The sequence below is a fragment of the Anser brachyrhynchus genome (genome assembly GCF_964034855.1).
Source record: "Anser brachyrhynchus genome assembly, chromosome: 6".
NCBI classification, from domain to species: domain Eukaryota; kingdom Metazoa; phylum Chordata; class Aves; order Anseriformes; family Anatidae; genus Anser; species Anser brachyrhynchus.
In genome coordinates, this window is record NC_137700.1 from 37,923,487 (window position 1) to 38,067,665 (window position 144,179).

Sequence of the window (144,179 nt, forward strand, 5' to 3'; positions counted from 1 at the left end):
GTAGCAATCTTCTCTGACTTTCATCCAATAGAAAAGGGTGAGGGAATAAGTCCATGGATGGTTTTAAGCTACTTTATCTGCCTTACAACAGCCATGTTTTTGTTTGAGCTGTCTAAGGAGCTCCTGAGCAGGTCACACGTAGCTGAGAGGTACAGCTCATGCACCGCATATCTCACTGGTATTTTACTGCTGCAGTCAAAGTGATTAATGAAGTTTCTTAGATGCCCAGGAGCTACTTCAGCCTGGGAAACCTGGGATCTGCTGTGGGAGTGGCTTTTCTACCCAAATAGCTGGTCCTGTCCACTAAAAAAACCTGCAGGTTGGTTTTCAGCAGCTTCTTGGCTCTCTGTATCCATTAGTCTTGATTTTCTTTTGTCTAGCAGAAGATATCACTCTCTTTCAATGTTCCACTTAGTTTCTCATATTTTAACACAGCGCTCTTGGAAATGAAACAAAAACTCACATATGGGGTATGAAAGAGATGATCAGCTCTTAATGAGACCTGCAAAATGCAGTTCTGGACCTTCCCAACCAGAGTCCTGTAACGTGTGGATTTTGCGTTCTAAATAGAGAACAAGATGCAATAATCAGAATAAGCTCAGAAACTTTTATTTTTATTTTTTCCAGAATTTAGAGCTGTCCAGCATCAAGTTAAACTCTGTCATAGGATTCTTTAGAGACATTCATGTTTCTTGGTACGTATCTCTGGCCTTCAGTCCTACCAAGACCTCTGTTGTCTTTCAAAAGGGAAACCCACTGTCTTCACAGGTCTGCCTAGGAGAGCCACATGCTCCTGCTTCCAGAGTTGCAGCTCCCTTGCTCTTTTTCTGATGCCCATTGGAAGTCTTTCCTTGTGTTTGTGGCCAAACAGCTTTAAATAAAAGACTACAAGCCGGTTATTTAATGATGTCTTTCATGAGGGAATTTCAAACGTAACTCAATACATTAACTCAAAAGGCTGTGCAAAGCTACAGGGGATTAGGTGTGGAGTGTTACACACATTACACAGAGAGGCAATTACGTCGTGGTTTTGTGGTTTGTCCACAGCCGTAGGGGTGAGCGCAGAGCAGGGGTGCCACAGACTCCTCTTCTGCCCCTCGCCTTTCACAAATGAGCAGGACATTTTGTTTAAGACCTCAGCCTTCCGCAAAACCACAGCAATTCCCTCCAGACCAGGCAGTTAACATTTTGTACTGACTGCATTTATAGGTAACGTATTACGTACAGGTCTGAAGAGATTTTATATATGCCAATAATATAAATAAGGCCACACAAAAGCTTTTCATCTCCCAGCTGATCTAGTACCTTTGTTCCTGCGTTACACTTGTTTGTTTTCTCTCAAGCTCTGAATGTTTCTTTGTGCTCTTATCCCATAATTATTTCATTAGGATCCATGAGGCTGTTGCATCAGCACAGTGCATTCAGCCCAGGTGTTGGTAAAATTATAATCCGTGGGAAGCAATCACAGTATTTGCCAGCTTGCAGATCATGCCTGCTCTGGGGGGTTTGCTTGTTTTTCATTATGAATTTTCCACAGGGTTTAATCCAAGATAATACATTTAGATGAAGGCCTGGAAATTGATTCAATGCCACCAGCACCCACCTACTGCACGGGAACAGGGGAGCCCTGGCAGCCAGCTGGGCAAATGTTTTGTTAAGCCAGGAGCCCTGGTACAGCTTTCAGGCTGGTGGAAGGTGCTGTGCTTTGTCCTGGTGGTCCAGCTACTGGGCTGAAATGTAACCAAGAGACATAAGTGATCCTGCAGGTGTTTCTCCTGTTTTTCTCTCTTTGCCCTTTTTTGGTATGCGTTTGTTTCTGCTAAGCGGAGGCTTACACATCCATGGGAAGTCTGGAGCCAGTTTAAAATGTTAGCAGAAGAGGAGAGCCTTCCCTGGCCATCGGGTATTTCCTCCTGTTAGAGGCAAATCTTCACTAATCCTTGAGTTATGTCTTGAGCATATAGAGATGCCTGGGCTGAGTTCAAGCACTCAGGGCTGTTTCCTCTAACTGGACTGGTAAAAGCATGTCCCTGCCTAGCGGTCCTGCCTCTATGTTTCCACTGCTTCCTCCCCACTTCTCTGGGAACTGCGCTTCAAAGCTTTTCCGCCTTCACGCCTGTTGCTGTCTCCGAGCTAGTTACATTTCCTTTTTCCTGCCAACACCACCAGTGATGGTGATGATGCCAGCGTTCAGGGTTGGCCCACCTCGTGTTCAGGATCTCTTTTGCACCCTCTTCCCCTGCATCCATTCACTCGGACTTGGCCAGTTCTGCAAAATGAACCAGCATTAATGCAGGCGGCCCCCAGAGAGAAGAGGGTTGAACCCTCTTTTTGATGCAGAGCTCCACTGTATGTTGTGGCAAAGGGCTAGGGAAGTGCATGAAAGCTGGCTAATCTTTTAACCAGTAGATAAATGTTAAAGGTGAACAGCTACTTAGACCAAATTGACCTTATAGCTTCCTGTACACTTCTGAGTTACTGCACAGGCTAATAAAGCAGGGAGGCCTTTGCTTCTGAAGCCCAGCCACTGAAGCAAGAGCAATTGCTTCCGTTCCCCATAACCTGCTTGGCCTCTGCTTTGCCCTCATACTTCCAAAGCACGCGAGTGGTACATTACCTATGTAGCATAGGGACAGTGACATTTACACGTACACACACACGTACCTGCCAGCACACACGGGCACTAGCACAAGTTGACGTGCGTGTGCTGTGTGTGTATAAACACACACGCATTATCATTACTAACCAGATTTCTTCATACATAACATTCACAGTTTGTGCTGGAAGAGACTGTGCTTTTCGCAAAGCCACAGTTGCAGAGGATGTGAGACCAGTCAATGTAAACACAATTTACATGCAATGACCAAATTCCTCTAAGCTCCAGGGACAGGAAAGATTTTTTGTCAGATGCCTTTTAGCTTCAGACAGATTTCTGAAGAAAATAATTAGGTTTGTAAAGCTGAGGCCAGCGTGCGTTCCCATTGATCATGGGGCTAACAGTGGGCTGCCCTGGGGGCTGCGCTGACTGCAGACAGAAAAACAGCTCGGAAGGAAGGGGGAGAACAAGGTGCTATTTAGCCCAGTTATTTTCCAGCTTTTATTGTGCTTGGCGGACGCTCTTTTCTCGTCAGAGCAATGCAACATGTCAGAGCTAGACGCTACCATCACTAACCTGCGGTCGGTAATGTCACTATGATCACACAAAGCCTGACACCAAAAATGCTAAGAATAGCTCCCACCACCGCCTCACAGCACGACAGCTCTCCCGGCCGGTTCTGAGGAGGATCACGTTAAATCCTCAGGGTAAAGCAGCTTTTCCTAGTGCTTCTTTAGGCAAAATTTTGAAGGAAGCCTGACAGGCGAGGATGAGCACGCCAGGAGGACATCTCACCAGGTGGGCTGCGGGTGAGGCTACCAGGCAGGCCGCAGCAGCCCCGCACGGGGCCTGGCTGAGCAGGTACTGCTGGCACTTGTTCTGCCATCGCTTCAGCTGCTGTTCCCATACGTAGCTAAATATTTTCTCCTATAACCTGCTAGCTTGGGTACTGCAGGTTGTGTGCTTTCCTCAGGGGTGGCTTTGGATAGGGAGCAGGATAGGTGGAGATTTTCGGCTCAGCCACTTTCCCCAGCCCTGGAAGAAATTAATTTTATTTATTTTTTTCCTAAAGTGAAGAGCAAAATAGTTCAAAATGTTATTTTTGAAGGAGTGATGTTGTGCTGCAGATTAAAATGTCCTAGTTCTGAAACTGTCTACAAATTTCAGACCCTTATTGTAATTATATAAATTACTTTTAACCCATTTCTTTTTAGAGGAGATCCCCAAACTGCACAATCTCTCTTCTCCCCCTGCACCCCATCTACCCACCCTGAGCCATTCTAGCTTTTTGGATGAGCCCCTCATGGCCTTAAACCTGGGTATCATACACACAGTTGTTCAGCTAGATCCAGGCAGGCTGTAGTTTAGCATAAAGGAATAATAAATAAGTGACCCTTTTAAAAGCAAAATTTCTGTTTTTCTCTTTTTCCTCAAACCACTACATGCCACAAGGAACAATCATGTTTATTAATATACACACATAAATGCATTCACACATGTACTCGCTGTGGGTTATATGGCAGCAGATTAAAACACAATGTATATCTTCAACGCCTGGGGAAAATGAGATGCATTAGTCAGTGAATCTAACTACCACACTGCCTTACTACGTAGTAATTAGTAGCATGACTCTTGGGCACAAAGAAGAAAAATCTTGAAAGAGCTACACAGGTTGAAAAAGCTGACTAAGTATATTACTTGTTATTAGTAAGCTGCCAGGTATGTCTTCCAACTTAAATAGTAAGAATTATTTATAGCAGGATTTTTCCCCACTAGCAATAACTGTAAATTATTAATTCATACAGAAAGCTAAGATAATTATGAATTATTGCAAGTTAAACTGCAAGCTGTGGAAATAAAAGTAAATCTTAAAAAAGAGACAGCTTTAAAGGGGATTATGTTTCCCACAGGAGCCAGCAACGTACTGTGTTTCTCAGCCTGGATGGTGAGAACTCTAGTGTGGTTTCTTTTTGTTTGTTGGTGTTATTTATTTATTTGTTTGTTTGTTTTGTTTGTTTTTTAAGTTCAGCACTGAAGGAACCTGGAGGCAAACCAGCAAAATGGCACTTCTCCCCGGTGCTTGTAACAACATCGTGTCGTGTGCCATGACAGCATCCAGCTGTGCACAGAGGACACCTTGCCACAGGGAAACTTCCTAGCGGAGATCAGAATTTTGGCTGCCAAGTCGCAGTGTTCTCCAGCATCGTTCCCAGACTCATGATTGTTTGGAGGATTGCTGCCTGTGTGTTCTTGGCTATTTTGTCTGTCTGCATAGCTCATTTGGTGATGCACCACAGAGGTGATTCAGGAGAGCCCACCATTCAGCTGGCCAAAACCTAAGCATCAAGACCATGTTAAACCATATTTGGGTCACCCACTGTATGGCACTCTGTGCCTTTAACCTATGTCCTAAAGTGCTAGGGGTGTCTCATTCAGAGGGTAACATCCACATGAGCTAATGCTAAGTTCTCCAAATTTATATTCCCATATAAATATGTGATTTTGGGAGTTATTTCTGAGTTTATAGATGTCATTTATCAAAAACTAATAAAATTGTAATATTACAATCTGGGTATAACAGGCAAATGTATACTTCAAAGGATAGCTAAGGCAAAAAAAAAAAAAAAAAAAGGCAGATACTTTCCAAAAAAAAAAAAAGATTTGAACATCTTTTTTCAAAGCATGAAATTTTTATTTCATTTTGTGTGGGGAGTTCAATAGGGAAACCAAGTCATAAACAGCTTCCCAAACATAACGTCCGATTTCATTATGCTCCTGCTCCTTTCCTACTTTTTCTTTGGTAGACACGAAGACCCCTGGCTAGGGACAAGTAAATAGTGGAGAAGGAATGGAATACACTTTATGCCTTCACAGCAGCAAACCTTGTGTCTTCCTGACCTGCTAGCTTCCTAGAGGTAAACATGATTTAATCAGCTAGATTAACAAAGCAATAGTGTCTGTGCACCAGTGGGCATCTCCACATGCAAATAAGTACACTCAAATGCTCTATGCTTATCCATGCTAATAGTGCAGGCATGCTTTTGCACACATATTTTGGCATTAGTTGTCTAAAAGTCAACTGGCTGAGGGTAAGAGAAGCTAGGAGAGTGGAAGAGAGAAGTGACTTCAAGTCCAGCAAAACAGTGGCCAGATGCTGCCAGCACGAATGTCAGCACAGCAGGGACAGGCAGAAGGAGAGAAATTCTGGAAGACAGGCTCGGGGGAGGAGGGGATGTTCTCCCCCCGTCATGTGGGTGATACAGGGAAAGAAGCAAGAGGCTTCTGCAACTGCATCCCTCATCACAGATGGCTGGAAAAGCGTCTTTGTCCACATCTGCTTTCGGACTGGTGACAGAAACAGCAGCACCGCTATCAGCTAACTCTCCTTCGAAGAGCTGTGCTTACAAACTGCCCAAACCCATGTTTTCCTGATGGGAAATTGCTATGGACATGTCGTCGAAAGGTGAAATTTATTTTCCCATACTGACACGGCTCCTGTTGCTGACCCGGGCAGCGTTCCCTGCCTCCTCCTGCATTCCTCCGCAGTCCTCAGCTCAGCGATGTGATTTGTGGTGTAAGTGCCTTCAGGATATGAACCCTCGTTTGTGAATCAAGAGCTTAGCAATACCCACTGGGGGCATTTGTTGTGCACCGGTAAGATTGTTCCCATACGAACATAATGCTTGGTGGATATGTCAAATAAAATCAAATCTACCTGCATGCAAACAAAACAGGTGCTATTAGCACATCCACTCCCTCTTTTCACTGTTTTTAGGAAAAAATGTGTATAGTCAACAGCAGACTGCCCTGAAAATTCATCCCATTCCTGAAGCCTGCTAGATCTCTGCCAGAGATGGCTCGGGACCTGAGATCAGTTTAGACCACATTGGTTTTTCTTCAGCTGCTACTTTGCCAGGAGTTCACAGAGTAAATGGCTTTCATTAACTAACAAATTAATTCTCAAACGAACAAACCAGCACAGGCAGCTTGTTCATCGCACGAGGCGAGTGCTGCCGCAGGAGCCCCGGGCTAAGTCCGAGCACCACGCCACAAGGCAACCTGTGCCCTAATGGCATCGCGCTGCAGGGCCACGGGGGGACACCCGCAGATGTACGCGTACACGGGGAACATCGCTGAAGAAGGAGCCGTTTGCACAGCGGTGTTGCCACCGGCCTCAGCCTGCCGTTTGCTCCTGGGGCTGTCCAGCCCGTTACAAGGCTCATCGCGACTTCGGCGCTCTTTACCGGGGGCGAAGCACCGCGAGGAGGGCGAAGCAGAGAGCAGCCCTCGGGCTGGGCAGCGGCTGCCTGAAGGGAGCGGGCTGAAAGCTGACTTCTAAACCGCCGTGAATCCTTGTCCAACAGCCTCCCCTGCCAGCCCGTGCTGCTGGGCAAAGGCGCAAGGGGAGCGGGCTGGGCACGGAGCCCGGCACTCCGGGCACGGCGGCTGAGCGCTGCGAACCGCTCGGGTCGGGAAGGGACGTCCAGAGGGGTCTCTGTGCCCCGCCTCCTCCTCTTCGTCGTCGTCGTCCTCCTCCTCCTCCTTCCTCCAACCCCTCCTCCTCCTCCTCCTCCTCCTCCTCCTCCTCCTCCTCCTCCTCCTCCTCCTGCCCAGCCGGCTGGCAGCGGGCTGCTGGCCGGGGTCCTGCGAGCCGGGGCGGGCCGGGGCAGGGCGAGGAGGGGGCTCCGGCCTCAGCCCCCTGGCCCGGGGCGGCCCCCGGGGGCCTCCGCGAGGCCGCGGGCAGCGGCAGAGGCAGCGGCGGCGGCGGCGGCGGCGCGGCGGGGCCGGGCGGCATGGCCCGGGGCGAGGCCAGCCTCCTCCGCTGGCTGCGGGAGGGCCGGAGCTCCCGGAGGCTCATCCTCCTCATCGTCTTCATCGCCCTGCTCCTGGACAACATGCTGCTCACCGTGGTCGGTAGGCGACCGGGTCTGGCGGTGGGGCTGCGAGCTTTGCCGTCGGTGGCTCGGGGGCGGGTGGGTTTCTGGTTCGTTTCTGTGTTTTTCGGTGGTTTCTCCCCCCCCCCCCCCCGATTTATGCCAGCGGTAATCTCCGGTGACAGATGCGCTGCCTGGGTGCGTGGCTGATGCTCGCGAACCACAGGTTTGCAAACACGTAGGGTGCCCCAGGTACTGCGGACGCCGCCACACGCAGCAAAGTCGCGCTTTGTTTCTCTGTCCCTTGCAGGATAAGGAATTGTACAAAAACACCTTCGTAATTTATTTATTTATTTTTTCCCACCGAAAGCCACTAAAACTTCTCCGAATGACAACATTGATATTTTTAGCTCATCATCTTTTTTTCCTCCTGCGGTCGTGCAACTGAAACACCAGGCTAGATAACGCTGGAGATGCCTGTTTCCTTGCGATAGGTCTCCTCTCCCCCACGCTGCTCGTCAAATGGTAGATTAATAAGAAAACTATCTGCATGGGTTTTAAGAAAAGTGCTTCTAAGAGCTGGTTTAATAAAATAATCAGAGTTTTGATCAAAGTTGAAGGTGAGACTTTTACTGGCTTCAAGTGGCGTGGTGTCCAGAGTTAGGAATTAATGCAAATCAAGTCCTGGAACATTTCTTGCTGGTAGTTTATAAATCCACGTATCGAAAGGCTTCTGTTCGTATCCATTTTGTCCAAGGGCTCAGGGAAACTCCTGACTTGTGCCCACACACTGCTCACGGAGTGCGGAGCCCACCCCACGCAGCGCTGCCCTGCCAGCCTCAGCTCCTGGGGGGGTTCAGCTTAAAGCCAATGCCTTTAACAAAAACTCCATGAATACTTTTACCAAGTCAGTTCTGGATTTTTTTACATGAACATCCTTTCTTATAAAGTTGTTAAGATTTCCTTATTTGTTCTGTAAGATGAGTGCTAGAAGCCCTTAAAAGTATCTCGGTCTGCAGACTCACTGAAAGATGGGGCTGTGTCAGAAGAGAGGCCAGGCAACTCTGCTGGTTCTGTCACTGATGCTTCCCAGTAGAATGAATCTTACATCTGTTCCAACCAGTGTGGATATGCTAGTTTCTGAGATACACGCTAATACAATCAAATTGCAGCCATGAGCTAAAGCTTACAAAGCGCGTCCCTTCTGGGTGGTGTTTTCAATGTAAATTTTAAAGAAATAGTGACATATGTAAACAGCAATACATTAGTTCTGATTACTCTTTTTTTTGGTGGCTTATTTTATTAGTATGTTTTATTACTTTGTACTATTTTGGCTTAATGCTAGTTTCAGTGCTTTTCTCATTATTCACGTTTTCACAATCTAATAAAGGGATTTATGCAGTCATGTGCATCAGAGTCTGTTCAGACATGGTTTTTGATACTTCTCATATTTTTCTTTCTGAGTGATGTCTGTATAGAATATTTTACATTTACAAAAACTGGCAAAAATAAAGGCTAATGTAAAAGAACTGTGTTTTAAATTGCACTATTTAAGTTCTGTGTTTCAGTCTTTTAAAATCCGTACTGACGTTCTCAGTAGGAAAGCCTTGTCCTTCCCAATCAGTGACAAAGCAAACAATACAAATTGGTGATTCCATCTGCACATAACCTGATGGTAAGATGCTAATATATTCTATTTGTTTTTCCAGTGCCAATAATTCCCAGTTACCTTTACAGCATCAAACATGAGAAAAATGCATCAGAAGTCCAGACTACTAAGCCTAACGTAGTTTCAGCAACGATGGACAATTTTCAGAGTATCTTCTCCTACTATGACAACTTGACAATGGTTACTGGGAACGAGTCTGCTCAGCCAGGCCCCAGAGAGCTGCCCCACACCCCGACAGAACAAATGACAGTGAACGTGACTGCTCCTCCATCTGATTGCCCTAAGGAGGACAAGGACCTGCTGAACGAAAATGTTCAAGTTGGGCTATTGTTTGCTTCAAAGGCAACGGTGCAGCTGATCACTAACCCCTTCATAGGGCCGCTGACAAACAGGTATGTTACTTAGATAGGATTTGTATTCATGTTTTAGTCTGGGTGGGGATTTCAAAGTACCTCTAACTGTTGTGGCCCTGGCTTCCTGGCCTTCTCACTTTATCTGGAGCAGTATCTTAGTGAAATACATTTGATGAACTCATCTTCTGAATGCCTGCATCCTTTCCGAAATAAATTGGTAAGCACACGAGCTACTTGACAGTGTTGTACACTTCTCTTTTCCTCCAGCTCCTGAGCCCTCAGGCTTTTATAGAAACTTTTACTGAAATGTTGTTGAAATTTCTTCAATACAGTTACACAGGGCCAAAAGATGCCACGGCTCAGTAGTTACAAGGATCAAGCTCTGTGACTTGGTGACACATCTATTACACCTGTATTAGGCAAAAATGATGTTGAAGGTGTAGGCAGTGTTCAGATCTCTCCCTGGCTCTCGCAGCTCTCGGTGTGCTTTGGTGCACAGCGATTCTGAATGTCGCAAGGTAAGGCCAAGCGGGAGGTTCTCATGGACTTCCACGGAAAGGGAGCAGGTCTGCCAAACCCTGCTGGTGCCATGTTCATCACTGAGTTCAACAGATCAGATTTACGTCTGTGCATGATCTGCTCCAACTGTCAAATTGTCCCCTCCGAGTCCTTGCGTATGTATGATGTATTGAGCAGAATGTGTTCGGGTGGGACGTTACACAAAATCCTCCGGAGCAGGATAGGAGATGTAGGCACCAAAATAAATCACTTACAACAACAACCAACCAAACAAAAACAAATCCAAGCACTAATTATGTTTACACAGAGATTAAAAAGTATTTATATCATTTAAATTTTTGGTGTTAATAATTAATTTGATTTTATTGTTAGTGTTCTGTGTAATTGTTCCCCACAGAACAAGCTGCAGCCCTTCTAAACAGAGCGTGTGAGATCCATCTCTGTAGGAAATAAGCTCCAAATTGTACTTATGTCACCAATTTTCATATTTCTTATTAAGCTATTTTTATAAAGAAGACATTTTCCTTTCAGAAAATAATAAGCTGAGGAAATTTGTCTGTTTCCTGTCCTTGTAAAACACTCCTGTTTAGGCAGTCAGTGCTTACCACAGCTGGCAATAAACAAAACAAACGATGTTCTTTAAGGCTGGATATTTCAGGTTTTGAACTAAAAGTACCTTTCTTGTATTTACAGCTTATATACACAGTGCTTAATTTCAGTCTGACAGAGGAGTTTCCAGTGGAGAGATGAGCAGTGGTTGGACCCACAATGTTATGAATTCAAAACCTGCATTAAATCTGGGGAACTGATACAGGCACAAAAGTTTTACATTAGATAGACAGCTTCATTTGTTTTATTTCACCTTATCTCCTCCTGCATATCCCTGCTCTGAAAGTTTGCCCTTAAAATAATCCCTTTACACAAACATTGTTGCAATTTAAGGAGGAAAACAGATCTTTGTTACCCAGATTTCCTATGTTGCTTTGTTGGGCTATGATAGCTCATCCACAGGCAAAGCAGCATGAAGCGAAATAATATTTCCATGACAGTTCTTTAGCTATTCTAGGTTTTAGTAATAATTGTCTGTATCATTGCCCTATCTCCATTTACTTTTCTCTGGATTCTGCTGTTCTTATCATCATTTCTACAAACTGCCACACCTGCCAAAAAGAAGTAAGGCGCCACACGTTACCAGCGGTTTCCCAATGAGTGGGAAAAAGAGAATCAAGGAGAGCACATGGCCCCACGCGGCACGCCGTCCTCCCACCCAGGCAGAAACGAGTGTCTTTGTGGCCAAGTGGCCCTAAATTAGATTTAAGGATTGTTGGTTTTCTTTCATGCGTTGTTTGTGTCTCGGAGCAGTGTCTGCCTTTCTTCTGAGAAATGGTTAGTGGGAAATATCAGTTCACGTATTTATCAATTAACTGTAGAAGCCACTGGCAAAAAGACAAAGAAAGAAAGAAACAAAACCCCCCACAACTCAAATTGAGATTTCCTAAGAACAATGTGCATGTTCAGTTAAAAGGAAGTGTAAAAACTGATTTTTATAAATGAAACAGAAGTCATCATTACAAAGGCTCTTCTTTAACACTGATAAGCTGTTTAGTGATAATTATTATTGCTGTTATTACTTCTGCAAAATTTCAGCAAAGTATCACAGCTTAGAGTTTTAAACAAGCATGGAGTTACTGGCCTTAAAAACGCACAGTCTTTGAGTGCTTGAGTTTGCGTAGGATCCAGCAGGCTATTCCACTCACATTGCCAGTAAGTGGCAAGTCTGTGCCACGAGGCTGTGCCAATTACTTAGTTTAGATCTTCTGAAAATTTTGTAGGCTTTTTTTTTTTTCACTTTTTCTATAACTGCTGGAGCTGAAGGATTTTAAAAATACATTTCAAAATTAGTTTAAAAGAAGCAAGCTAGGCTAAAATGTTTCTTATTTAAAGCCCATCTCTTTCCAAAGAACACCAAAGAAAACACAAACCCATCATGGTGAGCTGGCTGACAGCTGATGGGACACCACCATTTCCCTTTGTGCTACGTCCTGGTGAAAATCCCAGCAAAAAAACTGCCACCGCAGCCCCTGAGCCTTCTTCCCTTCCTTCCTGCACGTTCAGAGGTTCGTTGGGTCATGACCTGGAGGAAAATATTCCTCCTGTCATACATCTCCCCAGTCTCCACTAGGGCTGAAGATGGCCAAAATGCCAGCCAGGACAGGCTGAGCGAACGGTGCTCACGTTGGTACTGCTGTAGCTATACGGTAATAGGTTTAAAGTCAGTAAATTGCAATCCTGTAATGGATAGGCAATTAGGCTCTAATCATCCACAGCTGCTAACCTGGCCAGCGTAACCTTTATTTTACTGCTGCACAGAACCCATCAATTGGTTGTCTCATTGCAGTGTAACATTATTAGTGAGTGTAATCCACTTCCAAACAGTTCTGCAGTCTGGGGCCAAGACGGCCCTAAAATGGGGTCATTCAGGCTTTCTCTGTCACTGGCAGCCTTTCCTCTCCCTCCTTCAACTGATGACTCTGTGTTATTTTTTGTGAGTCGGAACCACTTGTAGGAAGCACTTTTAGCTACGGGTAGCCTCCCTGAAACATGGTGGACCCTCTGGCTGCTTCAGCTTCTCTTGTAGTGTTTTGTGAGGAGTGCCCGAGAAAATGACTTGTTAAGGCATGATAGCAAGAAAAAGGAAGAGACGAGACAGGAAAAATGTAGAGATAACTGATGGAGCACGTCATGTCATGGCCAAAAATGAGAAACTGCATATGCACAGGTTTCACATGGCAAGAACAGGAACAGCCCAGGATCTGGGACAGAGTCTCTGAACAGCTGGCTGTTACAGGTGGTGCCTCCCTGTTTTGTGATCATTTGTTATATATTGTAATTGTTCCGATCAGTGAAAACTCCCAGTCTGTGCTCTCTCATGTCTGTTGGACAGCCCGGGACTGCAGCTGCAGATTAGACATTTGTGGTAGCACAACTGCCAAGTAATTAACACTGCTATTTTAGGAGGAGGCAGGGTTTGCTAAGATTGTGCAGGAAAAGACAATCTACACTTCTAGCTGTCAGCTGGATGCGGGTAAGAACGGCCCCAGAGCAAGAACAACCACGACTTCCAGGGGCTCAGCAACCCTGAGCAGGGTAGCACATCATCTCTAAACTGTTCCAGGCAACTTCGACCGTTTCAGAGGACTATAAAGACTTGCTTAGCTCAGCACAAATGCACGTCCTCTCCTGACTATACCTTCACATCACTTTGTATGGTGGACCACGAGCAATATAGATTTTGGGTGAAAGGACTAGCTCTGCCCACACAGAGTCTGGTTTTGAGATGATTCTCTGGGTGTGGAGGGAAAGGCATGTGTTAGACCTCAGCATGTGCAATAAGGCGTCATGGTCTGCTGCAAGGCAAGAACGGGTTCTGCTCCAGTTCTGCCTCCATGACTCTCTGCTATGTGGTGCTTCACACTCTGTTTGTCCAAGATAAAGGAGGAATAATATCCGTGACTGCAAAAACTAAGACCAAAGCTTGAAGAGGATTTCACAGAGCATTAAAAGTGACTTCCAAAATCCTTGTTTTCTTGCAACAGTCACCTGACAGAAGCATTTCAGACATAGGGCATATTGAGAGAGGTGAAACATTTAATTTGATGGTGGCTGATCCTTTAGTTAAGATTACAGGACTAGTATGATATCCCTTCCCTTTATTTAGTTCACTAATGCTTATGGCAGATCTCACAGCTAATGTCTCTGATCTAGTGGTGCAAGCATGAATATGGGAGTCACTTTGTGTGGCATTTGTCTTCAAACAAATAACTGAGTTTTAATGCAGTGTACTTGTAGGAGCAGTGAATTGCTGTCTCATGGTCCATGTGGCAAATGAAATAATTACTTATTTCTTTACTGAAATCACACTTCTCCTCCCACAGTGTCCATCCTAGACACCTCTGGGATGGCTTTCACAGAAAAAAAACCCCATTCCAATGGGAGAAGGAGTAGGGACATTCAACTTCTGCATTCATAGTACCACAGAGCCAGGTGATATCACTCACCAACAGCAGTAGCCGTGCATGCAGGGGTTATTTATCCGTATTTATATCAGTGCTTTCTGTAATTCCAAAATTCAAAATCAAAGCAATTGTAGTCCAACTCACTGTGGTGTTTTATACATGAGCCCACTGGGAAGGGCAGGCAAGGGGATGGCAATAGGAGATGATTCTTTTTTTATGTCCTTGCATACACAGAGACATCAGTGGAGATTAGTGTCCCTCTGTATAATACTTACCATGTACACACAATGCTAGAAGAGACAAGCCTAGAAAAATCATCCTCTTTAAATAAAACAGACAAAAAAAGTATAGTATTATTCTTTCAACAGTCAGGTATCAAGGTTTTGAGAGATTAAAGTGATTATCGTAAGCCCACAGAAGAAGAGGAATTCAGGTTGCTGTTTGCAGATACCAGTCCAGTTAAGTAACCACAAGAGTAACGTTTCCTCTGCTGTATTTTTGTAGCACCTACTTGCAGATTTCAACTAGAAAACTCAGTGCACTATGTTTATGTCATATTTTTAATGGCAAAATTCTTCCACGTGCTCTTCATTAGAAATTTCTAAGGCTTGTGAAAAAATGCATGCTAGATTTCTTCTGTTCTCAGAACTCCAACAAATGTTACAGATACCAATAACGAACAGCCTTGTACTTCAAAGACTTTACTATTATCTGTGGTCCTTACTTGTATAAAAATTACACTGACAAATAAACAAAGCTCAGAATAATTATGTTTGTTTATCTGTCTTAAGACTACTATAATCAAAAATGAGAAGGGCCATTATAGACTCTTCCATTATTTGATTGACCTACTTAAACCAGTACCACCAATATAAAAGCCCAATACTGTCAAATCACTGGGAATTAAAATCAATTAGTATTCTTTTGAATATCTTCACCGTTGAAGAATTTGGCCATTAAAAAATGTCTTTGCAAATACACTTGAGATACAGAATTTTAGGGGAAAGGAAGCTGTGAATAAAGTATGGTGAACACACAGACTACACACAGGCTACCTGGGTAGTACTTTTGATTCCAAGGCAGAGTTTTAATGGCATGAAAAGTAGCATATTGTGAGGTCTTTGTTGAAATTTCAAATTTAGCTGCCTAAAAATGTGTTTGCTTTCCAGACAGAAAATAATTTATTTCCTGGAAATTTGAAAATGCTTATAGCAGCCGGGCATATCTCCAGGCTATTTCTGATGTTTTTATACTTTTGAGTTTTGAAGAAGAAAGCTTTGATCAGCTCTAAACTTAATCCTAACAATGTGGAAAAGCAAAAATATTACTCTCAGACACTTTGGGACACTTTCGGTGCTTGTAGTTGAAGCAGAACTCCCAGTGAAGCTGATGACAAATTTTCCCAGAAAAAAAGCCATTGGTTTGACCGTGTCTCATTACAGTCATTGTCTCATGAGGGTGAAAACAGATGATTCTTGAAACATTCCTGGATTATTTCAAAGCTCAGCACGCTTAGATGAATCTTCCATTCTCATATTCTTGGAAACCCCATAGAGACCCAGAGGGGCTTTATTGAGAACAATGATGGTGGAACGAGAACAGGACAGTCAAATTCTAATGAAGGAAGGACTTCTTCCAGGGATTTCAGATGAAAAGTGTGCTGTACCAAATGAGAAGGCGTTTGTAACATGGAGCAATTTGATCATGTTGTCCACTATAAATACTTCAAAACCTGCAAAGAAACTACAGGTTGGGTTTTTGCATCTTTTGTGCTTGTGCACAGAAAAAAAAAAAAAGCCCTCATGCAATTAAATGTAACTCAAAATATCAGTGAGACAATCCTGAAAATGTGAATTTATTTATTTATTTTCCAGAATAGGCTACCAGATTCCATTGTTTGCTGGCTTCTGCATCATGTTTGTGTCAACGATCAGTAAGTGGCCACTTCTTACTTAGTGTTGTTCAGATGCAACTTTTAAATAAATGATCTATAATAATGATCCTTAGGAATTCTTGTTGATGTAGGGGAATTAATGTAGAGGATGTGCAAACAGAAGCATAGCCTGCAAGTCAGCTGAGATGATTTGCCCACCCTAAATGGTGTTAATAAGGCCTCAGCTGCTGGTTTATGTTCACTTTTGCATGGTACTTAAGGACGTGTCCCAGATGGAAAGAGTACAAAGGAGAACATCAAGCATTGTTAGAAGCCTGTGAGGAATGATTAAAGAACTGGGCTTGCTTCAGAAGGCAGGTGTAAGATGTATCAGAGTCTATGACAAAAAAAGAAGCGAATTAAGAGTTTTCCACGTCCACTGCATGTAAGAAATGGAATAGCAGACTTAAAAAATTATCAAAGAAAATTTAGATTAAATATTAGGAAAATATTTCTGACAGCAAGGGGACTGAAGTGATGGATAAGATTACCTGTTGGTAGAGTCTTTGACAACTCCAGATTTTTGGAACATTAGACAAATTTTGCTTGGTATGGTTATAACAGTTGTAAGTCTAATTCATGGCCAGCTGTGCCACACAGCATCCAGTACAGAGCTGGGAACGCCACTGTAAAACCTCTCCACCCATTTGCTTACTGGAAGAAAAGCTGGTGTGAGCCTGTGTGCGTGTGTTAAATCCTACCTTTGTGAATGCCCGGAGCTTCAGACTGGGCAGCCCAAAATGCAGCCATGGGGGGAGCGAGGCTGGAAAGAAAGGTCTTAATATGCCTCCGTGTGCAGCTGAATCAGAGCAGGATGTAATCAAATCCCAAGTAATTAGTTAAAACTGCTTGGGCGCTTGCATTCTGTGTTACCAGAAGGCTCAGACACCTGAGAACAATTCAACACTGACACATCCAAATGCAATAAGAGAGAATAATGCAGTTAGCATTGAAAGTGACACAAGTCACTGTAAACACCTGACTGAATTGCAGAAAGGGTGGTTTTTTTTTTTTGTGATAGTTTAAAGAAATCTAACTTTTTAACCTAGTTAGAGTTAAACTAATTTTAAAAATTTACCTCTGTCTTTTCCATAGTGTTTGCCTTCTCAGGAAGCTACACATTGCTGTTTATTGCAAGGTCCCTCCAAGGAGTGGGCTCCTCTTGTTCTTCAGTGGCAGGTAAGAGAGCATGTGATGGAGTAAAATACGGATCACCAATTCTGTCTTTTTCAGTGACAGTCATTTCTTAATTGTATTTTGTCTGCAGTTTCAATAATTAATACAAAATTATTCAATTAAATCAATTTCATTATTTTCTTTCTGCCTCTTTCCTATGCAGTAGCTCACAAGCAAATGTCTTTTCAGAATTACTTGGTATGTGGGCTGCAGTAAGGTAGAGCACTAGATGATGTACTCTCTCCCTGGGGTTTCTGCATGTGTGCCTTCAACATTTTAAATTCATTTTCAGCCCTTTTAAAGGTCACCATGAACTTATGTTGGTACTTATTATCATAGGGATAGTACCTCTGCCTGTTTCTGAAATTTCTGTTATAAAATGTTGTTTCCAGTGGCTTGTAATTCTGCCTGCCAGTTTGGACTCAGATTGCCTGTGCTAGATATCCAATACAAGATTTTTATTTTTATTTTTAAATGAAAAGTGAAATGGAGTATGGATTTTCACTCCAAATTATTCAATGATCTCTGAGAATGAGTCTAGAGAAATTGTATTTTGTTCATGATGACAGCAGGAATATAAATTTGTCTTGAAAGGGGAGGTGAATTGAGCTTTTTGTCCACAGCATGTCCCTTGGCTTCCTCAGGAAAAATCCCCCCTCCCAAATGGGACTGGTCAATAAACAGGGCTCACGTACTTCTCATAGGAAGATAACAAATGTTTGAGAGCTGGATTTCACCCAGATCCCCACTGCAGGGATTGTGCTGCAGCCTTGGGGCAGGTGGGGATATCCAACGGAGATCCTCAGCCCCCCAACTAACTAAGCTTACAAGTCAAGCTTTCCAAAGTTAAGACATGCCAGAATCAAAATTTTTGTTCAGCTTTATCTCAGTCCCTGTGCAGGGGTGTACCTTGAGATAGGGCTCTTTGATGAGCATGTATTTTTCCCCAGACAGCCTACAAATCAGAGCAGAGAAGGCCAAGAGTCTCCCTAGTCTACCCCCTTCCTGAAGGCAGGATCTGTCATTCCTCATGCGTACTTGACAGATGTGCTCTCAAAAGCCTCCACAAATGCCCTCAGCATTGAGCTTTGTGCTTAACTACATTTACTGTTAGGAAGTCCTTTTACGATCTCCCATCTAAAGCCTCCTTCCTGTCATTCATATCCATTTCTGGTTCTCATAGTTGAGAGAACATGAAGAACAGTTTCTACAGTTTCTTTTCTTTATCTTTGTGGTTTTTTTTTTTATTATTATTTTCAAGACCACATCACATCGCACATCGGTTTCCCCTCTCTAGCTTTAAATCCAAAGACCTGCAGTGGTCTCTTGCTGATGGCTGCTCAGCCTTTGCTCATCCCCACTGCTGTTTTTTTGGGTAGTCTCCAGCCACCCCCAGCTCTTCCTGCACTGCAACAAGGCCAAACCAAGCCCTCAGAAGAAGCTCTGACCCCAGACAAGTGCCAACGGGAGGGAAAAAGTCACTTCATGAGTCCAACAGCCCAACTCACTTGCACCACCTGCATGCTGCAGCACTGTCGTAGTGGGTGTAGTACCCCCCCTGTGGCTGTGCAAGTCCTTGATTTGAAAACAGAATTAATAATTTCTATGAGGACTCTCCTGTAGCATTTACAACTACTGTGTCTGAGTGCTTCACAAAAGCAAATGAAAGAGGCTTCATGTTTCCTTTTGTGAAATGATGGCTCATCATCGAATGCAGAAATGGGGAACATGAAGATAAAGGTCAAAAGCATCCTTTAATTTTGGATGCTGAACTTGAAATACTCATTTTCAAAGCAATCAGCTGGGCATGATACGTTATGCTCAGAGCACAGCCTGCAGTGACCGCGGTTGTAGCTGTCAGCCGTCACCAACCTTCGTGTCGAGCACCCAGAGCACAAATAGCAGACAGAGAGTACTCGTTGAGAGCTTTGTTTCAACTGGCTGAAGAGCAGCTTCTAAACACTCTGTGACAAAGGCAGGGACACAGAATCCGGCAAATCAGGGCATCATTAAACTACCTGAGTAATAGGGTGTAATAGAACATGGCATTGAGATCATTTATGTGTGCCAAACTCCCTTCTGCTTCAAGGCAAATTGCACATGGTGGGGACTTATATACACACATGTATATGTATGTAGATCTATATATGTGTATAAATATAGATATATAAGTGTGTAGGTATATACTTATATACAGATACCTGCTGTCACCTCTATCTAATGAATTGTAAGACACAGCTGCCTAATTTTGTGCTTTGTTCTGTTTGTATTTTAGGGATGGGTATGCTTGCCAGTGTATACACAGACGACGAAGAGAGAGGCAACGCAATGGGGATTGCACTGGGAGGACTTGCTATGGGAGTATTAGGTCAGTGAGATGGGGGCTCTGCCACCAGCAGAAACCACCCAAAGCACCTCCTTGTGGTCTGTGAAAACAGCGGCAGGATCTCCTCGGGTGCAATGTTACCGTGCCATCTCCAGATTAGATGCATGGTGCATGTTAAGAATTGTTTCTTAAGCAGAAACATATTTCTTATGCAGATACACATCAGACAATCTCTGAGATGCTTGGGTTTTGTTTAAATGGAGGAGTATTTTGGGGTGTGAAGAATACACTTTTAATAATCACAGAGATCAATGAGCTTTTCTGTTGGTTTTATTCATTTTTTTTCTTTTTTTTCTTTTTTTTTTTGTTGTTGTTCATTTTGTTTTGTTTTAAATTAAACTTTGTGGTCCCTGAGTGCCAACACAGGGTGCCCAAACGCTTGCAGAGGACATATGTTTGGGGTCAGAAACGCGGCTTCACAGCTTTTCCTTCATTTCTCCCCCTCAGTGGGCCCACCTTTCGGGAGCGTCATGTACGAGTTTGTGGGGAAGAGCTCGCCGTTCCTTGTGCTGGCAGCACTGGCTCTGCTAGACGGAGGTCAGTGCATGTGGAGAGTCACTATCGCTCTGTAGCGCACCCCTTTTGTGTGCCTGTGTCCTGACCCCTTCTTGAAGAAACCTTACAGTATTGATTTCTTTCCACAGCTGTTCAATTATTTGTTCTGCAGCCGTCCAGAGCACAGGCAGAAGTGAGTATTGCAGTAGAGCACTCTAGGCGACACCTGATGCTTTGCCTTTCCTAATCCCAACTTTCCATTTGTTTCCTAGAGTCAGAAGGGGACACCGCTACTGACTCTTTTGAAGGACCCATATATCATTATTGCGGCAGGTATCAGATCCTTTTTTATTTATTTTTTATTTAAATCAACTGTTGGCATTGTTCCTGGCATCCTGGAAAGCCTCGAGCTAGTCTGGTCTAGCAGTAATGTCATTTGCTGCTTTCGTTTACATGAAGCACAAAGAACAAAGTAATCCATCAGTAACTCTGGATGGAGGTACCAGTAGAAACACAGTGGCCTGGAAGCTGGAAATGTAGGTGTCTGCCTAGCTGAGAGGGCACTAATGAGCTGCGGATCCTTGCTAGGACAAGGAGTTGCTGCACCACACCAAGACGTGGCCATGAAAATGCCCATTAGACAAGTGAATAGGGCAGAGGTGTGAAGGGAGGATCCACCAGCGCATCCCGGGCAGGCATGAGGAATAACTCAGAAGTTTGCTTCCATCAGAGAAGGGAGCGAGGGTCTCTAGAGCATGGGTTGTGTTTTGGAAAAGGTCTGGGTCAGATGGTGAGTGGCGTCTGGTATTACATGTACTGTTTGTTTTGTGCCTTGAGGGAAGTTTGCCTTTTGCATCATGTTTTGTTGGTTTGCTCTAAAGAGGGCTGTAATTAAGCCTGACCCTTTTAAATGTCTGTAAAATACCTGAAAGCAGATCATGATTTTTACTGCTTTGTCCCTTAATCCTAACCTGCTCGTCTGACAAAGCAATGCTTACGGGCATTTTTGGGGTGCTCGGGTTTTGGTGATCTCACAGGGCATTCTCACTACCTTAGCTCTGTGACAAGACTTGGTCAAGCTGTGTCTGAAGTTACACAGGCACTTTTGCCTAAGAAATTCGTGGAGCATTTAAAGAACTTGCGATAGGACAAGAGTGTTTGAGGGAAAAGAGCAGCACAGATGGGAACTGTCATCAGAGTTCAAATCTACCTTTCATCTGATCCAGTACCTGGCCTTTTACAGGGATTAAGAGCAGGTGCTGCAAGGTGAGGATCATCCGTCCTGTAAGTGGATATCTTGAGAATAGTGTAAACCCTGTCAAAGTGTAATCTGTGATAGATTGAGCTGCTCATGCCCGGCTTAGTCTTAACCACATAAGAGAAAAGGTAGTAAGACCCATGGATCCCATCTTTATGGTGCTCTTTTGACCACCTCCCATGTCTGCTGCGAGGAGGGATGGACTTTGTTCCTTTTTCTACCCATTGCATGGCATGCAACTGTTCTGTTCGCTCAGAAGCTGTTCCAGCCGATGTCTGGGGGCTCAGTAAAGCTGGGCTGGGCGTTCCCAGAGCACCAAGGTGATGAGGCAGATGGTGATGAGACTGCCCAGTGCTTGGCAGAATGGATGATGCCCATGTTCTTTAACCTCAGCCCCATCAGCCTTAAATGTTAATTGCCTCAGTTCTGAAGCAGTTGCTTTATGCAGTGAAAAGAGTTTTGAAAGTGTCATTTTCTGTCCCTTACCCCAGTGAGGTCGGTGTTTTGTTCAGATACGTTGGTTTGGGAAGGTTGAAAGTCTTGTGGATTTGCACTGCTCAGGGAGGACAGACGTTCTGAATGCCTTCTAAGCATTCATGTAAAAACTCATTAAAATTAATTTTCATTTTAAAATTAAACTTAAAAAAATGTTTTAAAATGAAAAAAATCATGGCATTGGGTTAATTCTCTAGTGGGTTAATTGCTAACCACAAGTAAAAAAACAGGGAAATTTTAGGGGTGTTGCAAACGGACTACCAGTTTAAGTGCTTTTTGCACTCTTAATTTAGGTACGCTAATTTTGTGGCATAAATTCAATCTCCTAAGTGTGCGTCATACACTCGAGTCATAATTGTTTGCATTTCCAAAGCACAAGAGCTTCCTGACCGATTCCCTTACCTGTGGCACCGCGTCGCTCTTTAGCACCAGCTGTCCCGAACTGAAGCACACAGCCCCCTCCTCCTAGCCCGGCTCTTCTGTCGGCAGCCCCTGCTGACCCTGGGCTGGTGACAGAGGGGACTTGGCTTCACTCAGTGCCACACTGATGTCCTGAGTCCTGCGGCGATGCTGCAGTGAGGTGCTGTGGTCGCCCAGCTTCGGCCAGCTCGGGACCGGCAGAGGTGCAGGTCTGGAAAGCCCAGTTCCCCTGTGGTTTCAGCGCAGAGGTGATATGGCATGCTCAGGTGGAAACCTCTGCTGGAGAAGGGAAGTGTGAGCAAATATAGACTCTGCCTCCTGCTGCGTGGAGCATATGTGTCGGGTGAGGCATCCGTGCTCGCTGACCCAGGCAAAAGAAATGTCACTGACACTTTTTGTCACCGCTAGTGAATGAAGTCACTGCCATTCTCACAGTTGCACCTCACCCATGGGGATTAAAAAAGGTTAGGTGCTGCAGGGTGGCGAAGTTGCACTGACAAGCAAGTTAGTTTGAGTTACCAGATCAAAAAACAGAGCTGAGACAGATATCGTCACTAGCACATGGGCTCTTGAGAAAACTCGTAACAGCTTAACACTGGGTACTGGATTTTTCACAGAAAAATACTGGTGATCTCCACGGTGCTCTGCCAAAAGGCTAGCGGGTTCCCAGTCCTGGAGATGGGATGCAGCTGGAAGGCTGCAATTTCACATCTTCTGGCCAATGCAGGACATTTAATCTAATTTAAGCAGGAAACAATGTAGGATTTCTGCTCCTGAGATACACACCTCTAAACAGAGGTCAGCTCCACATAAAGCAGAGTTAAAAAACGACCTTGTTTTGAGGAAGTTTTACTGAGGTAGCATGGTGTTTATTAAAGTGTGCCCTGAGTTTGCAGAGTACCAGCTCAGGCTCTCACCTTTCCCTTGCAGTACATCCTAAAGATCCAGGTACCTTTGTCAGCACGCACCTGAGTACTTCGGCAAACCCTGGTGAAGCTTCCCGTCCTAACAAGAAATCGGTGCCATACACGCATGCATGGTTCCCATTTCTTTGTGAAGTTTGCCGAGCAGAATGAGATCTTTGCTGTTTAGCTGCCTCTGTTAGAACAACACTGTTTCCTCTGGCTCAATTTTGTGCGGCTCAAAGTGTTTTTCCATCGTGGAGGAAGTCACTCAAGCTTGGCTGGGAACGGGGCAGGCCCTGGGTGTCCAGCTGGGGCTCCTCAGAGAGACCGCGCTGGTGGCAGCAGAAGCCCCGGTTAGCTCTAACCTCTGGTCTGCGGTGTAAGGCCGGGCCGGGCGGCTGCTGCGTGCCCCGGGAAGGCAGCGAGCGGCCGGCCTGCCAGCTCACCTCAGGGCCCGCGGGTGCGCAGCCTAATGCGGTCTGACAGCTCTGAGCAAGGAGCAGAATCGGTGCTCATTTTGTTGTGAGCTGCGTGAGGAGGAGCTTCTTCCAAAGCTTATAAAAGTTAGGAAGAGGAGCAGGAACACAAGTGTGAGGCTGTCAGTTCTAGCAGGGACTTCCCCCACTTCTGTGAGGGGTTAGCAGCGGGGACAGGTTCCGTTACCCTGCACTGGGCTGTGGCTGCTTCAGGCCCTTTGGAGGAAGTGGGGAAGGCCTCCCAGCTCAAAAAAAGCACTGTGGGGTGTAACAGCCCCCGTACTAAGCCTGCAGCCCGCTCCTGAGGGCAGAGGGCCTCACCACCGCCAGAGCACAATCTGCGGGCAGCGGAGCAGGAAGCAAAACCCTACACAAGCAGAGAGCAGCCGGCAGGCAGGATTGAGTCAGCACTTCTGTTCTTTGCGTGTGAATGACCAAAGGTCCAGAGATTCAAAAGAGATTTGGAAGCATTTGAAATTCATACGGGTGGGCAAGCTCAGCCAAGCCGATGCTTTGTGGCATGGCTTAGCGGCTGCCGGCTGCGGGGCCTGTACACAAAGCTCCCTTCTGTAGGGGGTAGGCATCCCTCTGGCTGTCGGGTGGTATTTTTAGGATCCCGACCTCCACGGCTCATCTTCCTCATTCACAATGGGTTGGAGCCATGTCTCTTACACAACAGGTTCAGGTTTTGCCCCAGGAGACTGGAGATAAAGACCAAAGGAGTGTGGTTTTAGCTTGTCGTTTGTACACGGTCAGACATCACAAACTTTCTAAATGTCATCAGGCTCGCTGTAGACTTTGCTGCCCCCCTTCACAATATGAAAATAGCTTAACCTTTATTGTAGAATTTCTGGGAGAACTGAAACATACAGAAAGTTAGTCTTCAGTGACTTTACACTCTGTTCTGTTTAACATTAATCAGCATTTGATGCATGACAAATAGGTCTTTAAAAAGCACTTTTTTTTTTTGTGAAAGCATTCAATCTTTGCACAGGTTTTTGTTCATAGTCAAAATAAATAATTTTTACTTTTTGTTTTTTCCTCCCCCTTCTTTCTCCAAGGATCAATCTGCTTTGCAAACATGGCTATCGCTATGCTTGAACCAGCTTTACCCATCTGGATGATGGAGACCATGTGTTCCAAAAAATGGCAGCTTGGTAAAGTACAGCACATTACTTGGGTCTGCTATATTTTGTCTGATGGATGCCTCTGTTCTGGTCCTGTTAATAATGCTCTCCTTAGACACTTTAAAGGTAGTCATTTTTTTTGGACTATCTTTAAATTGCCAACGTTACTGGGAGCCCCAGTCAGCCCTGCAGGGCAGGCTGCAGCATGGCCATGCACATACACACACGTACCTTGCAGCAACGCTGCTGCATTGGAGACTTACCACTGAGCAGGGCACAATGCGATTCAGTTCCTAGCCCAGCGTTGTAGACATGAACACATTTCAGGTTTTGCTTGTAAATATATGTTGTAAAGCCTTCATGGCACTCTAGAAAATTACAAAGATTTGACTTTCAAACAATAAACAACTGTTTTCAAAAATCATTTGGTTTAGGGTTTTTCCCAGAGGGAATCCCTCCTTAGTGCCTAGTGTGAACTGCTGGGAGCAGGAAATCTGCATTGGGTGCAGCGTGTGCTGCACATGTTAGCATGTACTGCTTCCAGGGCTGCAGATGGCAATGGTAGGAAAAGCATGGACTTTTCTTAAAACGTAGCCACTGGAGAGAAATGGGACACGAGGAGCATTTTCTAGTATCAATGTATGGTATTTGAAAGCAAAAGAAAAATCCTTGTTGAAAATAATGTTCGTCAGACTAATATCCCTAGAGAATACTAATATAGGTGTCCCTACAACACAGTGAAAATACAAACATTATTTCAAATGAATGCAAACTCAGATCTAGGGTGGCCATAGGTGGCAGTCCTTAATGTATTACTGTACTGTTGAATGTGGTAATGATTGCTAGCCCATTACATAGCAAAATTAACATGCAGACCTAGATATTTTAAGCCTCAAAGAAAAACAAAGATGGCTTATCTACCTCCCCCACTGGAGTATACTGGTGTAACAGAAATGAGATTTACACATCTCCTATTTGAATAGAGGTTCCTAGAAGGAAAATATCCATTTTAAATTAAGACTAATTTTACCCCTTAATGATATAAGTAATTGAGTCCATTACACTTTGTCTGATTTGACAGCATTAATTAAAGTTTTTAAGCCTCTTAAATTATATCCGAACTGCAGGGTTTTAAGCAAATGATTATCTTACGCAGTTTTGAGATCCAGTTATTTGAAGAGTGATCAGAAGAAGGTACAAAGGGCTCTGATTTTGATCAATTAATGTTACTTTGCATAAAGCTTATTTAGAAAATCACATTTCTGCTTCAGTAGAAGCACAACTTACCACTGTGACTGTACCACACCAACATGCAAGCCTTATTGACCAAGCTTTTGCAATATTTTTCCCAGTTTTTGAGCTCTGTTGTAAATGGCCATTTCATATAAAAAGTCTGCTCCAAGCCACACTGAAGTAGCTGCGGTTGCACAGGTGAAAAGGTTTCCCCAGCATTGCCATTGTGACCCACAAGGGTTTTAATCACAGGATGTTGCTGTGCTAAAAATGACCTCTCGATTTTTCTTATGAATATCAGAGAGATATAGGAAGGACGATGGATAAGCAGGAAATGAGAAAATCTGTGTTGCCTTGGTGAGAAATGAGGAGCACATATACTTAGAGGGAAATGGTTTGATTGTGTACCATAATGTCATGGCCGCTCTCTAAATTTGAATTATCTGATTTAAAAATGACCGAATGGAAGGCTTGCTGTGGCATGCGTTAAGTTGCCGGACTTTCCCACTTTTGTCACGTTTCCCAGATTTACTTGGGAAGATGCAAAACTGACCAGGAACACCAGAAAGATGTGGTGCATTACTTTCTTCCGAGAGGCATCAACCCTACAATGTTGAGCCACCACCTGTGCCCCTGCCTCCCAGAAATGCTTGGTACAAGGCCACCTCCTGGTTGGCGGTGGTGATCCCTGCTGCCGTGTGGGCAGCACCAGAGGCACCCACAGCCCGTGCTGCTACTGGCATCGCTGCTGCAGCAGCTTCATCGGCCATTTTCCCTCCGACTGGGCTCTGCCCTGCAGCCCCGGTGTGGGATGAGGGAGAGGAGTAATCCTCCAGTGCAGGCCGGAGCCGGCTTTCCCATGCTTCATCCTTCAGGAGGAGATGCAAGGGCCCTGTGCCTTAGGGTTGGGATTTTTCTTGGGTGCCCTCATTAGCTGAGCACTACAGCTAAGTGTTTTTTAAGCTGTTAAAGTTTCTTCATCTTTATGTTATTGATAGGTGCTTGGGTCAGCTGTTGCTTGACTGAGGGCTGCATCTTGGCATGACAAGCCCCACTGTAGCACAGGGGCTCCTGGCCATGGGGAGCCCAGCACATGCTCCATATGCCAGCCACACAACCCAGAAATATGCATAAAGGGGAAAAATGAACTTCCTTGAACTACCCCAAAGTTTACTGCAGTTAGAAATACCCCCCCCCTTTTTTTTTTTTTCCTTTTTCCTCTTTGCATCTCTTCTCCCATGCTAGGTCTTGCAGCTGATGCTGGAAAGCTCTGTTCAAAGGCATCATATTGCTCCTGCATTTCATAGATGATGTCCTGAGATTTCAGGAAAAGGCTGCAAGAAACCGGATATTTGATTCTCTGGGCTACGCACAAAGACTCCATTAGTTGTGTTCAGACCAAAATTGCGGCGTCTGGAATTTATTAGTTTCTTCTAACACCTCACTGAAATCGTTGCTGATAAATCATCTCATTCATATTTTTCAGGCGTTGCTTTTCTTCCGGCTAGTATCTCTTATCTTATCGGGACTAATCTTTTTGGGATACTTGCGCACAAAATGGGAAGGTATGCTTAATTTAAAAATATTAATAATCTTCCAGCGTGTTCTTGTACCATTTGCAGTGTTTCTCAGGGCAGTCTGTTGATGGTGGAAGTTATTAAAATTTGTTTTGTAGTAGCAAGATCATTTTTGGAACACGTTGCTCCTTTGGTTGTGCACCTCTACACTTCAGACATGGCTTTGAACCGTCTCAAGTCACCTTTAGCACCTTGCAGGCACTGAAGTCTGACTGATGTTTCTTCTTTGGTAGGTGGCTCTGCGCTTTACTCGGGATGCTAATCGTGGGAGTAAGCATTTTATGCGTAAGTAGAAGATGATGTATCTGTGACACCATCTAAATGTTCCCGTGTTCATCTTTGAACATGTGCTTTATCATGAGATTTCACTGGAGCTTCTGCCTTACAGATATGTTATTAAACGATGTGTAGCTAATGGGTTCCAGATCCCGTATCTGAGCGCTTTAAAATCTCAATGGTTCAATTATGTTGAAGGAAGTGTGGCTCCCAGAGAGGAGGGGGATCGTTCTTTTGAGCTGTCACTCAGCAGTTTACTCTCGTTTGTGATGGCGAGGGTGTCAGTGGTGCAACGGCACAGCCGTCTGCTGCAGTAGGCCAGAACACGTGTCAAACACCAGCTGCACATCTGTACAAAGCATGCTCTAACTACTCTGGAAATTTCTCTTAGAAAAAGAAAACTAACCTCATTAGTGCGACCTAATTAACTGCCTGAAATTTCATTCGTAGGTACCATTTGCTAAGAACATTTATGGGCTCATAGCACCCAATTTCGGAGTTGGATTCGCCATCGGTGAGAAAAATTACAATGATTTTTTCAGTCTGTTGTTTATGTAAAAATGGTTTTGTGTGAAGTTACACAGCAAACAAGCTTTGTTGCTATTCTGGCTTGACAGTAGTGAAGTCCGAGCTGTGGCCTGGACTGGCAGGTGGAGCCAGGAGGCCCACGGGGCAGTGCTGGAGCTGATGTGCCCTAAGCTCACGTCTCTCACGTCCGTCAGCAAGTGTCATGTGCACATTCATCCATATGCGACCTCAGACACAATACAGACTGTTTTAACACAAACGTTTACATATTTAAGAATAATCATCCATTTAGTTGCTGTTGCATACCATTTTAGCACATAGTTGTCTGAGATGTTAAAATAAAATCAAAAAAAAAAAAAAAAGGACTTTTTTTCTGAACTCTGTTCCCCTCCCTCACGACCAGGAATGGTGGACTCCTCCATGATGCCCATCATGGGCTACCTCGTGGATCTGCGCCACGTGTCAGTCTATGGGAGCGTGTATGCCATAGCTGATGTTGCCTTCTGCATGGGCTTTGCGATAGGTAAGTCTTCTATCTTCCTGTCTAAAATGCACTTGACAGTAAAGAGAAATGTGCTGTGCTGCTAGGCGTGAATCCCCGTGGCATTTGCAGGCTTTGTGAGCTGGGGTTGCTTTTTTCCTTCAAGAAGCCAGAAGCAGAGGGAAAGGATGCAGGGAGCTGTTTGGCGTCAGTTCCCCTCCTCTGCCGTGGTGCTATGCGCATCTTCAGTAGCTGTAAGAGGCTTGAGGCAGGCAGGCATTGAACAGAGATAAGATATCCCTAAGAAAAAGACCTTGCAACACCTGGGATTGCCACCGTGGCTGTGCTCCTATGTGTCTGGGAGGGAAATAACTCTCCCCTTGCCCCCTCTCCCTTGACTGTCCCGTACAGACACCCCACAGCCCCTCAGAGCATCTCTGATTTCTGCAGTGAATGCAGGAGCTGGAGCCAGAGAAGGTTTATGTTTTAATTACATATGTATGCTTGTATTCCCTAAATCCGTTTGTAAAGTGGGAGTTTTATATGTAAAATTACTGTTTAAAGTGAATGCTGCAAATTTTATGGTATTCAGGAAAAGGGTTTTATTTATAAAAGGTCCCTCTGCTGGTGGTGCCATTGCAAAGGCAATTGGATTTCCATGGCTCATGACAATTATAGGGATCGTGGATATCCTCTTTGCTCCTCTGTGCTTTTTCCTTCGAAGTCCACCTGCCAAAGAAGAGAAAATGGTAAGCATGACATCTTTTTTGCCTTTTTTTCAGTGATAACTTATTTCTGCATCTTTGCCTCTAACTTCCCCAACACAGGACCAGCACAGCCTATTTCACCCTCATGCGTCACTGTTTGGAATAACCCCCCATCTCATTATCTGCCCAAGATGTATAAAGGAAATTTTTTAGTTGTATGTCCCCTGTGCTGCTGTTCCAAGGTTTGCTGTTCCTGTTATACTGGATCTGATTCTGAAGCCCTGTTACTGCTGGAGGGCACCTTGTGCTGTGTTCACAGGGTTTCCTCTGCCTGGCAGGATGCTCCAGAAGGAGTTACGTGGCAGTGCATTTAGTAGGAAGATTTCCCCTGGGCTGGGAAAATCCCGAGTAGAAGCACAATGCTTTGCTGCAGCACCAGTCACCATGTGTAGGTCCAGACCCCAGCACTCTGTCCTTGCTCATGCTGAACAAGGTTGGCTTGCACCCAAAATAAAGTGGCAAGTTGTTTAAGGAAAGAAAATGTACTTTTGCATGGCCATTGTCTTACTATGCAGTAACAAGGCTCTGAAAGGCAAGGACAGAACCTAGTGCATGAGCTGTGCATGCTTTGTACTGGTATTCATAAAAGAGAAGCTGGAAAAATGGATCTTGCTGAAATGTGATGTACGTGAGGACAGAGACCTTCGGTGTCACCCATATTTGTACTGCAGAATCCCAGAGATTCCAGCTAATCCCTCAGAATGACCTTTACAGACAGCAATGATTTTTTTTAAATTATTTTTTTTAAACACTAAGGTTAGGGAACAGAAGGAACAAAAACCAAAAGAGCTGCTGTTGTTTGCACAGAGATGAAGTTTATTGTCAGCTTCCCACAGCTGAGCAGGAGGCACTGCCACGTGCAGGTGCTTGGTGGAAAGTCCTTTTAAAAGGCAGGGGTAGGCTTGGGGGTGAAGCAATGTAAGAGCATGTGGTGGTTGTCAGCAGAGCCACAAGAAAAGGTGATTCACATGCATAAGGTTTTATTTCAGGAGTTGGTACCATTGCTTGAAATTTGGAAAAGTAATGGTTATTGCCATAACGGATCAAGGACAGTCACAGATAGCGGTTCAACTGCTTTGCAGAGATAGGGCAGCGGTTATAAATTCAATGAACCCCAAGATTTTTAAATTATTGCATTTGTTACCGGGTATTTCCACCTGATAAAGCAGCATTCTTGGTGCAAATCGGGACAGAAAGTTTACTTTTCAGTTGGTTTGTGCCTTCAGCTCATTTGAGCCACCTCCAAGGCTGAAATCTGAAATCTGTACTGAAGCGTTCATGCACAAACAGAGCCTTCTGTCCCTCTCTGAGCTCCCCTCATCCCCCTGCACTGAGCTGCTTGCTAAAGCACCACACTCAGCTGCTGCTTGTGCTCTCTCGGCAGTCCAGAGGGCTTTGTAAAATGAGAGCATGGGATAGGAAAGATTAAAGAGCAGAGGGAGTCCCAGGATGAGGCAAAACACACTGCTGCTCCAAGAGTGCTTGGAGCTGTCTTTAACCCCATGTGGTGCCACCTAGCCAAGCCGCATGCATCCTGAAGTGAGAAAAACAAGCTTAATTTGCTGCCTTTTATAAGCTTAGGGCCAGTATGAGACTGACAGCCTGCACTCCTGCCTGTTATTCATTGCTACAGCCTTAAATTGTGTGTGTGGTTGACAGCTACACGAGGTGCAACGCTGGCCGCTGTGATAGCAGCAGGGAGCTCGTCACAGACAGGGTTTCCTATGTTGTGCTCTTTGGGTAATTAATTAACAGCTAAACTGAATCCCACACAATGTGAAACGCTACACAACTGCTCTGAGTACAGAGCTGGGATGTCCTGGGAAAAATTCATCCAGAAGGGTGAAACGGTGGGGAAATGTGGCTGCCCCCGGCCTCGGCAGCTGAGGCAGCAGGCCTCTGGCCCGCCCCTCCTGCTTCTAATGATGGCAACCCCTTTTACCAGTGGTGATATCTTGAGGTGTATGAGGTGGAATCTTGACCTCCGAACACTCTGATGGAGATCGGTTTGGTTCTACTTTCACAGAAATCCAGTGAATCCCCAAATCTGTGGATGGCGGCGGTCGAGTCGCGCGCAGGCCGCAGCTGCGCGTTAGTTGGACGTGCTAACGTTCACGCTCTCTTCTCTTGTAGGCAATACTCATGGATCACAACTGCCCCGTTAAAACAAAAATGTATACCCAGAACAACATCCAGGCCTACCCGATAGGTGATGAAGAAGAGGAGTATGAAAGCGATGAATAACAGTAAAAGCCATATAATCTATTTTGGTGTACACAATGCAGTGTTTCATGTGAAACATCTCATCCAGAAATATGTTTTAGCTGTACTGTAGATTTAATAGTGAAATGGTCAAAAAACCAAAGGTATATTAATCATCTCCCGTGGTTATAAAGCAGACTGCTAACTGCCTTATAAGGAGGGAAAAAAGCTTTTATAGAGGATTTGTATAGTGTTTACCTTTATTTTGTGTATTTAATTTCATTGAATATTACACAGTCTATTTTTGATTAAATGTGTAGTGTAAATCTGTATAAATGTGAATTTAAACTATTTGATTTTTCAAGTCAACTCACTGACCTACACTTCACATTCTGTTTGGAGTCATAAGAACGAACCGATCTCTTGAATATAACTTCTCTGATTTATTCAACCAAACACAAAACCCTTGCAAAGCTCAAAGAAAACCTACCCAATTTCCAGTTTTTTGAATTGTACCCTGGTAAGTACATCCACACACAGGTGCTGAAGGCTGGAATTAAGAGTGTAGACACCGCTATGAATTTTTTGATCAATTTTGGATCACATATTATTAAAATAAAAGGCACAACTACTTTGCGATTTGAAGAATGAGCTGTACCTGACCACTCATGGAATGCCTGGAAAAAGAAGTATTTTGAACAGATGAGTATATTGCTATTAGTCTGTGCAATTTAACGGAGTTTTAATCAGCTAAGCAGTTGTGCAAGATGAAGTGCCCGAAGACACATACAGTACTGGGTAAACAAGTATGTTTGAATGTACATAGTTCCTTTCCCTGAAAGGGAATAAGAACTACATGAAGATACTTGTTTATATTTCTATATTTTGGATCTTATATTTAATATCTCAAGTTTATTTCAGATGCATCCTAAGTGACTGGCTAGAAAAAACTGCAGTATCAAAGCATTTAAACTCAGCATGTACTGGAAGTAAGCTAGTAACTTAAGCAGTTCACAAAAATATTTTACATGCATTTGCATACACATTTAGAAATTCAGCATATATATTTATTTTTTCAAAAAGATGAAGGAAAAATATCAACTTTCCCAAAGATAACGAAAAATGTCCTGTTTGCTGCCAATTTCTCTTAACATCTAGGGAGATGGTCTAATAGCGGAACACAGCACTGGATTACATGGTCTCTGCAATGAGAAAAATACGACTGAAAAAAAGCATCTAAAACAATTCACAATGTTCTTATCAACTGTGGTGTATCTTTTTATTTGTAACATTAAAATCTTTATGTGCCTTCTTTCATGTAATTGCAGATGTTTTATGTACTGCAGCATAGATACTATGTTTACATATAGTTTTGTAAAGTGTATATACTATGGTCAGAAAATACGAAGAAATAGTGGATCAAACTTCAAATATTGCTTTGTTGAAAATTATGCATTCAGACCACATTAAAATAAAGGTATCTAAAATAATTTCGTGATCTATTGTAATAAAAGAAAAAAATTAACCTCCCCCCCTCAGAATTTGCTCTATGCATTGTGATCTTCTGTATACTATAAAAAAAAAAAAAAAATCCAGCTCCTGGGAAAGCACACCTCGGTTCTAGTCCCTTTGTTGTGTTTGAGGACAAACATTTTCACTCTAGGTCACAAATACATGCAACTTCTTTATGCAACCACAATAGCTTCCAAAAGCTGCCTATCGCGTGACGGCTGATCCGAGTTTTAACTTCTGTGAAATGGGTAAGGACAAACTGTGCATTACCAGGATACACACACTTGTGGAGCCCGCCAGAAGAGTGTTTAAGAGGGAATATTCTGAGAAAACATCCAAAGACGCTTGAATGATGTGAAAGGCCAAGCAGTATGGTTCCGTGGTTGATTTGAAAATCCACTTAGAGGTTTTATACCGGCGTATTTTCTACTGCGTTCTTGTGAATATGTAACAGAGGGAAAACCTTCCTTCAAAGCTGAGAGGTGGTTGAAGACAGGCATTAACAGAGCATAAGCCAAGAGTCTGCAGCATGCCAAGTATATCACTGCCGCTAAGTAACACTTGTGCATGTCGATGAATATTTACATTAGGTTCTCATTTTGCTGTCGTAGAGCATTAGGATACTCAAAATTTTGCCCCAGGAGAAGGTATTTTAGTTCACAGAACATCAGATTGTTAATCCAACTGAAGATGGATAAACCAATGGTTGAATTCAGAGTGACTACAGGGCGAGATCGGTTATTCTCCTGCTGGTTATCTAATGGACCACTTAAATGCACAAACATTGAAATGTAATGCAAAAAGAGCAGTTACATACCAAAAAGAGCATAGACTGGCTTACTTCATGTATTGGTTTGGTACTTCTGAGCAAATCAAAGCTAAGAACAGCTCACATTTATCTGCGGCAGAAGGTGAGGATGAGAAGGAGCCCCAGGGACAGATGAACTGATTGAATTCCTGTGCTGCAAACGGGGCTGGGGCACTGCTGGACCTTCAGGACCAGCCCTTTGCTATGCTTTACTCTGCAGCTGCCCCTGCACAAGAAGGCAAAGTTAAGGGCCACATGTGGGGCTGTCTGTGTTCTACTTTTTACCCCAAACAGACATCAAGCAGTCATTCTACCTTTTGGATTTTCTGCAGCATGAAGAAATAAGTGGATTTTATCAGCTAGTAATCGAGCAGTAACCCTAAGCAGCACAGAAAACTTTGTCCTATAGTAATTTGGGTTCTTCCAGGTTTTGTGTATTTTTTCTCCCACTACTCAGTCCTACCTTGAAGGTGTAAACTTCCACGCATGATTTATGATTTATTTCCAATTCCAGGAAAAAGAAAAAAAGGATGTGGAATTAGAATGAAAAATTGATTAAACAAAAAATGAGCAAGTAAACAGTAGAGACTTGTTTAGTGATCCATTAACATTTTCTGAGGGAAAGATTTTTTTCTTTTTTGCAGAAAAAATTCTGCAAGTCAGAATTTTTTGGATACCTCCTCATCTCCTCCCACACAGCAACTCCACTGATAGTTCCTATTGCCGATAACTGAACATTATTTGTATAGAGGTTAGAGGTCTCAAAAAAAATAAAAAAAATATATATTTGGCATTTTAATACTATCTAGCTACACAGTGAATCAACTGAAATCACCATTTTGAATGAATGTCTATTATTAAATTCTGTAGAACAAAGATAAACACATATCCAAATACAAAGAACGCATGAAAGCCCAATCCAATCTGGCACTCAGTAACTTTATTTAATGCAAAATGTGTCTTCTTCTCCCAAAGATAGTTTCAAGCAGTGGCTTTAGATGACAAACTGGTGTGATACAAATGGTTAAAAAATATTGAGGCAAAGAAGATGATAATTTAGCAAAACTATTTTATTAAAGCTTGTTCTCATGATAAAATAATAGCCAACAAAATCGTATTAGGCAGAGTTTCTGCAAGTGTGTGTAGCTGCCACCTATTCAGATATCATTAAGTCAAGATATTCTTGTTTTCTGTGGTATTTTTTATTTTCAGCTATTTACAATCAAGCATGAAGCAAGGATTACATCAGGAATGTATTACACTCTTCCCCTCAAGATTCACCATGTATTGTAATTAATGCCAGATAGGAATTTATTTTCCTTCTTATCACTAAAATACAACTATTTTGCCCGTTTCCCATTCAGTATATTTAAAAATATTGCACTACGTTTAATTTATCTCTTACAATCATCATTAGCAGTACTATACAAGGAAAACTATATCCAGCTTTTCTTATCCACTGTATTACACAAGTAAATTTGAAACCCTGAATGCATTTTTGAAATTGGTATTTGCATTGTTTTCACAACTCCTTCATGTGTACCAGGGTTTAAATGAAGTACTTGGATATATTTGAAAACTTCTATAGTAGTCCATAAGAGCAAACACTGATGGAGATTTAATGCAGATCGCCACCAATCGTAAGCCACTGAGAAAATGGAGTGGGAAAGTCTTAATATGCATCTCAAGCAGGTATAGGTTAAATAACTTTTAGTCGATAAGGGAAGCTAATTTTGTGCGATTATTTGCTGAAGCTTAATTTCAGAAGTGTGACACATGCCTACTTTAGCATGGATAGTGTTTTCCATACATCAGCTAAATAATTATCAACTGCCCAGAACTCACAAAAAGTGCAAGTAGTTGCATGAATGGAAGTAATTTTTTTCATTTAGAAGTACAAGTATGCTTTTCCATCTGTGAAAACCATTGCTTCTTAATTTTGCCCACCATGAAACAAACTGAGAAGCAAATTCAATGGAGAGCTACGCTACAGACTGCCTGAAAATTTAAATTATTTATTTTACCATCTTAGATTCAACTCCATTTCCACAAAGGCATTTTCCTACTATCAATGATACCAGTGATAATGACCCTAATGCAGTACCTAAAATAAAGATGATATTTTATATGGCATTTCTATACAGAGAATGAAACTTAAAAGTCATGTTTACAGGAAATAAATAAGAACAACGGCCTTAGCCAGATAATGCTAAGATCCACAATTTACACACAGCACAAGACCAGATAGTTCTTTTCAAAAGCTGCTGGCTGAAATTCTTCCTCTTGACTAGTGGACTCACTTATTTTGACTCAAAAAGAAAACATGTTATATACACTATACGACATTTCTCCTGAAAAAGGTGATCCTCTGCTCAGACTGCCTCTTCTGTCTGAGAAGCTGAATGCAATTTGCCCACTGTGGTTACTCAAAAATGTTGAGAGACAATGTTTAGGCGTTTTGTCAACTCTTACTTTGTACCTTAAGCTTTCTGAAATGATAAAATCTGCAGCAAAATATTAAAACTTTTGAAATTACTTGAACTGTCATTACACGCTTTTTCATAGAATGCAATGAAACCTCCAACTCTTGTGAAGAACATTTTTTTTCCTTTATCAGCTTATCAGATAATACAGCAATACTTAAAGACAATTTTGTTCCAGAAGGCAACCAGCTTCTTTTATCTCCAAAATACTCTCAGTTCAATTATTACCGGTGTGTACTTCAATATCTAATGTAATTCCATCAGGCTACAGTATTCCAAAGTTGTAAGGAGGCTTTTTCTAGCATGGCATTGTTATGAACTATGCTAACAACTATGAAAAGTTTTCGCATTTAACAAAAGGATGGAAAACAAATGACCTGATATTCAATAACTTTACCAAGTATTATTAACAGACACAAAAAGATGTTTTGTTTGCTGTCATGATATGTTTGGCAAAGAGATGACACAACTGCCTAGGAGACATACAGTAACTGTGATCAAAGTTTTGAAGCCTGGTCCCTCAGTGATTTCTGTGTCAGTCATCAGCTTAGGCATGCAACAAGCTTATATTTTTTCATCATACGATGGAAACTAAACATTTCAAAAATCCTGACAGTTTCCTGTTGAGAACATTAGCTCAAAAGGAAAAAAAAAGGGGGGGGGGGGCAGGAAGGAGGACAAGTAATATATTAGGGATACCACACACATTAATGTGAAATGGTAAGGTTACATAATTAGAAAAAAATAAAAATAAGTTATTAAAAATAAATTTCCAATATAAACCCCAAAATGTAGCTTTAACCAGCCAGTTTAACAAAATGTCGGTGCTATAGCTGGAGAACCATTATCAGCTGTACTCTTACACAGGCAAATAACTGTGGAGAAGCAGGTGTCTTATACCAGTGTTTTAATTTGATTTGTGTGTTTGTAATTAAGTGCAAAGTATTTCTTTAGTCCAGTCCTTCAAAGGCTAAACATGTAAGTATCAGTCTACTGATTGAGGTGGTTCTTCTGCTTCTTCTGACACGATGTTGAATGTTGGAGCCTCTGTCAGACTGACGTCTTCATTATCCACTTCTTCTGCTATACTGGCTTCCTCTGAATCTTTAGTCACTTTTTTGGACTGCCGGTCTGAGGACATGCTCTCCAAAGACTCTATATCCTCAATGCCTGCTCTGTAGTGGATCATGAGCAGCGTGAGAGCTTGCAGTCTTTCTCCTGATTTAGCCAGCGCAGCAGAAATCAATGCTTTTTTCCTTGCATCAGTTGCATCTTTTTCTTCTTTAACAAGTGAATTATTATTTTCCAGCTCCTGGTCTATTTCATTCTGCAACTTATCCAACATAAATTCTAGTTTCTGAAAACGCTCCTCTGTGGGTAAACTTCTATAGAGATCACGTCCGATTTCTTTAACTGCAATGAAGACACTGTCATCTAGACCACCCTCCTTTCTGACCAACTTTATCCCAGTACCTGATGCACGTTTTGAAGGACTACTTGGACCACTAATTTCGGTATCGCTACTTTCATTATCAGAAGTGTTTGGTGTGTGCTTTGGCGAAGGCTCTACAGCCTCTGTTCCTTGCTCTGAAAGGCGAGCAGCTTTGGGGACTTGACGAAGGTTTAACAAACGGGTACTTGTATTGATGATATGTCTGGTCAAACCTGTAGTTCTGTTAACAGATTTAGATTCTGAATCAACGCGAGAGGACGCAGCTTGTGAAGCTTCCTGTCCGTCCGTTTTACAAGCTCCTGCAGTTCGATCAAGTCGCTTTTCAGCTCCTACACAAAAGGGTGTCTCAGTTAGACATTTTTCTTGACATTTTTTATGGCAAACGTAAGCACAGAGCATGCACTGTGAAGCTGCTTTAGTCCATACTTTCTTTTTGCAGTAATCACACCACGTTGGATTCTGAAACTGAGTATCTTGAAAGTTATGCCTGTTCTCATTAACAACAATTTGTCCCAAATAAGGATCCTCTTTCGGAAGTGCACGAACTTCTTCTTCAAAATGACATTCCTTTTCTTTCTCCACCAGAAAGTTTGAATCATCTAATTCACCTTCTTTTAAATATTTGAAGTGTAAAGTTATATCACCGTAACAAAATTTTTCATTAAATCCCTTATGGGTTGTCAAATTCCGCAACGCTGTTCTAGTGACCGCTGCTTTAGGTGCAGGAGCATCCAATTTAAATGTTCTAACATATTCCATTGATGATGTAGCTATACACTCTAAAGCAATTTCTTCAAGTTTTATGCTTGCATATCCTAAACAGATAAAACCACCAGCTTTGAAAGGGTCCCTGCACCACAGTGCAACATTAAGGTACTTATGGTATCCTTCTACTTCAAATACACAACAGGATGTTCTTGTCTTTGGCCATTGGCCTTGCCGGATTCGATATGGAATTTCTGGCGATTCCCAAGTTTGATGATCATCTCCACTATCTTTGTTACTACGTGCATTTTCTGAAATTCCATCTTTTAATGCATCTTGTTTTGGTACCGTTGCTACTTTTGATACCGTTGGGTCTTCTGTTTGATCGTTATTCTTCACTACTTTCTCCGTACATTTATCTCCGTTACTGGCAGGTGGAGGTGGCCTCTCTGGTTTTTCAGAAGAGAAACCTCCAGTTTCTAACAGATTTTGAGTTTCACTAGTAGGCAAAGTAGGCTTACTTTGTGGCCTAGGTGGTACGGGAGGCTTAGTACTGGATCCTTGTGATTGTTTACCTGATTGCTGTGATGTATCTGAACTCTCAGCTGTTTTGGGTGTTGCCACTTTAGTTCCATCTTTTTGTTGAGTTTTTGATGTTGCCTGATAACTTCCTAAATGCAGTTTTCGATTCAGAATCGGAGATATAGTTCCAAGAGGTTTAGAAGCAAGTATTACTACTGAACGTTTTGGACTTGGAGTTGTTGGCATATCTTCTTTTTGTTCAGGTGATTCGCATGCTAAGTCCTCGAATTCTGAATCAAAGTCTCTGTTATCAACATCAGCTGATAAGCTAGCTGGGTCATCATCTTGCTGTGTCAAGAAAGCAGAGTCTTCCAACTGTCCAAATCCATCCTGTAGTGCTGAACCATGCTGATTATACCCAACAGGCCTTTCATAAAAGACTAAAACTCTGTCCCCAGCCTGTCTAATGAGCTTCAACACTTGGACAGTAGATGTGATTTTAACACCTATAAAAAAGATAAAAATGTCAGCTTTGAAAATGTGTTAATAATCTAAATGACCAAAAATAGTCAACACATACATTGAGATCTTTAGCAATGAGCAATAGTGTTAGAACCACTAACAGAGGAAGTCAAGCACTTATGACGGAAAAGCTGGACTGAAATCCTTCCATTTTACTCATACAAATATATTACCTCAGGAGCTGGAAATAATGCTAACAGACACAGTCCAGTTTTCTGTTTGTTATTAATACTTTGAAGAGTAATGTTGATTTATATGCTAACTTTTGCTTACTTTATGGTTGGATTTTTCAGAGGTAAGCATTAACAAAGGCCTCAAAAGAGATGGGTATCTTAAAACGTGGTTATAATTAAAGCAGAGGTAGGCTAACAAAGCTGAGAGGTCTGTTATGTTTGCAAAATACAGGCATGATGCTACATCCTCAGTGTGGCTGAACAGTGAAGATACATTGAACCATCTTCATCATCACAGACTTTCGGACCCCTTTGGCAATATCTCCAGCCTACACTCAGATTTAACAAGCTAGGTACAAGCTAACAAGCTATCTCAGTAAGCACGAAGTCCAAACGAAGAGGGTCATATAAAAGTGACTTTTCCCTTGTTCTTAGCTAACCAATTGCATGTCCAAAGCAACTTGAAATCCTTTTAAGCCATTGGATCTTAACCCCATGCACAGTCACATTAAGCAGTCCTTGTATACCCAAATGCGTAAAGTTCTATCTTCACAGCATTTTTACCATACTAAAATAGGTATCTTCTATAATATCTATATTATAGAAGATACATATATAGATGTATCTTCTATAATATCTTCTATTGTACATTAATGACTTAGCAAAACCAAATTTAGAATAAAATTTTGAATCCTGGTTGTACAGTTAATGTTTGGAGAAGTGTGTCATTATAAATACTCATGTACCACATACATGGATAGCACATGCAGGGATAACAGGGATGCTATATACACACCTCCTAATTATGCAACTCTTGTTGAATTCTATTCTCTACTAATTACATTACGGAGATGATCTCTCTACAACTAAATTTATAATATAACCGTAAAAAAAATTTTATTACCATTTTCCCCTAGCAATTTTAGTTTGCATTCAGTTTTATCAGTGCTACCTACACTTCTAAAACACTATTAATATACAATGGTATTCCCAATGTTTTGGTCTTTATAAACCTATATCAAACCATTTTGTAATTCCCATAACTGCTGCCCCCACAAAAAACAACGTCAAGAGTTGTTTGTTTGGTTTTGCCTCAATGCAACACTTAACTCTCTCATTTACAACTTGGCCAAAGTCTTTCATTGTGAGAACTTCAGAGTAGATAACAAACTCCTACATATCAAAGCTGATGAAGTTTGGTACCAAAAGCATAGATACTATTGAATACTCAACAGATCATCTTGGGTCATTTTGTTATTTCAGACAATTACTTTGGTAATCAAAATGCATTTACACCATTTATTCCATGCTCTATTTAGTATCTTCAGATTCAGTTGAGAGAATGCAGGTCTATGATGCAAACAAAATGTTACTGTTTTCTCTGTAAGCCAAGCACATTTTATAACATTGCTAGCAAAAACCAAGTAGGGAACCTCACAGCATCACTATTTGAATGGTCAAAATATATTTACATTCAAATGTTTATTCACCTTTACGTTGGCAAAAGAGTAAATAAACCTAGCAAAGAATAAATACACAAGAAAACTGATCAAGTGAATGACAACCTTAAGTGGCCATAAATATACAAATGTATTTATTATGAGAGCCAGGCATATGCGTAACTGTTGAGAACAGCAGTCTAATTGAACTCCATGCAGAAACGTCCTTCCTGATTGCAAGACATTATTTTGAAAGCTGATGTATTACTCACTGCCAATTGCTAGAAGTCTGTCTCCCCTCTGTAGATCAGCAGCTGCTGCAGGTGAATTTGGTGTAACCGTTTCAATAACAACGTGTCCTGCATCTTCTTCCTTGGACTGCACAAGGCGCAGTGTGAGTCCAACACTTTGCAGATTCCCTTTCACCAGCTCTGCCTAGAGAGAAGGAAATAAAAAATTAGAGCATGCTGATTAAGCTGACTGTAAGGATTCATGGCTACTAATGCTCTTGTTTAACTAAAATTATACAACTGGTATTATGAAAAAAGCATTAGGACATCCACTGAATTCACTGAGCACATTATCACGTAGTGGATTCACTATCTGTCAACATAGTTTATACCTTTGGAGAAACATGGAACCAATTCTGAAGAGCCCCAAATGGCAAAACTAGAAAGCAGTAAAAGAATTGTCAGCAAAATATACATGCTACATGTACATGTTTCTTTTTTCTTTTTTACACAATGAGTTAACCCCTGCAAACACAAATTGGCAAGAATGGCAATACACGGCTCATCTTTGCAAAAAGCCAAAGTCACAACTAAGCTACAGCAAAACACAACCTCACGATCCACCGTATTGGAAAGAAGCTTTATTAAAAGGAGTGCTGAACCATTGATCCAGGTATCTGTTTGAATATCCCACAGATATGTTACAAAATCTATTACTATCAGTATCTCTTCAGTAGACTATACAAAAAGTATTTGGAGTGAAAAACCTCTTAGTCTTTCATGTTACAAAAACATAGACCAAATCTCTGTGCTATTATGCACGTTTATTAAGACAGAGTAAAACACTTAATAGCCTAAGAAGTTTCTTGAAAGACCAGGAACCACGTCCTCACGTTTATCTTCCTTTACAAGATAAATACAAGATGCATTTTAGTTGTAATCTCAAGTATTTTGTTCTTAAAATACCGTCTGAGGTACAATCTCCGTAGCAGAGTTTCACCCTGCCCATTCATGCACAGATTTCTAAGTTATAAGAGATCCCAATTAAAGAATACATCAAGGTAGTGACCATTTATTTATATATCTCAATGTCTAAGATCTTTGACTTTTTTTTTCTTAACAAAAACGTTTTTTTTCCCCTCCATAACGGACATTTCTTCTGGATTATTTCAAATGACTGTCTGCTATCACTCTGTCAAAGTATATTCTGTCTGTTTGAAAGAGAAACTCATAGGCTATGTCTCAGCTCCATGGAGAGAAATTTAATTTGCTTTTTCATTCCCAAGAACAGAGAGACAGATACTGTTTGTAGAAAACCTCCATAGGAAATTTTCTATTTGGCTTCAATTTACTGAGCTTAAGTAGACAGTCGTCTCCTCCATCCTTCTGCATTTACTTTGTTGCTGTTCCATTGTCTGTGTTTGAACTGTCTGGAGATGATCCTCCTCTTCTGAAGATGTGTTCGTTTGCTTAGTTTGGTACAATGGCTTTTCATAGGTGAAGGGAATTACCTACCTTCAGTACACAGCTCTCTCTTTGACCGTATAACTCTCATTCCTTTGCTATAATCCTAACATCAGCACTTTCTAAAAATTAACTTTTTTGTTGTTGTTGATCACTTCCTTTACAGAAGTGAAAATGCTATCCTAATCAACAGCATGCTTAAAGCACTGAGTTTAAAGCAGAAGACTTGCATTAACTTTCTAAGCTTTACCACTTATTTTCTACATTTCCCAGAGTCACTTAGAGATATTTTCTCTCAAACTGTTCAACTATTGAGTGCCCAGTAAGGTATGCAAGAATAACAAGATCTAAAATAAGCTTAATTGCAGTTCCAAGAGTCAAGGTTCTTCTACAATGCAAACAAATACATTCCTTACAGAAACAACTGGCTCTTTTTTTTTGTTTCAGGTCATTCCCACCTAAAAGAAATTCAGATATACAACACGCTAGTACACTGCTACAAAGCACTGAAGATTAAAAAAAAAAAAAACAAAGATTATTAGAAATACATATGGAAGAAAAAAGAAACTTCTTAAAAAAAGTAGTCTTCAATTACTATTACTACAAGCACTAATTTGATATTGTTAGCATTTTTTACTCCACTTTTCATGAGACCACTGAAGTACAAAGCCATTTAACGAGAGTTTTAAGAGAATTTTAGGAAAGAAATGGATCTCTAGACAGAGTAGTCAAGAAAAAAATAGGATAATTCTCCCCTTAACAGTAAGTTATTCTTGTAATTTAGTTAGGCTTCTTTATGGATACATCTGTTTTGATGGTACATAGTTTTTCCTGAAATCTTATATGCGTTTTGGATCTTAACACCCCCAGTCCCCCCCAACTAGAGTTAGTTAATAAGACATGAGATTTTCAAGTCAAAAGAAAGAGACCCTGTTAGTTTGGCATCCCTGCAAAAGAAATGTTGCTCTAAGTTTGCTTGTTGGCCACTGTAACATTAAACACACAAACAGGAGTCACTGCATGAAAATCTACTTTCCTTTCCAGATGGGTATTTGCTCATCCTTCCAAGAGTGGCACACAGAAGCGATGGCCTTTCTGAAGGCCTGTTCTTCAGAAAGTAACGAGCCCTGCTTGAGAAGGAACCTCACAAGGAAAACACGAGCTGGTCCCGCAACGCCCAGCACCTGAAACAAGGCAGTAATGACCTCTGACCGCTGCTGGTATTTACAAGTCATGGCAAACTGCATGATGAGCAAAATACGGGGGAAAAGGGCGTCATTGGATGGCAAAAGGGGAAAAGCTACCAAAAGCTATTTCTTACATTTGTCAGTATAGACCCCGATCCTCTTAAGTTTCCTTTGAATCCAAGGACCTGACTGAGCAGCTCTACACAGCAGCATGACTTAGCAACGGAGACATTCCCTACTGCAAGAGGGGAGAAACCTCAGAGGTGATTTCCAGCATTTCACCCTTCCCTCCTCCCCCAGGGCCAGACCACATAAAAGGAACTAGGGACAGCTGGGACCGAAGGCATTTAGGTATCTCCAAACATTTGGCTTCCATGCAGGGACACGGCGCACGAATCACCCGTGGCGAGGAGCCCCGCAGTATTCCAGCGGTGTCTGATGGAAAGCTGTTTTGGGAAAGAGAGGGCCTTTGAACATAACAAGCAAAGTTCATCTCAATGTTTTATTAACTTTGGCACAGCCACAAGCTTTCGCACAGAGTAAACTGGTTTTATTTATCAACCCAAACCAGATGAATAGCTTTCTCGGTTTTTTCTTTCTGGCAACCCCAAGTCTTCCCAAATGACAACACCGCTGATATCTCCAGCTAGCTGCAGTGCGGCTGAACGCCGTTTCAAACTTGCTGCCCCAACCAGTAATCTCACAAAAGAAAACCCCAACAGCATCTTTGTACATCCAGCACGGCTGCTTTCTGCCTTTCTGACCCTCCCTCAAGTAAAACATACGGTACGTGAAGAGCCCAAGATCGCCCGGAACCTGAAGCATCAGGAGGAGGAAAGCAGGTAAATGACGGAGGGGTCAGGAGAGAATTGCTGCTAACAAAAAGACAATTGTTATCAAGGACATTTGGTGCAAGGGAGAAAAATTTGGAGAAGCAGGCGCTTTAACCAATTAACTACATCATATTAAAATCCAATTATTTTGATTTAATAGCTCTGTTTTACTAGTTCCTGCAAGCCTCCCACTACAGTAATTTCACTAAGTTTCAAGATAAAGCAGATACAACGTTTGTTAGTGAAAGACATATAGAGTAATTTATATTGAAAAAGTTAAACTGTCATAAAATTTGGAAAACGTACATTTCTTTTTAATTTTTTATTTATTTATTTATTTATTTAAAGTAAGCACTCCCCAGGCTATTTGTGAAGAAATTAAGATGCTACAGAACAATGACGACTAACCTGGGGCCAAGGCAGAGGAAGTAATTTCCTTAGGGTTTTATTATTCAGGTAAAAAAAAAAAAGGACAAGATTTCCATTCACTTTAAAATTAATAAAACATTTTGATGCATGGCTGTGAGTGCCTGACTTTCACAGAACAAAGTATATAAGCATTGATCTCCCAATAAAGGTTTTAGTTCATTTATATGCATCAGTGCACGAGCCACTGTGGAGCACAGCTCCTCCAATACTTTCCATTCAATAGCGGAAGTATGCTCTGGAAATACAATGCAGGAGAAAATCACATTGGGTCTCATAGTCTTACCCTACCTCAGTCTCTTTATTTTGAGAGCCTAGCAAATGTTGGATGTCAGTGAAAATTAATTTCTTTGACCTGTTTTAAACATACTGATACCAAACTTCACAGCTACGCAGCAATGATTCAGAAGTTTATAGCTTGCTAGTGCCATTTAAATGACTGAATATTTAGATTAATGTTGATATAGGATGAAAACTTAATCTCTAAATGCTTCGTTAAATTACCAGTGTGAAATAATTTGCAAACGCGAAGGAATGATAAACATCTCTCTCATAGGCAACTGCCTACGGACTTACAGACACAAGTGTGATGCCATCTCATTCACTATTTGCTTCCAAGACTGTACTTACGAATTTATTTTTAAATACAGAGGTAAGAATATCAACAATATATTATCATCATGGGACTACACTAAGTTAACATTAGATACCATTCAGAATTTCTAAGATGACAATAAATAACGTCCTTCACAAATACAGAGAATTTTTTTGAATAAACGCCAAGAAAAGCCCAGTCACCTAAGCACATGCAAGAAATCTTATTTCACTAATTTACATCAAATAAAAACCAAGACTTTTACAAATACTTCTTATTTGCTATCAGTGGTATATAACATGCTGCATATGTCAAACTGACATCATTTTCTATGCTGTCTTGCAGATAAAAAACTTAATTTTTTTCCAACCCATTAGTGACTACAGTGGATCTTGTGTATTCTTGGAAGGATGGTCTAATGTTTTGGAGAAAAAGTAGAGATTAAATGCCTATGAATGTGCCTGTAAACTATTACATTCTCCCAGACAACGCTGCACGTTGAGAGGAAAGGAAGGAATATTTCATGTCAAAAAATAACATTAAAGAACAAAAACTAGGAAGCAGTTACTTCTATTCAGAAGACTCAGATATTTATATTATTAAAAAAAGGTTTTTGGCATATAGTCTTTAAAATATGGACTTTAACATTCTTGCTTTTTCAACACTAATATTGAATGCAGTCATTATATATGACCTACACAGTGAATTGATTGCTAGCTTATTTATATGGGCTAGATGAGACAGCAAAAGGAAGCAAGGATCATCAATCTCTTGAGACACTCCTCAGAAACACCAGACTCAAGAAAAAAGAAAAAAAATCTGAATGTTCTCAGAGGATTTCAATCTAACCACAAATTGTCTACGTAGCCCTTGACCAAGGAATCCATGATGATGGATGACAGAGACCAAGATGAATCATCCCACGCTGACTTTGACATTAAGACCGCGTTTAGATTTCGTACAGGGAAGTTGGTACTTGCCTCTGCGTTACTTCAGGTGTATCAATATCACAGTGCTGTACAGCAGTGGGGACCTACCTTCAACTGCTTTGACAGTGTGCATCTAAGATTTTTACTGTTTTCCTCTGCTTATCTCCTCTTGACCATTTCAAATTTCCTTAAGAATAACACAGAATTTTCTCCAAACTGCCAAGGAGAATATCAGTGATAAAAACCAGTTATCAACTACCTGCCTGAATGAATGGCTAAGTTTGACTGACTATGTAATTCTCGGGAAATACAAAGAGGTCAGAAGTGCTGATGGAAAATTCTATGAAGTAAAAATGTTTTGCCAACTTAAAACACTGTCTGAAAAACAAAAACTTCAGAGCAGAAGTCATTCGTACTGAAAGCAGTTTTCAAGAGACAGAATTTCCCCTGAATGGATGCATCACATCTCAGCCACCCTAATTAAATATTCATTTAATCGTATAATACTCATTTTTTGAAAACGTGGCACACGCTTTCTATTTAAACCATCAAATGACATTATAAATGTACAGCAAGTGTGTCAGAGAAAGAATCAGGGTTATCAGCAGTGGAATCCCTACACCTCGTGGTCTGCGGCAGTAGCAGCTTTGCTTTCTGTGGAGTATCAGGGACAGAATTCCCGTAACAATAGCAGCAGTGAAAGAAGTTGGGTGTTAGACCCTGTACTGATAATTCTTCCGGCTACGTGAACCATGGTCTGTGCAGGTGGACACACAGTTATGTCAAACAAATGCTGCAGTTTTCACTTTTTCTTTCCTTTAAGGAAGAAACTTCTTTACGGATAAGTTTCTTTTTTTGGAGAAAGTCCTGTTACATAGCAAGCTGGCAGGCCTCACCATTTTCTGTTCTACGTAATCTCTTTTAGAAAACAAAAATCTAAATTATAAAATATGATGGCAATTTCATTCTGAAATGAGTTACATATTGGACCAAGATTATATTTAAAGCAATAATTCATTAAGGCCACAAATGCTATGCACATGTCTAACTTTTCCATCACACGCTATTTGCCTGAAATCTCTGATAATTCATGGTAGTAAACATCTGCACGTATCCCCGACGAGCACCAAAAGCATTTGATATCAGTGAAATACAGAACAAAATCTAGATACTGAACAAAATAAGGAGCCACACATTATTTTTCCTCAGTACTCCTGATGCATTGCAGCTCCTCTTTTACTGAACTAATACTAAAAACCCCTGTACTTCCCAATTGTACAGGGAAACAGGTTATATGACATGCAAAAAGCAAACTGTTTAGCAATTATCATGTATTGCCGAGGCATTCTCACTAAACAGTAATTACATGAGCTGAATGGAGGAGGTAAAGACAAACAAGGCAGCTCAAACCCGGCATTTAACTTCAAAGTGTCAGAGGCAAATAAAATGAACACCTTCAGTTTTATCCATAGCTCTTCTTTGGAGAGCAATTTAGTACAAACACCAACGTAGCTCTTCTTTAAGTGCTCCTGCTCACTGACATCTTTAGTCTTTATTAAACCCAACCGTGATGATTTCCTTTGGCCCTGAAAAATGGGAAAAGATTGATTTTTTCCAAATCTTCTATCACCATTCACGTCTTCAATAGAAAAAAGGCTTCCTCCAATATTGCTTAAGCATGACTCAGTTACTACATAAACGTTTGGTAAAATGCTCAGGTAGCCTGGTAACAAATACTGAAATAAGCTTATTGAAGTTGGGTATTAAAAATCCAGCGTTAGAAATCAACTTGCTCTATGTGCAATGCAGACCCAATAGGAAGCTTACCTTGGTAATGGTTTCCTTTGTATAAATTTGTTATAAATTATTTCAGTGCAAATTATGGATATGGGAGTTTAATGAGAACATAAGAGTGTTCGTGCACTTTGAATGTGTGTGTGGAAGAGAAAGGTCAATCTGGGGTTTTGTTTATCACTCGAGATGGAAAAAAAGAAAAACGTTCAAGTGTATATATTGAAAGCAAACTTCTAAACCAGCTAGTAATTATGTTAATATCAGAACTAATTAATAGTTAGAGAACAATTTTTATTGATATTCATGAAATCATATTATTAGAATATCAAGTTAAAGGTCTTTCTAATGGCATTAACTGGCACTGTGAAGCCTTCCTCCTCACACAAAGAAGCTGCATGATGATCGCACCCAGCAGCATCAATCTGATTACCGACACGCATATTGCCTTCAAAACTAAAAATATGAAAAGTTATTATCCATCGTCATCAAAAAGCATCACTGATGCTAGTTTCCATGGAAATAAAATCTACAATACTACTTCCTAATGAATACAAATCATAACTCTTAGCTTACACTGAAGGGCTCAAAATTATGTTTTAAAGGGCTTTAAAGTTTCATTTCTGAAGGAAAAAACATTGAGATAAAGTGCATTATTTATAGGTTTGCTTTATTCTGGAGCAGAAGCATTTTCTTTGCAGCAACGCCAGTGTCAGGAAGCCGCATCTGGAGTACAGCGCATCTTCTGAAGAGAGCAGGAACTTCGCAAATAATTCTCACCTGGGGATCTACAGCAAAACCCACAGATCTGAGACGGGAGCAGAACCACTGCTGAAACTGCTCCGAGGAAGAGCTGAGTGCTGCTGGGGCAGCGGCAGGGGCCGAGGAGTGCAGCCAGTCCCAGGACAGGCCAAGGGAGCAGCTGCAGCCCTGCTCGTCCCTGCCACCCGGGCTCCCCACCGCTGCCGTCACAAGCAAAGGGACTGCGAGACTAGCATTCGTGCCGGAGGTGAGGAAATCAAGCAGTGTTATTAAAAATGGGGTATTTTATTAAAAATCGGGTATTTACAGTTACTTACCCAATGGTCTGCAAAATATAAGTAAAAACACTCTCACAAGCAAACCCTAGCAGTTTCTGGCAATGCAAGTTATGCCCTTAGTAATAGCATAGTCTAAGCAACAGCCACCTGACAGACCTAGGACCAATCTAATCAGACAATTTACATTATCACAAGACTTAAGCGAAGAGGGTTTGCGATTTCTGCACTGCATACGCACACAATCTTCGTCACAACTGTTATCTTTCTTGTCAACATTAATGAACATGAGCTGGCCATGACACAGAAATGCAAGCCTTAAAATCCCACATGACCCAATCATTTTTTGGACTCCTACTTACCCACAGATCTAGCTGAACCCAAAGGAACAAAAGCAGATGCAATAAAATGATTCATCACTGTAACAACTCTTCAGCGATTAAACAGATGATCCATCTGGATCAAAACAAAGATCCTGTTGTACATATCACTGCCGTCCCCCCTTTATCTGGGAAAGCCAGACGATGAGCTTACTGCTGAAATTCTGCAGTGCCAGGACCAGAGGAGCTGGGGATCTGTAGCTAGCCTATTCTCAATAATTACTGCCAGAAGGCCAAGGTTTTGGTGTATAATAATTTTTTTCTCTATGTAGAACAGAATCCAAACCACACTGAGTTGTTTCCAATTAATTTCTGGACAAAACACTGCAGTATAAACACGTAACTATATCAACAGTAAAGATTTCCAGGACCATACATCTATTTCTGGTTCTTTCGCTGAACACACGTCAAATCAATTTGTTTATGGTTATAGGGCACAAGTCAGTGCCAGGCAGCGGAACAGGAGCTCACTGTCACATCTCATTAGCTGCACCAAGACAAGAGCACACCTAGAAGCCAGGTTTTCATACCGTTACCATTCATCACTTACAAAAATTGCCACAGCTATGAACTGAGAAGGTCTTTACACCAAGCCAGATAGTGACAAGTCGCTTTGCAAAAGAAATCAATACCCACCTCTATTTGCTTTGCACTTGAAAAATATTGTAGAATTCTCCCCCATATGCACGTAGAAATCACTTCCCGATATAGCAGAAGACTGAATAGAGCAGAAGAAGGATTTAGAAAGTGAACACTATCTGCAAATTGGAATCAATATGCTCTCAAACTTTGCATCCAAACTCCAACAAGTGCTTCAGGAAGATCTGAAAGTCTGAATTTTTCATGTTGCAACTTTCTATGTAATCAATGTGGTTGCTTACTTGGATAACAAAAACGTAGGATTTATTCCCTATAGTTAGATGTCCGAGTGGCAAGCAAACAGAACAGGTGTAACTACTCAGAGAGCTGAATAGCCTCCCCTTCTAGGGCATGAAAAAGCAATACATGTTCAAAGCAACAACAACTAAAAACCAAACCAACAAAACACTAAGAAAAGAAATAAAAAACCCAATTTCCTATGTCAGAGATTTCTGTTAAATATTTGAGAACTGAATTGTGTTAAGGCTCGGTCACAACACTACAGGAATCTCTCCCTTAACTTCCCCAGCCCCCATGCATTTCTGGAGGTAGCAGAGCATGCGAATTCTCCATCAAAACATTGCAGATCCCAACTACCACTGAAAAATGCACTAGTGCTAGAAGAAAAACACTGCTCCAGAAATAGCTTACCGGGAGTCAAAGAAAAATTTAATTTCAAGGGGAACAGGACATTATCTACAACAGAAGTAACAGTTCGTCCCTTTTGGTGGATGTTTGAAGTATTCTCTGGCTTAGAGAAGTAATATTTACCAAGTCCATGTCTCCCTGTGGGAAGGTAAGTGAAAGAATGAATAGGAAATTGTGTCAAGCTTAAAGATGCCTCCTTTTACTTCAGCACTTCCAATAACTTCACAGACTCTGGTTTTATGCTCTATTATTTTTAAATTAACAACAGATCTTATTGATAGCTAGTGAAGTATATAAGAAAAATACCCAGCAGATTTCACAACGCATTATCTTCCTACTTCCATTTCCCCTTCTCTCCTCTGCCATCAGAAACAGAGCTTGTTTGGGACTGTGACGAATTAGCTCACTGGAAGAATTTACAGCTTACTCCTTGTGTGATTTAAAAAATGAGAAAAGAATTAGTCAATACCATACAGTGCCTGAGAAATAAATATATTTTCAAAAAATCGTATTTAACAAGGGGGAGAGAAGACTTAAGTGCATGTGCATGATAGAAGCTATCCTTAAGTAGATCTTATTTTTTTCTTTTAAGGTTGAGGTGACGAGTATTTATTTCTTTGCATATTACAGGGATGGAATCTGCATCAGTTCTGAAACCATGATTTATTTTTATTTTTATTTTTATTTCTTGACTTCAGTACGAATAATTCAGATTATTTAAATTATTTCCATGAGATCATTCTGTGCACTATACTTTGACCACTCGATACCAGCCTATGTACTATGCTTTCTTGACCATCACCCACGGTCCGATGGCTGACCAACAGCTCAGCCACAACAGCAGCACGGGCCGCACGCAGAAGTGAACGCGAGCGGGGGGGCCCTCAGCAGCCAAAGGCTGCAGCTCCCCGAGCGCTGCTGTGTGTTTCGAGAGCTCTCTGAAAATCCCTGAGGAGCAGCAGCCTCAAAAAAAGAGAGTCACTGGTCATAAACGGCACAGTCAGTACTAAATGTTCAGTCTGTTTCTCGTTTAATTTGATACTTTTATTTTAAAATATTGGAAAAGTAACATTTAAAAACTTGTGAATAAAGCGGATGACTGAGCATACAACTAGTAAAATATCCAAAAGCTTAGTCTGGGCATTAGTTATATATATATATATATATATATATATATATATATATATACACACACACACACACATATATATATACACATATATATGTATTTTACAGTGAATCCATACTAAAGTGTATTTTTTTTAATAATTAAAAACAAGCTAAGTGAAAAACCTTGATAATAAAAACAGAACTTGAAAACCTACAGACTGAAGGAATTAGAACTTCATAGAAAAACAAATGCGCAATGTGATGAATGAGGAAATAGCTTAAGGTAATAAAATTGAGAAAAAGTAAGAGATGAAATATCTTACAGTAAAACTTCAGGATGCAAAACTACAAATGTGATGATTAACTTGCTTCCCAGTTTTAATAAAATCACTTAACTTACCACTCTATTTCAAGAGAACACGAGATGCATTAACTCAAGAAAGTTCTCAATCTCTGAAGCACACTAGAAAGCCTAAGAAAAAAGTACCTGGAAATTATATTTAGACATAGCTTATGGTGGGGAAGTCCAGAAACACCACATATAGAGAGTAGAAGGAAAGGAAGATGGGGAGAGAAAATAACTAGCCTGGATTGCAAACTGCTGCCTGCAAGCTAATGCAGGAGGTACCCTGGCAAAGCAGTCGTCGTTCCCCCCGCTGAAGATCTCTGAGTATTACAACCGTTTATACAAACTACCAAAAAACCCACAGCTTAGACTCAGATTTGTAACTGCCTACTCATGCACCTCACTCTTAGGTAATGACTGTCACGCAAATATTACAATAGAGTCTGCTGGAGAAAGGCATATAAAGAATTGTCTCTTTGTGAGACAAAGACAAATTTGGGGAGATAAAGGAAAATTGTCAGTGAGGTGCTTTACTTCCCTCCCCCCTTAGAAGTCTGTTAGGCTTCAGGGCCAGAAGAAAACCCTAATGACTAAACACGTGTTTTCATCATGCACAGCTTGCCCCTCTTGATGAACTCTCGAGGCTCCCAGAAAGCACCTTTGGCTTACACACCTTAACACCGTTGGAACAAGAGTCCCAGAAGATAATTAAAACTGAAGGAATTTTACGCTGCTATGTCACCCAAATACCACCATGGACTGTAATTTAGATCTTTTCTGTAAAAGCGTCATTGATTTTTTTCAGACAAAGACACACTTCTAAGTTGAACTGCAAACAGTATTCTGCATAAAAAGCAAACCGAAATTAAAAACAGCATGTAAGGATCATGACTTCCGTTCATGCGGATTTTGCATACGTGTACCATGATGAAATCAAGTAATATTTTATAATTACTGGAAAAGCTAAAATTTCATTACACAGAAAGTAAACATTTTTGTTTCCACGAAGAACGCGTGGTTTATGTAAACGCCTTTCTCAACAACACTGACAATGCTGTAAGTTCTCCGGGACAAACGCAGCCCTGATGTGAACAACTGGCAAAATGCACCCTTCCTCAGGGGTGATGGGAGAGGCCAAGCCCCATCCAGCAGCACCACTTGCCCCCACAGCAGCAGGACCCTCCCAGAAGCGGGGCTGCCCTCCTGGGGGCACGGGGCTGCTCCCTCTGCCCTCGTCCCCAGGAGCCTGAGCCAACTCACCCTGCACAGAACCAGAGCTGCCTGGGCTTGCCACCGCTTTTGGGGGGCAATGGGGTTTTTAGGGAACACAAATAGTAAAGCTCTACATGTTGCACTGGGATAACGGAAGGACTAGAGCCAAACTGGACTGCCTCCTTGGTTTACATCCCCACCTGGTTAAATACTTACACTTTTTTTTCCCCTCCTCTTGCAAATACGAGTTAAAACCCACAGATTTTAGAAATGAGTGCCTTCTAAAAAACCACTGGGACATATCTTTTATGTTTATAGGGATAAGCATAAAAGATGAGATATCTAAATTAATATAAAAAGAGACACTGAAATAGATACATATCAAACCTCTGCTTCTGGACTGCTCACTGAACTGACATAATTACCGTAACCAGCCTGGCTAAATATACTGTTCTGACACTGTTAGGTAGCAGAAAATTGCAATACTAACAATAACCAATTAAAAAGTATCCATACACTAGTTAAGACCCACACAGTATCTTCCCCTAGGCAGGTCTTCTTGCAGCCACTACAACTTCTCTTGCTTCCCTTCCACTGCAGCTTTGAAGTACTTATTTTAACATTTGAAGAGCTGCACAGTGAGCTGCAGGTTCTGCAATACCAAAAAATCTCTTTCCTCCACTTAATTATTTTTTGAACTTGCAAAAAAGTGTATTCTGTACAGGGCACATCTCCAGTGCCTGTACAGGTTTCTGGTTCCAGCTGTCAAAACAAAACCAGAAATGAAACTAATATGTGTGAAAGTAAATTGTGTGATCTTTGCTAGAAACACATTCTTTGCTGTCTGGTAAATCTGGTTTCCTTTCATTCCAATTATTAGACATAAGAGAATACTGCTTTAGTGACCTTTTACAAAATTACTTCCTCCCAATAGCTATTTTTAAAGTTCAGGAACTAATTACAATCATTGGTTACCCCAATCATATGCAACCAAGACTGTGGCTCCTAATGGCACTTCTACACTGCAACTGGCAGGAATCTGAGTATCCTTGCTCACAACAGCAGCCAGCACTTCATTCCTAGTTATTACCAACATATTTTCAGAAAATCGGATTATTTCAGATTCTCCTCCAATATTCAGATTCTCCTCCAATAGCTACAGTTTCAAAAGCTGCACTGGAAATAAAAATATTTATCAGGCAAAAATATATATATCATAGAATCAAATATATATATATAAAAATATAAAAATATTTACCAGGCAGGCCTGACTAAAAAATAACACAAAAACTGTGTTAAAAAAGTATTCTTCGTTCAAATATTGCTTGCAAGGAATAAAAATCCATCACAAATGTTCCCATGCTTAGGTTAAACACCTATTGGAGCCAGGCTGCAGAAACGTAATAAAAGAAGCAAAAATATTGCATATTTACTATTTTCTCTGTTTTTAGGCTAGACCTGACTCCTGTCTGGACTGCCTTCAACACAAAAATCTTACTTTGAGTCCATCAGCATAGAAATACGCCTAGGTTTGTCTTAAGCAAAAGGAGCGATTTAGTCTGAACTAGTGTAAATGAATTCAGCTAACTCTCTTGCTTTCCCTCTGCATGTAACAGCATGGCCTGTCGAGTACTGTCCTGTGAGAGCTCTAAAAAAGAAAAAACTGAAGAGAAGGACTCCTTGAGCAATTGGCACTGCCTGCCTGCCATGTTCTGAGAGGGGCCTGAGAGCCTGGTCCTGCTTAGCCCTGACCTGGGTGGACCAGGTTACCTCCTGGAGGCTCTTCCACTCCAAACTACTTTGTCTAGTAACCAGACACCTTGTTCAGATATATTTAAATCTTGTTTGGAATTATATATATGAATAACTGCTTGAAATCTAGCCAATTTTCTCGCTGTTTTCTGCTGAAGTCGGTATTTCTGCTGTTTAATGGTTTTGATAGTATAATTACAAGTTCCCTTGTAGTTTCTATAGCCTACAGGTAACACACATTAATTAGGCAAAGATCCCACACTAGCCAAATATTTACAGCTACCGTACTCCCATGACCTGATTACTCCCGTGGCTTTGTTGGTGGTATCCTCGTCAGATGTCCTCTGCTCTGTTTATGCAGCTGAACTGATGCTGTTATTCATCCTCACACCTGGTCTCCTGCACCAATAGGCACTATTTGCTCTCCCTTACTACTGTGCCTGCTTTCTCTTAATTATTAACAGACATTACATCTCCAAGTGCTGCTTAGAGAACTGGTTTGGATGTTTGGTTCAGCAACCCTCACTGCCACCCCACAGGATGAAGCTTTGTCCATGCCTCCACTGCAGCTCAGGTCCTTCTTTACTGCGCTCCTCATAAAAAAAAAAAAAGAAAAAAGCTTGACAAACTTTTACAGGTAGACCTCTGTGCCTATAGACATGTCTCAAACCCAAAACTTTGAGTAAAATCATGTTGTACAACATCTATCATCATCAATCACAGGGTGCTTTTCATATCCCCTAAGAACAGGTTACATAGCTCAAATCAATTTTGACTCCACATTTCACAGAAGTACCACGTGGCTGAACAGCAACTGGTAATTTCAGTTACTTGTTACACAGCTAACTACATCACTCGAATCAAACCGTGTCTGTATATTTTGGTTTCTACTTAACACAAACGTCCATCTGCTTCGAGACCAGTGGAAATCATCAGTTTGAAAGGGGGGCTAGGGGAAGAGATTACAATGGTTGTTTGTGTTACGAAGGTGTGAACACTATTCCTAAGCTTACGTCCCGTGCAGTTCATATTGTCATCTAAGTGTTCTTAGCTTACAAGCTGTTGTATGGGCTATTCTTGCTATACTGCCCCAGATGTATGACTCAGCTACCCAGGAACAGTTTTCTGCAATTGTTCTGATAACCATCTTTGCATTTCTTGACTTTTCTATAAGATTAGGGCTGTAAGTATGAAGGAGCTCCAGATAAGCCAAGCCCAACTTCTCGGAAATCATTTGTTGTAATTGCAAGTATCTACATTTTTTAATGCATGGGCAATTTGCTATCCATGAGACTTTCATTTAAATTTAACTGAAGAACAACTGATGGTTTTGATTTTTTATATATACAAGTACACACATCTACATATATCAAGTGCATGTACATTTATATGTACACATACCTTATACATATATAAAGTGTGCTTGTATTTATATATACAGAGATGAAAACTGTATGACTGTTAGTTTATATATATTTTTTTAATTATAAAAAAAGCTTTCTGGATATCCAGCCTCAGATTTCTAGGAGGTTTTTGGGTTTATTTTCTTTCTTCAGCTAGGGAAAATATATAGCTTCAATTAACATAAAATGGATCTGAGGCTGCACAGGCAGACATTATATTTGTTCCAAGCTAAGCACCTAAAAATGGAAACAGATGACATTACTGAAGATCTGAAGATACTGACTTTTGGTTAAAATATTTGTAAAGACGTTCATAGTTCAAAGAGTCTATTTATCTTAAATAAAATTTAATGGAGGCAGCCTTTTAACAGACTGCATTAAGGGAAATGCTCCGTTTTTTAACCATGACTCACTTCTGATTACTTCCGATAAACAGGTGTCCTTTGCAAAGCATCAGTCTGCTCTATCTAACCTTCATACACTGGAATGACCTTTTAGCCATTTCTGGGACGGGAATCAGCAATTGCATTTTTGATCCCTAAGGCTTTTGCAGGGCAATTGCTATGCTGCCCACCCATATTACTTTCCCATTTCTACCTGGCGTTGTTATAGAGCATTTGGAGACCACTTACCACACTTGCATTACAAAAGGATTCCTTATGCCTTTTTTTTTTCTTTATTTTAAAATTACTGGAAGCATTTAAAAATAGCAGCCCTTAAGAAAAAGCAAGAAAAATTGCTCATGCTGTACTAATAATTATCAGAATTATCAGATTTCTCTCCTGCTGTTCCACAGACAGAAAATAACCACAGTATTCTAGGCAGTGAAAACAATGACAACAACATAAATACTCCAACCACCATTTTCTTTAGCAGTGTTGTCCCCAGATGCTGAGCTCCACCCTGCTAGACCTGCAAGAGATTTATAACACTAGAGATAAGCACCTAATTTCTGCTTCAGCTTGTGGTTAAAGAAGTGGAAAGGAAGAAAAAAATTGAGCAGTCATTTTGAGGTATCGTTCAGTTCAATAACTGCAGCACTCTAGGAAGGTAAGACCCGACCCACGTAACAACACTACTTACTCTCAGTCCAAGAATCTGAGCTACTTAACTCATTTGACTTCAAAAAACAGCAGCGTGACATAAGACTACACTCAGGAGAAGGAATTCCTCCCACAAAATGAAAGGCTTTCTTTGTAGTCACTCAGTATTTTACAGGCCCATATTTTAACACTTTTACCACAAAATTTAAGACTAGATATCAACTGCCTGTGCTGTATGAAAACTCATTTTCCTCCTGTTGAAGGACACCAAATACCTACATTAAAGAACAGCAGTATCTTTAGTGAAATCTTTAATAAAATTATTGTATTATATATTAAATATTAAGGATATTTTCAGAAACCTTCATTTCCAAATTTATTCCTGATATTTAGCCTGATTATGCTTAAGATAATGTAATTTTTGTGTTTAAACCGATTAAAATAGCAATGAGAATCAATCAGACCTAAGTACTGAGATTTCCTCTACTAATGAAAACTTTAGTATACATTAATATAGCCTGTATATCAAATCTCCTTGAATGCTTTAATACCATCTCTCAAAACCTCACCAGAACAGAAGGCTAACTGTTGAAATCCAGGCAGATGTACAGGGCCAGTACTGGGTAAGAAGCTTGACTCACACAGAGAACCAGAAAGAGAGACTCATGCATCTCCTCACTTAATGCAAACAGCTGCATTTAGCACCTTTAAGTGCAAACCAAGCTCCTAAGTGTATAACATGTTGCAGGCCAAAGGAGATGTGTAAAAAAGAGTACAAGCTTATGCCAGGTACCACAAGCCAGAGCAGCCCCTGCTGACTAGGGCAACAACAGCAAGTAAATTTCTGTTACAGGAGCGACAGGTAACTTACCAACAGGAGAATCTTTCCAGGTACATTGCAACCTCTGCCAACCGCCCTGTTTGGAAGCCTCTCATTTCATACACCTCTTCCAAGTCTGTTCTCGGTGCTGAAGAATCTGCTTGCTTGGTGCAGAGCACCATTTAGTAACCGCCAATCCACCTACCTCTCAGCTATCTCCATCTGCTCCCTGTATTACAATTCTGTGCCCTCAAAAACATCTCAGCTTCTGATGGCCAGTTCAGCTGCCAAACACATGCCCTTATGTCTCACTCGCTCTTTCATTCCGCCAAAATGAATTGCTCTTCTGAGTTGCTGAAGACCTGGTATTTCTCCTTGTCCAGCTATGTGTTTATCAGGCTATAAAACGAGATGTAGAACCTTTCCGGGAGGCCTACCTGCAACAGGCTTCCTTTACTTCAAGAAGAAGTCTGCCAATGCTATCCGCTATTATTACTGACTTAGCAGGAGTTAAAAAAAACCTCCATTACGTCTCCAAATTCCATCAGCACACTCGCGTTAAAAAAAGACACAAAAGCTAAATACAACTAATTTCTAATAGTATTTTACCCAAAATAGTTACCTCCTCTTAGATATTAATTTGCATACGCAGACTCTCCCTGCTCCTTAAACATCGTACGTTAAGAGGTTAACTTTTATAATGGTTCCTCGAGAAAAATATATCTTAGAAGTAAACAAGAAGACCCAAAAGGAACACAGAGTACAAACAAGCAATGACACATCATTTTTCCAAAGGCGATTGTGAATATCTGTGTTTAAGTAACTATCTAGAATGCACTGAAACATAACTAAGAACTAAATGCACACTGCTATTTGAAGAAGTTTTGGCAATTGCTTGCTTGGATAGGATGAAAAACATCTTAGCCCTTTACATCACCCATCATATGAAAAGGCTAGAAAAACCCACACATTAATTCTAGCCTTATCACTTGACTACTACTTCGATTTTTATTGATGGATAATCAGGTTAGTCAGATTGCTACTGCAATTTAGAGGCTCTCCCAATTAGACTCGATTCTATGACAAGATTTGATGCTATGAATTGTTTCAAGAATCCCAGGAGACAAAAAAAAAATGCTTAAGATGAACTTCTAACAAATTTTTAAGTTTTCAGTAGGTTTTTAAAAGTTTCAATTTTGCTTCTTTCAGTTTATGCCTTGGATTTGAGACACTTGGCCAGTCTGGCAGTTGGGAAAACAAACTCCATACAGTAATTCCATTTAAAGTTGATAAATTCTATTTTCTTCATGTGTTTCACGAGAAAACAATTGAGTCTGAATATACCAAAGTGACAAAGGATGCTTCATGATGGACATGACACCAGTAAAATGTCTGATTTAAAAAGGAAAAAAAAAAGCTAGATTTCTGAAAATGCATCTCAGGCTTCTGGTTTTAAAGAGTTTGGAAGCTGCATACCTAAAATAACACTGTCAAGCACACCCCCAAACCAAACACCTACCTTTGGAAATGATGACCTTCAGGAAGCAGAACTCAGAGGGATGGTTCACTAATGAACACTTCAAAGAGAGGAGGGTCCTTAACTTGCCACCCCCCTGTGCAACAGCCCCCGGACCGAGCTGCCCGCCTGGCTGCCGAGCTTTGCAACAAGGCAGAACAACAGAGTTCAGAAAGTCCTTCCAGAAATGCACTGAACTGCCCAGAAACCATTCTGTTTACTCTGGTCAATAAAGCCCTGTTATCTCTCATACAATGGGCCATACCGTTTATACAAACAAGGTTAGCTTTCATGCATCAGACATCTATTTATTTAGCAAGATCAGCTATCACTGTAAATCAATTTCTTCGCAAATGAGAAACACAGCTGCTGTGAGAAGTACTTAAAACTCTTTCCTGCATCCAATATTTGGACCAGATGAGAAGAATACAAAAAATTCAGGACAGCAATACACTAAACCAGGGCGCAGGCTTGGTTGTTACTAGCATTTTTAAGGAAAAGAGATCAAGTTGCATTGACTTAATAGTTTTATATTTTAAATGTGAAGTTGCAATTAAGAAGTATTATAAGACAATCTTGCAGTTTCTATTCAAACTAGGTACTATTCGGATACGGAAGACACTCAACTAAAAGTTAACAAATACGTACTACAGGTTGCTTATTATGTGAACAAGCTTCAAAGCAAAAATACACTGCTAAAATGAATGTTGCTTATCAGTTTAGTAAACAACATTAACAGAAGACAAAGCTCAGTTTTTAATGGACATTTTGTCCAAGAATAGTCGGTTCTCAGAGATGAATTCACCTAAGAGCCATCTAAAAGGCTTGTACCTTTTTCAAATTAAAAAATAAAATAGACAGGTCAGTACTTTGCTTGCAGAGAGTACAACACCCTGCAACACGTGCATTTGGAACACCCCAGCTGAACAAGGGTCCCCAAGCTGAACAAGCCCTAGGTTTGACTAACATGGATGATTTCTGTTATAAAATTTTGAAGCAAGAGCTGGGGGCCAGGGAAGTACAACTGCCAAGAAGCATTAAGCCCTGCTCCTAACAGATTCTTCTCTCTTGTGTTATTTTGTTCATTAATCTTTTTATCCACCATTTTCAATTTGAAACCCAGAAAAGTCAGATTCACTGCAGGCAATCAGAACCTCTGCAGAACTCCAACCCCTCTGAGGGTCCTTCCTCTAGGAAGGACCATCACTTCAAGCCTGGACACAGGGAGAAAAGCACATGTAAGGAGTATTATCGACTTGGATGCACTCGATGCATTTCACGCTGGCTGCTACCAGCGGCAGTGAAGTGTGGAGAGCTCTGCTTCTTAACCACTGTAACGCCACGTGAGGGTACACATGTCCAAGAACACAGTATATGTTATCTTATGAATGGTTTTTACAAGCAGGCAATAAATATTAGGTCAGGCTTTAACTACACTGATGACACCTTATTCTAAACTGCCTGAATATACATGTACCAAAAAAAAAAAATATTTTTTTTGCTTGCTTTTGTTTTGATGTTCATATCCACGTCTCTGCAAAGCACTGCAGCGCACTTCCCCAGAAGGTCTCATTAAATAACAGAGAAGCCTTCTTAAGCCTCCAGTCAAAAAAGCTTAAATGTTTAGGATGAGCCAGAAAAAATCCTGATGGCCTTCAAGTTTATTTGAAAGACGGATTACAGAATATTATGTAAGGCGCAAATCTCAGAACTATTCCCCATTGTATTTACAAATATTATCAAATTTTACAAGATCATGAATTTTCATAAAAAGTGACATTTTGAAAAAGCTTCGCTTGCTTTAATCCTCCTCCTTTCTTTTGATAGGATTAAATGTTGAAATGGCAGACTGTTAAATAAGCAGACTGAAATGCCAACTGTGAGGCATTTAACTCCATGTATTTACAAATTAACGTTTCACAGTTGCTTCAAATTTTGACATTATTGTTTAGTATCTTCAGGCAACTCATTTCAGAAGGTGCTGGATTTGATCTACATTATTTCTCATTTTACATTCATATGTCACTCTGCTGGAACACCTGTAAGGTTCCCTTAATCCCTGACAAAGGAAATTTGGTTTTATGAAAGGCTGAGAAATATCCCTTTGTTTTTATCACAATGTTTTTATTAAAAAAGCCTGCCTACGGCAATTTCAAAGTTACCATTAAATTTACCAGTAAAAGTCCATAGCTGTCAAAATAACCCCCCCAAAACAGAGAAAATCATAGCCTATATACGTATAGACACACACAAATTCAGTGTAATACTGAGAGGTAGATGTCACTGGTCTTCCCCTTCAACTACTCCAGTGTTAAGCTCTGAATGTTCAGAGTGAATAAGAGAAAAGTTTAAATGAAATTCCTAAAATGTAGTGGGACACATCTGAATTCTTCAATTCTGTATATTACGCTACTTCAGAGCTTATTTGTGTGCTTCTGAGAACTGCTGCAAAGGCATAGTCCTATGGGCTATCAGATGTAGCATTTCAGACAAATATTTCATTTGCAAAACATAAAATGAAGTTCCTGCATTGCTAATGTTTGCATTTACAGAAGAGATTTCAAAAACAAACAAAGCCCAAATAACAACAACAAAAACAACCCTCAAAGCAGATTTCCCCCAACACTTACTGCCTTTAAGAACAGGGAAGTGCAGTCATTCCTAGTGCTACCTCAAGGAGCAACATCCTTGCCACCAGAATTTAAAGGTGTTCCCTCAAATTTTCTTAGAGTATGTGATGTGATTATTTCAAAATCAGAAGTAATTATCTTGTGCTCCTGAATTTCCCGTACGAAAAGGGGCAAGACAGACAAGAGAAATCACAGAGCAGATGCATTTTGTTTCATAACTGAGAACCTTTCTCCCATTACTCTACATTCTTACACCCAGTAAGTTGCACAAACTTTTCACCGTATATGCAGGCTGCCCAGTATTTAGATAAAGATATACCTAATTTTTTAGCTAGGAAACACCTGTCTACTAATCCAATGTTGCTAAATGCTAATTACTACATCCTGTCCATAAATAAATTTTACATAGCAATGCAGTGATTAACGTTAATTCCAGCAGCGCAGACTACTAATTAAGGTATTTACGAATGTTTACTTGTGTCACACGGGAATGTGCCAAATCATCTCTCTAGAAACACCTTCGTATTAGAACAGACACTTCAGAAATAATCTAGAATCAATAACACAGCACCTTCTTTTCAAAAACCAATTTTGACATCTACTAATATTCCATAAATAATGGGATCCGATTAAAGTCTCACCAAATTCATTACAAAGTATTAAGCCTGTCTAATCTTTTATCACTATTACTAACGTAATAAAAAAATAAAAATGCTAACAAGTGCAGAAAGTTATGAGAATTTTCCTCAGGAACGCTGTTGAGTGCAATCACGCATATGACGAATTCTGAATGATGAAGATGATGAATGGTGCCTGAATGACACCATTACGAATTACAGACACTTTTCAGCCAGAACCTAGTTAACTATTTCCCACTTCAACTTAGTCTATTATTTCTCCTCCATAGTTTCCGTACCTATTATTCATTCCAGCAACTTCATCTCAAATAATTATTGCACACAAGGGCAATAAAGGAAGGATTTAATATTACCAAGATATTCATACAGTTGCAATTACTCAGAAAAATAACTAAGTTCCCATCTTAAGTATGTTAGCAACATTCCTCATTTAATTGAGGGGCTTGGCAAATTCTCTTGCCTCCCAGCAAGATCTGCTAATATTTTGTAACTTAACTTGCATATTTAAAGTCTTTTCCCAAGGAAAAGAGACTTTTGTGATTTCCCTACATCTGGTGAACTGAAGTTGAAAGACAACACAGTTTTGTAAGGTGCTAACTTACAGGTGCTGTATTCCACCATAGCAAGACTTTCAAAATCAGGACCTTCAAGTTCAGTCACCTATTTGGTGGCCTGAAGCTCAGGGCAGTTGAACACAGCGAGTTCCTCATACTGGCAGCATAGCTTGAGGGTCAGCAATGCAGATCTGGAGTCTGGGCTCTCTGGCAGGCAGCGACTGAGCAATGAAGAACTGCAACACAGATACTTAAACTTCTGCTGATTGCAAGCCATATTACCAAAAACTGAAATTTTGAAAGCCTGCCATTTCATTTTAGGCGCTCAAACAGAAGGTGAGCTGAGAGTCTCAGCCTGAGCACTTTTTTTTTTTAGAATAATTTTAAACAGGACCCGTCTTTCAGCCCGCCATCAGTTTAGTCCTACTGCCATCTGCTGTCAGGAACACACAGTGCCACACTGTCTGCTAGCATCCTGATACTGCTACTCAAGATAACCCATACGTTAGCACAAACCAGTTCGTCCAGAGTACAATGTTAAATCAGCGCACTGCCACCGTAACTACTGGAGCACCAACCCTGGAAATGTGTGCACGGTTTCACACTCGGACTGTTCCCACAAAGGGGTCATTCAGATAGATAAATTAGTATCAGAACTGGGTGCAGACCCTGAAATGGTTTTCTAAACACTGACAGTATTGCCTGTTTCTTGAAAATTTTGAGATATTTGTTGCTATTAGGAATAGGTTAAAACTATGAACTGGCCAGACTACTAGGGCTGAATTGCATTATCCTTATGCAATCATACAAACAGAATTAAATCTTTAGAGGTAGAATAAAGCAAACCAGAAGAAGTTAAGCAAAATTAAACAAAAAGATCTGAAAATAAATTACCCCAAACCTCTACCTTGCCTACTGACTCAATGAAATCTTGCAACTTCTAGGGTTAACTGAACTCAGTAAATCCTCTCAGGACCACTGCAACCCATTATGCTCCCTAACACCTCTGGCAGTGCGATGCTTTGCAGCTGACACTGGTTTAAGCTGCCATCATCCCTCTCTTCTTTCCCCACACACCTTTCCTCCTCTTTCTGCTGGCACTGCAGCTGTCATGCAGTAAGGCAGCTCAGAGCACCGATGTGGCTAAACAGCTCTGACTGGAGGGGGTACAGAGGTGGCCAAGACAGAACTCCAGAAAACATAGCCCTGAGCCACTACTGGTTCCCATGATGTTTGGCTGCTGACCCAGGCTCCAAGAAAGCTCTCTGAAGTTTCTCTGCCTGTGCACCAGCTCCTGACTCCCTACTTGTGCCTTCCCCGCCTGCCTCCCCCATGCTGTGCTCAGAAAGCTAATTGCAACCAAGTGCTCGAGAGGGCTAGGGAAGCAAGAGTGCATCCCTTCTACCCATCAAGTTTTTCACTCAACTGAGAGCGCATCAGCTACGACAAGAGGCAGTTGTCTTTGCTGCTCAGCCATGCATCCTTTTAGGCAAGACCCAGTACACAGAAAATACTGTGTAATATACCCAAAGCAGTATTTTTGGGTACTACACACTGTATACTCAAAACAAATACCATAGCAGTTGTCACTAGGAGTTTTAAAAACACCACAAAATGGAATTTAACTGTAGAAACTGAAGGAGGTGCTGAGTGGCTTCTGGTTGCTGCATCCAGACAACGCTGCTGATCTCCGGAACTCCAGTCTGATGCAGTGAAGGCACAGGGCTTAAGCTAGTTGCACTCAGACAGCAGAGGGTAAAACGCAGGACATTGATTTTCGTTGCGGTGATTTCTTTGTATGAAGCCAGTTGTTAAGATAAAGTCTTTTTAAAGCTTCTGTTGTTTTCAATAGGCACAGTACTTACTGCTCAGCATAAGCCCAATTCCATTTGATGACTACCACAATATCACTAATGTGAAATTTAAAGGCTCTTTCATACATTGCACCTCTTGGTTGAGGGGAAAAACAGGCAACTCATCCTCCCACATACACAAAAGAAGAAAAATGCAATTTGTAGGCTCTGTGCTACTGAACTCGTGTTATCAAGTATGATAATAAAAGATTAACATACAATACCACTAATACTGCCACTTTCTGTACTTGCAGACACTTGTAAAAGTATTTTTCTTCAGCAGACCTGGGAGGATTCGTATGCTCTTAAAAAAAGAGAGACCTACAGCAATTCCCTCTGCATTTTGTCAAAATGTAGACAAAGGGAGGAAATCAGTCAAATGAGTAACCCTCTGATCACATGCATCTTCAATGCCTGTGTCAGAAGGGAATGCACTACTGCCCAGTGAAAGACAGATAAATCTCCTTCACTGTTTTCATTGTTTCATTCACTGTTTTTCATTGCCTCACTCAAATGTAACAGGCCCACAAAATACATCATTTACACTGATTGTTTTAATGCATTTGTACAGCTGATAACCAATATGCTCCAATCAGGTACATTTTCAAGCACAGCTGTGATAACTGAACATGATGTTACCCATCCATGCTGATCTGACAATGAATTAAAAAATAGAACTGGTCCATTATATTTTTAGGGTTTTCTTCCTGCTAAATCACCCATTTGGTTGTTCAAAAGATACATTCTTTCTAGGCAATGTATTAAGAACAGAAAACATACTGCAATATGTAAAGATTAAACCTTTTTTTTACCGTTTTAATGGAACTCCTTGATTTTTCTTCCCAAACATTACTGCTCAGCTCCATTGTGCAATGAACATTTGTTTCTCTTTCATAGGATCCAAATATAAGCAACCTGAAACAGAAAGGCCTACAGTAAGAATTGTAACACTAGTATACATCCCAAATATCATAAATAAAACTCAGTGTTCTTCCTTTATACACCCCATTACTATTTTCCATGTGTACAGATACAGAAGTCCATACATAAGTGATTCCAAATGCACAGCCTTTCACAAAATGCAAGGCACTGCCACCCTCTAGTGGAAGTATTCTACATGCATCTAAAATCGTTTTAAAATGGCTTTGGGGAGTGTTAGAGGGAGGAAGGGATTTTTTTTTTTTTTTTTAAGTGTTAAGTTGGCAGATTAGTATTTTTCTGTAAAAGAATAGCTTATAAAATAAAGCAGTTACAGACACAAGAGTCTTTCGCTCTAGTTCTAAACTTCACAACGTACAACAGCTTTCCTTGGTTGGAGAGAGAGAGTTACTGTAGTAGTAAAGTCACAAATACACAGTCAGCAGTAAACTATTTCCTAACAAACAGAAGTGGTTCTTCAGGCATCTTATTCTATTCCAGAAGGCTACAAAGCTTTTCAGTTAGGTAACAGTGCTATAAGAGGGGGTGTGTGGGAAGCACTGAAGTTGTACACAGTTTATCTCACAGTACTTGGAAGCAGATAAACATTTTGGAATAAAAACCTCAGATAAACTGTGCTCTTCCAAGAGAGCTATTAGAAACGGTCCTTGCCAAATGCATATAGAAAACTTCAAAATAAATATATCTAAGCTTTCGTCCAAACTAGCTAACTTATGATTGAGATTTGTTACACAACTCTTTAGATGATGGAGACCAAAGCTGTAATCGAATCCCAGCAATTTTCTCTGTTCATTTTCATGTTCTTAATGAATGTTTCTAGGTTAAGTATTTATAATTACAAAGTTTGTGGACTTTTACATATGGAGATACGTATTAAATATCCTTTGAAAATTAAGTAAAAACAATTGAAAGCAACTTTTTTCAGCAACTGGAATTGGTAATATTAAACCAATCCCAAGGCAATGCACCTCTGTCTACAACAGTTCTCTAGCTTGCATTAAAGCAAGGGGAATGAAAGTATTCCTTTTGTATGTCTCTCTACGAATAATTTAACTGCTTTTTAGCTGATTACATGAGCGAGACTGTAGGCGAAGATCCTTGCAGTCACTCAGTTCTACATCTACACCTGGGTTGGTGCCCAGCACACTTGTATTTGCTGTACCAAGTGCCAGCTTTGAGGCTGCACGCTGTGCTGCCAGCCCCAGGTGTCGAGTCTGCGTGCTTCCCCATCCCTTCTCTACTGAAGCACTGCAAAGAGCAGCTGTCAGCCTCACTTCCAGCTTGACCTTCAGCACGTGTTTGTCTAGACACTATTGATTTGATTACAGTAAGCAGAAATCCAGTCTCAGAACCAACCGATCAGGTATTTTGTCTGGGTAAGACAAAGTTTGTTCAGGGTTACTTAGACTGACCAGCTCACACCTTCTTTGCTTATTTTTAAACCACCCTCAGCAACCCTTTATGGCTTTTCTATTCAGCTTTTAGTAGTTGCTTTTGAATAATGCACTTTTTCTTCTGTGTCAACTGCAACTCATCGCCACCAGCTAGTGCAGTCAAGTTTTTCCACAGTTGGTCATTGCTTGCACACGCTGCATTTCATTCCAACAGGACAGCAGAAGTTCTCTCTCCTGCTTTGCAAAGAAGGGAAGCAGGGTGGGTCAGGGGGGTTAGCGGAGAACAAAAATGCAGATGATCAAAGATAACAGATGGTTAATGCAGTTAGAGAGGTACAGAAAGACAGACAAAACTATGAACAGTGATCTTCCAGGAGTCCTTACTGTCCCTCTAAAATATCAGCGCAGCAGCTATTTATCTGTCCTGTACTGGTGACAAGTAACATACAAGAACAAGGACAGGAGATACATCACAACTGGAAAAAAAATGATTTTCTATTACAACCATAACATCAAAGGTGCACAGAAAACAAACAATGAGATTTCACATTACATTAGGCTACCAACACCCTACTTGAAGAAACGTATCATAGCAAAAATACACACTTAAAGAGCAGTCCTGGTCCATGGGCACTTCGTGCTGAAGTTTGGAATACAATTTCCAGTTTCAGGAAGACAAAGAGGAAATTTTAACTGCTACAACACTAAGGGAGTTTTTGTTTGAATAACACCTTTGACAGCATGCTGTGTTCTCCAACGTAGCTGCAGATAAAGACTGATTACGATTGCAGCACAGCACACCCCAAACAACTGCATATTAAAATGCAGATTACTGTGTACTCCACAGACATAAGATTTATAAACCAGTATAAAACTGTGTATGAAGGACCTTCTGAAACAAAGTTTATAGCCCAAGCAAAAATTAAACCAATAAGAAAATATGGTTAGGTTACTGCCTGAGTAATTAAAATAGGTATACAGAAGGATGATTGCTGCTGCTTCCCTGACTCCACATGGGATACCCTCGGGTAAGCACAAGGCAGAGCAGAGCGATTCAGCAGAGCAGCCACGAACAGCAGCAGCTTAGGGCTGTCCCAGCACCATGCGGACCCCAAATGTTATAGGAGGCCCTCTGACAGAGGGCAGGCAGCAGAACGGGCCGAGGTGGGGACAGTCTCACCTCTTAGGGCTGATCGAAGCCCAGGACTTTGGCCTGTCTCTACAGTCTCCAGGAGAGGAGGATGAGTAGAAGGACTATCAAGCCGGCTGCTTTTTGTAGGGTGATGCTGAAGGGTTGATATGCAAATCTAACAAGAACCCCATATGCACAAAGTACACACCAATCTATAGTAACATGTTATTTATTACCAAGTACATAAAAGCAAGCTCAATATATTTCCTTTACAACTTTTTCCTGTTTTTTTCTTTTTAAACTTTTTTTTTTAAACTTAATTTCAACTGTGCCCCTTTTATTTGCAAATAGTTTTGGAGTCAAAATAAGCAGAATATTTCCTGAATTTTAAGAATGTCGAAAGCAGATTCAATATCCACACACTGCTGCACGAAGTCCACTTGAAGGCAAGGCAAAAGGGGAAAAAAAATAAACATAAAACTCCAAACCTAACACGTCGGTCTCAGGTACACACTGCAGTGTTTTACAAAATGACTGTCTTAGGAAAAGTCTCCTTGTCCACAAAGGTTATTAAAACAAATGTTCACTTTAAAAGCCCACATTGTGGCACAGTTTTAGAAGAATATTCTGCTTAATATATTAAGAGTTGACAGGATTTAAGACTTTCTTCACAGAGTACCTTTAAAAAGTCATATGGGGAGATTTAACAGCGTGTTGCTTTGTTCTTTTCTCTCCCTAAAAAAATTAAGGCAAGGATGCAATTGTTAATCTAACTTGTTTTTCCTTTCTCTTTCATAGAAGAAACTGTCACTGTCACGTTGTACAATGTTTTCACCTACAGATAACATTTTTGCAACGAAAGTATTCTGTGAAGGTGCTACAATCATAAAAACATGTTTTCAATAGGTTAGACAAAAATTGTAAAATGTTATTTACACCAGTGAAGTTTCCATTCTTTCAATAATTTCATGCAAAAAATTCACAAAAATTTTCTTTCAATAAAGTGACAACAAGGAAATTTGGGTGGTGATTAGAAAAAAGTGCAAGAAGTATGCATTTGGGTATGTGAAGAACAAAATGAAATTAAGCTAGACATTTCTAACATACAAAGAGTTTGCAAGATGCTTTCTCTCTATAGTTTCACTGCTGTTGTTCAAGACTTAATTGTTTAGAACATGAAAACAGCAACTGAAGGCTACTACGCCATGCAAGGACTAAGCTTTGCTTTGAATCACTCAGCTCTGCCATAGCTACCATATTGAGACAGAATACAAAAACATCCTCAGGCATTGAGCAAAACTGAAAAACATACAGAAGTCAAGGTGATCTTTCATTTCTGGAATTGGAAAGATTGCCAAGGAAGAAAACTTCAGGTAACGCCCTCCAGATGACGGTTCTCATTAGGAGATGATGACCATTCTGCTATGAATTCGCTCACACAGAAACTGTCTATGATGGAAGAGGCTCTTGAGGTTCAGTGACCTCAGAGCACCTTTAGGTGAAGAACTAAGAAGTTTGGGGAAACGAAGCAATGCTCAGTCAGTATCAGGTCACAGTGCTCCCTGGAAGGCTCTCAGGGCGAAGTCCCAGCACGCCAGCAGGGACTGTAACAGGTCCGCAGAGGTCCCAGCAGCAGATGTTGGTGAAAAACCCTCTGCATGTCAGCATACAGAGTGGTATTGCAAAAGAAACCTTGCAAACAGCCCCGGACAGCCTTCACACGCCGTAGTTATGAAAAGGGAAATTGTGACATTGCTACTTTTGGAAGTAAAGGAAGAAATACGCAATATGTACAAAGTCCTCTCTGTGCCTTTCAGCTTCTACCTCACAAATGTCTTCAGGTGCAAAGCAAGCAATAATATTCATTTACTGGGTTATTTTACAGACAGCAGCTGTGGTTAAGTTCAAAAAAGGATGGGACAACTTGGAAGATCTGAGGAGTTACTATAGGACCAAAGTCAGCCGTGTAGATTGAGATGTGTCTGTTCACACAGCTTTCAAGAGCGCATCTAGAAATTCCAAGCTGCATAAAATAGATTAAATCAGACCTGAAGCTCAAAAGGCCTGACAAGCCAGCAACTGCATCCTCCCTCTGCCATCTGATAAGCATCTGTGACAGCTGAAAATACTGAGAGGTCAGCTGATGATGTCAAACTGAGCAATCTGGCTTCTAGAAGGTAACGGAAAGAAACAAAACAGTACTGTTACATTGGCAATGTTGCACACAGTATTTCAGATGCAGGAAAGACACGGTATTTTAAAGTGACTTTCCAAACTAAGAACAACTGCGTGTAACTTAAAGAGTTATTTTAGGCCCTATTATAATAAAAGCAAACACACTATCGGACTGAAATTGGAATCTGTCTACAGAGAGATCTTGAGTTCCTTTATTCAGTGGGGATGAAGAAGAAATGCTCCTAACAACCAAGGAATGCACCAAATCATTTATCATTATTGGTGTACTCATAGGAAACTGATCACAAATCTAGAAAAAAAGGTAAGCAGCATTTTTTTCACCCCCAAAAATTAAAAAAAAATAAAAAAATCATTCTTGTGACCAACACAATCAAGAAAGACCAAACAAGAAGCATAAGCGGATCATCATCTAGAAATAAGCTCGTTGCGATGGGTAAACAGCACTGATAAAAGGCATTATCATAGCAAATAAAGTTCCGACATGGTTGTACAAGGCTACAAGAAAAAAAAAAGGCAAAAAGGAGCTCAGGTGGTAATACAAGTAATGAAAAAGCTAGTTAAAAAAAACACATTGTAAACCAGAGGTTTAGTTCATAAAGAGCAGAATGGCACATGGCTAGATCAAAGCCTAAGCACCACGAAGATAAGATCTACCATAAACGAAGAACTAAAAGGTCTGACAAAACCAAACAAAAACCACAAAACCAAACCACGTCTGCATACCTTTTGTCCAGTTTTAAAGAGAATAATTTTCTCTTCAATAAATGGAGGTACATTTTCTTTCTTTCCATTATTTTGTTCAAAACAAAGACAAATAATGCCTCATAAAAGTTATTTGGATCAATCTAAGTAAAACAGCAAAACAATTACTTCCCTGTGCTTGCAACACCACACAATAGGATAATTACAACATTTATACTGTCCTGAAAGAGATTCATAATTTGGAGTGCCAAACAAATAAAAACAAAAACAGGAGGCACATTAGCATTTAACCAGACAAAATCCAAAATAAAGGGAAATCCCTGTTCATACACACACACTGTAGAATTGCCTCAAACTTGCTACAGCTTTCATGTGTTCATTTTTACTTTAAAAATGTATTTCTTGATTAAAGCTCCATCACAACAAAAGATGCCACTTCTTGAATCAGCACAGGCTTACAGCTATAATTACTACGAATTAAGAAACATGCGTGTACTTGCTTAATAAAGAATGAGCAAAAGACCACAGAAGGTACCTTGAACATTCAATTAACGTGACTTTTAGTCGACCTTCTATCAACAGAAAATCCTGTATACAGAGGTCTCGATCTTCATATTCATCAGGTAGTGATACTTGAAATGGAAAAAATGGCTTGAACCTGAAAAATACAGAAGAGAATTCAAATTACACAAATTGGACTACCACAACTTAAAAAAATGGTAATGGGATTAGAAAGAATATTTAATGCTCCAAGAGAGAAAAACTTCAATTTCTGCACATTTATTGCTCAAAAGGAACAAGCAGAACTTAATAACACTTTCTGAACGGAGAAGATTGGAGAATCTTATTACAAGACCTTTTTGTAGGACTTAAACAGGTCTAAGGTGAAAAAATACTAAGACCCTAAAACCTAAGCTGTCACAACACTGCTGTACTTAAGAAGACTGATACATCCTAAAAACCCATACACTTTAGTTACCAGGATTAATACTTCCCTTATTTTGTGAAAAACATTTAATTGCCTTTTTTTTCCCCCCTTATCTTCTGGAATTAAAATGAAAATACAGGTACTAAATAGTTTTCCTTGAATTTTATTTCCCCCATCGCTGCATGTGACTCAGGGAAAGCAGTTCATGTTCAAAACGCCGAGTGTTTCACACCCGTTATCTCACCACATAACTAGCTCTTTCTGATAAGAATACACTGACTCATAAATCCAGCTTTCAGTTCTAAATGGCCCCGTTTCAGGGCTGGACACGGCCGCGATGCAGGGGGAGCAGGAGGGGGAGAGGCCGCACAGCTGCAGCCCCAGCCCCTCTCACGCACACGCTGCCCCTGCGATTCCAGCAGCAAGGGCCCCGACCTTGGAAATAGAAATATGTTATGGGAACGGCACTGCTATTTACACAACGTGTATGAGAAAGCACTTGTAGGGGCTCTCTGCTTTCCATTTTTACTCATTGCTCGTTTCCTACCACTTTCCAGTGCCTGGTTTTCCCTTGTCACCGCCAGCCTTCCAGCGAGTATTTCTGCTCGGAAGACGCACAAACAGCAGAAGACAGCACAAACTGCACCACTGCCTGCAGGACGTCTCTGCCATTTCATAAGAAAGAAGTCTTTCATAAAAACTGTTTGCTTAACCATCAGAAGCATCTGCTTGTCACATTCGGAGATCACAATATGTTCAGGAAACAGTCACATGGATCGGGATTGAAGAGTTTCAGAAATCCAAATAAATAACGGAGCGCCCTTTAACTGTCGACACACTCTTCAGGAGGGAGCCCGACGCCCTGGTTCGAGACACTTAAGTTTTTGTGCTAGCATCAGCCTCGGACAAAGCCATGAGAAAGAGACTTCTTTTGTTCTCCTCGTGAATAAGTACATCTTAACACTCCGGTTATTTTACTGAAATCCAATCCCATTTCTAACTTTAATTTTGTTCCAAGTTTCTCCCTCATTACCTCCTCCAGAAAAAAAGACTGGATGAAGACAGACAAGTCAAAACACTCAGCTTTAAATACTATATACAATTATTTTGTGTATTAAAAATATGAAGCAATTAAATCACACAGGCCACAGTTCAGACTTACGGTACGCTTGTACCATAAACCACCAACCCAAAATACCCCTTATGCGCGTACACGATCTAGTTTGACATGTTACTTATAATCTTTAATAATTCAAGGACTGCAAAGAGAGGAATAGTAACAATTACAAGAGGGGGGAGATACCAGCAGTGCTATTTTCACTCTACAAACCGGGAAGAAGCCCTGCTGCTTTGGGACCCAGGCACCCCTGCCCCGAGCCAGGGCACAAACCTGCTGCGGAGCTCTCACAAGCAGCACAAGCAACAGCACTCCCTCTGTTATGGGTGATTTTTTCCCTCCAACAAAGATCCTGCTCTGTTCAGCAAAAAAGCATCAGTTAGACAACTGCACTGCAAAATAATGCAAGTTTGGGGTCAGTAATTACTTGTAGGTTTTCTGATTTTCAGCACAGTAAAAACTTAATTTCCATGAGCAGAGGCAAGAACGCAACATAAAACAAACACAACAAAAAAACACCCAACTTTCCAACTGGGTGCTGTACCAGCAGCTATCTGTATACTGCCTCCAAAATATCTTCCATGGATGGTTCCCCTTGGGAACTACCAACCATCGACCACCAGCAGGCCCCTCAGCGAGCTGCTGACACAAGAGCTCTGGGAAGGAGGGAGGAAGGATCCAGTAGATCACCACCACCTTTCTGAATTGCTGCAAATGCAAGGATTTGAGTTTTTGGTATTGATAAGGCCCTGCCATTATACATAGCATAGATAGTCTGCAGGCTATATAAAAACAACAACAAAAAAGCCTGGACAAATCTGTTTACAGCATTAGAAATAATAGCAAGAAAAAAAAAGCAAAAGTTATCAACTAAAATGTTTAGTCAAACCAAAGATGCAGTCTCTTAAGTAACTTCAGAACAAAATGTTAAATACTCTGCACGCTTTAATCTTTTGCTACAGCATGGAATAAAGAAATAGCCCTCAGAATAAGTCATTTTTTTTAGATTAAGAAAATGTTAATTATTATTTTGAAAGTGGAAATCAAAATTGAGATTTTTTTTTTAAATTAATGCACCAACGAATTAAAGATGGAAACTCTTAAGTGTCAATGCAGTTATCTACAATAACACATAAAACACTTAAGAGTATATGCTCGACTTCGGGTTGTGCAGCACTTAACTGATTAAATTTCATAAAAAAAATATAAGGTTAAAAAGCCGTCTCAACAAAATTGCTCATCACAGCAAGGGTCTACGTTCACGTTCTTAGCAATAAAACCAATTTGCCAAATCCTTAGCAAAGAGTCCTAATACTTTCCTTACTTCCACTGGCATTAGCGCCAAACCTTTTAGCGCCACTACATTTTACCTGGGATACGGGGGTATTTGTGCAGCTGCTGCTCTGAAGCCTTCAGCTCCTGGAAGGCAGCTTGAGCCTGATCTTGGCAGCAGGACACAGAGCCCACGATGCCGGCAGCGCGCGGTTACCTCTGGGCTGTGCTGCGGGGCCGCACGCAGGCAGCCTGCAATCCCTGCATGTAACCCAGTGGTTCTCCGGGGTTCTCCCTTCTTTTCCCCCATGGCAGACAAAGCCTTTAAGCCATTTTACCTCTTAAAGCAGTGTCCAACAGCCACAGGCGCTTCCCGGCTGTCACAGCAGCCGACCAGCAAGCGGGTGGCCCCACCGCCTCTGCCCGCAACAGGGAGCTTTCCTGCCTACCCCCAGCCTCATTGCCAACAAAACGAGCTGTCATGAAGCGAGCATTTACACCAGGGACAACAAAACACACTGCTGATATGAACGTGAAGCTATCTTTCTTTGTGTTGATGCATCAGAAGAAGACTTTTAGCTAGCGCTGGCAGTAACGATGCAGCGAGGCAGGCAAGAGAAGAACTGCTCCCAGGCCCTGCAGCATCTGCTGCCGTTAGAGCCCCAGTGTCTTCATGGCCCACACAACCCTACAAAAAGAAGAAATGACTATTTCCTGTCATCTCAGATTCATCATTATAAGGTAGAACTTATTTTATTAATTACTTTGAATACATAACCATGTAACTTCTGTAACAGCTTTAAGAGGTAGCAAATACACACTTTCATTTAGTCCATCTCTAAGGAGCAAAAGTCCACCAATAAATGCCTTAGAGAAATCCGTCACACGAACTAAAAATGAAAATGTGTTTGTGCGCCTAGCAGGGAACCTCAGAAAGCCTACAAGAAGCCTATGAGTGAATTACAGGTGTGGAGGAATCATGGCTGGTCTCTGCAGCTGCCCTGGCACCCTGGGTGAGATCAGCCCCAGCAGGCTGCTCTCCCGAATTCACGACTCTCATAGGCAAACTCTGAGCAAGGAAAAATGTGGCTTCTATTTGGCTGTCTGTATCTTCGAACACTAATCCAGTGTGCTCCCTGTCTAAACTTTAAGCCGTAAGCAAAAAGTTAGCTACATGGACCTGCGGACCTCAATCAGCAGAGAACAAGCCTATGAGAAGTGCTCTGCAATGGGGCCGCTGGCTGCCGCAGCCTGGGGAAAGGTTTTAGGACTCGACAACGGGCTGGGGGAATCTCAGAGTCTCTGCTGGCAGCACAACGGTCGAGAAAATATTACCAAAAGCTGCTTAAAGAAATACAGCATGTGTCTGAACCCCACTGACTTGGTACCAGGGTCCCCAAGGCACGTTTCTGCTGCGAGCACCTTAGATGCCTTTCACGCAGGGTCTGACGCTGCCTCTCCTTACTCTGCAAGGTCAAATGGCAAAAATTCATGCTCGTGTCACACGTCCTTGAGCTGTGAGGCAGGATTACACCAACTCAATCCATGTATCTGGAAACCTCCTTTTCAACTCCTAGCCTGTGAAACGATACCAAACAATATCGGAATTAAGGTAGAGTTTACTGTCTGTAAACTGTAGTTAAGGTTTTGGAAACTCTTCACCTTTTCCCTAGGGAAAAAAAAGTCACTTTGTAGTTATACTAAAAAGCAAACACTTAAGTCCTTGCCTTGAAATCCTGCTTTAAAAAAAAAAGTTTTTAAAAATGCCTTATGTTAGATGCTTATAGTGCTTCTTCAATTTGTTTTTAAATTATCCATCCCCCTCCAAAAATTGATCTTATTTGTCCAGAAGTCTAAAATTATGATTAAGAAAACGTTATAGAGCAGCATTTAATTTAATATGAAGAGGAATATACAGCAATCAATGTCATGGGAAATTTTAGCATGAAAAAAAGTAAAAATAATAGTTAAAAGAAGCTGTTGAGTAGCAAAAGTGTTTTGTGACAAGTACCACAAGGCACAAACAGGAAAAAAAAAAAAAGTAATTTCACATGAAGAATTAGGTCAGATAATTATACTGAAAGATAATTACGATAAAGTCACTCGATTAACGTACAGGATTAAAGATACACTTAAAATAGCATAACACGTAGCTCCTCCACACACAAAGCCCAGCAAAACGTTTCCAGACCCTGCCCGCAGCCAGTGCGTCTCCTCCGCACAAAAGCTCCTCCGCTGGGCTCACGCCGCGTTCCAGAGCCGCTTCAGGGGCTCCTTTGCTCCCATCTCATCCTTCACAAAGCTGAGATCAAAACTGCATCTGAAAAACAAACCCAATTTGCCCCCCCCGCCTGGGGGGCTTGCAGAGCCACCGCAGCCCCTTCCTTCCTTCCTTCCAGTCGCCGGCTCCGTGGGGGAGGCAGGGATGTGCGAACGCTCACCTAGACGGGACGAGGCTGTAATTCACTGCTTTGCTTTCAGAAGGGCCTCATCTATATTCCCAACAATAACCTCTTGGATAAATCGATTGCTTCCACAGCTCATACTTAACTGCAGTATTTTTAGTTGCATGAGGAAATCTATTAAAAACTGGGGAGGAAAAAAAAAAAATCAAGTTATATGGCCAAAGATAGCCAAGGAGTTCTGCGTTTCTGTTCATTGCATCTATTAAAAATGTCCAGAATCACAGCACGCACACACAAAAATAAGGCTAAATACGGACAGGAACAAACTTCAAACACTCTCCGCAGCCCATTTCCTAATTCAATGAGCAGCAGGACCGACAACGCCACTTCTAAATGCAAGGCTAGGATTTTGTAAGCAGAGCTTCAGCTAAGCAGTGAGAAGCCGTTTCTCGAGTTTCTAGGAAAAATATAAAATATTACCTGTTTTTATTACAGAAGTTTGATATCTAAAATAGTGGTCTATAAAATCACGGGGTATCTGTTCAAGTCCACATTAATCACGTGTACTTTATGGATCCCAGCGCTACTTTGCTGCCATAAAATAAGATTAAACATCAACAGGTTTAAAAACTTTTAATCGAGTTACAGATTTATGTCACAACACATTACCTGAACATTTAAATCTTAATAAACAAGGCAAAGAGAGACCTTAAATCTCAGAGGAGCCCACTAGCTAAGAGCACGGCTATCGTTAGCAAGAACTATTTTGTATACATTGCAAGTCTGCAAAACTTGTTTACAATGGTAAATAAAATAAATCAAAATCTGAAGTGAAACTGTTTAGTAAGCCATTAATTTGCTTTTGTAAATGTTGCTATATTTGAAAATTTTAATATCCAAAATATTTTGGAAAAAATAAAGTTATTCAGCAGGTTTTCATTTTTTTGTTTGTTTGTTTTACTTTTGGGAATAAACAGGAGGCTTGTTAAATTACAAAATACAACTCAAAAATCCTGAAGTTATTTTTAGAGACAGCCTTTCTTTTTATCTGATTTACAGAAATACAAGTCAAGAGTTCGTAAAGTATACATTCAGAAAGTGATTGACACCAGATGATATTTTAATTCATAAAATCCCTCTGTTCTTACACTGTGTGTATCCACTAAAATTCTAAAATCTTACAACCTACTCCTAAAAGGGCATGACCACACTTATGACATTTCAAAAGTACTTATCAGCTTACATTTAGGCTTGCTAATGTTAAATATTATATTGCAAATAGCTTGTATCGTTCTTCACACAGAAGATGTAGAAGTGGAACTCATCCTTATTTTGAAAACAATAATGAGGAGGGTGTTGGGTGTTTTGCTGTGTTATTTAAGTACCACCACTGCAGATTTTGCAAAAAGTACTTCTCCAGCTTCCACTGATTTCACAAGGAACGACGCTGCACGAGCGTCAGAATTCAGGGGACTTCAGGAACTCAGAACACACTCTTATTCAACACAGATATCTACTAATTTTAGCTTTACTCCCACCCAGGAAAATCTGACCCACGAACAACAGCGCAGTAAGAGTAGGTTTATTTTCCCAGAAACTGTAGGCAACGCTGCAAGTCCCTCCTGGCACTCCACCCACTGTTACAGGATATTCTGCCACAGACTTTTAAGAGCCTTACACACATAAGCTCTCAATATACGAGCAGTCACTTTTTAAATCAAGACCTCAGAAATGCAGGGATTTGATTTCGTTTTTCCTCCAAAGATGTTTCACACATTTCCAGATTTCGGCGGCCGTCTCCTCCCTGCAGCACTATCAGTGCCTCCGAGGTATCTCCCATCAGTGGCTCGGAATGGGCGCTCAGAGCTTTAAGACCTACTTCACAATGGCTAATAAAAAAGTAAATATTCAAGTAGCTCTCTCGGGGGAAAAAAAGCGGTACATTTCTTGTCCTGCTTTTATGAGAGAAGCAATTGTAAATATGGCAAGGGAAGTCTTGCCGTTGCTGTCTGCACTGAAATAGCCAAAGGCAAAAAGAAATCTCAAATCAGGTTTATCAACACTACTTTCTTAGCACAAACAACATCAATTTGACCACACAAAGATTCTTTGCATTTCAAGAACCGTTTCCCAAGTTCCAAATGCTACATACACCGAGATAACTTAGCTACTCAACGCAGCAAACGACTCTTTGATCTCCTTGAGTTCGTGTTTCGTTTGTTTTGTTTTAAGCTACATGTGTTCTCACTGAAGCCGACTGTTGGTTCAAACTAAGCGAAAGATGGAAATCCTCAGGCTGAGGCAGGACAGGACACAACCTCCCTGTCTAACCGGGCAGCCTGAAGCGTGGCTCAGCTCCAAACGGGACAGAAGATGCCAAAAGTGTCCTTCATGGAGAGCTGGAGCCAGGCAGGTGTGGCGCAGCAACCACCCCGACGGGCAGCTCGTAAGCATTCAAGAAGAATAGCACTAACAGTGGCAGGAAGCAACGGGACACGACCAAAGCCACCCCAAGCTCTACACCTTCAGCCAGTGGGGTTGGGTTGGTTGCAGCAGCCACTGCTAGCAGAACGCCCCTACTTCTGCAGCCCATTCTCTGTAAGGAGGCCTCAAGTCTCTCTGCACATCCAACTCTGTGCAGCCCTGGTCAGAGGGAAATGGCGCTGGTGTTCCCACAAAATCCCAGCTCAGCACACAACTTGCCCTCCGAACTCCGGAGTTTTAATCCTCTATGCCAAGCTCTAGCTCCATCGACACACCAAGCACTGACACCCTCCCAGACAGCTTCCTGAGGGGCAGGAAAATCACCTTTCAGTCTTTCACACCTGAAGAGGGCCTCTGACAGGCGTAACCCAGACACAGAGAACCATTTATGTCTGTTATGGCTCCAGACACCAGAGCTTGCAGAAACTTATCCCCGCTCCTCCACTTAGCTTTGACAAGGCACCAACTACCGAAGCTTCTCCTCCATTTCCAGGGCCCTAGCCACCCCTGCGCACACAGAAGATGGCCCAGCTCCTGCCCTTGAAGTCCTGCAAAGCCCTGGAGCCAGCCTGGCTCAGAACCCGCAGTAACTCCCAAAGCTGAGCTGCCTGATGGCTCACCCTGAAGTCCCATACGGGCATCAACCAAGGACCCACGGCACCGAGAGCTCAGCCACCCGCTGCAGTGGTGGGAAGGGACCTGGCACAGCATGGCGTGGCACTAGGGGCTCATGCTGTGAGCAAACAGGACCAAATGATGCAGCCACTCTGCACAGACACGGCCTGGGGACAAGCAAATAGAGGGGTGCAGAACTATCGGGCAGGATTCCTGCATTTCACAGGTCCCGCACCAACAGCAAGTGAGCTGTGACTGGTGAGGACGTTTGAAAGCAGCAGCTGCTCCAATTACCCTAATCCTCTCCCACCATCCCCATAATGAATTTGGCTGTTTTCTCTAATTTGTCCTCCTTTCAGAAGAACACAACAATCCGAGTTTTTGCGGTATTGTTTTAAAACAATACTGCTGACTAACACTGCTGTTCCCACCCCACCTCCCCTTGTAATCCGCTGGGCTCTTCGCTTGGCAACATCCGAAGTTTTGTTTTGTTTATTCTACCGCAGGGCCAGAAGGATGCAGGCCTATTCAGAAAAAAAAATCACCACCAGAAAGCCGAGTTGTTATGAAGTTTTCAGAACTAGACGGCATCGTTTCCCCCGTTTAATTGCTTAGGAATTGTTCACCGAGGCAGATCGCTCGCAGCAGCGGCTCAGACGATTCTGCGAAGCCTTCTGCCCCGTCGCTGTGAGACCACGATCTTCAGCTCCCCCTCATCCTGTTTCAGCTCAGACACACAGGAATAATGTTTTAAGTCATGTACTACACAAGCAATATGCATGTTCTTACCGTGCAATGACTTACTTTTGAAATCCCATGTAAAAGTGTATTTGACAGGGCAATTTGCAGAGGCTGCAGTACTGTTTAAAGCATTTTATGTATGAGGTACTAGTTACAGAAAGCAGCTGGTACCTAACACCATTATAAAAGCAGGCCATAATATTTGTAAATATTCTCTTCTGAACGGGCATGTTTCATAACTATGTTGCTGTTTAAAGCTGACACAGGAAAATTCACTTAAGTTTAGCATAAAGACTAGGTAAAGAAAGTCATATTATGACTCATTCTTTACTAGATATCCACAGATTATTTCTTAATTTTTATCCAACATTTTAAAACAATAAAAACCCAACAAACAAACAAGAAAAAGCTACAAGACCCAGAAAACAGAAGGAATGTGAACAGCTGGATGTAACCTATATAGGATTTAGGATCAAGAAACAGCTTTGGGCACAGTCCGTGTACCCTTTTTCCTTGCTCACTTGCTGCCCAGCCCAAGTGTGTTCCCTTAATTTACAACATCAGAATCATTTTTAAGGTTTGTTTTTAATTTAATCCCAAATTTGCCTTGCAAGTTTTTACACTTCAAGCAACATAAAACTTCTAAAAAAAAAGCTTTCCTGAATGACTGTCCAAATTTGATTTTCTGCTAGTCGTGTCTGGCAATTAATTACTGCCTTTGAGCACAGCAGTCTGATGAACTCTATCATCAGCTGATCTCTGTAATACAGATTTTTTTTTTTTGACATCTGATATGTCTTCAAAAAGATGAAAAGCACACTGCTGTACCGGGATTCCTGTATTTGGCATTGCACGGAACAGCTTTAACAAAGCGGGTTGCGTGCAGTGCTCCCCGCAGACCGCCCTGCTGAAACCCAGCAGAGCTGCGAGTCCAGCAGTGGAATTAAGAAGTTTTAAAGGTAAGCTGTTCCCATGCACTTTTTTAAGGTTAAAATAGATTACAACAGCTGCATAAATATATAAAACCCAACAAGACAAAGCAGTCTCCAACGCTGAAAAGCCTTTCTGCCATCTCACAAAAGCTAAGGCTTGCTTCGCAACGTGCACGTGTCTGTCAGCTCCAGCCCTTACTGCTCCTTTTTTTCACTACATGACCAGATATCCTGGCTGGGACCACCGAGTATCTCGAAGTAAAGTCTGCGTTTTAGCCCAGATCTGTTTGGCTTGTGAAATAACTGAGATTTGCTACCTGGTGAAGGTAAATTACAACAGGAAAAGTTTCCAAGGCATTTGTGGACTTTCCTCCTGTAAGAATGAAGAACAACGTTCCGGCAGCAAAGCCTCTGCTTTCGCCAGAAACTCAGTGATTGCAGCCGAAACTACTCAACTGAAGAAATTCCTAAATTTTAAGTTGAGCTTAGCGTATCCCCGTTGCCCTGAGCAGCGTCTATAAAATTATAACCTCCCGATCCCCTTCACACAAACTGGCATCCACACGCACTTCCAAAACGAGAATTGTCCACTGCTAGGAACAAAATGCTGAGATTCCTGCATCATTCAGAATGAGACCTGCTGAAAAAGCTAGTTGCCCCCACCTATCATTAATACCGGCTCATTGCTTTCTTCTGTACAAAAGCACAGTTTGAGTTTTCATATTACAGCAATTAATGGATTTTAGCAGACCAGGGTGGCACAAATTATCAGTTAAATTAACAAATCACAGAGGTACGTGACATTTTCCCCTTCATACTCATTTCAGCCAATAAAGCTTATTAATCCTAGCAGCGCTTCCAAATTGAAAGTCTCCTATGATATCAAGAATAATCAAATGTTGAAATAGTTTTAAAATCAAACAAGTGTGAACACGAACTGTAAACACAGAGGCATACTGAGCGACTTGAGGCAACCTCGGCAGGAATGCAGAGCAAGCAGTTTCCCGTTGAAACCCCCACCAGGAAAGGACCGGCTCCAGCGGGGAAACCCGCAGCTGGGGACCGAGCTCTCCAGCGGCTGGAGCACCGCACTGGTACCCCGCTGCCTACTGAAGCCTTCCTCCTTATCTGCGAGCTTTCGGACCCAGCATTTCACCTTTTTGTTAGCAATGACATTTTATGTTCTTTGTGCAGAATCGGTACTATAAGAGAGCCTTATATTTCCACACCAAACAAGCTGCTGGGAGCTGTTAGCTGCCCGTTTTTACAGATTACTTCAAGGCACAGGGGCACAGATTTTACCTCCTTTTAGGCAGAGCCCACCCTCGGTTCCAGCACCCCCCCAGTGCTCCCCACGTCACACACATGCCCCCAGCTCCCAGGGTCACAGCCCAGCCCCATGCTTGAACACGCTCCCTGCCTGCCGCCCGCAGGCGGCCCGGACCCAAAGCCAGGCTTTGGTCGATGCCCACAGTTTGGGAACGTGAAGAGCTCCCGTGAGCCCTGCATTTACTTTGAAATAAGTTACCTTTCTAAAGATAAGAAAGTACAACTGTTTGTTTCGTATTTCATTGAGAAAAAATGAAAAATTATGACAAAGTAACTCTGACAACTGAATACAAAGCAAAGTATTTGCTCTCACTGAGCAGCCAGGTCAGCTCCAGTGCTCAAGAGCAGCGTTCAGAACAGAAATAGGAAGAAATACGGTGAAAAAAATACAAAGCATCATTCTGCCATTAAGCGTCAAATACCTTTTATTTTCAGAGCCTTCAATCACCACTCATATGAGAAAAGTTCACTGCCGAACTAAAACCAAACATTTAAAAATACAGAATGGAAATGTGTAAAACAAGGCCATTTTCTTTCTATCGCCATCGCACAGCTAATCTTTTACACTGTTTTTAGGACGTAGCACAGTTCAGTTGGAAGGGACCTGCAGCAACCATGTGGTTCAAGAGCCCGACCACTCCGGGGCTAGCCAAGAGCTCAGGGGTTCCCAAAAGCCTCCTGGGCAGACAGGCGCGGGGCATCGAGCCCCACAGGGAGCCCGCTGCGCCGTTTGCCCACCCTCACGGCAAAGCAAGATTTCCTTCTGGCCAGCCTGAGAAGAAACCAGCGCCAGTTTTCCAAGTTTCAATTAAGAGAATTTGATGGAGATTTTATTTTCCGGTCGGGACAATTAACCCTGATGCTTATTGGATTACCACCTGCACCAAATGCAAACGCTGAAATTAATTCTTTTATTTCTTCATCCCTCCCTCCTTCCCTCCAATGAGGTTGTTTTTTTTTTTTGTTGTTTTGTCCTGTCCCCAACTATACATTTGGTACCCGGTTTCTTCCCCAACCCATCTCAAATCAGTGCCACATTAACTCCTAGCCCTTGCAGGTATGAAAAGGTAACATTTGTTGACTAGTCATAGGAAAGGGATCCTGTTTAAACAGGAAAAAATACTGACCATATACTAGGAAATGTCCAGTATGTGGCTAGTCATTCATTAAATTAGTCTTTATAATGAAAACATTTCAAATCAGCATTCTTTCAGAATTAGATCTTTTCTGTGTTAAAGACTGTAAATTGTTGGAGTTGGGGAAAGAAGAGTAAAAGGTTTCAAACCCCCTGGAACCAGTGGTTTTAGGGCTTGGTATCTACATAAATACGACTTTGATTTAATCTGAAGAATTTGGTGACCCTCTAGACACAATGGCTGAGGTGGACCACTCCCAAAATTAAGGCAGAAAAGCTCTGCACTATAAAAAGCTCCCTTTTAGTCACACAGCACCCTTGAAGAAATCACAGTATTTAACGTTCCAGGGCTTGGCTTTGTTTACTATATGTCAGGTTGCCCACAAATCCACTTATCTAAATCCTGTATGAATAAAAAAATATTACTTGTCCGTGCACTACAAAGATAATCTTCCAAGCGTGAAGCTGCTGTCTACAGACAGATCTACTGATTGCAATTACCGCTGCTTTGCCAGCAGCGAAACGAGTCTCTGTGCTGGCATCACTCAGAGCATCACCTCTGGAACAACCCGAAAACCCACAGCGCTTCTGTACCATCCGTTTCTGCAGAGTAAAAAAGGACTTGAAACCATTTTTTTCCTCTTTCTGCATACTAGAGGATTTTTCCACCTAGAATGGGCAGAGGTAGGGTGTAAAAAAAAAAGTCTCATTTTTCCTTCCAGCAGCAACAGGAATGAACTTCACATAGGTGAGTCTCACAGATGTAACTGCTTCGAGAGGGTCACATCACAGCTACGGTCACAGATGCAACTTCTACAAGAGGCTCATATCACAGCTACGGTCACAATCTGCTCAGGAAGAGAGCCTCCACATCCTCTTCCTTTGCAGAAGAGGAAGAGAAAGTAGGTATCTCTACTGACAGCTGATTTTTGAAGTCAGCAGTGCTCACAATCCTGATTTCTGTAAGTATTTCTGCTTGGATTAACCTCATCATATGAATTAGATAGAATTTTTTTTTTATTTTATACTTTTTCCAATACCTCTGTTACCAAATTATGATGTCATTTCTATTATAAGAAACACTTCATAATCAACAGCTACTTACATTACCTCTCAGCTCAAGTTTTGCCAAAAATAAGAAACTGCTGTGTAACCCTCAAATTGCATTCTGTAACAGCAAATGAAAATAGGCTTCTCTAATAGTTCTTCCCAGTGAAATTCAATACAGCTCCAGCTTCCAAATAAAGCATAAAACTATTTAATGTAGCTCACTATATCACAAATGATCAGTTCAAAGGGCAATTCATGCTGGAAGGGAATTTAGGAGTTTATCTAATTAATATATAAACTGATATAAAACGTTAAAGTAATCCTTCAAAGATTACTTCTAACGAAAATAAAGCGATTGCAGTCTGACAACATGCATTAAAACAAAGCAAAAGATCAAACTAATATCCATACCGAAATATTAGTGGGTTTTTTTGTTGGTGGTGTGGTTTTTTTGTTGTTGTTTTTGTTACTGTAATGAACAGAGAAACCAAGTGTTCTTAAAATACACAGAACTCCCTCCCTCACTGCTTTGGCAGTACCTAAGCTGCTTTGAACCTCAATGGATGAGCTTGCAAGACCTTAAACTTAGGGGGGAAAAAAAAAACAGCAGCTGTCAGAGTTTTGCTATCACTGCTGGCGAAATACTGGGAAATGAAGTTTTGGAGGGAGATTAGATTGCAAGTACTTCCTCCTTCCCCTTTGCGTGCACAGGAAGGGCTTTGTATCTTCATTATGGAAAAGGGTATTTTGGTTATCTGCAGAGCACACACGAAAAATCAAAGGTCTCTGAAATCTACACGAAGATATCGGAACCTGTTCAAAACAACAGAACTGCAGCTGACTTCAGACTAGGCTAGAGAACAGCGTAATTAGCGTACCTGACATTAGCAGGGGGAATATCAAGGTTGCCACCCATAAGCAGGTTAATGAGCAAGGTGTAGCTCGTTAGGGAACTAAGAGATGAACCTGTGACACCTACAACAGCAAAAGCAGGCAAAAGGACAGACACATGAAATAGCCCTTATCTTTAAGTATTAAACATGTCACGACAATGCTAGTAACTACAGCTGAGTATTAACCACTTTGTGCCACGTCAAAGTTATAGAAAGTTAAAACCAACACAAAAATGCCTATGGTACTGCTTTTGAAGAACTGTTTGAGTGCATCCTATGAAAAACAGAAGCTTGGATTCAGTTTGCAGGATAAGCTCCACTATGTGCTGACGATTAGCATCATGCTCTAGCCAAAGAAACCTACACGAGAAATCCAGCATCAGGTCAAGCTGTGTGGGTGGGCACGGCTGACTCAACCTGGATCTCGAGAGTGCCAGTAGCAGAGATTTTGGGAGACCACGAGGCAGCTGGTTGGTAAGTGGCCACCCTGCAGAACACCAGCAGTTAGCATCCTGGAGAAGCAACAGGGAAGGGAAGTCTCTCCATATCCACCGTCATGTTCCACACACTTGCCAACTTGTCTTAGAACTTAGAAAAGGTACAATTTATGCAGTCAATCTAAGTCAAAATAGAGTTTGAAAGTATGTAGAGCCTAATAAATGACATCCGTGAGTCTTCATTACCTTACTGAAGGTAGGAGTAGTTACCAAAAAAATGTCTTGACTCACAGTTATCTGATTTCTCAAGAGTGCACCAGAACTCACGTACGTTGGAAGAAAAACAACGAACGTGTCCGTTTATATCTTTCCCACATTTGAATGAGGGGCTTCTGTGACAGAGAGGTTTCAGAAACGCTGCTTTGCACTTCTGTAACAAAGCAATAAATGCATGGAGATCAAAGTTCGCTATAGAACAACAGCAATCCCTGCAACTTCCAACTGAATTGCACAACACTTCATCAACAATGATAAAAAATATCTACTATTCACTGAGTTTTACCAACGGCCTTGCTTCCAGAAATATAACCAGCTTCTACTGCATGAGATAGCTGCTCTACCACTGAATGGCAATTGCTTCAAAATGCGTATTTACCAGATAGAGATGTCTCTTCAAGAGCCAAAGAAAACTGATTACACACCATTAGAACAAAACACAAATTACTACTTATTTGTTTGGACAAAGTGCATCCCGCCTTTGTCAATTAGCAGACAATTGCTTTTGTGGAGAAACTTGTACAAAGAATCCTAGGTGAATTTCAAAACGCGCTCACCAGTCTACACTGCCTCCCTTATGGGGGCTCAGAGAGCATCAGGAATGCCAGATTTCTTCCTCCACATTCCAACCACTTACAGAGGATGCACAAAGTCACTCTCAGCAATGATAATCAGGATGAAGACCTTACTCATCACTGCTTTGCTGCCTAAAATTTGGCACCTATCTGGGAAAACATGTCTGTAGCAGCTTGTCTATAGACACAGTCTGTGTGCAAAGACAAAGCACATGTATGCGTTCCCTAATACAGTATTTCACAGTTCACTAATGTAAGAGGAGGGATCTGTTTAACTCCAACTTTGTTACAGGATGTTCAAGAAGCAACTACTGACAGTTCTCCCCTTACACCATTCATTACCAACAGCCCTCTGAAAGTTACCTAATACAGAAGACAACAAAACCCACTTATTTTAAATGTTACCATTACTTAGCATCTGAAAAAAAGTTAAAACTCCTTTACGGACTTCAATCTGGAAACCAGCTAGATAAATCCCCTTAACCAGCTGGACAGAGAACTCCCTGCACTCCAAGTGCTTTTGTTTACAAGGTTGTAATTACTGCTATTCAAAGATTTATTTACAGAGTTACTTGAGCAAGAGGTTTTGAACTACACACGGAACCAAACACTTACTAAGCCCTTAAACATTAGAAGTATAGGCCACAGGAAAGAAAGAAATGGGGAGAGGAGAAGCACATTCCCTGTACATGAGGAATTGTTTTGTTTTAAGTAAAGCACCAGGTTACTAAGCAGTTGTGAAACTGTCCTGACTTCTTCCTACACGTACTCTGCTAAGGAATACATTAACATGGCCTTGGACTACCATAACCCCAAATAAACGTATTCTTAAAACGACTGTTACAAATACAAAGTTTTGTATCTTTTTATCAACAGGGAACTTTCCAGATCAGTTCTCCACACCACGTAATCCGTAACTCCTCAACCACACCATCACGTATGGGTGCACTGTCACCGCTGGGCTGTTCCTAAGCCCTGCTGCCAGGGATCCAGCTAAATAAACTCCTCTGAGGTATGATGCCAGAGAACATTCCCACAAAACCTTGGGCACCCACGGACAGCCAAAGGCTTCACGGATAAGGACCACGAAGAGGTCAGCAGTCCAACTAGAAAATGTCAAAGGCAAAGTTCTAAGCAGTTAGGACACCGATGACCCAATCTGCCTTACCTAAGGTAATTTCATTAACAGGCATTAAGCTCAGTCTGCTGCCTTCCCTGTTTACAACACTGGGTCAGAATTACACGTTCACAATACAGTGTAAAATGTAAAGGTCAAAAGCACCAAACACAAGGTTGGACACTGCTTAGCTGAACACCTGCCACCCTGTACAACAAGCCTGCTATCCAGGGTGAAAACCAGCTGACACTGTTTTCTTCTCAAGCGCTCCCAAACTTCTGACAGCTTAACTGTTATTATTTTAAAATGTTTTTTAACTCATCTTAGCTCTACAACAATTTATGCTTCCCATATTGTTTTCAGTGTCAGTTACCTTCTGTCCTCATATACTTCCACTCATTTCTGGCCCAATCGCTGAGCTCTGCTTCTTTCCTTTTTGCCCCCTCCAGTCTCTTTACCGTGCCAGTGGCCTAATGGTGCAGAACGTTTGAGAAATACATGAAAAATTCAGTACTCTAACCCCAAATGAAGAGAGAGCCCTACCATCCAGGTGCATCTCCCTGGGGAAAAATGAAAATGTCTTTCTCCTGCTCCTGAAGGGGGTGAGCACATCATCACTGCTTCCTCAAACAAGCTAAAAACTTGCCTAGAGAGTGCAGTGCTCATCTGCTCTACTTGCTCTTTCTAGGTATGCCGAGAATGCTCACTTGCCAGGGTGACTGTGCTATCCCAGCCTCTGCTTCTGGCTCTTTTCCACAGTTACCAGCTTCGGTTCTTTCCCAAAGCAGTAAAAGAATGGAAACAAACTTGCTCTTGACAGTTTCACTGCTGCCCAGGGCCTTCCAGAGAGTAATTCAGTCCTTCAGTCTCTGAAGGGACCACCGCATTACTTTAAGAAACTACTTACTGCCCTTTTGGGGCTTTCCAAGTCCTGGATGTTTTACACATCCATTTTCACAAGAGCTCTTCTAAATTAGATTGCAGAAGAACCAGCTGAAAAGGCTTTAAAAATTATGTCACTGCTAATTACACTTCAAAATTCAAATAGGCATTTTCAGTTACTCATGTCTGAGGAATTCCAGAGAAAAGGCTTATTGGAAAAGAATGTGGTAAACAGAACAAAAATCCTGAATTAACACATGACAAAAACTACTAAGAATAAACCAGAGAGAAAGGAAAGGTGGTAACCTAAGACACATGGGAGAAGGGGAACATTGTATCTTAGCAGAGGTAAGACATTCAGTATCTTTTTAGATCAAATAATCAAGGTGGAATCAAGAAAAGAAGATGCCACTTGCAACTTCTGCTACAGAAATATCACTGAACATCACATTATATGTGATATATTACACAGCCTGTGCTGCTACATCCACCTTTAGAAAAGGTGATAGCTTCCAAAGAAAAAAGAATAAAAAAGAAGCCCCCCCCAAGCTTTACCACAATAGTAGTAACACACCTCTTACCAACTTTAAGATTTTCCCAAAGCTATTGAAGAAATTAAGCAAACCGGAAAGGAAGAGGACACCACCTATCACGTGATTCCAAAAATACTCCCTACAAAGGGAAGTTATTCCTGTCTCACATTAAGGAACAAAATCCTTCTCTCTCTTGATAAGCGTAAGTCACAAGCCTTGCCTAGGTGGCTCACCTGTGACAGAAGGATACCCCCAACCCGTGTGCTGTTCCACACGGCCATCCTTTTACCCCTTCCAAAGAGGAAGATCCTGGTCCTGTTGTTGGACACCTGGCAGACCCAAGAATTTCTGAAACCCACTATTTCCACCACTCAGTTATATGCGTTTTGGGGCATATCACAACCTCACTGCGCAAAGTGGTTATTTCACCTGCTGTAAATGGAAAACCATGCTTATCTTCACAGAAAGCATTTGATATCAATGAAGTGCAAGTGTCCCATCTGTAAAAATACCAAGAGAAGCCTCTTTTGGCCTATTAAGATCGTGACACCAACATGAACACACTTCTCCAAGAGTAACGCTCTGGATGCAGTCCCCTTCTTACCTGATTTTGTAATTGGGCAAGGTATGCTTGCGCTTGATAACTTTCTTGAACTGGTTCACGATGATAGACGTGAGCTGCGGCATGGGCCTCCCTTCGAACTGGGACTTTACCTCGAAGAGTATCACAGGGTCATCCATAAAGGAGAAGTACCAATGAGTGAAAGGCAGGCGCGTGAAGACCAGCTTCAGCTTCCCCATCACCCGGGAGATCTTGACGAAGAGGTACGCCGACTTGCCGAAGACCAGGTCGGCGTCGATGGCCAGGTGGAAGCCGCCGTTGTACTCCAGGTCCACCTCAAAGCCCAGCTCCTCGGGGCAGCCCTCCTCGTTGCACACCACGGGCCGGATGAGCTTGACGGCTTTGAAGACGGGCAGGACGTTGCCGAGCGAGACGTCCCTGAGGCTGAGCCCCTCCAGCACCTTCCCCGTCATCTTGGTCTGCAGCAGCTCCTCGAACTCCACCTTGATCTTCTTCGTCACCCAGTTCCTGACCAGGGCCGTGTCCCGCAGCTCCCTGAAGAGGAAGAGGAAGATGGCATTGAGGAAGTGGCACGTCTCCTCGCGGGACGACGGCTCCGACGGGGGCTCCGCCGCCTGCTGCTGCTGCTGCTGCTGGGGAGCCGGCGGGGGCTTGGCGCCGGGCTCGGGGCCCGCAGCGGGCGGTGCGGCAGCCGGCACCGGGGCCGCGTCCGTTGCCGCCTGCCCGGCGGTCGGCTCGGCGCCCTGCAGGTACTCCCTCAGGCCGTGGCCGGCCGCCACGCGGGCGTAGACGAGGCCCTCGGCGGCTCCGTCCGGCCCGGGGGGCGGCTCGGGCTTCCTGCCGTAGAGGAGCAGGAGCTGGAGCAGCAGCGTGAGGAAGCCGCCGGCCAGGGCCGACAGCACGATGCCGTACACCGGCAGCATCCCGGCCCTCAGCGCCCGCGGCCCGACGCTGCCGCCGCCGCCGGGCGCCGCCGCCGCCTCATCCGGGTCCCCCCCGCGCCCTGCGCTGCGGCGGCGGCGGCGGCGGCCGCGGTGGTGGCGGCGGCAGGGGGCGGGGCCCGGCAGCCCGTCCGCGCCGCCCCATTGGCGGAGACGGGGAGGCCCCGCCGGGCGCGTCACGGCGCCGGGCGCTGCGGCGTCACAGGGCGGAACGCGCATGCGCGAGCGCAAGGGGTTGAGGGGCGCCGGCGGGGGGGGGGTGACCGAAATGGCGGCAGGGGAGGGTGTGTGGGGGAGTCGTGAGGCGGCGGGCAGCCGCAAGGTGTTTTACCCAAGTGACGCGCTCAATAGCCGAGCTTCTACTGGTGAAGCGCGAACGTGCTTCAAAAATAAAGGCCCACCTGTTGGTCTCATGCGCTGAACTCGTTTAAAGGCGGAATCGGAGCTGCAAGGGCTGCTGCTGGAGGATGTGCGGGGGCAGCCCCGCGGCGCTTTGGGGTCATTTTGGGTGATTTTGGCTGCGTGCAACCTCTTCTTGCAGCCTTCAGGTTTTCTTATTTCTGTAAGGCGTCCACAATTAGCACAAAAGTTGCTTATAATAAAGCTCGTGTTTTTTTGTGTTTTTCTCCGCCTGTTTTTATTTAGTCACCTAGCTATAAAGATGTTCCCATTTAATATATTTTAATATCAGAAAATCCAGGGTCACGCTCGTTCTTTGCCAGCCTCTGGAGATACTTAAAAATGCAAACAAGAGGAGAAGAAAATGTGAAATCTAAACGCCAGGGAGATAAAAGCTCCTTCCCCCCCCCCCTCTTTTGTGAGTGTGTGGGGTGGGAGGATTGAAAAGCTCTTAATGAGGCAGAGCTGCGGTTTGAAACTGGAGATTCAGAGTATGAATTTTTTATAGGTCTTGTGACTGAAAGTTGAAATGCCTGGGTGTTTAACAGAGCATTTCTATAGAAATACCAGAGAGGTCATTAGTACAAAATTTGAACCGCTCTGCTGCGGGCCTCCGCCATGGCTAATACGGGCATACGCAGCAAGAAAGGAAAGCTTTGGGATTTGCAACTAAATGACTTTTCAGATACGGAATAATACGTTCAGGAAGGCAATAGCAGCGTTGGTTTTGTGTCAGGAAGAACACCAGGAAAAAAAGAAAAAAAAATGTTGCAGATGTCTCAATTGAGTATCTTCCCCGCTAAATAAGCAGAACAGAAAATCTGGCGCATTTTGTGCACCTGATGGCGGCTTTAGAGTCTCTGAAATGTTCAGCTCAGTAATCGCTTTTCTTGTCTCCTAGGAACTTTTTCAATAGGAGCCGTGTAATCTTGGAGACACTTTACAAAGCTAGAATCGGGTGTGTTTCAGCATTTTCAGTGACAGTGAAAGAATGAAGGGAAATAAGTAATGTTAACACAAGTACAAAAAGGGCACGCAAAAATTTTATAAAACGTTAAGTAGGATTGAAGTAAGTCAAGAGAGAAAATAAAATTGTCAGGTAAAAGGAAAAAAAAAAAAGATTCATCTTCATAGCATCCAGAAAGGACCTCTACGCATATTTGACTTTGGCTTCAGTTTAGAAGTGACTGTTTGCATTTTCTGGAGGTCTGGATAAATAGAAAGGTGTGTGCAATCTGGCCAATTTCCACCATGGTTACACAGAGCTTTGTACAACTGTATAGACTATACTCACCTGCTTGCTCTTTGCACAGCTGTAAATTATTAAATAGGATTGCCATGCAAAAGTTTGACTCTGTATGTATATATGATTTTTAATAAAAAAAAATACTAGGGGGGAATTTATTAAAAGGGATATTTCATCTATATCTAAGCAAGAAAAATATTCAGGAAAAGTCCAGGTATATTATTTTATTTTGTAAATCAGATTTTAGGACAATAAACCTGTAAGCGTAGAACTTTAAAACAATTTTTGACACTTTACAAGAGATTGTAAAAGGGATAGTGAACAAGGGTTGCAAAATATATAGAAATAGGTAATCTAGTAGAGAAAAGGAAGCGTAAATTCACAGAAAGTGTATTTCTCATGTTTAAGCATGAGTAGTGCTTAAAGAGTAGTGGCACCCTGGGAATATTTGTCTATATTCATCTCATTAGTGACTGATCCAAGAATCTATGGATTAAGAGAAAACTAGAAGAATTTTCTGTTAATCCTATATAGTATGACCAGTGGAAAAAATACACTTTTAAATGTGGCACACTGTGGCACTGAAGAGAGAAATGCCCTTGTCACAAGCTTAGAAAAATGATTACAGGTGGAAATTTTTCAAAACTGCAAAGTAGTCTAAATAACAGATTCTTTTTCAAATCAGGAAATGCTGGGTTATTTTGTAATGAGTGGTTTTAGTAATTTTCTTCATCAGTGTGCTTTAGTCGTTGCCTGCTTTTGAAATATCTTTTGGCAAGATGATTTCATTCTTTCCTGGGCCTCCTATTGTTTTTGTAATACATGTCTTAGAGACCAAAATTAGATTATCATTCTCATGGTACTGCATGAAACAGGATTTAGAAAGTGATTAGGTAAATTCATGAGGAAAAAAATCCACTGAGGGCTATTAAATACAAAGATTGCTGGAAGTTGCACTGGTGACAAACTACTGTGGTGTGTTGTTTCCTCTTAACTATCCTCAGGCTTTTACCATTTCAGACAGAATACTAGAGAGCAGCTGGTCTGGTCCTGTTCTGGAGTTATGTAAAATTAGAAAAAAAAGGAAAAGAAATACAGTGATCAGGACTGCCTACAGTTCTAGTTCTGAACTCTCCATGCACAAGGTCATCTACTTATCAGGTGATCCTACATTTTATTGGAGTGAACCTCATTAAAAACACTGAAGCTTTTAAGCATATGAGATTTCTTTTGATGCCATCTAAATTTATTTATTTATTTATTTATTTATTTATTTTCCCTCGGTTTTAATTCTGCCTTTTGAAGAGGCAGGTTGCAATATGAATCTGCTCCCAGTGTTGGCAGAAGGGGCTCACCCCTCCTCCAGCTGGTTGTCTCCTGGAAGGTTCCTGTTCAACTCACCTGGAGAAACTCATCTGTCGTGTCCCTTCTGAGCCCATTCTCTGCACAGAGGATGGTCCATCTCTTCTGACTCAGCATTCATTTCTAAATCCCTCAAGCATAGTTCACCATCAAGAGCTCAGTTCCTCCATTCCTCACTTTACCAACTTTTAGTAATTTTTAAGGGAGGTGACTGAGAATTTTAAGGGACTTTATTTCTATCCTAGAACTGACTCATAGTGAATTCAGAAAAGGAAAGTAGGCTGATGTCTTGGGGATTTGAATGGATTTTAAATGCTGCTTTTGGGATAGACCCTACCTGAGATGCCTAAACCTCCATTTTCAGTGTTAATAAGAAACCAGTTTAGTTTGGAATTGTGATGACTGTGTGCCATGGGAAGAAAAAAAGCCTCTCATGACTGCCCAAAGATGTGGATACCCCAAATTAATGTTCACTTCTGAGAAAAAAAAAAAAAAAAGGAAAAAGAAAAAAAAAAAGCTTTTTTTTTTTCATGTCTCAATTTACCCATCTAATATGAACTGTCTTACAACAGGAATACTTATCATAGAATCATAGAATCATAGAATATCCCGAGTTGGAAGGGACCCATAAGGATCATCAAGTCCAACTCCTGGCACCGCACAGGTCTGCCCAAAAGTTTAGACCGTGTGACTAAGTGCACAGTCCAATCTCTTCTTAAATTCAGACAGGCTTGGTGCAGTGACTACTTCACTGGGGAGCCTGTTCCAGTGTGCAACCACCCTTTCGGTGAAGAACCTCTTCCTGATGTCTAGCCTAAACTTCCCGTGCCTCAGCTTGACACCGTTCCCATGGGTCCTGTCACTGGTGATAACGGAGTCACCTGCCTCTCCACTCCCCCTCGCGAGGAAGTTTTATACTGCGATGAGGTCCCCCCTCAGCCTCCTCTTCTCCAAGCTGAACAGGCCCAGTGACCTCAGCTGCTCCTCATATGTCTTCCTCTTTAGGCCCTTCACCATCTTTGTCGCCCTCCTCTAGACACTCTCCAACAGTTTAATGTGCTTTTTGTACCGTGGTGCCCAGAACTGCACACAGTACTCGAGGTGAGGCGGCACCAGCGCAGAGTAGAGCGGGACAATCACTTCCCTCGACCGACTAGCAATGCCGTGCTTGATGCATCCCAGGATATGGTTGGCCCTCCTGGCTGCCAGGGCACACTGCTGGCTCATATTCAACTTGCTGTCAACATGCTGTCAACTTGCTGTCAACTACTTGACTGTTTATGAACAGCTTTGCAATCTTACATGCAACAAGTAAAGTACTTGAGCTGGTTACTAGTAATGGCTTAAGGGCCCGAACAGTTTGGATCACAACATGTCAAAACAAAAAGATAGTGAGAGTTTGAATCCTAGGTTTAGTTCAGCCCAAACACAAAGCCGGTATTTTGACTGAAACTCATCTTTAATTATCATCAAAAGTACTTTATGCTTGTTTAATCAAGAGCTTAACATTTTGGATGTAACGGTGCTTTGGATACTTACTTCAAGAGGCTCGTGTTCAAGCTTAGAGTATCCTGTCTCTTAATTAGGGATTCTGCTACTGTCTCACCAGACCCTGGCTTTTATTATGTCATGGAACAAGATCCTCCACTTATGAACTGCAGCTCTGAGATAACTTATCCAAGATTAAAAAAAAATAATAAAAAAAAAAAAGGAAAGAAAGCTGTTTTAAATGTAAATGTAACAAATTCAGTCTTTTTATATTACCAGTATCCAAGGCAAACTGAAGACTTCCTTTATTTCCAGCCTGTCATTAGATCTTAAGTTGAGGAACTGCTTTTTAATTCAAAGACGCAAGTGAGATTTGTCACATGTATGCTGCTTCTTGCTGCGTCTGCTTCACTGACTTCTGATATTCATGTAAATAGTAGCTAAATCTTTAGAAAATGGAAGTTTGAGATAGTCATTACCACATCTGTCATTTAATGCTCACTCAGGTAACTTTTCTTTACATTTTCTGAAACAGGTTCACCATCCCTCATAAGAATTCCAGTCAGTCTCCCCGAGGCCCTCTTGCATGCTCCCACATCATCTTTCTCAGAGTGGAGACTGTTTTAGCTACTTCCCCTAATACATTTCAAGTGTAATTACACCATGATCAATATGTTTTAGATGTTCCACAACCTCAGAGGTTGTTTTTTTTTTTTTAATACTTGGCTCCCTTCCTGGATTAGTCCAAATCAGCCTCTGGCTGACGTGTAGGCCTCAACAAACTGCATTAGAAAGCAGTTTTGACTTTGTGGAAGGGCTCAGCAGCAAAACAGTTAATGCATGCTTCAGGGATAATCACAACATTTGAGACGAGGGTCCCTGCGAGGCTTTGTGCTTCGCTCGCCCTTCATTAAGTGTCTGCGGGTGCCTGGTTATGCTCAGGGGCTGCAGGCCGGGTCAAGCTGCTCGCTGTGTCCTGCCGGCCTCCAGGTAAACCTGGCTGAACCAGGCCACTGCCAGAAGCCGCCCTGCTGCCAGAGGCTATCGGTCCTGCTGTGAGCTCAGGACCGAGCACATGGCTGTGTGTCTGCCATCTCCGAGCAGGGCTGAGGCTGTTTAATACCTTACTGCCGTGACCAGGGGAAGAATTGCCCGGTGCCCTAACTGTCTGAGCAGATTTGTGTCCTGGGCTCCGGGCAGTGCTTCCTCGTGCAAATACTCGGCCATCCCATTTCACGGTCTACGGCCGGGACCAGTGTCATGCTGCGGCAGGTCTTGGGTTTCAGTCACTGCTCAGTAGCACCCGTGTGTCCTGGTGTCCTGGAAAGAAAAGACAAGGGAACAGTACAGAATTGTGAGGCAATCTGTACCGCTTCTCCAAGCCAGAGAGAGCATCTCAGAAAATTTAGCCTAGATCTGTGAGGTTTCTTGGAAGAAGAAGTGTCTGGGATTTATCTGTTATTTACCTTTGCCTCTCTGATCGCCTCTGAGTTTCATGACACTGAAAAGGGAAAAAGGAAATTACCAGGCAGCTCATCTGCTTGCCGTATGGAGAAGGTGTGCTGTGTAACTGGGTCTGCAGGCATGCCTTTCTGCCGGCAGTCTGCGACTTGCGAGCCCCCTCAGTGTCTGCAGCATGGGCAGTCTCACTGTCTGCACATAAAAGTTGTCCGTCTAAACACACAGGGAGGTGTTTGCGGAGCAGAACTTCTCACTAACATCTGAAGGATCCTCTCATTTTCTCTCCTGTTTGCACCCCCCTCCACCCAACTTAAACATTTAAATTGAAAAGAACTCGTTACAGAAAGTCAACTTGGACCAGGCATCTTGATGTAAATAACTTTTTTTGGGGAAAAATATCTATTTTAGAGATGAGTCTGACAAGCACTAAGCAAAGAAACAGTTTCTTCAGTTCCCACAGCAGAGCTGGAAGATGGCCATTTCATTTCATTTCATTTCCTCATACAAACTCAAGGCCATTTGAGCACTGAGCAGTAGGTTGGCTTTTTTTCCCCCCCTTTTTTTTTTCTTTCTTTTTTTTTTTTTTTCCATTGTATTGGCAGCAAGCTAGGGAAAGGTAAACAGAAACAAGCAGAAACATTAATTCACATAGTCTCATTTCTGCTCTTCCCTAGGAACAGTTTTTTACAACAGGCTTCCTTGCCTCTATTGATTTTTCTAGATTCAGAGAATGAAAAGAGAGAGCATGACTCACGTGACCAACCTTTAAGCAGGTAGTTTTATCACAAAATATTTTTGCACAAACTCAAATAGTTTGTCTTAAGGATATGGCCTGAAGACTAGTTTTAATGACAATAATAGTTGCAAACTTAACTGCAGTCCAGGCAGCCCCAGCTACATATTTGTAATAACATAAATTACTCTGCTCAGCTGTGTAAGACAAATAGCTGTATTAATGAAATCTATGTAAGTACCATTAGTAACACATTTCTGCTGAGAAGGCATAATGCTACCATTCCTGTCTTCATCCTGTTACAGTTTATTTAATAGTCTGGTTTCATACTAATGTCTGCACTGCTTCTGCTCAGAATCTGTTCAAAGCAAGGCAAACTCAAGCCAAATATGAATGCACCTATAAACATTACCTCATGTTTCACCCTGAAAAGTGTCATTCAGGACAGAAGCAATTTGTAGCTTCACAAACATTTTGCCACATGGAAAGCTATATTGTCTAGTCTTACCCTTGTACACTGAGGTTGTGTTTAAGACTTCAGAGGAATGGGCTAAATGAACTGCACAGACAAGGAAAGTATCAAAAATAATTAAGAAAAATATTAGTTTGATATATTTTTTTTCTTCTAATGTTTGGATTATTAGTAAAAATAGTAGATAACCTCTGGCAGAGGTGTGATTTAAATCCATGTTTTTCATGTTCATTTCCAAATTACTGACAGGGAAAAAAATCAAATAATTCTTAACTGAAGAATAATTTTCCCATTTTAGGGCAGCTTCAGTAAGCCAAAAGGCAAAGCTCATGTATATTCATACAGTTTTCATTTTGTTCAACTTGCATTGTTTTTTTTTTTTTTTTCCTGGGCATTCACTGATGTTTAGAAGAATGGACTGACTGAGAAAGCAGAATCCTGGTCTGAAGGCTGAAAGAAGCGAGGAACTTGTCTGCTGTCCTCAGTATCTCAGCAAATTATTTATAAATTCCTCCCACTACCAACCTACAACTTTTCAGTTATTCCAATGATTTTAGAAGCTTGGCTGTAAAACCACAGCTGCCTGAAATGCAGCATTATACACTTCTATTTGAATTTACTTATTGAGCTGTCGGTCTAACAAATGGAAAAACTGAAGTAAATATTTTCAATATGAAATTTAAAACTTCTACGAAATAAGCCCTAAAGAAGCTTGGCTTCCTGAATAATTTCTGCAAAAATTTGTCATCCATACAAGGTTATTTAATCCAAGTCAATATTATAAAAAAAAAGTCAGGAAGATGAAAACTGTCATAGAAGTGAAACTGAAGTTCTGTGAGGGCTGCATTTCCATCTACTGTTATTTTTATTGGACTGGGTATAGCTTAGAATACAGTAATGAAAACTATTTTTTTTTTCCCAGATTTTGACTTAACAGCTTTTGATCAGCAGCATTTTCTCAGCAGTATTTTCAAAAAGCAGTCCATGTTCCTGCAAGAACACAAGCAATACATTTTCTGAGTTTAGTACTGTGGCCTAATCAGCCAGGCTCAAAGCACAAATAAAAGCTTTGAAGTAGTCAATATATTTTTTATTCAAAGGTAACTTGTTGAAACTACTCAGCTTTAACACAGAGCTCTAGATGCATGCCCTGCCAACCGTATCAATTATAGCCTCTATTTTTATGATAGGGTTGCTATGTTTATCATCCCAATTACTAGAATCCTAAGCATGTTTGCTTTAGAAAAGGCAGAATGTGTTAAACAAGGGATATCTTCAAGGGTGAGAAATTGTTAATAGAGTACTAAAACAGCACGTTTCATTTTTTAAGAGTTGAAAACCAAAGTAAACTTCTCTGCCACGACCTGCATGCTTTTACATACCGTCTTGTATGAGTGGGAGAATCATCAGCTTCTACTCGTCTGAGCGAGAAATGTTACCTACGTGGAATATAATCATTGCACATCACGTACAATGGCTATAATAGAGGTCTCCGTAGCAACATTAAGAACAGTTATTTTAAAATGTTCTACCTTAGTCTCACGTTCTTTTTTTTTTTTTAATACAAATATTAACTGCTTCCACTGCAGATGCTGCTATGGGCTAGTCGCCCAACAGAACTCCATTGTTGAGGCATGAAAAGATGATCCCTGCTTTGTTTTGCCATAGATTACTGCAGGCTTTTTTCCTTTGCTCTAAATAAATATCCACTAAATATTGCATAATTGTTTATTGACATGCAGCTGGTCCGGAAAATTAACCTGTGAGAACTTCCTCTTCTCTCGGGAGGGGTAAAGGATAAGGGAATACGATAGAATTAATGAGGAAAACCTGAGCAGATTGTGCCCCCAAATGAATTGCACACAATCAATGGAAAACAGGTAGAAAACCAGAGGCTGTCCAGGCACACTGTGCTCAGGAGCAGGTCTGGGGAGGCAGAGGGAGCAGGTAAGGTGGTGAGGAGGAGGAGGGAACTGGAAGGCACCTCCTTGAGCTCCCACTGCCCACAAGCACAGACAGTGCAGCAGAGGAGCTGCTGCAGAAGCAGAGCTTGGTGAAGGGAGGAGGGATGACAGAAAATGGTTTTATCTCAAGGATCAGAAATGGCTGCTTCTGTAGGAGAAGCAGGAAGGGAGATAATATTTTTTTCTCAGAAATAAAGCATTTTTTTTTTTTCTTGAATGCTTGTCCTTCCGAATCGTTTCGCAAGAGCTTCATCCCCCACTGAATCCAGTGTAAAGACAGAGTTAAGGCTGGCATGGATTTCCAGACCTTCTCACACCTGGCATTTTCCTTTGTTATCTGAGAGTAGTCCTGTCACTTCCCCTGGTTTCTCAGCCCTACAGAAGGCAAAGCAGTTTTCAGAGGGAATGCAGGTTTCAGAGACCTAAACCAGGTAGAGAGCAGGTTTAGTCCCAGTCAGACCCACATTCAGCGTGGTAGCTTCATTTCTGCAAGGAGCAGAAAGCTCTTCCTTTGCATTGCTACCTTCTCAAGAGACAAGCAGCAAGGGCCAGTAACAGGAATAATTTATACACTGCGGTGCACAGGAGTGATGTAGGAGTAACGCAGGCATATACTGTACAAGACTTGGATTTCATTAATAATATATAAACATAATACACTGGTTTAAAAACAACAACAACAACAAAAACCACCTGAGTTTGTTAATAGATTTCTGAGATGCTAATCTTTCTTTCATTAGCTTAAATGCTTAAAGTACAGTCTGGCAATGCTGCTTGCACCCTGCAGAAATGATCTGATTTGGAGGGAGCACGACCCAGGGAGCACGAGAATGCATTCATCCTTTGCCCACTCTGCTAATACACGTACCCCCCTCCTTGTTCTCTGGAGGAGCGTGGGTGCAAAGGATGTTAAAAGCAGGGGAAGAGACAACCACAGATAAACACATTCAAATTACATGGTAAGAAGGATGGCAGGAAAAAAAGGACTAGGGTTTTGACAACAGATCTTGTCACGAACAGTATACCAGCGAAGGCCAGAGCAAGTGAAATGAGTGAGCTTTGCCCCATGCTAAATCTCTTCTTTTACAGATATGCAAAGAAGTGAGTCCTGGTGCTACAGGGTTGCCTGGGGTGGGAGAGCTGGTATCAAAGCCTTACGTCTGGGCTGTTCCTCTTTCCCTTCTATTAGGAAGGGAGAGCAGATTTCTCCATCTGATCACTGCTGTGTTCTGGATGGCAGTTATCTAGGAAGTTCTCCTTCAGGACTGTCTTCCCCCTTTCTCTTAGACCTTTGGCTGTTTTACTGGGAAAGCCTGGGACAGAGCCTGTCGATGGCAATTTGGCTGAGCTGTCGGCATCTCTAGGAAAAGGGCAGCCACCAGCAGCTGTGTAAATGCTGAATGTAATGGGTACAGCTCCTAACAAAGTGTGCGTGTGTCAGGGGGGAAGTAACTCAAGATTTAGGACCAACTGCGAGGTCTGTTCAGGACTCGTGCCAAAGAGCAGCTAGATAAAGGCTGTTACACCATAGGCTCATAGTCAAGGTAATTGGGTTTGATTTTACACAGGAGATTTCTGGGCATTAGCGCTTCCTCCCCACCAGTTGCTCAGCCTGCCTGGTGCTGTAACATGAGCATGCCTGCTTCTCACTGAAGGGGCACTGGCAAGGACATTTTCAAAGTATACGCCAAGTTAATTGTGAAACCCACGCAGAACAGTGAAAGTATTACTTTGCCACGAGGCCAAGTTCTTCTTTTCATCTTGCAGCTACTCACATCAGCATGACTCTTCTACAGCAACTTTGTTTTTAACATCTTTTATTGGAAAGATGCATTCACTGACAGAGACAGTTCACCTGACGCAAGATAGATGCCTTTAAGAGCTTGCATGGGGTCAAATTTAGGTAAAAGAGGAGGTCACAGAAGCAATTAAGAAAGGTTTTTGAAAAGTTATTGCTACTCCGCCACGCACCACTGACTTTTCTCTTCTGTTTCCCCCACTTTCAACTTTTAGTAGCTGTATTGGTAGTACCACGGTTGTTGGCTTGCATTTTGTTTTTGTTTTTGTGGTTTTTTTTGTTGTTGTTGCTGTTATTTTGTTTATTTTGGCACAAGCACTATCTACAGAATCATGTTTCGGTCAGAATTCAGCAGCATAGCCCTGTCTTTCCTCCCTGCTCATCGTTCTGCCTCGGCATTTTGTTCCTGTGTTACTCTGCACCTGGGCTCAACTTACCCTGTTTTCAGGGTGGTTTTGCCATGAACCTGCCCCATCCCAACATTCAGGTACAGTATTGTAACTATTTGGATATCAAACTTGGAGAGAAAGGACAGTCCCATTAGACGGGGCCCCTGCCCTAACTCTCACAACAGTCGCTTCCCATCTTCAGGGGGAAGGTTGTTACCCGAGTCCCTTGAGAAGATGGGGCTTAGCTCTTTAAGCCTTGAAGTCACACCTGATAAATGCGCTTGCTAAAATTACAAGCTGTTTAGATAACTTGTTCATGAAGGCCGCGTGGGCACATCTGAGGCTGCTAGAATAAATCTGCTTCACCTTCGCCCAGAGCAGTGAGCTGAACTGAGCCCTGGTTGCAGAGCGCTGCTGCAGGAAGCTGCGTTACGCCCTATCGAAGGACCACAGGGCCAAGTGAGGGTGCTGCGGTTGCTCGCACTGCATTTTCTCTCCCTGTGGCTTGGTGACTCATCTTTCACACTTCCTTATTATCCCACTTACCGACAACACGAAGCACCATTTTCTAGTAGAGAAGCATTTAGGAATGCTGGGTTTTGGTAAACAATATAAAAATGATTCTTGCTGGCTATTAAGAGGTCAGCTTCACAGCTTGTCTGAGGAGTGCTTATCTTCACGCAAGCACATCTCCTTTCCATAGCCCACTGCTTACATATGGGACACGACTGGCAGTAGTTTCAGCAATACCGCTGATGTACTGAGTGCTCCACTAGTCCGGAAACCCTGATGAATAGCGAAAATTTGCAATAGCTGATTCCTATCATCTGAAGATTTCATGCTCAATGAATTTAATGCATTTGTTTTTTCTTATTTTTGTCTGGGAACAGGACTGACTTTTTTTGGCAGTGCCTTGGTTCATCCTGTTCTAGCTGGCACCTGTTTGCTCATTAGCTCATCTAAGGAAATTAATTGAGTCCCGAGTTGGTCTGACAGACAGTGCGTATGTTCTTGTGCACTGTGATGAAGTAGCTGGAGGAGAACTTGATAACCAGAGTCTGTTATTTGTAAATGCAATAAAGATGCCAATGATTAACTTACAAGAATTTGCTGGACACGTACATCCAAATGAGCCACTGCTAAAGTGATACTGTACACAAACAGAACTGAGTGGATGAAAAAGCACATAGAGGATGGTCACAAGAAAATACATTTTCATGTAGGTAAGAACGTAGGGAGCCCTCATATTGATATTAACAGGAAAGCTTTGTAGTTGTATAGGCAAACTCAAGCAATTATTACAATGAAGAGAACTTCTGGCATCTTCCTATTTTTGCCCAAGATTGAGCCCCTGCTGAGCTAGAATGAGCACAAGAAAGCATGACCCCACACATAAAACTATGCAGCATCAGATGCCTTTTTTCATTTCTGGCTAATGATACAACTGCATCTCTCACTAGGGAGCAAAATCTACATTTCTTAACATTTTCTGAAGAGCATGAGTACATTTCCCACCACTCAGCTGAGTTCCCTCACCTGTAGATAATGAACTGTTTTCTATGGCAGAGGATAAGTGAAATAAAATAATTGATAGCCAGCAAATGTCACACCTTTCTGTATTTAGAAGAGCCCATGAGAGGCCCAGTTAAAACCAGCACTGAATCCACTCACCCCCACTCCCCTGGGGGATCCACTTCCAGTGGCGGTAGTGACACCACCCCAAAGCAAGCATCCTATTGCCCAGTTGTCTCAATAGCTGAGAATTTTCTTTACAGATGCACAAAGTACTTTAGCATAAGTTAATACACGGTTTTCTACCTTATCAACCCCTTTATATTTCTCTTATTTCTCCTCTGGGAGCTGGGTTGGTCCCTTTACATGAGCTAAAAGACAGATTTAAGGTCAGTGCTGTGTTTTCTGTTCAAGGTACGCAGTTATACATTGTTTGGATTTCCAAACAATCCATTTGTTTGGATGATGATGACGACGACGGCGATAATAATCCAACCACCCCTCTCCAGGTTTCATTTTTTAGTGAACTGCCAAACCTGCAAGATCTCAAACTCTCCAAGAAAGCAAATCTCACTATTTGCACTATATTCAGTCAAGCTTAATCCTATTACTTTCTACATGACAGGACAATTAGCTCCTGCTATATTTACACTCATACTTTGGTAGAGACCAGTCTTGCTCACTTTTTCCTTCTTCCTTCCTTTCAACCAACCTGTTCTGTCACCCAGTCTGAGACCAATTACACAAAGCTGTCCACTTTTAACTCCTCCCTTGCAGCCTAATATTTTTCTCAGATGCTATGCACAAATCTGACATCTGTTAGTGGCAATCTGTTAACTCTGTCCTGCTCAAAGGATATGTTAAATCCCGTTGTGGCATGGTATCCAGGTAATGGCTCACACAGTAGCTCACAGTATTTGTGGAGACAGTCACTGTTTAATAACTTTTGAATTCCTTAGCAGGAATCAGACTTCTAGATAATGATGAACTTCTTGTTCTGTTCAGCACATTAGGAGAGAGATGGTAATTTTATTACTGCAGTATTGGAAGTTCCTTTATTATAATATTTTTGATTAATTATGATTTTTTTTTTTTTCTGAAAGGGACAGAATCTGATTTTCTGAAGATACCTATCTTTTTTAGAAAATAATATCAATGATCTACCATATGACTAAGTAATAGCTTAGTAAAAGTAATTATAAGCATTCGGTGCCTTACTATTAAATATGAGCTTGCTGCCATCTGTGTCTTATTTGTTGCCTTAACATCTTCTAATCCCCAAAGAGGACTGAGCGTTACTAAGTAAGTAAACATGCATTACAGGAAATGGGAGAAGGGGAGAAATGAGAGCCATCCCTAAAATCACAGAACTAAAAGTTATATGCTTGAAGTGTCAGCCATCAAAAGGTCCTAAGCATCCCTACCGGAGAGACAAGGAGGGTGTTTTATTAGGTTGCTCTCTCAGATAAAGTATCAGCAGGATCTGAAAGGCTGGCACACTTGCCTCTGCTTTTTAGTTTCAGTCTGTAAGTCTGTAGACTCCATACACTCCTCAAAGCATCCATAGTCTAAATGTAAGCAACGAGTAATGAGCAGGGTTTTTACCCCAGCTCTTCCCATAGCTATGGATTAAAGGTTTGGATCTCTGCAAACTTTGTTGCTCAAGCACCTAAATCTAACACCCCAGCTCAAGTGCAAATCAAGTGCTCCAGCACTGTAACACAGGCAAGAGCATTAACAAAGCTCAGGGCTCAAAAATAAGTGAGTTCCTGCAGTGTAATGAGTTACTCACTAAGCATCAGCGGAGCCAGATGCTCTTGGCCTGTCACATATTTGAGGAAAAATGTGTTCATTGAAATGTCAGCAAAAAAGATTTAAGATAATGCATTTTTGCCGTATGCTTGTGAGGGTCTGGAAGTATGCATGTGGTTGAGCCTCCAGCCTCGACGAACACACAGTGACTCTTTAACCAACAGTAACTTGATTATCTGTCTGAGCCCTGAGCTGAACCGCAGCAGTCACTTCAGATTAGGATCCAGCGCGAGGCAGAGGGCTGTCGGAGGGTCTGTAAATTTAACTTCTTAAATTGCAAGTGAGAAACAGCATTTTCCTGAGGATTTACTCTATAGAGTCACAGCGTCAGCACTTTGGTTAAGAAAGGCGTATTGTCTCTTTAGGGAGAGTTGAGAATTTCCCATTTCACAGTTAGTCAGTGAAAAGTGCTCTGCGCACGGCTGATGATGTGCTGGTCTCCCGGCTGCACACTAGGCTGGTAGGTATCTTTCTACAGTACTGAGAAAGAGAAGCAAACCATTCTCCGAATTCCCTCAGTCACACGAAACAGCTGATTCACGAGTTGGTGGCCTGCTGCATACTCTCGATCAGCACCTGAGTCGCTCTGAAGCCCTGGATCAGCGAGAAGTGAAGCGGTGTGGCTCCCATCCAACAAAGTGCTCCTGGCTGTGCTTGCTCAAGGTCAGGGATGCTTGAAGTATGTGCTCTGCTGTATTTAGCACGTTGCAGGTTGGAACACCACAATAACATGATAAGAAAAGAAAAAATCACTCATAATGTCGGACTGCCAAGCTGGACTCAGACTACCTAGATCTCATGTCCGTTTCTAAAACCCTGAAAATACCGCTGTTGACATTTTAATCAGTGTTTGCATTGGGAAAATGGATTTCAAGCACATTTTCCTCAAACAAACAAACACCCCCGAAGCATTATCAGCAGTTCTCTTACCCCTTCATACACAAACTTTGACACCTGCAAAGCTCTGTATAGTGAAGATAGCCCCTTGGTTCAGCCAGCATTGTCAGAAGCCAAGCAGATAAATGGGAACCGTGTGAGGGTCACAAAGCCCTTTGAGAAAACTGGTAACAGCAAGTTGGCAGCCTGCATAGGCAATCCAAATTCTTCCATCAGATCTTTACTTTAACTCACTTCACAATACCTTGTAGAGTGGATAAAGCTACTTGCAAAGGCCAGTCCAAATGATTACTTGATTGAGGGGGTCAGAGCAGAGCCAGGGCTCCAAAGTAAAGAAGTTGTTGCCCTAGCCCTGGAGAAGATGCTTTGGGTGAATATGTTGTTTTTCTTCACTCCCTGGACAGCGGTACTTATGAAAACCATAGACAGGTTTTTGCATGCAGAACGCTTTTACGATGCTTCTAACTAGCAGTAAATCCAGATGACTCTATTACGACCCCAAATTATTACAGCTGTCTCAGTTCGTGGCCACTGGATGTCACTACCGATCCATTTCAGAGGACCAGCAGAGTTCTATGAGAGCAAAACAAAAGCCTTCCTAATCTGGAGAAAATGAAATACTATTTCACTTATTAATATTGTTTATGAGAACTCGTTAGCTCATTCTCCTAAGCCAGCACCGCATGTCTGTCACCTTGCCTATAAATGCAGAGGAGCACACTCGCAGGAGGGTTTCCTTGGGTGCCAGACAACTCACAGGGGAAGAGACCTTGGGATGGAGGGGGAAAAACTTTCTGAGCGATGACACCACGTCAAGATCAGAGTGGAAACAGCAAGGCCAGCGTGGAGCAGGAGCACATCAGGGCTGATGTGCTGGGGGACCCCCGACTTGGGTGCCACACACCTCCTCTGTTTGCCAGGAGCTGCTGCTAAGGACCAGCCAACCACCACCCCCTTCACCTCGCTTTTTCTATTAGTCTGCTTCTTTTCTCAGGGATAAAAGATTGATCCCGTGTACTATAAATTTTAAAAAGTGGTAAAAAGAAAGCAGCTGCCAAGTCATTAAAGCTCAATTCTCTCTAGATCAGTTTCACTGCACAGGACACTTGCGTAGACATTGAGTGAGAGGCAGGTCTGCCTCTGAAGGCTTGCAACGAAGGAGGTAACAGAGATGAAAAGATCCTTTTCGGTGATATTCTTGATCTGCTCTGCTTTGCTGGCATCCCCACAGAGAAGAAGGGATGAGCAGATGAAATGCAGCACCGGGGGGGAAGAGAGAAGACATCAAGATTTGGATGAGACTGGGGTTTATTGGCAAGAAAAGGAAAGAAAAGGAGCTCCTGGAAATATTATATAGAAAACATCATGGAATCGGGAACCAGCCTTGCTTCCCTGAGACATCAGGCCAGGTCCTACGCATTTACACACTAAAAGCAGTGCTCTGGCATCACCTACCTGCCCGACCAGTGCAGTGCCCTGCTGAAGGCTTTGCCAGACCACCCTGTGCCGCCTGAGAGTCCCAGCCCACGTCAGGGTCGCTCAGCACTTCCCAGAAGAAGAAGCTATTTCCCATTCCGTACAGCTTCACGAAACTTTCATCATTCAAGCTGAAAATTTCTGTTAGATTTCTGCCTCAAGCTGGAAAAAAAAAAAGGGGGGAGAAACTATTAATCTATTTTCAAGAAAGAAAATTGAAAGAGAAATCACATATACTCAGTAAAGACTTGTAAAAATTAACAACTGGACTCATCTAACATTTATCCCCTTTAGGCAAGCAGGGGTCCCCAAACCATTTATATGCCAGGCTCAGATGCTCCGGTGATGGGGAACGGGGGTGCAGACTTGTGTTTTCGTTGCTGCTCCTAGCTGCTGTGGGCTGGGACCAGACCACTCACCAAAACTGGAATAAAGACCCTGTCTTTCTTGGGCTTGCCATCATCTCCGCCCCACTGGCCTCTGGTTAGGCAAACGAGGAGAGGTGAGTAAATGTGAACACAGGGGGCAGGAACTGGGGCAAGAACAGAAGAGCTGGCGTGAGGATTTGGGTGAGACTGGGTTTTCATGGGGAGGGGAGAACCTGGGACCAGACGGTCTTGGAATCTGGTCCTACGTGGGAAGCCATGAAGACAGCCTGGGAGGAGAGAGAAGAACAGGACCAGTTGGTTAGAGGGATGGAGAATTGATTTTATGCTCAGGATGGAATTGCTACAGGCAACCCAAAATCATCGCCTTTGAACTCCTCCTTGCCTCCTTGAAGTGTTGTGGGTGTAATTTTCAGAGCGTGTATCTTCCTGTTGCGACCCGGCTTGGGGTGGGGTGCCGTTCAGGGCGGCTCAGTTATTTCAGCAGCTCAGGACTGCTGAGCTCGGGGGTTCCTGAGCTCCACAACAGGCTCTAGAGGAGCAGAGCGTGGCCTCGGAGTGTCCTCACCCAAGCCAGGAGACTGGTCTGGTGGTGGAATCCGTCAGCTTGATGAATGACTTGTGGTGACATACCCAGGCAAAGATAGCAGCGGCTAACTCCCAGTTATCTAACAGAGCCGTGGATCTAACGGGACTGAGCTGAGGCTCTCCCGGTCACCAGGCTCTGCAGCAGCCTACCAGCCCACTGAGCTCATCGGAAACCTGAGAAACTCGTCTGATTTCTGCTGGGAGGTTCATTTTGATTTAATCAGCCTGGCAGTTTGCCAGTGGAAATTTTTTTTTTTTCTCTCCGAAATTTCCAGCCAGTTTTAGCGAAAGCTAAAGGATAACACAAGGAGGTCTTCTGCACAGCTCCTTTTCGCCTCCTATTTCCATACATGCGGAGCAATATTAATGCCGTGGGGAAATGACATTACATGCAGAGCTAGATTAATGTCATGGGAAATGAAGGAAGGACCTACCTGTAACAGCAGGGGGGATACGCAGGGCAGGTACTTCAGTTAATCAGCTGCCTTTGCACAGGGAAAGAAAAAAAAAAAAGCAGCAAGACCATACATATGGGATCTGTCCTTTTCCTCTGCTAGTGAAAAAGCTACTTTCTTTTTAAGACAGATCAACCAGTGAAGCAGAGCTCACTTTGCCAGTGTGACTGGGAGTATGACTGGAGGGAGGAAGAAGCACAAAAAGAAAAAAAAAAATCAACCAGAAGACAAAATGATATTTTGGCCAGAATTTTGCTCCATCGTTCCAGACTCTGTATTTCTTTATCTGGCGTGCACCTTAGCCCCACGACATTGCAGTGAGTGTAGATGTTAGAAGCTTTTTAACACGGAGGTAAACACCGTGAGTGGATGTTGGGAACCAAAGCCAGCAACCTAACGCTGTGCCAACACATCCTTCAGCTCCGCCAGCAGTCCTGTTGATTTCACTGGGATTACTCGCGGGGTAAGGAGCCACTCAGCCCGAGGCAGTGAATCTGATCCCTTGTTTTCAGCTGAAGATGTAAACTTTGGGACAAAGACCACTTCGATTTCACAGAGGCTCAGTCTGGCTTTTGCTCGAGCTAGGGGAAAAGGTGACCACTCTGTAAAGCAGCATATTGCCAGAAAGCCATTTATCAGTCTGAAAAAAGGAGACTTAATATCAAGTTTAAAACTTATTTGCATCAGCCTCACTTCAAAATCACACCATATATTCGACTAGTAAAGATGAGTTTTCCTAACAAGAAAGCAAGGAGGGCTGGAGCTGGCCGGAGCTTTCCCAGAGACACTGGCAGGGTCCTTCCTTCCCCGCTCCTTGCATTCAGCCTGGCAGAAAAACCCCGACCACCCTGACACCAACTGCACGCGCACCCTCCTTTCCTGGAAGCGTTGCTTTGTCCCGTGGAAACCTGAATGCATACAAAACTATGCAAGGAGTCCTCACCAGCTCCCATTATGGGCGTTGTAAGGGATGCCAGATGATTATCGGAGGCCTTCCCACCAAACCCACAGCTTCAGGGGGACGCATGGAGGCTGGCAAGATAGGGAAATCCTGTGGCCAAAAGCTTTTGGAGCGAGCAGTTTCTCCTCCCACTTGCAGAGACCACACTTAGATTTTTGTGGTGTCATAAATATGCTCTTTAGTGTGCGCACTAATAGGTCTCTGGAACACATCTGGGTTTGGTGGCTCCGGACCCCGAGGCGTGTGCATGAAGGCGAGGTAAGAAGTGTCCGCTGTGTGTGTGTGTGCCCAGGGGGCTGGCTCTGTGTCTGCTGGGGCTCAGCGATGCTCGGTTTGATCCCCCCCTGCTGCTATTGCAACCTGCTGCCTGGGCAGCTGTGGGAGGTAGAGAAGAGTTTTCTATCCCTAGCCTTGATTACTATAGCTTAAGTGTTACATACAGGGTGGGTAAGTTACCACCATAGGGAGAAAACTTACCAAAACAGACCTCTATGGTATGATAGGTTATATAGCCACTTACACATGCATATAATGGGCATAATATATTCTCAAATTTGCTAATATAAATATAACTGATAATGCCCTGTTTCCCCTCAAAACAGTGATTTTATGCCACAGAGTGCTACTTAAGAGACATGGTGCAAAAGTCCCAGCCTGCAGTCTTAGATCCCTTCTTCAGGTGTATTAAATCTCTTTCCGTGGGGAGGGGAACTTCTGTTTTCCCATGTTCGTGCTATCTCATGCTGCTTGTGGCTTTCGAGGAGTGTCTTCAGCCTCAATTGTAAGGTCCTTCCCGAGGAAGAAAAGGCAAGGTAAAGACATGTAATAGACTTTCCTTGAGGTGTGGTGTAGGGAGTCAGCAGTCCTCCGTCAGGGAGAGGGATTGAGGTTGGCTTTAATAATTTCCTTCACGTTGAAAGGAAAGTTTAAATAGATCGCTGTGCCCTCAGTGTGAGAGTAGGAGAAGTGATTTCTTTTTAGGTAAGTGTTAGGAGGTAGGAAAGAACACTGCAATAACAACCTGCCTCATAAGTGAGATGTTGGATCTGTAACCAAACAAAGAGGGAACCTGAGTCACAGGAACATTTTGTATTTATAGGGCAGCTTTCATCGGAGAATTTGAGTGTTTTACCAACTCGGAGAGCCAGGGGTAAACACACAAACGTACCCCAAGTCCGGCTTCCCTCGGCGATGTCACGGAGCCAAGCCGTTAAGGACCACAGAGTAAGGAACTGTTTCGGTATGAGTAAGAGGACAGAATTTGGCCCTACACGCTTAACTTTCACATCTCCTTTCCCTCATAAAGGAATGTTTACCTCCACTTTATAGATCGGTAACTGATGCACAGAGATCCTAGGGAGGTTGTCCAAAGTCACAAATTGAGAAAGTTAATGAAAAAGGACCCGAGAGTTTTGACTTTGCGCTCTAACCCCAAGGAAAACTTAATTTGGCACCAGCAGCTGCTTGATCTTTAGGGCTTCTGCATGAACAGGGAGTAGTTTGCTTAATGAAATAATATCCCAGGCACATATGAAGAGCAATTACTTGCTCTCATATAAACTCTCATGTATTCATCTAGAAAAAATGTTCATGACTCAGTCATCTGGGATGGTTCAAGCTACTCACCCTCCAGCATGAGGCGTAGGCATTACAGTGGTGAGGTTGAAAAGGAAGACACATGACCTCAATTACTCACAAGGAGTCAAATTATGATCTCAGATACAGTGGTATAAATCCAGAGTCATTCCCCCTGAAGTAATTGGCATGATACTGTATTTCTTTAACATAGGGGAAATCAGAATGCAGTCTATAATCTCAGTGTGTCTGTGGAGCTTTATTCAGAGACTCTACGCTCTCCAGCAATGTATTATTAGTTGTGGAGAAAAATAAGCTTGGAAAACGTTCAAGGTGAAAAAATGTACTGAGTTTCCCTGTAGCAAGAGCAACAATTTATTACTGAGTCTTGACAGGGTAAGTAGTAATGATTTTGCTTTTTTTTTCATCAGGGTTTCTCCACTTTTTATAAACATTTAAGTTAAATGCTATACAGAAAACCTCATAAGGAGATATCCAGCTGGACTCTTATCTTTAGTCCCTCATTTTCGCTCATAAATGGTGAGGAAGGGAGGGTTCTGACTTCAGAAAGGTGGGGAAAATGAGGAACTTACAAATTTACAGATGGAGGATGGCTACAAGCACGAACCTAGAACTAGGGACATTGCGAGTTCAGAGGAAAGAAAGATTAATGTAACAACTACAATGAAGGGTCCCGGTGGGACATCTGAAATTGTACAAAACTGTTTCCATCAGCGCAGAACAAAGGACCTACAGCTTTAAGAGCGGGGACACTGGATTCAGCACAGCAGGAGACCGAACAGCACTGTATTATAAATAGACCCTCCATTTATAGTCCCGAGCTCTCAGTAACCACGATGTTCTCAGCCTTACGGTTCTAGCAATTTGGAACTGATAGATGAGGACTTTACCCCCTTGGGACTGTGGCAAACCTGGCAGAAATTAAGAGGGAAAAGCTTCATATTGACCAAAGGGAACTCACTGCAGGCATCTCGCGATATTCCAACACATTGGGCAACCCAGCCTTTTGACAAATATGTACATTTTTAACATTTTCTAAGCCTCCAGAGGCAGCCCAAACACATGCTAAATTATATTACCAGAAAATCCTACGAACAGAGTGCAAAGGGACACCCAGGGGACCTTCCTGAAAAGCCGTGGGTGTGCGGGATTGCTGCAGGACAGCCGGGGAGCAGCCTGCCTGCCCCAGCTGCTGTCCTGGAGGGAACACGGCACACGGTGCTTCGCGGGCATACATCACAGATCCTGGCTCCTCTTCCAGATATTACCCAATTCAGATTCCTTCCTGAAAAACATTGGCACACGCATCTCTTAGATAGCATTTCTAGGCATGCAGAAGGCATACATATGCACTGGTAAAGTTAGGAATCTTGTAGGCTTAGGAAAGTGATACATGTATTACACGCAGGAATGCAAAGCAGGAATATTTACACAAGCACAACATGTAGATGTTGTGATGTAGATTCAAATTTCTTTTTGAAAAATGCGAGAGCATATGTGTTCTGGAGTGCAAAGCAGGTCCAGGGGTGCCATTAGGAGAAGCTCCAGGGTAGGTGATTAAGAAGCTGTTTGCACTGGCACTGCTGAAATACTGGAGCCTTCTGCCTCTTTTCAGACAGGCTTTGTAACAACTTGAAATGTTTTTGTGGCAGATCCAAGAATAGTAAGCCTTTCCCAGCACTGAGTACAGTTGAAACGACAGCTTGCAGTCACTTGGTATGTGAATGCGAGCCGTGTAATTAATGCCTCGCTGTATCCACACCAGTCGAGACTTCTGCTATGAAACTTCCATGTTTCTGGTTCTCCTGGCAGAAAAGGAGTGGAGGTGGACTAGCACCCACACAGCACCCACCCCAGTTTAGCTAAATGTGGTACACTGCTCTGTGAAGTTTCAGGATCATAGCTGTGTCCTGCTCCTGTTTGGGTCTGGCACTGTGCGTATGCAAAAGCATGAAGCAAAAAAAGAAGTGCTTTAGCTAAGTTTCCAGTGCTACTACAGTAATGGGTATTTTTAAAGCCCAGTCTACATGCAGTTTTATACAATTTCAGTTCAGGGCTGATATTATTATTATTATTATTACTGAAATAATAGGCCGGCCCATCATTGCACATCTGCAGTGTGCAATGCTGTTACCAGAGCAGGTGCTGTACACCAGAACAGCACATTCCATCCTCCCCTGATAAGCTATCTGCACTCTGGAGAGGCAGTTCTGCTTTCCCTGGGGAGAGAGGGTTAAAGCAGTACCGCTCGGCAGTGCAAACAAATCAATAATCAGGAACTTTCCTGGGAGACGCTCCCTAAGCCTGGCTGTGTTGATGCTAACTTGTCACAGTGCTGATTGTGCAGCTGGGAGCAGCGTTTGGCATGTGCACAGTTGTGTTAGCATTGCTCGAAAACCTTCCTGGGCTCTTCAGAGCAGCACCTTGCAGGAGGGAGGTTGCCACCAAGATGATTACCTTTGCCTGGATCTGGTTTGAATGAAAAGGAACAGAGCTGAAAAACCACATGGATTATTGCTACTCAAAACTTCCCGGGTGTGGGGGTGGTAGAAATGCAGGTGGTGAGTGAGGAGCAGAGGTGATCCTGATTCTGTTATGGAGCAGCTGCCCCACGAGACTCATGTGTTGCAGTGCTTGGTGGGCACGAGCATCCCTGGAGGGGCACGGGTGGCATGGGGCGGGCTGCAGGGTGGGCTCGGGCCTGAGCACATGGGGTGAGGAAGGAAGGGTGGGTGCATGTCCATAACCTGCTGCTTTGTTAGAGGAACACCTGCAGGCACACAAAATGCTCTTCTTCTTCTGGCCTGGGCCCCCAGCACAAAGGTACCAGCGGTCCTTTGGCTATCCAGCCGCATCTGGGCATCTCCAAGCCAGAGAGAGGCAGCAGGACACACAGTGGGTTCATGAGGTGACAGTGACTGTGAGGTGGGAGCATCTAAAAGACCCTGAGATATTAAAACATACCCTGTGAAGGCTGAGAAAATGCCGACAGTTGTGGGTTTGCTGCTGAGAGAAGGTCGGGCAGTAGAGGACCGTTTTTACCAACAGGCAGGATTCTGCTCTGTAAGAGCCTTTAAGGAAAGGAGGCTTAGCTGTGATGTTTAATTGGGTATTTATTTAATGTGCCAGAGCCAACAGGTGTAGTTAATTTGGAACTGCTGAGGACACATCAACACGTGTAACATTAAGGCAGTTATTGCAGAGAGGAGAGAGGGAGGGGGAAATAGTGTGTATTAGCGTAACTATCTCCTCGCACAACCTCTCTCGCCTTTGCATAGTATCTGAGCCCTGTGGGCCGCTGCCAGCAAAATAAAACAATGATCCCAGCCCTGTGGGTCTGCAATTATTGATTTACTCACAGCTAGTTGTGTTAAATGCGTCCTTGCACTGTGAGAAAGAATTATTGAGCATACAGTGGTGTAAGGCTGCAGTGCCGTTATTATGCTATATGAGTTACTCATAAAGGCATCTTCAAAATGTCTTTTTTTAGGCATTTCAACCACTTTATGGAAACCCATCTGGAAATAAATGTAGCTGGTCTAATGTATGTAATGAATTTAATGTGCTGTTCTTCCACATTAAGAAAAAATCTAATAGGATGATTGAGTGGGGCCAAACTTCTCCAGGAAATTCCTTCATAATACATGATTGAATTATTGTTTTTCTATTAGGGCAGCCAAAACATTCAGTGTCCTCGACAATACAGGATGTGTGCCGTAACTTCTTTGCCACTAAGCTAGGCATACTGTATCTGGACATGTGCCCAGCTATTTGAGTATTTCCATTTGAATGATTTATTTATTTTCCAAAGAAAGACTACATAAGTTATACAGAACTCTGCACATTTCTTTCGGATCATACAACAGGACTAGGTGCCTGGCTGCCAAATGAATGAAATCTAAGGAATCCACAGGCATTTACAGCAAAGCTGAGATTTTCCTAATGGACACCTAAAAGTTATGTTCATGAAACTCCTAAATCTTGTCTCAATAGAAACTGGGCACCTAGCTCCCTTTGCAAATCCTCATCTCAAGCCTGCGTTCAAGTCCCTGGGTAAGCATCCTGATTTTCAAAAATGTTGGCCCTGCAGCTGCAACCGCATGTGCTATGAGAAGCTGCTGAACATAGCGTATATGAAAATTGAATTATTTATTTTTAAGTCTAAATATGATCCTATTAGCCTAATTTTAAATGTTTTTTAAAACCTAGAACCAGTACTTGTACCCAGTGAAGTTACACAGAACAAAGTGTTTTGCAAACTTCTTACTAATATTATGAATATATTAATGCACTGATGTAACAGAACCACACTGAGAAACTGGTATAAGATATTCCGAGCTGGCAGCTCAAGTTCCACCCTCCTTTCCCCACAGAAATTGTTGTTGTTGTGATACACAGGAGTAGGAAGTCAAATAATTTGAGTCTTCATTTTTTTGTTATTGTTGTTGTTTTGTTTTGTTTTTCTGGAAAGACATTGTGCGTTTTGAGGCATCCACCTACACTGTCTCTCTGGGGTTACACCTATAAAAATGTATTTTGTCATTACCTCACATTGGGTTTTTTTTGAGAACATGCTTGTGACTTTGAGATATCCTGGAAACCAGCATGTAAGTGATGATATGGCTATATGCAAGAGGAGAACTCCAAATTTTTCAAACTGCAGCTTAGGAAAAGGTTGTGTGTATTAGTATGGAGTCCTAACCTTGTCTACAAGATCCCATGGCTCATTTCCTGTAGCAGCACAGCCTCTTCCCTTCTATCTTCTTCACAGGAGAGGGCAATTATTTTTCTTCTGTTAATAAAATATTTGCCCCTGAAAAGTAGTCCCAGGTCAAATTAGTCATATAATCGCAGCTGGAAACTATTTTTGGCCTAGGTTTACAACACTGAGGAGGATATCCAGATCCTTTACCAAATATTTAAGGCACTCAGCCAAGATGTGGGAGATGCAGGTTCAGGTCTCTCTGGGGAAAGGGATTTGAATCCTGCCTCTGGGAGATAACCATCATCAGCATCTTGCTGTGTAGGGAATGGTGGGATGAGAGAGAAAGTACGAATCATCGAAGCAGCCTGGGGTTTGAGCAGCTTCTTGTCTCACGGAGCTGTGGGTCCTTCCTCAGCTCCCATGCTCCAGGGACCTGGATGGGGCACTGAGCTGGGCAGGAGGCTTGGTTTGACCTGCGACTTGTCAGTTCTGGCAGATTAAACCAGACCATTTATACATTCGGCCATCACCTGTTTCGGAGGTGAGATTGGGCTCACCTTCCCATGCCCAGCTCCCAGAGAAACCAGTCTTTCATTTCTGTGTTTTTCCTACTCACGCTCCTTAAACTGAAGCTCTGAGACTTACCTGCCCCTGAGCCAGGATCCTCACTCATCCTGGCAGGGATTGGGCTGTGGCCTCTGGGATACCAAATAAAAGCAAGAGAGGGGTGATATTTATTGGCTTTATTAGCAACACAAAGTGAAAAACACCCAAGTGGGTAAAATAAACCCGAGGGGCTCAGTACCAGCTCTGTGCATAAAAAAGTCATGGCCTTTCCTGGTGATGGCATCCTGTTACATGTGCCCCGTAGCCCTGCCCCTCCAATTTATCTTGAGTCAAAAAGCTCACCAGGTTAACCCATATTTCTTTGTACGGGACTCTTAAGGCAGCTGAGAGTTTATCATCCTTGAGGAATCCATCCCGTAGAGGTTTAATTAATTTTTTTTTCATACACACACAAACAGATTCAAGATGTTTTGTTCAGCCATGGAATAAAGGTTTCTCCTCCTATCTCAGTTTTCAATCAGAAAAGCGGTCAGTTCCAATGTGCCAAGATTCTCCCAAAGGCTTAATTGCCATCATCTGTGTTTACTAATGCATGCTGATAAGCATCCTGAAAAACTAGGACAGTATCCTTGTCCAGCGTGAGCTCAGAAGTCCAGACAGGTCCAGGCCCGAGCTCCCCGTTAGCTGTACCTGCAGCCTGAAGGCCCCTCCGATAAGAGTGGAAGATCCCATCCACACTGCAGATGTAATGCTGGCCGGCTTCACCAGCAGCACAACTTCTCAAGAACAGAAATATTAAACCCGTGATTCCAGTTTGGGAAAGTACAGAGCATTACCTAGATCTCTGTTCACTTACGTTCTTCACTTTCCCTCTTCAGTTGCCAAACCACGCCGTAAGACGCTGCGTAACTGCTGGTGTGGTTTCCTGCTGTTAGTGCCCCGCGTGGGTGGATGCTAAAAAAAGTCTTATCATTAGTGAATCCTCATCTCCTATAAAAAAATAATAATAATTAAAATAATTACAACATCCAAAGAATTACAACATCCTTGTGCCTCGTCTGAGGATTGGGCCATGCACAGCAGACAGATGCTGGGATCACACAGAATGAAAAATGAACGATTCTGCCGTGTAGCACCTAGGGTGACCCAGCTTGACTCCATAGGAAACAAACTCAGCATTTGGGAAGAGCCACGTCAGTGCCCTCCCTTCCACACAGAGCACCCCGGGGTGCCCGGACCTGCTTCTCCCTTCCTCTGAGTCAGAGGGCAGGCTGTCTGTCCAGCACGAGTCCAGCCAAACTAACAGTCTCTAAGTGATCTCACTGGTCTTAAGTAAAGAATTAAAGGATTATTGGGTCTAGGATTCAAAGAACTGAAAAATTTCTGCTCTTCTGCCCTTCTCTGCCAAATCCCAAATATTTAAATTGAACGCAACTGCATCTGGACAAAAAAATAAATAAAAAATAAAAAAAATAAAATCCCTGAATATTTTGATTATCTGGGATGTCAGACTTGTCACCTAGAAATCAGGTTACAGAAGACAAGAAAGAAAGTACATCTTAGAAAATACTTGATCCCAGTGCTTCCTCCTTGCCCTTATGTCAGTGTCCTAAAAGGCTTTGCGATGTCGTTGTCTAAGGATGAAAGGCTTTTCTGACCAATTCTGTTTTAATTCTTCGTAGGACCACGAGGCTCCTGCTGGTACAGTCTAGTATAGCTGGCCCACACTATCTCATTTATGGTCTAGTCATCAGCACAGGAACACAGCTGCATTTCAAGCTGACAACACGTGCAGGCAGGTTCAAGATCTCTGTTGTTTTCTTTCTATCTTTTTTCCCCCCCTTCTAATTTGCATGATGCACATCCACACTTCAGAGATACCCAATTATATCAAAGTCTTTGAACTTTCCTCCGCCGTGTGATATCACAGAGTTGTGTAAACTAGAATTCTTACTTCTGAGAGCCTGGAGCTTGTCAAAGCACTGCTCTATGCTACTTTCCATTGATATGCTAGTGATGCTTTGCTCTAAGGATTCTTTCCATTTCTTAGCTGAATAAAAGCTTTAAGCAGAGATTACTCCTACAGTACAGAAGCATCCAGTTTACCAAGAATGCAAATACAATTCACTTTTAAGAGCAAGAGATGGGCATTAAGCATTATTAAAGGATAAGTGATTTTAAAGATGTTTAGTTATTCTTCTAAACAAGAAATTGTTTCTAAACTCTAGGCAACCTGGCAGCTCTTAGGTAATCAGCATTGTTTTTGATACGTTCATCCATACAGTAAGTGTCCCAAACAGAGTCACAAAGCCTGGCATCAATTCTATTTAATATATACAACTAATTTTTTATTCCATTTGCTAATTCACTTCTGGAAAGCTGATGAGAGACATGGGACATGCTAACATGGAAAAGAACAAATATAGAGTAGATTTGTTCCTCCATACAGTTGTTTTCAAGATCTCCTTGTGTACAGGGTGTGAATTGTGTCCTGCATTCATAGATAATATTTTCTTGACACATGAGTTCAGTTAACACAACCACCCATGTATGCTGGCTGAACATGTGTATTAATAGTCAATAAATATGTGCCTATTTTTCTTCCCGGTGAACCAGACTTAAAGCAAATCTGGTCAGAAAGATGTAAGTGACAGTAAGTCCACTAAAGCTATGCCAGAAGAGGATCCATGCCACTGCTAATCAAGGTAGGAGAGGTGTAACTGGAAGATGCCATTTGGCTACCAAAGGCAGACTGGCAACTAGCAAACCATCACAGGTGGCTCCTTACACCCTGTGCCTATGTGTCATTTAGCGTGATACCTTGGAAACAAATGGTCTGGAAGGGCAGGAACCCATCCCGAATTTTCCTGGGAGTTTGCACAATCCGTCTGCTTTCAATTTCCTTGTATGCTCAGGTAGTGTTGAAAATGCCCTGCTGTGAGCAGGCACTGGTCCTGCTGCCAGGGAACCAGGGAGGTGATGCTTGTTCGGGGGCAATGCCAGCACCAGGAGAGGTGGCAGGGGGTCTTCAGCAAAGGAAGATCCAGGATGAACGTACATTTCCCAGATGAAGAACCTCAAAATCTTTCACATGGGGTGAAGTTAGATCCCAAGATACCATATTTTTGGCATGCTTTAGTGTTAGTAAAATAAAATGCTAGAATTTAGGATTCTCTGTAGCATGTGGATGGCTTTCCAGAGCAGTCTGGGTAAGGAGCTTGTTCGTATATTGCTACGGCTATTAATAAATGTAATTAGTAATATATTTTTATTTGCTTTATTAAGCAAAATAATATGAATTCTTCCCTCATAAATTTTAACAGTAACTCCTCCCTGCACAGTCCTCTAGATGACTAGGATTGTATGTCTAATTATTGGAACATGTGCTTTAATGTGTTTTAATGTCATATTTTCCTTTAATTGTATTATACCGTAAGCCTGCTGTAGAAATAACACTATTAAAGTTTCCTTTCAAAACAAAGATCAATCAAAGAGACAAGCAATTATTTCATTATCCTTAAGAAGCTCATAACATAATGAAAGGAATGTTAAAAATAAACTAAATGGGTGTACTTGATTGAAAGAATAGATCAGTCATAACGACTTTTCTCAGAGAGTAAAAAATTAACCAGGATTAAGTTTTCACAGCTTTGAATATATTATGGATTCTCTGTTTCTAATAATTAAATAGGGAAGGCTTTCTCCAATAATAAACTAAGAATGAAATTAGCAACAGTTGTATAGAAGTTGTATATAGTTGTATAGAAGCAAGCACCCAGGATTAAAAGCCAAAAGTGAAGTTCTGCAGAGCAGGAGGGGTTAGATGACGTTTGGTTTGACCAAGCCCTCTCAGTCCTGGCTTGGAGGAGATGCCACACGTAGAGGTCTTGCTCCACTCTACCCCTAACGCCATCCCTGCCAGTCAACCTCAGGCAACTTCAGCCCGGAGGCTCGAGGTCACTCGATATGGCAGGCAGTAACCTGAGGATGAACTTAGCTCCTACCTGCGAGTTGCTGGCCTTCAGGCTGCCTTCAGCACGCCTTGAGAGAGAGTTTGATGTGCAAGGCAAGGGAAGGATGTGTGGGAGGACAGCTGCCCTGCAGTTGTGAGGCCGGAGAAGAAGGAGGCTGGGAGCCTGCCGCCAGTGACTCAGGGCTATGCGTCTCCAGATAGCAATGAGGCTGGATGTGGTCCTCCCTGTCCCACAGGACACGGCATCTGTTTCTCTGGAAGAAGAGAATGAGGTTCCCCTTCCAAGATACTTTTTTCGAAGGGAATTTTGTAGAGTTTGATTCATGGGCCCCACTGTGACTTTTTGCGGCCTGTAATATTGGAGCCTTTCAGAAGCTCAGATATGGAGGGAAGAAGTGGTGTAGAAGGACATCAGAGAAGAACTTTTGTAACAGAAAAGCTCTCAGTTTCTAAATCTATATAACCAGTTCATTCTGCTTTAATTGTATGCATGAGTACTAATGAGATTCTCTTGACAAGGCAGCTGACTACAGAGCACACTCCCTGCCTGACCCTTTGCACCCTTTTTTCTGCTGTTTCTTTCTCTTGAGGAGGCCTTGCAGTAGTGATTCCTCTCACATATTGAAACTGTTGTTTTTATAACACAAAATACTATGAGTTTTCAAAAGCTTAGTATGGAAGATATATTTCTAAGTCACGTTTCTTGCCAGAGGAGTAGTGAACACTAAATGTTGGCTGTAGACAGTGGTAGACTCGGGATTTGGTAGTTAACCAGTAAAAATATTAAAACAGGCAAAGTCTGTCATCACATAAGAGACAGCTTTCAACTTTACTAAATGTCTTTCTACTTACAAAGTTAATGGAAACCAGTCACAATGATAAAATCTGTGACCGTCTTAAATAGAAAGAATTCTTGGTTCCTTGTGGTAGAAAAAAGACTGGAATTTAAATTCTTGGACTTTCCCTCCTCATTTTTAATTCCTTTCATTTGATTAAAAGAAAGTTTTTAAAATGAACAGTCCAATGCATGAAGAAAAGAGAAACATACATCTTAGTTAGATAAAAACCCAACCCTTAAAAAATACCCAAACCTGCAATTATGAGAAATCTAACAGCCCCAAAACATGAGAACCAGAGCACATAGAGAAGGTAAACAGAACCTTGGGCAAAAAAGGACGAATGCAGGATTGTTACTGGGGGATGCCTGATAAAAACATGACGGGAGAAACCACCATGCAAACCACTTGCAGCTCAGGAAAAAGAACAGCAAACAGGCAGAGATTGGAGTTGCAGATAACAATGTGCAGAAACTTTCCGAGAGAAAACAGCGAATAAAAATAAGGGCAATAATCACATAAAGAGAAAGCTCAGAGATCCAGATGTGCCAAAAGGCCGGCAGAAAGGAGACAAGTGAAAGAAAGAAACTCAAGGACTATGGAGTTGAAAAGTTGCAATAGCTCTGGAGAATTTCACAAATTACTGGACAAATTATGAAAGAAGGAAAAAAACAGAGCAGATCCTCCTCCTCACCTCAAGCATCTCTGCCTGAAGATTGGATCTTCAGTTGCACCGCAGAATAGTGCTGCCATTGCCGCGTTACGGCAGGTCAGCTCCGAGAGCAAACATCAGCCATCGCAAGCTCTTCAGAAGAGAGGCTGTCCTTTCATTCGTTTTTGCACTTGGCAGCACTCCTGCTAGGGCTCTGAGACAACTGTAGCGGCCCAAACAATAAGTAGGAGAGTGTAAGCTAAATCTCACGGTGTCAAAACTGGGTGAACTGACTCTTGTTAGCATAGCAAAGACAATATTGGCCACTGCAAGACTGCCAAAAAGCCAAGTCAACTGGTATTTAGTGAAGACTTTTGTCTGCTGCCTGGAATACTCTTTAAGAGTGACGAAAGGGGAATTAATATTTTCTACTCTATAAAAACTTCTATTGTAAAAATGGTCTGGTTTGTGCTAGAATGAAGCCATGGCTCCCTGAAGTTTTACATAAACAACCAGATTAAGAGCAGGGCCATCACCGGGACACGCTATCTCATGAGCTCAATGTCTGCCTGTTATGACCAGCTCTCACCTATCTCAAGAGTGTCATCACAAGGTTATTTTGGGGTTGGGATCTTTTCTTCATTTTGATAACAAATTTCATCCTGGACTGAAAAATCTCTTCCAGTCACTGTGAGAACCAACACGGTCCCCTTATGCTAGCAAAAAAAATTGAATTTCGGCAAAACAATATAAAGACATTTCTCCAAAAAAAAGAGCTTAATTAAAAATTTCCCATCAAACTCTATTTCCACTTGCATATGCCCTTGTAGGACATCCAAACATGTCAATCATCTGGTGGATCCTTCTGAGCAAACATTAGCAATGTTCAGGCTGGATGTTTTATCTAAGTAAAACCTTCAGGTTGACTGCTCTGGTCTATGAAGAAGCAGCCATGCATACTGGTACACCTGGTATAGATGCCTGTATCAGAAGGTCATGAATATTCATTGGGATTTCTCACAGTCCCATTCCCAGGAGATTATGTTTCTCCACGAGGAAAGAAGGTGCCTAGCTGGTTAGCTACAGGTTAGCTACAAGTTACCTAGTTGGTAAACTACGCCATCAAAGGTTGGAGAGATTAATTCCAGTATGTCTCGCTGTAGGGTTACAGTCAAGATCCTTCAAGTTCCATTATAAAGAGCCACTACTATACCAAATTAAGACAGAAGTGAAAGCTACTGCAGTTATAATGGCTCCCGTTAGAGGAGCCTGAACTTCTTCTGGGAGGCCAAAACATCATCTGAAAACCATAGATACAAACCTGTCAAAATGGCATTCACTAAACATGCAACTCATACTTGCCCCTTCTCTTCCTCAAACTCTCCTCTACTGAAAAAACTCTCTGTTTGCAATTTTTGGGGCAGAAATGGTAAAAAATATTTACCTGTGCCAAAGCTTACAGTCTCACTTATAAAAGTATATCAGCAAATGGCCAAGTGTAGGAGAGGTACACGGGCATTTATACTGCAACATGACTCTTAAATGAGTCCTCTTAAATGTTTAAGATTAGTAATTCCAGTCAATTTTGTGCAACATTGATAGTTTTTCTAGTTTTTAGTAGTAATGGACAGTACATCATTACTAAAAACGTAATATTTTTGCACCTGGGCTCTTTTATGATAGTGTTACTCCTGTGCAAAATTAAATGTCAGCAAAAGAAGAGTGATTCTAAAATGAAATTTTAAATAAATGCATTATTACGCTGAGGAGGTAGTATAGTGATTTAATACGGTGACTAGTCACACCTGAATAACTAAAGAGTTTGTTTTCACAGGGAAGCGCTAAGTTTACTAAAGCGAAGGGAAAGTATTTTATTACAAATAGGTTATCTTAGCGCTTTCACTCAGTTTGGTGCAAAACTTCATGTGGAAACTGGGATTTGACAGAAGTGTAGCTGGGGAAAAAAATAAAAAAGGAAAAATAAGTAAAAAGTTATCAAAGCAAAGTCCCTAAACACAAAGTGCTCTGGAAGACGCCCAGAGCAGGCAGGGTTCTTCCTCTGCAGCTGCAGGTCCAAGCTCTGCAACAAGACCCCAGATCCTGGCTCCCCAGTCCCCCTGTGGCTGAGGCAGGCATGGAGCTGGGAGAAGGGTCAGGATGGGTCCCTTGCTCCCTGGGCAACTGCTCAGGATGACTCTATCTCCCTCTCCATGCTACACGTGGTCCAACTCCTGCCGACGAAGGCTGTTCTCCACATATTATAACTTGTAGGGCTGGGGAGTTTAGTGTAGCTCGTTTGTAATGCTGCTCAACAATGTACAGCAGGTGCTGAAGGAATGCAAAAGACTGTTGTACTTCATCAAATCATTAGAAACTTTTGAAAGGGGCTTAATTTCTGGACTATCTTCAGATTCATAAAACCTATTTCACGATTCACATAGTGAAGGAGTATTCAAATCATGAGGAAAAAATTCGTAGTCTTTTAGGATTTTTTTCCACTTTGTCCTGGAAAAATGGCTTCCCTGCAATTTTTTGTAGCTTCCTTGTTTTCCTTCAGTGCAGTTTCCTTTCAGTATTTCTTTGCTGAGTTCGTGCATCAGCCTATTCATTAGATACAAGGATGAAAAAAAGAATGAAAAAATAAAGCAAAAATAAGGATCTGTTCCAAAGCCAGTGAAAACAATGGGAGTCAAAGGAACTGGCAATGACAAAACATTTTATTTTCCTCGGGAGAGTTAGAATGATCCTAGCCAAAGTTTTGGAGCACAAAGATTCCAGTAATACATCCAGCACAACAAAACGTAAGTTGATGTCTCATTTAGGTTCTTACCACCTTGTTAATCATGACACTCACCTCATAGTATGTTTGAGGAGCAGAGTGACAGTCGTTATTATTGCCTTAACTGTACAAGGCAAGGTCTTTTATCTTCCTATGGGATTTTAGGCTGACTACTGTACATACAGTTTCTGACTGCTGAAAGCTGAGGGTAACCCCTTAAAAAGATACAATCTCTCTTTTTTTTTTTCTTTTTTCTTTTTTTTTAAACTTTGGAAATTACAAACAGAAGACCCTGTGATGTAGAGACACACACAGAAGGAAATGATCTGAGAGAGGAGCCTTTAATAAGCTAAATAGGTTCAGCTTAATGTACATTCTTGTCTTCATTAATTTAGTGGATGACTTTCAGAAGAGTGAGCCTCTCTTTCTCTGGTGTAGGCAAAGTGCAGCTGAACTCACCCCCCTGCTGATATGCTATGGGTAAAATCATCTAAAAATCACTTAATCTGAAAGGAAAAATCCTCTTAGGTATTTTCCCAAAGACTTCCTTGAATAGGCTCAGCATAGGCAATCGTATAAGGAAGAAAACAGTTTAGCTGAAGATTTTCCTACAGCACAGCTCCTGCATTGCTTCGCTTCCCCTCGCCTGCAAAAGATGGCCCTCCCTCCCCTAGCTTTGACAAATCTTTTTGGGGCCGCTGGCTGACTTTTTAAAACCGTTGTTGTGTCTGCTGTGTACTGCAAGCTGGGAACCTCACAAGGAGCATCACACTGGTCTGTGCCCCAAGTAGCGTACAGCTGGAAGTCAGATTTCATAAATCAAGTCCGAGGAAATCTCATGAGAGGGAGCTGTCACATGGGGTCACGTAAATGAAAAACCAGCTCTTAAGAAGTGGGCACGTCTCAGCACGTTGGTGCCAAAGCACTGCTCGTTAGGAGCTGACTGAATGGCAAGAACAGCTCTGTTTCCATCCCATCTGCTCCATGGCGCTCATTCATCAACAGAGAGCCACCACGTGCCAACTGGAACTGGGATCCAGCAGCATGCAGAAGCCGGAGAGTGAAGGAAAGCTGCAGCCTAATGGGTCACCAGGCATCCCGCGGGCTGCAGAGGATGCGCTGGGGCTGTGGGAAGCAATTTCGAGTTGTCAAAAGCTCTTAAGTTTAAAAAAAAACAACACGTATTCTAGTAAGACAATAACCCATTTCACGTTGGCTGAGGACAATTTAATGTAAAAGAACAGTTTGCTCAGATGCTTTTTTTGGGGGGAACCATTGAGGTTCTGGGAAATAGCTGCCTTTCCAGCTTACTAGCTCTAGGGTGGTGTTGGTTTTGTCCAGAGGTTGTGGTCAGGGAGCTTTCATTCACAATTGCTGTATCATAGGTCTGGAGAGAATCATCTGGTAGGGCACTTCAATGTCCTCATTGTGCTTTGAGAACAGAAAAGAGATTAATCCAGAAGAACTATCTTTAATAAATAGGGCCTTTTATCTCGCTGGCAATCTAAGTGCTATGAACGCTCTTGCTTAACACCATCCTCACTGCAACCCATGTTTTTTTGGGGGAGCTTGCTAACAGACATGGATTCCAACTTCCCAAGTAGCAAATTTGCTCTTGCAATTAAATACTTATCCCCTCCAACCTTGCCTCCCCTTAAGCTGTTTAAAAGACCCCCTGATTAAAAGGCATCACATTTCAGTATTGATTATCCATGCAGCTTACAACAGATACTATTATTTTGCTTTGTGGTTTTAATTGTATGCTTAACCTCTTTATTTGAAGGCTCACAACATTTCCAACCTCTTATCTGACCGTCATGATCTTTCTTCTGGTTTCTTATTCATTGAAGAATTCACGTCCTTTGTTCTAATCTGATATGGTAATATGCATGAGTTGATTTCTTTTTTGGTCTGTGTTGCTCAAGTGTTAAACCGTATTGGGAAAGACTTTGTACCCTTTAGTGGCTCATTTGCCTCTGGAAACTCTGCATCTGCTGGCAGTAACATTGGTGCCATGGATGGGCTAGTGAGTTAGTTTTAAGGCTTCAGTAGTGAAGGATGAGACATTCTTTCTCCTTTCCCAGACTCTAAGTGATGTTGCTGGTCCAAATCCATTAATGTTTTTGCTACCATCCTCCAGCAATGTGGGAAAACAAAAGACAAAGACTATTCATGTCAACAAGAAATCTGGAAAAAAAAAAACAAAAACAGGCTTTCATAATCAAAGAAATGTTTCTGTCCTTATACAGCATAAAGCAGCAAAAGAAAAAGAAAAAAGAGAAAAAAAGAAAAAAAGAAACACATTTATGATGCCCCAGCAATAAACATGCCTGCAGCCTGCAAAACAATATCAATATTACACAGGGATCATCAATATGCCATTGTGGATGAGCAGATTGCACACTTCAGTTGAAAAACAAATAGCTTTCAGAACTCACTGAAAAAAAACTCCTAATTTTAGGCATAGAGAGCATGTGTTAACATTGCCACATGATGAATGCATGAGAGTTTGCTCCAGACAACCAACCTTAAAATATCTGAGACCTTATTGTGTTATTGGTGTTTATAATTCGTACTGCAGTCAAGCCTAAAAGCCCTAGGGCCTCAATTGTGCTGTGGATGGCATAAACAGAGCAAAAAGACTGTCCCTGTCCCTCAGATACTGCAGGCTAAACGAAACCTTGTCTGTCACCTGCTCTTCCCTCTTGCCTATAGCTTGAGTTTTCTCTAGCTTAGATCTTCAGCACGTAACCTCTCTGAGGTAGGAACAACGTGGTGCTGGGGTGTCTGGATGGCACTGGTTTTTGAATGCTTGTTGCATAAACAATGCACCGAGTAGAGCTTTATATCTGGCTCTTTTTTATTTTTTATTTTTTTGAGAATGGACTCCAATGGCTTTTGGAATATTTACACTGAGATTGTTTATTTGGAACCCACAGAAATACAAACCATAATAACTAACAAATTTTATTTTCTGTGCTGTTGTGTAATTCCATTGTAATTCTCTGGAATTCTATTGAAATTCTTCTCACAGATACCTCTGTCCTTTGCTGGATCTGGCCAAGGAATTGAATGTGGGCTAGTGAGGAGCCTTAATGTGATGGTGGAACATGTCCATCTACGCTATTGCGATTCTAGGCAGCCAGCTTCTTTTTCAATTCCTTTCTCAAAGGCTGTGGCACTGAATGAACTAGCATTAGACTCAAGCAGAGCATCAGAAGCCAATAAATTTTCTGTTATCTGACTTGCAAAAAACATTTTCTCATACGTTTTTTTCTGCCGTTGTTTATTTTTAAGAAAATGAATGTCTAGGCAAGGAGCAATCCTAGTACCGTGGATCAGTTAGGCTGCTCAGCTTATTTTCTTTTCCCAGGCAGATCCACCTGAAAACTAGTTGATGTCAGCTGTGTTTCAGCAGATGCTTTGGATTAAAATTGTCTCCTCCCTTCTTTGCACCTCCCAGAGCACTCTTGAGACCAGCGGGTGGTTTGAAACATCGACCTTTTGTAGCCTTCCAAGATCCCGTCCACTTTTGCCTTTGCTCTTTGTCTCCTTCCAAGCCCATGTGGTCACCTGTAACCTCTTGCTAGGCTCGCCCGTAAGGAGGCTTCCTCCAGCGGAAATCCTGAGAGTTAGAGGCCCGCAATAAAGGTGTGTTTCCTTCCCTGCACCAGGCGGAATGGCATTGCTGGGCTGTTGCTCTCCGGCCAGCACCTCTGTAGCTCCATCTGCCTCCCCAGAGGTGGATGTCCAGGCTGCTTCCCGGGCTGGAAGCAGGGCTGGAAACCCCAGCTCCACGTTAGGATGCATGTGAGCATCCTAACTGGGGGCAGGAGAGCTGTGTCCGTACGTCCCCGCTGTCCCTCCAGACCCCCGGCTCACAAAGAACACCGAGTTATCTTCTGCACTCAGGAAGGGCTCCTGCTGCTCTGCCAGAAATGTTTCAGCATGGTGCCAAGGATGCTGCCTTTGAAGGAGGGAGGACATCATGGCTGAATTCTGGTCCCACGCTCTCTACGAGGAGTGATCATCCCAGACAAGTGCCAGGAGGAGCCTGGTCTTACAGATAGGAGAGCCCCAACCTGACAAGGGGGCAGGAGCCCCGGTGACGCACGGCTTCTCGCTCTCCATCAGCCCTGGGTACATGCAGGAGGGAACTGTTGGGGCCTCTGAGCCCTCCTGGACCAACTCAATGCCATAATCTCTCATCCTGAGGGATGTTAGCGCAAAAAGTGGCCTGTGCCTTCACGATGCAGGTGCTTTGAGTTTGGTGGTCAAGGTTAAAGATCCAGTCACTGCGTCCAACCTGAGTCTGCTTTGTCACAGCCACAGGTGTCCACAGCCACAGCCAACAGGGTGTCTGACCAAGAACCTGAAAAATCAATGCATGAGAGAGCCCTCTTGCCAAATCTAACCCGAGGCTTCCATGTGTTGTCAGCTGTGAACTGGGTAGCACATTTGTCCCTCTGGATAAGCTCTCACCATCCTGCACCATGTCCATGTCACAGTGGCCAGCCCCACGTCTCCAGCCTGGCCCACGGGGCCAAAGCAGCCGCAGTGATGCTGCTCCTATTTGTGCCGCCTGCTTCTGCCCCTGCCCACTCGCTTCCTAAAACTGCCTGCGGGTTGCTCAAACCCTCAAGGGAACAGTTTTGTTTCTTCACCCAACCCTGTCACGATCAATTGTTCCCACCACTTTGCGATTTCTGCGGACCGCGTGCCAGTTTTATTTCCAAGAATGCAGCAGCACCAACATTTTTCAATTATTCAGATAGGTTTTTAGCTTGTCATCGTCTTCATCTCGCTGGGAGGAATTGCGCCCGCCTGCCCTACCTCGGCTCTCGCCGGCGCTGATGTGATGACATTGGCTCCGCAGAGGTCGCTTCCCCTTCCAGCAGGAAGGGGAGCAGGATCCGGCCTTCGCACGCCGCCCCTCCTGCCATGTGCAGCGGCGCGGCCTCTCTCGCTGCATCTGGTTTCAAAACAAACCCTCTACAACAGACAAATATGTTAAACCTTTGAAAGCCTCATTTCCAGGTTTCAACAACATTCTCTTCAGAAGCGAGCACTTAATGGAGTTCATTTAAGGTTGTTGAAGCCACAACTTGCTGTCAGCACTATTTACCACTTCAGTGACTCGGCTAGAGCCTCAGCTGCTGTGAGCCAGTGCAGCGCTAATAAAGGAGCCCTCCTGATTTACACCAGCTGAAAATCCGGCCCAGCCTCTGCCAGGCCGACAGCCGCTGCCTCCCAGTAGCGGCTTGTGCACGCACTCGCTGCAGACAGCACTTAAAGCCGTTTTTCTTCTGACACCCCTGCCTGTGCCCTATTTTTAATGTCGGAGCAGCGCGGCGGGTGCTCCAGCATGGAGCCTGGTGGGCACCAGGACTCGCTCTGACGGCCCCGGCCCTGGCGTGGGCCCTGGAGGTTGTTTTAGGACCCCATTCAGGATGTTTCCTTCTCAGTCCCGGCTTCTTCTCGGGCTCTGATGGAGTCAGATCTCACCTCGCAGCAGGTCCCATCTCCTTGCTCCTTCCTGACGGGGGAGAGGAGAGGGACCTTCCTCTTCCCAACCATCATGTTATAATTCGCTGTGCTTTTCCCTGGCAGAGAAGCTCAGTTCCTCTGCAGCCATGGGGCTTTTAACTCCTTGTTTCTGTCATTTCTACCCCTGCTCCTTTCTGACTTCTCTAAACCCCGCTCCCACAGACCCAAGTCAAAGAGCTCCAAACCTCCCCGAAGCTGTCCATCCCTTCCAGTTATACAGATCAAAATTATTGATGTTTTTGACTTCAAGCACTAATGTCGTCTCCAGAGCCTGTAGGAAAGGAGCTGCCAGCTCCCCCAGCCAAAGCCCCCAAGTGGCATCTGGTCCATCTGCTCCATGGCAAACTGGCAGCACAACAATGACTTCCAGTAAGCTGAGAAGCGGCTGGTTTTAGCGAACGAAACCGCTGCGCCTTCTGTCTTTTATTTCGATAGTAAATTTAATTTTATTATCTTTCCCCCAGTTTGCCGCAGGATTGTGCCGAGAGCCGTCACGACGGAGTTGCAGCACGGGAGGTTTTGACCCTCCCCGCTACTGGACTGATAAAATGCAGCTTGCAGCTCCTGCAGGAGCCTGGCTTTAACAACAGGCAGGGACCGCTCGCAGCGAGACCCAGCCGCCCTGTTTTGGGAGCTGCCCACAGCACCCTGACACGCACAGCAGCCATCAAACGTAGGGCGGGGAGCTGCAGCGGGTCCCAAAATTGAGGAGGGGGCACTGGGAGCTTGGGCAGGTCGGACTGGTGGCCCCGCGAGGTGTCGGGAGCTGCTCTTCTCACCCTTGCTGGGATCTGGGAACTTGCCGGGGATCTATGACCATTTCTACCATACTTTAAGGATATTTTCCTCAAAAATAGATTTTGCTTTAATTACAAAAATCTGAGGCGTTCTCCTTATGCATGCTTTCAGCAGCTGGAGTGTTAAGAAAAGCACTGCGTGCATCATGAAGAAATTGTGAGAGCTGACAAGATATCTCATTTAAGAGAGAGCGGTTCCTACCAGAACGTTTGTGATTTCCGAATGTAACCGTAATGTACAGATCTCACATTTTTGTGCCCTTATGAGCTAACTTTAAAGGGCATATCAGGATATTGTGCTCCGGCACTGTTTGTTAATAGTTTCCTGTCTCCCTCAAGGAAAAAATTGAATATTTCTCCTCTGAGCTTTCGCACAACCTTCTGCCAAGTCAAAGCAGAAAGGAAAAACTGTGTGCAATATTTTATTAGGCCAAATGTCGATTTGTTTTTCTGAAATCTTTACCAATCTTTCTGGCATCTAATATTCAACCAGATAGAAAAAAAAAAAAAAAGAAAAAAAAAAGGAAAGAAAGAAAGAAAAAAGCCAAAACAATAGGGCTTTCATTTCATGTGGCAGTGCCGGGAACATCCACCAGGCCGTGATACACAGAGCCACGTTTCTTTCCTGCCTAGGAAAGGGGCAATTAAACGTGCTGGAGAAGGTGGAGAGCAGCTGGGCACAAAGGAAAGGGATGGAATCACTTTGGTTTTGTGAGCCTTTTTAATCAGATTTCATTAATCTCCGCCAAGCCTGGCTACAGACAGCGTACCTCCCATTTTGCCAGGCCTTGGCCTTGCCCACAAACGACAGGCTTTTTCCACATGTACAAAAGGCTTTGGTTTCCACTCCGCTCGGAAGGCTGACCGCAGCTCCAGCTCGATGTGGTGCTGCTGTGAGCCCTCGGAGCCCTGCACCACTTATGAGCAATATTCCCAAGTGTTTGAGGAAAGAGAACTAGATTTTAATCCGGATTTGCTGTTTACAGGGACAGCTCTGTACCCGCAATCATACCCACAAACACCTATCAGCAGGATGTGTGCCATATTGAGAGTAGGTCCAGCAAAGATCAGGCTATCAGCCATGAATCCAATTGACTTCTGTGAGCTGGAACTCGTGTTGCCAGTCGCACCATTTATAAGCACCAAAAGGAGCCCACGTTTTACTTAAAATGCCATTACCCCAACAGCTTGGTGTGCTAGCATCTTCTGGGTTCACTTCTGCCCCCCTGGTATTACAGAGGGAATCAGTTTTGAAATCTTAGCCCATGTCAGGGATGTGTCTGAGAAACACAACACGCCCCGTTATTAGATCGTGAGCATCACATTTTTATTTTTTTTTTTTTTTAACATTTGTGACATGTCCAGAAGAGTAGATTCTCCCAAATGCCCTATTGCCAGCAGGCTGTTGGCATCCAATGATCTGAAAATATTCTCCCTTTACCTACCAAATGCCACTGCTGTCTCCCTGTGTCTTTCTCCTGAGTCTTTTTGCAGGGCTGTACAAGCAGGAACTCATCAGAGAGGCAGCCAGAGGTACTTGGAAGTCAGAGATTCACCCAGGGCTGCAGAGTAGGTCAGCAGAAAGCCCACATGCTGGCTTGAAAGCTCCTTCAACATATTTATTTTCATCATATAGTATACTAATGGTTATTCAGGCAGAAATTTGAGTGTTAATATGCATCCAATTAATTTGAGAGCAATCATTCCCTCAACTAACGAAGTTGGCTTGATGATGTTGAAGGATTCCTAAGTCCGACAGTCAGCATCTACGAACCTGTGAAGCCCCTGTAGGTGCCTCTCCTGCCTCCTGCCCATTTAAGTGGCAGCCAGGGCAAGGTCCCTGCTGACTTTGTCTCTACCAAAAGCCCAGCTGATGCTCTGCAGCTCCACGCTGTTAGGTCTTCCCAAATTCCTTGGGAAGCACAGGGCAGCAGTGGGATACAGCTGCCAAACCAAAACCACTGGGGCGTTTCCCTTCCCACGCGTTCCCAGTCCTCCCCCTGCTGCAGCACTGCCCCCCTCCAAGTTCAGCAGAACAGCACGATTTGGGACTTTTTCCTACGAGTGACCCACGGGGCCAAACCTCATTGGAGAAGGAAGGTTTTCAGAGCACTAGAAGGAACAGGCATCACTGACGCCGCGAGTAATAACTCACAACTTTCCCTTTGAAGTATGGCAAAAATGTGTCCAAATGGCAAGATGCTCCTTCTCCTGGTGCTCTACCCTTCCGAAAAGGTTTTGCTTAACAGCGCAACAACTTTCAACAAGGAGCTCTATGCCCACCTCAGATCTTTTCCATCTGGTGTGGTCTGTGCAAGATCCATTAATATTTTAACCTTCTTGATGGTTAGCTCACTGAAGCTATTTGCTAGGATAAAAGAAAAAGGTGAGATTTTGTTTTCCCCTCTTGGCATCTGAACACTCTTCTGTTTTTCAGAAATAATCCCATTTACAGCAGATGTATTTCTAAGGAGCTTCCGTATGTTACACATAGCCAAAAAATTAGCTACAGGAAAAAAAAAAAACTGTCTTGAAAGTGTTTTTCAGCAGAAGTATATTATTTTTATTGAACTCAAAAAATACCTGCTTTCTTCTATGTGTTTTTGAAAAGAAAAAAAGAAATCAGTTTGGGGGAAAAATCAGTTTCAGCTCAAATCTTTTTGCTTTCTTCTAAAAAATTTCTGAATTTGGCCAAAAGAAATATATATATTTTAACAGAATGTCAGCAAACTCTCCTGTACATGGATAAGCAATAAAAGGATGGCACATGGCCCAAGCAGTATGCAATCTAAGTGATCTTCGGGCATATTTGAAGCCTCAGCTACCACAGAAGTTGATTCATGCTCCCTTTTATCTTTTTTATTGTATTTTATTTTTTGTGCCTTCAGCCAGAATCTGGAGAATTACTGCAGATGACTCAGGGCGGAGGAAGGAAAGGTAAGGCTTACTGGGCTCTGGCAGTTGCCTCCATCCAAGAAGAGCTTTTTTGGGATGCCCCAATTGCAGCAGGAGATCAAACCCAAGCAGGCAGGGGATGGCGCCGAGCCCCGGAGTCCTCCTGCTCCCAAGGCTGGCGTGCCGGCTTGTGGTTTTCCTTCTGCCTGCTGCAGAGACGCCGGGCTTGGATGCAAGTTCAGAACTTAAACCTCCCCGGGACCTGGAAACACGAGGATCCTGTGTCTGGGTCGAGCCCTGTTTAAAATCCACTGTCATTGCCTTCGGTAAATGGTGCTCGGTGCATGTTTTACAAACCACAGGGAGCCACGCAGCTACCCGCTGCCTTTCACTGGAGACTCCCACACCGTTGCAGAAACAAGTAACTGAGTTTTACAACAGCTTTGTACTCCAGCTTTTCTGGATGGTAGGGAGCTGACATCAAAGTGACTTCCCCATTGCTGCACAGCAAAACTGCACAAGTTTAGGGACAGGCCATAGGGGTTCTGATTCCAGCTCTATTTTCAAAAGCAGAACTTGGTATTTCTCCACTCCTTTCTGGCAATTCACCCAAGGTTCCCATCACTGCTGGCCAGAGATAGGAACGATCATTCACACCGCTTATTATTCTCTTTAAAATGAATGCATGAAATCCCCAAACTTGAGAGATCAGACGAGATGCTGTGTGAGGGGAACGAGGAGAGCTCTTTAAGGAGCGACGGGTTCAAGCACACACCGAAATCAGCGGATGCAGATGCTACACCCGTTGAGAGCAGTAAATCCACAGATGCTGCTCCTTGCCTGGGGTATCCCTTCTGCAATCAGCTCCGGGGCTTCCCCGAGGCATCCCTGGCCCGGCGCAGGGGGCTGGTGCTGCAGAGCCGGGGCAGCGAGGGGAGCGCTGGCGGGATGCCATGCAGGGTGAGAGGAGCAAAGCCCAGCCTGTTCACAGCTAAGTTATTGCTGCTGCTCGGGTGGTGCTCTGAATTTCTTCCCTGCCGTGGTGGGATGAGGTCCCAGGCTAAATACTTATTAGTGATGCTTACTAATCAATAACAACATCAGCCCAAGTGGAAAATCTCAGGTCCCACACTCGCAGCTCACAGCCGAGCTGCTCACTTCCCAAACCTCCTTCTAAAATTAGAAACAAACAGGCCCCTTCTAAAAGCAATAAACAGCACTTTAATTGGACTAAAACCCATAAATCTGTCAGCAGCTAGTTACTCTGACTCCATTGTGTGACCAGCGCCTTTGAATCCCCTCCTGCGCCTTGCACCGCGCGTGGCGCTGGGATCCAGAGTCAGCAGAGGCACGGTGCGATGGGACCCGGCAGCATGGGGTGGGCACAGGGGTGCTCCCCGGCTGGGTGCCATCACCCACAGGGTGCGAGGGAGATGCTCGTGCTGCAGGCAGCCGTCTCTGTGTGTCCCGTGAGTACAGCGCCATGAACTGGTGGGTTACACCCTGCAGGTACCTCTCAGATCAGGGACCCATTAAATGTGCATTAAAATGCATTTTGCTTAGCAAAAACAGCACGTTTTCATCTATATTTTTTTTTGTGTCGCCAGTGTTTTAAAGCAAATCCCACTTGACTTGGAAAGATTCCAAGTATGAGCATCGTGATGCAGGAGTTCCCGTCCAGCGAACAGGTACCGATGCTGCGGCCACATCTCCCCTAGAAAGAGCCTGCCCATAGGAAAATAAATACAGCAGCTGCTATTTCAGACTCACCTGCCATCTTGGAGGGGAAAGTGGGACGGCAGCCTTGTGGCAAAGGGCAGCACCTGGAACTTTAACATTTTCTCCCATTCAGGAGGAATTCATGCCCTGATCCCTAGCAGGGAACATGTGATGGGCAGAGCCCCCAGGCTGCCCCTGAGGTCGGGGTGCAGTACTCCTGTGGCCTCCTGGGGCCTGAATGCCCTTCCTGTATCACCCAACAGAAACAAAACTGCACCAGAGACAAAACCAGCCCTATGGTCAGCAGGTGCAGAATGAGGATAGGACACACCAGTGACCGTGTTTCTTCCAGCCCCCTCCAGTAAGACTGGTTTCAGGGTGAGAAATTAAAATCTCTCTTTAAAAAGGGGCTGGAAGGGAGGGGGAGAAGGAGCTATTTTTAGCACCACCTTGAGAACAAATCACAAAAACTTGTAGAGAGGTATTATTAGGTAAAAAGCACAAGATGCTCACATTGCAAGAACAGGGTGTTTCCCTGGTGAGGGGCACATGAACATTGTATGGGCAGAGTTCCTAAAAATGTAGGAATAATTCCCAGTCTCAGAGGACCTGCAGAGTGTCTGTGACTGTGTGTCATTGCGTGGGACACCTTTGTTCATCATGATGGCAATGTTCTTAGACACATCTTCTACTGCAGTGGCTGGGGCTTACAGGGAGCTTGACACCAGCATCATCACCACCTCGAGCTGGGAATTACTGGTGGGTTGGGAAACAGGTGAATGGTGGCCAATATCACCCAGTGTCACACTCCTGATACCCAAAATACCAAAGCCAGAGGCCCAGCAGCAGTGAAGACAGATCCGTGTCTTCCTTGTCTTGTTCCCTCTCCATGTGGCTCCTTTAAGGATTCGAAGGTTTCTTGTCCTCAGCAGCAGAGGGCATGCCCTTGTCCCAAATAAATTCACATAAAGAGAAGATGGCAAAAGAGAGCTGACACAGCACGAACTGCTTAGTGCCACCTAGCCTTCCTCTCATAAATAGGAAGAAACAGCCTTACATACACATTCACAATACGTATGGATACACACAGGCACTCACTAAGTGTATATAATGCCATCTCCCATAAGAAGAAAATGCTGGCAGCCTTTCAGCAAGCTATCCTCAACTGCTAGGAACAAGCACACGCTGCCTTCCTGGAGGTGTGTGGCACTCTGTGAATTCATTCAGCCCCTTCCAGTGGAGTGATTGCTCTTAAAGTCCCTCAGATGCCTTTATACCTGGATAAAATATTATTACACACTGAGTGTAGGGAAGAATGGTAAATCCCACTGCTGTAACAGCTGCACTGGTGTTAGCTCTAGAAACCATGAACTGGCTACTTAAAAGCTAGAGTCTAGCTTAAATAATCTTAAGATTTAAAAATAAATTGTATATCCAAGACTTTGTTCATTTTGGTTCTGATTTTAGACTCACTCACATCTGCAAGTATTTTCACTATTTTTCTTGCCTCTGACGATTAGTGCAGTTTCCAAACGCTCAGAGTTTCCTAAGTACCAAACAGAGGATAATCCTGTTGCTCCCTTACACCCCCAGCTCTCAGAGCTTTATAAAGAAAATCCAGTACCCATCCCAGGAGACCTGGGATGAAATACTGACCCCGCAACGTTGCAGGTTTCTTCTTTTCTCCCCTACCCTGGGCTCCGTCTGCAGGAACTCGCGCGGGGGACACAGGCTGCGGGTGATGGGGAGAAGCGGCCAGGGCCACTGCCATGTGTGTGCATCAGATATTCAGGCTCCAAAACACGAAGGTGAAGGGAGGGGGAAACGAACCCTTCCGACAGGGAGACATCATCGTACGAGCTCCAGAACACCCGAAATAATAGCAGTAGCTGCAGACCCCCGCTACCGTTTGCACTTTGCTCACTTTTTATTGCTTTAGTTCTCAGTAGAGGGAAGTCCTGAAAGAAAAAATAGTAATATTTCACTACGTGGTGCCGAGTATTTTAATCTGAAATACCTTAGGTTGGGGCTGCTGTGCAGTGCAGGAGGGAACAACCTTTCTTCTGCTCCCCCACGAAGCTGGTCCCCAAGTGCAGCCATGCTCTAGAAAGAAAAATAGTAATAAATTTCAGCAGCGTGCCTGTGAAAACAGCTGATTCTCTGGACCATTAAAATACTCTGTATTTATAAACAAAATGGGGTTTTAGTATTTCTTCTCCTATAAAAACACACTGGAACATTTCACCACAGTTTTCTTTCACTTTAATTAGCAAGAAAAGAGGGGGGAATGCCAGAGAGCAATTATAGAAAATATATACTGTGCTGATTAGGGATCTCTTTTCTGTAGCATGGAGAAGGCAGCTTAAAGTTCACGGTAAATCTCTCCCCCTCTAATGAGATATGCCTTATCCAACCCAGCGAGATACAATTAACTCGGGAAAGAATGCAGCGGCTTTCTCAGGGAAAAAAAAATAAATAAAATTGGCGAGGGAGAGGAAGAATTCATGCCAAAAGGTGAAGAGCAAGGATCCTGCATACTCTGGGGCTCATCCTGGTCAACTCCAGAGCCCGAAATGAGCTCACGGCCTACCCGGGATGGCCCCTGGCTCCAAGCCCTTGTGGGATCCCACCATGGAGCAGCTCTCCTTCCCTTCTGCACGGGCTGCACTCGCTCGCCTTCCCATGAGGTTTTTCCTTTATTTATTTATTTACTATGCCTCCTTTTGTCCCGTGCCACTCGTTACGACTTGGGTTAGCGGAGGCAGGACATCTCCCCAGCCGGGCGTGCGGGGCAGCCGGCGGGGCTGTGCCGGGGCGGGGGCAGCGGGCCCCCCACGCCCCTCCTCGGCCCGGAGCGGGGTCAGGGGGAAAACACCCGGAACATAAATTGGACACAGCAGGGCAGATGTAGACCGAACAGGAAGCGCTGGCCCTAGGCGAAATGAAACAGCTGTTGCCATTGTTCTGCGTTTGCAAACTCCGCACGGCTCGGGCTGCGGGAGCAGCTGGTAGCAATTACCGCACATGAAAAGAAGGGCACAGGATTAGGCAAGTGACGAAAAAGCGAGGGGACCGCTAGATTTATCACTGGCGGGGCGAGGCAGCCCCTGCCCTTGCCCCTGCCCCTGGCCCGCGGGCGGGGGTCACAGCGCTGGGAGCCGCGGGAGTGGATCCAGTCGTGGGGATCTGCCCTGGGATCCCCCGGGATCCCATCTCTGCTGTGCCTCATCCCCTTCCCTCGGCTCTCACCGAGAGCGTGGAGGAGCTGGGCAAAGCCCACGGACAAATTTCATCTCCTCCTCTCTTTGTGCAAGCAGGAAAAAAAAATAAAAAAACAAGCAGACACGTCACGAGCTTTGCATTCCTTGAGAAATTTCTTCAGCTCTTCCATATTATCAGCGTTGTAAAATAAATAATAAATAAAAAAATGAAAATCCCTCGCAGCTTTCTTTTTGCAAGGAGTGACGAGCATAAGAAAGGTTAGTCAGAAGGTAAAGCATGTGTTTGCCATCTTAGCTCCTGATATGGAAACCATATGCTTAAATACACCACCAAACATACTCAATATAACACTCTTTTTTATTAAAGGTGGTTTTATAAAAGCTATCCACCTTCCATCCACTCGTGACTCCCAAAGAGGTCACATATTCCTCATTGCAACTATCAATACGTATTTGGGGTAAATTAAACTCCAAATAGACTGTTTCTGATTATTATTGCAAAGGGAGCAAGAGGCCATTTTATTTTCCCTCACTGATAAATTAAAAGAACTGTAATGGGTGATTTCTGCAACCTGTAAAAGGGCAAAACCATCTGTAACTCATTTAGTGTCACTTTAAAGAAAATTTATTTGATTAATTCAGGCAGAGCATAGAAAGAATATAGATTTTTTAAAAAAACTCTCCTGTTCAAGAGGAAAAAACAGCAGCAGAAGAAAATCCTGACCCAAAATAAACATTTATGGGAGTGAAAAAATGCTTAATGTGTTATTGGGAATGCAGAGGCTGCTGCCTTGCCCCTGAGTTAGAGGATTTTTGCCCTGCCAACCAAGAGACGCCAACACGAGGTGGTTGTAACAGTGCCCGTGTCACGGAAGGAGGAATAGGACAGAAATGTGGAAAAATGCAGAACCGAGGTTTGGGCTGCTTCCTTGCTCTTCTCTTTTGGAGCCAACCAGCAATCCCACCAGACAGACACTTGCAAAGATGTGCACAAGATTATGTCCTTCATGTTATGCAGCCAGGAACTGCACCCTTTTGTCAAACAGGCTGTTATTTAGTGCAGCACCTGAAAAGACCTGTGATAAAGAGGAGTGGAGAGAAAGAAGTGGGAGAAAGGATGGCAATTTTCCATCCTCCAAACCCGAGTTGATGGTAGCAACCCAAACTTCACCACCTTTGTCTGGCCTGACAAGCAGGAAGCAGAGAAAAGATCAAAAGAGAGTGGAAATCAAAAGGCTTCAGATATTGAAATTCTTCTGTTTTGCCACAGGCTGTCACCCTAGCTCCACGCATCGCTCAGCCAGCCAGGAATACTCCGTGGAAAGCAAGGGAAGAGAAACAGCTCCAGAAGTTCAGAAGTTTGCTCCTCCTGAAATTTCATTGGCCTGCAGGTTACCCACAGTCTCAACTCCCCTGCTGACAATTTGGAGAATAATATTAAATGGTAACTATAATATATACTAATGGATTAATCTTTATAAGTCATGCCAAGTTCTGTGGGGCCGGGGCTTGGCAGAAGTGGTCTGCCTCAGATGTGGAATATCTAATGACGTCTTTACTGTTGCAGGATTTGCACGTGGCAGCCGGAGATGTCATTTGCACTCTGACACAGGCTAAGTCACTTACAGCTATTGATCCCATCAGAGGCTCGCACCGGGCCAGCCTGAGCCCTGGCCAAACCTTGCTTAAATCAAAAGCCGAACTTGCCTTGCTGTCTCTGGGCTGCTCGCCCCAGGAGGAGGCAGGAGGCAGGCAGAGCTCCAGCCTGCTCAGCTGGAAAGTAAAGCTCCGGGGCTGATCTACTGGAATCGTGAAGGATTCTTTCATTGACTTCAGTGAGCCATACACCTTAGCAAACCTGGTGCTCGGCGGGGTTATTTGCACGTGGTGACCCCGTACTGACCCTCGTTCCTCTCTTCTGGGTTATCCTAAAGTCACCCATTTTATTATTATTATTATTATTATTATTATTATTATTATTATTATTATTATTATTTGTAAAGGTTGAAGTCCAAGGCCTCTGCTCAGCTCTCAGATCCACAGGGAGGCGTGTTACAGTGACCCCCCCTGCAATTACTGCAGACCCCCTGCGATCGATGGCCATTACATGCCTATACTGCTCCAAGGATCTAGGACCGATGGAGTCAGGTACCTTTGAAGTTCTAGATTTTCCTTACAAGCTGTGACTCATCCAGTTGCACTTACTCACCACTAACATCAGCTCTGGTGCGATCCCATGGGAAGCTCTCCGTCACGCCGGGACTGACACACCATCGAGCACGTGCCTCTTCTTCCCCTGCTGAATTCCTCATGAATCGGTAGAACTGCAAGCCTACAGATAGCCTTGTGGCTCACTCCCCTTTGAAGATCTTAAACAAAATCACCCTCTCCAGGAGAAGGAAAGTGCTGGTTTCTTAACTTGCAGTGGAAAACACAGATGGACCTTCACACTGTAAAGAAGAAGAGCAGA

General features: G+C 42.7%; 2 protein-coding genes and 3 long non-coding RNA genes across 16 annotated transcripts in view; 1 reads left to right on the forward strand and 4 right to left on the reverse strand.

The window, feature by feature from the left end:
- The first annotated feature begins 7,238 nt into the window (after positions 1 to 7,238).
- Positions 7,239 to 33,252, forward strand: SLC18A2 (solute carrier family 18 member A2). Its single transcript, XM_080597090.1, has 15 exons — positions 7,239 to 7,510; positions 9,180 to 9,531; positions 15,902 to 15,960; positions 17,056 to 17,139; positions 19,412 to 19,504; positions 19,970 to 20,059; positions 20,167 to 20,210; positions 20,290 to 20,350; positions 24,633 to 24,728; positions 27,418 to 27,496; positions 27,742 to 27,793; positions 28,235 to 28,298; positions 28,716 to 28,835; positions 29,409 to 29,542; positions 31,694 to 33,252. The coding sequence occupies exons 1-15, from the start codon at positions 7,390 to 7,392 to the stop codon at positions 31,802 to 31,804; spliced, it is 1,560 nt and encodes a 519-aa protein (XP_080453216.1). The 5' UTR covers positions 7,239 to 7,389; the 3' UTR covers positions 31,805 to 33,252.
- Positions 14,871 to 16,955, reverse strand: LOC308197114. The gene is made up of 2 exons (XR_013952584.1): positions 16,662 to 16,955; positions 14,871 to 15,759 (listed from the first exon to the last, which is right to left on the reverse strand). It is a non-coding gene; the product is annotated as an uncharacterized lncRNA (long non-coding RNA).
- A 1,882-nt stretch (positions 33,253 to 35,134) lies between the features above and the next one.
- Positions 35,135 to 93,274, reverse strand: PDZD8 (PDZ domain containing 8). The gene is made up of 5 exons (XM_080597089.1): positions 92,104 to 93,274; positions 73,314 to 73,436; positions 67,228 to 67,330; positions 41,652 to 41,814; positions 35,135 to 39,751 (listed from the first exon to the last, which is right to left on the reverse strand). Exons 1-5 carry the CDS (start codon positions 93,240 to 93,242, stop codon positions 37,551 to 37,553), a joined length of 3,729 nt encoding a protein of 1,242 aa, XP_080453215.1. The 5' UTR covers positions 93,243 to 93,274; the 3' UTR covers positions 35,135 to 37,550.
- Positions 93,275 to 97,158: 3,884 nt separating this feature from the next.
- Positions 97,159 to 111,924, reverse strand: LOC308197420. Its single transcript, XR_013952918.1, has 3 exons — positions 111,441 to 111,924; positions 110,012 to 110,194; positions 97,159 to 98,838 (listed from the first exon to the last, which is right to left on the reverse strand). It is a non-coding gene; the product is annotated as an uncharacterized lncRNA (long non-coding RNA).
- Positions 111,925 to 118,180: 6,256 nt separating this feature from the next.
- LOC308197570 overlaps positions 118,181 to 144,179 on the reverse strand; it is a 49,988-nt gene continuing 23,989 nt past the window's right edge. For 8 of the 12 annotated variants that reach the window (XR_013953097.1, XR_013953098.1, XR_013953099.1 and 5 more), the window contains 3 exons: positions 143,919 to 144,159; positions 140,506 to 140,591; positions 127,453 to 129,717 (listed from right to left, as the gene is read on the reverse strand). This is a non-coding gene — a long non-coding RNA (uncharacterized lncRNA). Of the gene's footprint in view, positions 129,718 to 140,505; positions 140,592 to 143,918; positions 144,160 to 144,179 lie in introns of all 12 variants that reach the window. The other 4 variants (XR_013953093.1, XR_013953094.1, XR_013953095.1 and 1 more) reach the window with 4 other exon arrangements.

Excerpts from the sequence above, each read along its gene's own strand:
- SLC18A2 (XM_080597090.1), top strand. The coding sequence starts at position 7,390 with ATGGCCCGGGGCGAGGCCAGCCTCCTCCGCTGGCTGCGGGAGGGCCGG. Across the intron at positions 27,794-28,234 it reads TGGGAGTAAGCATTTTATGC|GTACCATTTGCTAAGAACAT; the intron begins GTAAGTAGAAGA and ends TTTCATTCGTAG. Across the intron at positions 28,299-28,715 it reads CGGAGTTGGATTCGCCATCG|GAATGGTGGACTCCTCCATG; the intron begins GTGAGAAAAATT and ends CCTCACGACCAG.
- PDZD8 (XM_080597089.1), bottom strand. The coding sequence starts at position 93,242 with ATGCGCGTTCCGCCCTGTGACGCCGCAGCGCCCGGCGCCGTGACGCGC. Across the intron at positions 73,437-92,103 it reads TTGCCCAATTACAAAATCAG|GTTCAAGCCATTTTTTCCAT; the intron begins GTAAGAAGGGGA and ends TGTATTTTTCAG. Across the intron at positions 39,752-41,651 it reads CAGACTTCTAGCAATTGGCA|GTGTTAAAATCACATCTACT; the intron begins GTGAGTAATACA and ends TCTTTTTTATAG.